The sequence below is a fragment of the Coregonus lavaretus genome (assembly GCF_964263955.1).
Source record: "Coregonus lavaretus genome assembly, chromosome: 27".
Classification (NCBI taxonomy): Eukaryota; Metazoa; Chordata; class Actinopteri; order Salmoniformes; family Salmonidae; genus Coregonus; species Coregonus lavaretus.
In genome coordinates this window covers 6,174,644-6,283,035 of record NC_140014.1, presented here as the reverse complement: position 1 = coordinate 6,283,035, position 108,392 = coordinate 6,174,644, and the positions used below count along the sequence as shown (strand labels likewise).

General features: G+C 44.2%; 1 protein-coding gene across 3 annotated transcripts; it reads right to left on the bottom strand.

Moving 5' to 3' along the window:
* Positions 1–15,544: 15,544 nt before the first annotated feature.
* Positions 15,545–102,628, bottom strand: LOC311103119 (echinoderm microtubule-associated protein-like 1; the record flags this gene model as incomplete). Of its 3 annotated transcripts, none has more annotated exons than XM_084144657.1 (23): positions 15,545–15,670; positions 15,777–15,907; positions 16,373–16,468; positions 16,598–16,685; positions 32,332–32,429; positions 33,764–33,852; positions 34,063–34,130; positions 34,556–34,687; positions 34,982–35,107; positions 35,536–35,687; positions 36,252–36,351; positions 36,684–36,818; positions 36,991–37,086; positions 37,230–37,340; positions 37,450–37,519; positions 48,223–48,372; positions 55,706–55,835; positions 58,180–58,206; positions 61,278–61,306; positions 61,591–61,755; positions 66,608–66,740; positions 70,468–70,650; positions 102,562–102,628. In XM_084144657.1, 23 exons carry the CDS (start codon positions 102,626–102,628, stop codon positions 15,545–15,547), a joined length of 2,502 nt encoding a protein of 833 aa, XP_084000783.1. The 3 variants fall into 3 exon arrangements, with proteins under 3 accessions (XP_084000783.1, XP_084000784.1, XP_084000785.1); XM_084144658.1 differs by having other exon boundaries at positions 61,591–61,722; XM_084144659.1 differs by lacking the exon at positions 58,180–58,206 and having other exon boundaries at positions 61,591–61,722.
* Positions 102,629–108,392: the final 5,764 nt, after the last annotated feature.

Here is a 108,392-nt window from a genome sequence, read left to right as displayed (position 1 = left end):
TGTTAACAAACCTCCAAACGAGCTTCAATGCCATACAACACTCCTTCAGTAGCCTCCAACTGCTCTTAAACACTAGTAAAACTAAATGCATGCTTTTCAATCGAACGCTGCTGGCACCCGTCCATCCGACTAGAATCACCACTCTTGACGGGTCTGACCTAGAGTATGTGGACAACTACAAATACCTAGGTGTCTGGTTAGACTGTAAACTCTCCTTCCAGACTCACATAAAGAATCTCCAATCCAAAGTTAAATCTAGAATCGGCTTCCTATTTCGCAACAAAGCCTCCTTCACTCATGCTGCCAAACATGCCCTCGTAAAACTGACTATCCTACCGATCCTTGACTTCGGCGATGTCATTTACAAAATAGCCTCCAACACTCTACTCAGCAAATTGGATGTAGTCTATCACAGTGCCATCCGTTTTGTCTCCAAAGCCCCATACGCTACCCACCACTGTGACCTGTACGCTCTTGTTGGCTGGTCCTCACTACATGTTCGTCGTCAAACCCACTGGCTCCAGGCCATCTATAAATCACTGCTAGGCAAATCCCTGCCTTATCTTAGCTCATTGGTCACCATAGCAGCACCCACCCGTAGTCTGCGCTCCAGCAGGTATATCTCACTGGTCATTCCCAAAGCCAACACCTCCTTTGGCCGCCATTCCTTCCAGTTCTCTGCTGCCAATGACTGGAACGAATTGCAAAAATCTCTGAAGCTGGAGACTTATCTCCCTCACTAACTTTAAGCATCAGTTGTCAGAGCACCTTACCGATCACTGCACCTGTACACAGCCCATCTGAAATTAGCCCACCCAACTACCTCATCCCTATATTGTTATTTATTTTGCTCTTTTGCACCCCAGTATCTCTATTTGCACATAATCTCTTGCACATATAGCATTCCAGTGTTAATACTATTGTAATGATTTTGCACTATAGCCTATTTATTGCCTTACCTCCATAACTTGCTACATTTGCACACACTGTATATATATTTTCTGTTGTATTTTTGACTTTATGTTTTTTACCCCATATGTAACTCTGTGTTGTTTTTATCGCACTGCTTTGCTTTATCTTGGCCAGGTCGCAGTTGTAAATGAGAACTTGTTCTCAACTGGCTTACCTGGTTAAATAAAGGTGAAATAAAAAATAAAATAAAAAAAGGAGCCGTATATAGGCTTCATTGCTACTACAATGAAACAATATGCTAGTGGGAATCTATAGTCCAACAGACAGTTGAACCAGGGTGTATTGGGTCTGTTCTGTTGATGATCCTGACACACACACACACACACACACACACACACTGAAAAGAACATGCAAAATAAGGATTCCTTTTATTTTCTAGAGCTGAGATTTAGAGGGCAATACTCTTATTTTGAAGTCAGTCATTTGATACGGTTGTATGGTTGGTTTCTACATGGAGTGGGAATACAAGAAGCAGAATCTGGATCTTCATCAATAAACTGCAGAGGACATTTTAGTAGAATACGATGCATATGATAATGTTAGGGCCTGTCGAGCAGTATCACACGAAAAGCGACTGATCTGAGAAGCCTTCAGGAAAACCCATAACTCAGCATTTTCACATTGCCAGCTACCCTTTTCGGCAGATGAGTCACAGCGGCAACCGCGCTCAAAAATCATTCTGAATTAACGTTTCCCAGGGGATTTTCCCCATACGCATTGACTGAGTATACAGAGTCATCATAGCATGATAAAACACTCATGCTAAAGCTATAAATAGCCCTGCATAGGAAAGTAGTGGAGTGCAGTGGCTGCAATGGAAGCACTGCGGTTGAATAAATCATTTAATTGAATCTTTCCAGTCACCTTGTGTCCTTCTGAAGATGTAAGAATTCCCTTTGGCTTCCTGACTGAAAGAACAGCCTCTGGTCAGACATAGGCTACAGGACACATGGAGAGCTTCAAAGAGCATTCATCCCTCTATACAATGAGACGATATATGAATCATATAGTACATGTATACTATGGTGTTAAATGAGATGCATCAACTTGGGAAACATGTATCAACTACGTTTCAGTGATGTTACACTCCAGCAGATTTGAAGGCACGGGGATATATCCTTAGCACAGTGTAAAATAATTATGTTTAGTGTGTATCCAGTATATCTATCTTTCATCATTTGGGGTAAATGGAACACTGTGCCTAAGGCCTATAACAACGTCACAGTGGTGCTAAATGGCTTCAAAGAAAGCATGACCACACGTGGTGTGTGTGTGCGCAAGTGTGTGTGTACACTAGGGTTATTCTGATAGCTACCAGTGTTTAATATTAGTCTGATGTACTTTGTGAGAACGTAACATTTGACCGCTGTAACACATTCGACTGTGTTAATACAAAGCCATAACTCTTCGCTCTATACAGCTCTATGAGCGCATACACAGCCATACATACCATCACTGTCACCATGAAGACAATCACATGTGCAACCACAAATAGTTCCCACCCAAAAGAGTGCCCTGCACATGCTGATGAGGTAATATCTAAAAACAAAGAGTATAGGACAAGGACCTACACCTGTGTCCAGCTGTCAGAGAAAATCCAAAGCTTCAAATCTCCTGAATTATTGCTTTGGATTTGACAGCTAGACACAAGCAGATAGAGAGACTGCACAAATAGATGTACAGAGACTCCTTACTGTATTTATCCGTAGAGTATTCAGGTAGGCTATTCAGGTCTTGGTGTACTGTATAGCCTGCTGCATGCCAACATAACCGAAGGTCCCAAAATACAATTGACCCACAGGGCACAGGATTTATTTGACACTTGAAGGCCGTAGCCTTACAATATTCTTCCTCCACCCAGAGAGCTGAGAACTGTCATTTGTGTCAGAGCTCCCAATCATTCTATTGTCTCTGCTTTTCTTTAGGTGTGTTGTTGTTGACTGATCTGATTTACCATAATGATGCAGCTAGATATTTGATCACTAAAAAATACAACTTTTACATTACTGTGTAGTTTACCAACAAAATGGTCTGACGGTGAAGTGGACATACCCGGTATTCATATCCCGAAATAAATAAATGATCTCACTACAATACATTTTAATAGAAAGTTGACAAAAATAGATAAGATCTTGCTACCATGGAAAGGAAAATACCTGTATATTTGTGGAAAAATCACCCTGATTATCTCTTTAGTCATATTCCAGTTTACCTATTTGCTTATGGCCTTGCCTACACCTAGCGACTAGTTTTTTTTAAATTATATGAGCAAAAGATATTCAATTTTATTTGGAACGGCAAGCCAGACAAAATTAAACGGGTCTATTTATATAATGAATATGAATTCGGAGGGCAGAAACGATTAAATATTAAAGCATTAGACCTCTCACTGAAGGCTTCAGTCATACAAAAGTTATACTTGATTCCGAACGGGTTCTCTAGCAGATTAGTAAGAATGTCTCACCCCATGTTCAGGAATGGCCTTTTTCCCTTTATTCAGATTACAATCTCACTTTCTGTTATTTGAAAATGAAATAATCTCCAAAATATCGCTGTTTTTAAAACAAGCCATAGAAAGTTGGTTGTAATTTCAGTTTAATCCACCAGAAAAGACAGAACAAATATTACAACAAATATTATGGTTAGACTCAAATATACTAATTCATTAAAAAAAATCTTTTTTTGGAAAGCATTATTAAAAAAGGTATAATCTTTGTAAATGATATCATAAATATGACAGGGGCATTGTCACACATGCAGCTAACAAAAATATATGGAAATGTCTGCTCTATTCAAAATTATACCCAACTAATTGCAGCATTACCTCAAAAATGGAAGAGGCAAGTGGAAGGGGGAGAAAGTAAGGAACTTGTTTGTCGGCCCTGCATTAAAGACCAAAATTGGCTAAAGAAAATTGTGATAAATAAAAAAGTTTACCAGTTTCATTTAAGGACCAAAAAATTGACAGCTGTGCCATATAGATTGCAAAATTTTCGATGTACCGATTCTATGGCAATGTCACGCTCTGGCTCCGGGACTTTGTATGTTGAGCCAGGGTGTGTTCGTTTCGTTGTGTTTTGTTTGGTTGGGTTGTCATGTGGTTGTGTTTCCTTGTTGGTATTGAGTGACTCCCAATCAGAGGTAACGAGTGTCAGCTGTCGGCTCGTTATCTCTGATTGGGAGCCATATTTAAACTGTGTGTCTTCACCTTGTGTTTGTGGGTTTTTGTTCCGTATCAGTCTTTGTCACTGTGGACTTCACGTATCGTCATTGTTTGTTGTTTTGGTGTTCAGTACTTTAATATAATAAAGTCATGTTCGCTCAACGCGCTGCGCTTTGGTCTCCCTCATTGGACGATCGTGACAGAAAAACCCACCATACCAGGACCAAGCAGCGTGTCCAGGAGCCAAGGGTCTGGACATGGGAGGAGATTTTGGACGGTAAAGGGTCTTGGACTTGGGAGGAGATCCTGGATGGGATGGATCGCCGGCCATGGAGTAAAACAGTGGAGAGGCGACTGAGAGAGGAGCAACGGCGTCAGCAGGGCCATCGTCGGAAGGACGAGAGGCAACCCCAAAAAGTTTTTTGGGGGGGGCACATGGCTTGGGCGGCTGGGCAGCAGGAGGCTGCCACAGGGAGACGTGGAGAGAAGGCTACCGGATTACGGGAGCCATTGGCGAGTAGAGGGAGGGAAGTAGTTGAGGCACGGCGTGAGAGACTGAGGTGTGTTGCCAGTCCGGTCCGGCCCGTTCCTGATCCCCGGTTAAGGCCAGTGGTGTGTGTTCCCAGTATGGACCGGCCTGTTCCTACTCCACGTACAAAGCCTACGGTGTGCGTCGCCAGCCCAGCCCGGCCTGTTCCTGCTCCACGCACAAAGCCTACGGTGTGCGTCGCCAGCCCTGCCCGGCCGGTTCCTGCTCCTCGCACCAAACATACGGTGCGCGTCGCCAGCCCGGTCCGGCCTGTTCCTGCCACCCGCACTAAGTTTACGGTGCGCGTCGCCAGCCCGACCCGGCCTGTTCCTGCCACTCGCACCAAACATACGGTGCGCGTCGCCAGCCCGGTCCGGCCCGTTCCTGCTACTCGCACCAAGCCAAGGGTGCGAGTCGTCAGTCTGGTCCGGCCTGTTCCTGCTCAACGCACAAAGCCTACGGTGTGCGTCGCCAGCCCAGCCCGGCCTGTTCCTGCTCCACGCACAAAACCTACGGTGTGCGTCGCCAGCCCAGCCCGGCCTGTTCCTGCTCAACGCACAAAGCCTACGGTGTGCGTCGCCAGCCCAGCCCGGCCTGTTCCTGCTACTCGCACCAAGCCAAGGGTGCGAGTCGTCAGCCTGGTCCAGCCCGTTCCTGCTACTCGCACCAAGCCAAGGGTGCGAGTCGTCAGCCTGGTTCAGCTCGTCCCTGCTACTCGCACCAAGCCAAGGGTGCGAGTCGTCAGCCTGGCCCAGCCCGTTCCTGCTACTCGCACCAAGCCAGGGGTACGAGTCGTCGGCCTGGTCCAGCCCGTTCCTGCTACTCGCACCAAGCCAAGGGTGCGAGTCGTCAGCCTGGTTCAGCTCGTCCCTGCTACTCGCACCAAGCCAAGGGTGCGAGCCGTCAGCCTGATCCAGCCCATTCCTACTACTCGCACCAAGCCAGGGATGCGAGTCGTCAGTCTGGTGAGGCCCGTTCCGGCTCCACGCATCAAGCCTAGGGTGCGTATCGTCAGCCAGGTCCGGTCCGTTCCTGCCTCACGCGCCAAGCCAGGGGTGCGCGTCGTCAGTCCAGATCCTACCAGCTGGGTCAGATCGGACCGGGGGCGCTACGGGGGGATTGAAGAAGGGTGGTGGTCAAGCCCGGAGCCGGAGCCGCCTCCGAGGAGTAATGCCCACCCAGCCCTCCCCTGTTCGGGGTTTTTGAGGCGCGGTCGCAGTCCGCGCCTTTAGGGGGGGGTACTGTCACGCTCTGGCTCCGGGACTTTGTATGTTGAGCCAGGGTGTGTTCGTTTCGTTGTGTTTTGTTTGGTTGGGTTGTCATGTGGTTGTGTTTCCTTGTTGGTATTGAGTGACTCCCAATCAGAGGTAACGAGTGTCAGCTGTCGGCTCGTTATCTCTGATTGGGAGCCATATTTAAACTGTGTGTCTTCACCTTGTGTTTGTGGGTTTTTGTTCCGTATCAGTCTTTGTCACTGTGGACTTCACGTATCGTCATTGTTTGTTGTTTTGGTGTTCAGTACTTTAATATAATAAAGTCATGTTCGCTCAACGCGCTGCGCTTTGGTCTCCCTCATTGGACGATCGTGACAGGCAAATGGTTTATGAACTGATACACAAAATAACGCTGGATTCAAAACGTAGTTTTTCAATTTAAATTATTATACAAAATTCATGCAACCAATAGAATGTTATATATATATATATATATATATATATATATATATTGGGGATACAACCATTCCAGCTATGCAGATTTTGCTGCGAAGAGACAGAATCATTAGATCATTTGTTTTGGTTCTGTCCATAGTTTTTGGTCTCAGGTTCAGGAATGGCTGAAAAATTGCAACATTTACCTGGAGCTAACTGTGCAAATAGCACTGCTGGGTGATTTAAAAAGTAATAGTCAATCGATCAATAATATAATAATATTCTTAGCAAAAATGTTTATCTTTAATTTACAATATGTAGAATCTACGAGAATAGAAAGGTTCAGAACTTTTGTGAAACATCACAGCACAGTTGAAAAATATATTACAAATAGAAATCAAAACTGTATGGTGTTCAGAGATATATGGGTGGGGTTGAGTGGAGCTGAAGGATGGGACAAAAAACAAACAAAAGATAACTATTGTAAAATATAGAATAATAGTGAAGACATCAAAACTATGAAATAACACATATGGAATCATGTCGTAACCAAAGAAAAGTTAAAAAATCAAAATATATTTTATATTTTAGAATCTTCAAAGTAGCCACCCTTTGCCTTGATGACAGCTTTGCACACTCTTGGCATTCTCTCAACCAGCTTCACCAACAGTCTTGAAATTCCCACATATGCTGAGCAGGTAGCTTAGTGGTTAAGAGCGTTGTGCCAGTAACCGAAAGGTCGCTGGTTCTAATCCCCGAGCCGACTAGGTGAAAAATCTGTTGATGTGCCCTTGAGCAAGGCACTTAACCCTTATTGCTCCTGTAAGTCGCTCTGGATAAGAGCGTCTGCTAAATGACCTAAATAAAAAATAAATTAATAAATAAATTCCTTCACTTTGCAGTCCAGCTCATCTCAAACCATCTCAATTGGGTTGAGGTCGGTGATTTTGGAGGCCAGGTCATCTGATGCAGCACTCCATCACTCTCCTTCTTGTTCAAATAGCCCTTACACAGCCTGGATGTGTGTTGGGTCATTGTCCTGTTGAAAAACAAATTATAGTCCCACTAAGCGCAAACCAGATGGGATGGCGTATCGCTGTGGTAGCCATGTTGGTTAAGTGTGCCTTGAATTCTAAATAAATCACTGACAGTGTCACCAGCAAAGCACCCCCACACAATCACACCTCCTCCTTCATGATTCACGGTGGGAACCACACATGCAGAAATCATCCATTCACCTACTCTGCGTCTCACAAAGACACAGCGGTTGGAACCAAAAATCTCAAATTTGGACTCCAGACCAAAAGACAGATTTCCACCGGTCTAATGTCCATTGCTTGTGTTTCTTGGCCCAAGCAAGTCTCTTCTTCTTATTGGTGTCCTTTAGTAGTGGTTTCTTTGCAGCAATTCGACCATGAAGGTCTGATTCACGCAGTCTCCTCTGAACAGTTGATGTTGAGATGTGTCTGTTACTTGAACTCTGTGAAGCATTTATTTGGGCTGCAATTTCTGAGGCTGGTAACTCTAATGAACTTCTCCTCTGCAGCAGAGGTAACTCTGGGTCTTCCATTCCTGTGGTGGTCCTATGTGGGAACTCCTCCAAGACTGTTGGAAAAGCATTCCAGGTGAAGCTGGTTGAGAGAATGCCAGGAGTGTGCAAAGCTGTCATCAAGGCAATGGATGGCTATTTGAAGAATCTCAACACTTTTCTGGTTACTACATGATTCCATATGTGTTCTTTCATAGTTTTGATGTCTTCAATATTATTCTACAATGTAGAAAATGGTAAAAATAAAGAAAAACCCTTGAATGAATAGGTGTGTCCAAACTTTTGACTGGTACTGTATATATTTTAGAAAATATATATTGGGGATTGTAAATGATGCAGACAATTACATTGATGGAAGCCACAATCTATCTGCAATATTAAAGCTGATCTACCCCCTAAAGAAAAAAAAGAAAAGAAAAGAATAAATGATGCAGCTAAACCAGTCAATAATAGAGTTAGTGTATGGCCTGTAAGGAATATGTGTGGTCTCCTTTCAATGACAACATTGCTATTTAATGCAGCCCATTCAATAAAGGAAATGCATAGGTGTGTACAGAAGATATATGAATGGAATATAATAGAATAGTAGGATATGAATAGAATAGAAAATAAGGAAAAATAGTTATGGATTCCATAGTGCAATATTCTGTAGACCCCTTTCCTGTACACGACACACTGACATCACGCACAGGTGCGCGCGCGACTCTTGGCGGCAGTAAGAAAAGCCCTTGCCATCTGTGCCCATTCAACATAGGCTTACGTTTTTATCACTTCTAAACAAAATAACTTTTGGGGGTTCTCATATGATTACAATTATGTTTTGATTCTTGCTTGAACAATTGCTAAGATTTTATTTGGTTGGGATTATTTGGGATGCAGCAGTTGTTAGCTAGAATGCTAACGCTCATTGATATAGGCTGTAGCAAAATCTAGCCAAAGAGCCACTTCACTGGTTGAAGTTTTTAAAAAGTATAATGCAGTTGATTTGCGATGACGACACAAACATTATATTAAGCAGGACATTCATACGAGCCTCAAAAGTAATGTGAAATGCACTCATAAGCAACATGTAAATAGAGTTTTTTTTTTGCTAGCGTTCTGTAAGAACTCCCCCTTGTTCTGCCACCAACTTTCGCGCATCGCCCTCGTGCGGCAATGTTTGCAAACGCAGAAACGGGTATATAGCGACCCTACCCATGGCCATTTGCTTTGGGGGTTCATTTTTAACAGGGATCCTTCACAAATAATGGATTTGTCTATTGTGTAAATTTTCTAATGTATAAATAGGATACTTTGAAAATGTAGACTACTATGTTGTGATGACTGATATACAATTTATAGTGGAAACGTTCACATCCACATTATTATAAAGCCAACATGTCGCGTTCTGACAAATAACGCCACAATGCAAACCCAACACATGCTCAATTGCTTACCTCATTTTTCTCTCCTCCTATTCAATGAGACGATGACATGAAGAAATTGACGTTAATGGATGTTTCCCTGTCAGACCGTTTGTAAAGCAGAACGTTCTAATTCAATATAACTAAAAGATAATTCACCAATGTAGGCTACACCAATTATGTATGCCTGTCGACAATGTAATGTCAGTCTGTTGCTGAAACGCAATGCGAGGATACGAACGTTTTCTCTTTCTCTCTCAAAAGCTTTGCACTCCGTTTATTCTCTTGCATCCTTAATTCCATGTTCAAAAGATGGTCGCTGTTGTCTCAATTAGAAGACGGGGGATTGTGGCTGACAGCAGCATCTGAGTTGCCATATTTTCCCCGTATTCCTGGTGCTTTGGCAAGGCGGAGATTTCATAAAATAGCCGACATCAGCATGCGACCGGTCCAATGCTGCCCACTTGCGACGACCAACTAGAACAGCATAATCTTCATCATCCTCTTCCTCTTCCTCATCCTCATAATCTCTCTCTCTCTCTCTCTCTCTCTCTCTCTGTCTCTCTCTCTCTCTCTCTCTCTCTCTCTCTCTCTCTCTCTCTCTCAGAACAATCGAATTAGATTATAATATAATCACACATAATAAATATTATACCCTGCCTAAATTGCAAATATCACACCTTTCCTTTCCCAATCATTTCATCATTTCAACACACCCAAAATTAACTTTGGAATTTCAAAATGTAAATCAAAAAGAGGACAAAAAGTCAGTCACAAAGATTTGAAGGATTTTCATATTGTGTTTACTGTATTCATAAGTTTTGTGATGAACTAAATCATTGTACATTGTCTCTGAATGGTGGTGTTCTGCAGCAGTTTCCATACACCCAAACAAGGACAACAACTAACCCTGCAAGGCTTCCAATGTCTTTAACATTCCACACCCACTCTAAACAAACCATATTCTCTAATAATGATATACAAAAGAGAAGGACCAGCCCAGTGAGCACAAGACGTTGAAAATACGTATTTTCAACGTCTTTTCAACCAAAAATATGTATTTTCAACGTCTTTTCAAACTCTTGTGCTCATAGGGAGAGACCCCTCAAATTAAATAATTCCATCATGGTTACTTTGTTATGGTAAGATGTCACATCTGCATATGTCCAATCATTATGTTTAGATCTGCAAATACAGGGCTACGTTCAGGAGGCAAACGTTGTGGAACGTTGCAAACAATGTTCCCTCTAAGATGTGTGGGTGCGCGGGCGCGCAGTAGCCCCAAGACTGCCACGCAGCTCCCCTGGGACTGCTGTGCAGAATAAATATCAGCCCACAAGGAGTCGCACAAGATTGAACTTCACTCAACTTTCTAGAGCAGTGGTCACCAAGGCATTCCTAGTCGATCGCCAAACATTTACGTAAAAAACCCAACGATAAAGCCTTGTGTTCCTATTTTTTTTTTTTTTGTCTAGGGCTGTTGTCGGTAGGTGCACCTGATTCCGCTGCCCTGCGTGCCGGGTAGGCGAACTGTTGCCATTTTGAACCATTTCATGTGTCTGAAGTTACAAACTCTGCCTTCCCGGTGGGCCCAGAGAGCAAATAAAGTGCACTATAGGCCTACTGCTGGCCAATCGGATGGCTCAGATTACCGTGTCTGCAGTAACGTAGCAGGCATAAAATAAAGCGACAGTAAAGTGAGATTTAAAAACGTTTAAAACCATGACTAGAGAGAGACTGTCAACGAATACAGCAAAGAGCTGCTGTTTTTATGAGTGAGTTTATGTTTAAGTTCTTACTCAGCACTGTCACTACTTTATCTTCAGCACTTCTATAAGCCACAAAATGTTCTTCTAATTTCCACACAGCGCTACAACAAGCAGTACTGAATTTGTAGGAAAGTGTATCTATAGGCTTGCGTTGTTCTTATTATTAGCAGCTTGGGTCTTTTTTAATATCAAATAATATTTTACTTTCTCTGTTCATAGGAGTAACAACGTGAATTTGTGCATGAGGCAGAAATAATGCTGTACGACTCGAGTTTTGCCATCAGCTGGAAGACAGTGTCCCTTTTTGGTCAGTGTCAGTGGAGGAAGAGAGAGCGGAGGGACGTTGAGAGGCGGACCCTCCGTCTTCTGCCCTCTCCCTCCGCTGAGACTGACCATCAGATGCAGGCACCATCAGCCCTGTAAAATAAAAATATAGAGCAAATTATTTAAATGTTTCCTCACTCAGCTGTGCCTCACAAGTAATACAACGACTGATCTATTACCAGTGATTATATAGCCTGCCTCATATGTTTTAATATAATGATGAAAATATAAAAATGGCCCGAACAACAATGCATTGGCAGGGCAATTCAAGCAAAGCCAATATGAGGTGATAATGTGATGAGGTGTGAATGACGGAGTCAGGCACAGGAGGTAAAACACCGAAATCCAGAGTTTATTCAGTGTACATGAATAAAGCGCAGCAAGCGTCAAAACGAAACTAGCACAAGGGGAAAATCCACCTTGGCTACATACAAGGAAAGAGTAGCTCAACCGAGCTACTCACTCTCACAATGAACAATCACTCACAAAGGACAAGGGGGCAGAGGGAACACTTATACACAGACTAATGAGGGCATGAGTACCAGGTGTGTGTGATTGACAAGATAAGACAAGACAAGACAAATGGAGTGATGATAAATGGAGCGGTAGTGGGCTAGTAAGCCGGTGACGACGAACGCCGAAACCTGCCCGAGCAAGGAGGAGGGGCAGCCTCGGCTGAATTTGTGACAGATAATGAATTGGGCAATAGCTTACTGCACAATCCTCATTGCTACAGTACTGTTTGTAATTGGTTAATGTTGCAAAGGCTTACGTTTTTTAAGTCATGTTAAAAAAAATCTGAGTTGTAGATCTCGGCTTGCATTTTGACTCAGAAAATGATCTTGACTCAGAAAAGGATGGTGACCACTGTTCTAGAGTTCTCCATGTTAACACTATCAATGTTTCCCTTTACTGTGGCAATTGTGATCGAATCAACGCAATATTAGCCACTTTCAATGCAACATACCGAAACAAAACGAACTATGCAAGAGATGTTGTTGTAGGCAGAACGCATCAGAGTAGGATTCTATTGCACTGACACGCACTCATCCCATACTCTACACAGACCGGTTCGGCATAAACAATCAGAGCTGCAGTAGGCCTATATGCAAATAGACCATTGCCATATATGGATCTGTGCCATTTACTTTGAACTGGACTGTGTTTACAGCATAAGCGGTATGAGTAGATGCGCTTATTTTGAGATCAAAGAGAGAGCTGCATGTAGCCACGTGTGCACATTTTGTTCATATCCTTTGCTAGTTACATTTACATTTACATCATTTAGCAGATGCTCTTATCCAGAGTGACTTACAAATTGGTGCATTCAACTTATGATAGCCAGTGGGACAACCACTTTTTTGTTGTTTTTATACTATTCCAGGTATTCCTTAAAGAGGAAGGGTTTCAAGTGTCTCCGAAAGGTGGTCAGTGACTCCGCTGTCCTGGCGTCGTGGGGGAGCTTGTTCCACCATTGGGGTGCCAGAGCAGCAAATAGCTTTGACTGGGCTGAGTGGGAACTGTGCTTTCGTAGAGGTAGGGGAGCTAGCAGGCCAAAGGTGGATGAACGTAGTGCTCTCGTTTGGGTGTAGGGTCTGATCAGAGCCTTTGCTAGTTAGTGAGTTATTAGCCCAGTTATAGATAATTTGGAGTCAGCAATAGGGGAGTGATTGCTTCCTACAATAGCACAAAATGTGTACATTTCTAATCATCTTTGAAAAGCGAGCCAGGTAAAGAGCTTTTTTTTTGTCTTAAAGGGGCAGTGTTGTATTTTGAGACAGGCTTGAATAAGCTAAGTAGCCAATAGGCAGAGGGTAGTATAATTTGTTTGATTCTCTGGAATAATGGTATGGGAATAAAAATTCATTTTATTTTGTAAAGTGGTTTCTTGCATCAAACAACACAACAACATTTTCAGTCACCTCCTTTTCTGAAGGACAAGTGCATTAACAGGTTAATGTCAAGCCCTGCATGTTTAAAAAAAAGTATAATGGAATGTAGGCCTACATTGAACACCACACATTGGCTGCTACTGTAGACTGAATGATAGAACAGCTATTTCTTTGTTAAAATGTTATGGGATGCATTTTCTCCATAGTTTTTTGATGATAGGCCACTCTGGAAGGCCTATATTATGATCAAATAGCCACAGTAGCCTACTTGGCCACTGTTAAAACTGTAACTTAAAGTGGGTACAGCCTCAGTGTTCATAGTAAACGTGCGCTGGAAGTTGCACAAAATGTTCACAATGTTCAAGTTTGCGCTCAGCAGAACTGAAATTTGCTCAGCGCTGAAGAAATGTTGAGGGAACATTGGTTGCAAATAGAAATGACATGAATAGAGCTGACGCGATTCTTCATCATGTTTGTTCTTCATGGTATATTTCTATCTGAACGTTCCACAATGTTGTGCCCTGCTGAATGCAGCCCAGGCATAACCAATGTAATGCATGCTCTGGAAAGTTTTCATCACTTTTTATCATTATAAAACAAACCCCAGATGAATGACCAGTCCAGTCCAGACATTACCAGTGTGGTACAGATAACTCTTGGTGCGATTACTTTATCCTGGCTTTGAGAAAGCTTTCAATACGAATGACACGTTTTGTTCATGGATATGCCTAGTAAACAAGAGGCAGGAGTCAAGGTGACAAGGTCAGTATGGTAGTTAGGTCACAGGTTATTTTAAGCCTCGGAGTAATCAAAAACAGCTGTAAATATCAAGAGTGGGCCTTTAATAAGCCTTGGAGTAGTGGTTACTTGCCTGTAGTAAACAGTGCACAATAGGGGAGCACACATTAGGGCTTTTCACACTACTGAGCCGAACCGAGCCAAACAAGCTGTACTGAGCTAGTCAAGTTACGCTTCCATCATAGTTACTGGAGCCGTGCTGAAAAGGACAATGTGAAAATAAAATATTGAGTCAGCGCGGTACGGTTTGGTTCGGCACTATAGTGTGAAAAGGGTATTGGAGAGAAAGCAATTACAGTGCAATGGTCTGATTAGTACAAACCTCTTATTTACAGAACTATTTTGAGGACTATACAGGAAGATAAGGTAGACTCAGGAAGGAAGTGACATCGGCAGCAGATATACAACAGTGTAATCCAAATATGTTTGAAATGTAGTTCAACTTCAGCCATTTGGGTCCCGAAATGATGCTTTTCAACAGGTGTAACTAATCATTGATTATTCATTGAAATAATAATTCATTTGTTTTTAAAGGGCTCTTTGTAATGCCAGTGTGATACTTTATCATGTAATATACTTTGCAGAGCATTAGTGAAGTAGTCATTATGACACCATTCAATACCTCAGGAAGCCAGACAGTGGCAGCAGAGAGTTAATATCTTCATATTCCCATGTAGCTTCACAGAATTCACATCTATTCAACCGCACTTGGCCTAGTAACAAATTGCCTGGGGTAAACCTGATGTATTCATTATAAAATACACATCATATGATGAAAGAGTGTAATCATTGGAATATTGGTCATTTACTCTCTGTCAGTATCAGTTTGAACCAAATGCATGTGCTTTCAGTATAGATCAAATGCACATCGTCAAAATTAAAACTTCTGTTTTCTTTCATTTTGCAGACAATCTAACCCAGAGCAATAAGTGCCTTTCTCAAGAGCACATCAATAGATTTTTCAACTAGTCGGCTTGGGGATTCAAACCAGCAACTTTTCACTCACTAGCTCAGCGCTCTTAACCACTAAGCTTCCTGCTGCCCGCTTCCCAAGATGGAGTGGTATCTCTAGCAGGCCAGAGTGGCTACCATTGCTATGGCATAGGGAAGAAATTCAACTCCTACTTTTCTACTGTTTTCCTGAGTTGTGAAATATACAAAATAAAGGAGACAGACAGAATAATAAAAAACAAAACAAAAGGTACTGCCTGTTGTATCATCCTTTTGTTGCGATGCTCTTCGTCCCCAACCCACCCACCAAAAAGCTCTACTCTGGAGTGAAGTCAACTCTAGGAACAGATCTAGGATCAGCCCTCCCCAAATCCTAACCTTAACCATTAATGGGGGAAATACAAAACTGATCCAAGATCAGCATCTAGGGGCAACTTCATCCTAAACTCATTGTACAGGGAAGCCTCTGGAGCGCAACCCTTCCCCTACCCACCCTACCCTGATCCATAAAGAAACTGTCTGTCTGTTGCCCCAAAATGGCCGCCTCACACTACTCGCCACTGCATGACGCTCATGTCCTTGCCCCCAGTGGAAACCAGGCAACTATCGTCAAACAGGAACTTCACGTTGGTCACATGACTGCTGTGTCCGCCATAAACATGACTGGGAGCCTGGAAGAAGAAGAAAATCAATCAATCAATGAAACTGCAACCAATGGCCTCACAACATCTTCACAGGTTCTTCTCATCTATATATTCAATAGATTTTCAATCTTACCCGGAATTGAGAGCAGGGGAATGAGAAAAGGTGGACTTTTCCAAAGTCGTCTCCTGTGACGAGCAGCCTCTTCTCATTGGATCTGGAGACGGCGTTGATGTCAGTCCCGTCGGAGCCGTCAGGCCATAACCCTGTGGATCAGGGCCAGAGTTACAGTATCAATCTCATTATGTTATACCCTACACAAAATGTTCAAAGTGAATGGTTATACAGTATGTAATCTGGTCATTCAGTATGAAACCCAGAACAAAAATGTTGCGTAATTGCATTTTATGCTCGATTAGGTTCTGGGGGGAGAAGTACTAACGAGACGAACAATGTCTCCACCCCTTAAATTAATCTCTCAGCCAAAGTATGGGCCAAATGGCCCCTCTCCTTCAGAAATGTGAAAGATGTGAACACCTGCGAAATCGTGATTAGTCCAAATGACAAGTGACAAAAAAATTCTGTGCGCCGGGAACAAAGTTCCTCATTAGTTGTCGCATCCCACGGTCTGTTGACAGACGCTACGATACCATCCTATGTTATGTTAATCTGTCCACGAGACATTATACAGTATGTGTCCAGCAAATATATTATCCAGCTGCATTGCTCACCAAAGACTTTAAAACCCAGAGTGCAGGTGGAGGTGGCCCAGGGGATGTCCCGTGTGGTCTCCACACTCACCACCTGTTTACAAACTGACGGGATCCCTGGAATGACACACAGCTGATTGAAACGGTGAGGTGCTACCTGAACTTTTCCAATAAGAACACAGATTTTCATTTTCTGTTGCAAAACAGTTTGCTACAGTATGCTTTACTGAACATGACCATACTTACAATATAGTATCTCATAGTCTCCTGAGTTGGACACCAGGTACTGAGAGTCCACTGACCAGTCCAGATGGGTGATGAAGCTGGAGTGGCCCTGAGAGACAGAAAGAGGGAGATAGTATGCAGCAGTAGTACGAAGGCAAGAGAACCCTGCTGCAGCAGAACTTCACCAGATAAGACATTTGATGAACATTAATTATTCTAAAGTTGTGCACTAAAGTTGTATACAATTTTTGAAACATGAAAAGTACAACAAATATGTGTAAAAACCCTGCAGTTTTTAAACAGTGAATCGTTAAAGAACCAGTGCAGTCAAAACCGTGATTTTCTTGTGTTTTATATATATTTCCACACAATGAGGTTGGAATAATACTGTGAAATTGTGAAAATTATGATAATGCCCTTTTAGTGTAAGAGCTGTTTGAAAAGACCGCCTGAAATGTCAGTCTGTTTTGGTCGGATGGTCTATTAAATGTGTCAATAGACCAATAAGAAAGAGAGTTCCAAACCTCTCTGCCAATAGCAGCTAGTTTGCAGTTTTCCCCTCCCTACTCCCTGACAGTACTAGCAAAAAAAAAGTTTGAGAAATTGGTCTTTGCTAAGAAGTAATGTATATATTTTTTGACAATTTTAATTGAAAACAATCACAGTAAGGTACTTAATTGTTCCTTAGAAATGATTTGATATTGAGATAAAACGGCTACATTGGACCTTTAAAGGTCAACTACCCTTAAAACCAACTTCTCTGGTTTTAAATGGCCTATGTGGCATCAATATGAGTCAGAAACATTAATTCTAGTGTCAAAAGTGTGAATAGGATAATTTTGGTCATAAAGTCAGTCTTGTCCAAAATGGAGTGTTGTTAGTGAGTTCGTCACGACTTACTGGAGGGTTGGGTATGGATTACGATTATGCCCACTTGCCCAGTGCCCACTAACACGAGAGAAGCAGCTGTGCTGATTGCGCTCTATCAGCTGCGCACGCTCTATCCCAGGGATCATCAACTAAAAGCAGTCGCATGCCGATTCTTTCCTTGAGCGGATGGTCGCGGTGCGGAGCATAATTACAAATAATTTGTAGACTGCAAATTGACCACAAGAAGCACAAACAGATATAATGTTTGACTAAAACATAATCATTTCAAACATTGCTTACATTTGTATATGATCACATGTGTCTCTCTATTATATGTGGGAATACTTGGGGACAGATTTCTTAAATAAAAATCAATTGGAGCTGATTTCCTGGTGTTTTTACAGTCTTTTAAAAAAGTGTTTTATATGTTTTTTGCTCAGAAAACTTTTGGGGCCAAATAAAACCACCAGCAGGCCAAATTCGGCCCACGGGCTACCAATTGGGGAATCCTGCTCTATCCAATTATAGCAGCCAGAACCTCCAGACAGTGAGACAATATGCATGTGTGTGTTTTGTGTTTTGTGTGTGTGAGCGTATGTAGTGTGTAAGTGTGTGTGACTGTATGTGTGTTAAAGTGTTATTGTAGTATGTGTGAGTGTGTGGGTAGAGTCCAGTGAGTGTGCATAGAGCCATTGCAAGAAGGTCAGTGTAAAAAAAAAGGGGGCAATGCAAACTGTTCAGCAGTCTTATGACTTAGGGGTAGAAGCTGTTCAGGAGCCTTTTGGTCCCAGACTAGGCGCTCCGGCACTGCTTGACATGCGGTAGCAGAGAGAGCAGTCTATGACTTGGGTGGCTGGAGTCTTTGACAATTTTTAGGGCCTTCCCCTGACACCACCTAGTATATAGGTCCTGGATGGCAGGAAGTTTGGCCCCAGTGATGTACTGGGCCATACACACTACCATCTTTTCAGCCTCCTGAGGGGGAATAGGCACTGTCGTGCCCTTTTTACGATTGTGTTTGGACCATGATGGGTCCTTAGTGATGTGGACACCGAGGAACATGAAGCTCTCGACCCACTCCACTACAGCCCCATCAATATGAATGGGGGCGTGCTCGCATGCGTCCGGAACAACTGGTGCTCTCATTTATGGTTCAGTGTTGCTTTCTTCGAAGCGAGCATAGAAGGTATTTAGCTCGTCTACTAGGCTCGCATCACTGGACAGCTCGCGGCTGGGTTTCCCTTTGTAATCCATGATAGTTTGCAAGCCCTGCCACATCCGAAGAACATCAGAGCTGGTGTTGTAAGATTCGATCTTGGTCCTGTATTGACATTTTGCCTCTTTGTTGGTTCGTCAGAGGGCATAGCGGGATTTCTTATGAGCGTCCGGATTAGTGTTTCACTCCTTTAGCTCAAGTACGATGTTGCCTGTAATCCATGGCTTCTGGTTGGGATATGTACATAAGGACACTGTGGGGACGATGTCGTTGATGCACTTATTAATGAAGCTGGTGACTGATGTAAATTCCTCAAAGTCATTGGATGAATCCCGGAACATATTCCAGTCTGTGCTAGTGAAACAGTCCTGTAGCTTAGCATCTGCTTCCTCTGACCACTTGAGAGCGTCACTGGTACTTCCTGTTTGAGTTTTTGCTTGTAAGCAGCAATCAGGAGGATAGAGATGGTCAGATTTGCCAAATGGAGGGCGAGGGAGAGCTTTGTATGGGTCTCTGTGTGTGGAGTAAAGATGATCTAAAGTTTTTTTGACTCTAGTTGCACATGATATACAGGTATAACAACAACATATTATTTTGAGTCCGTGGTTCTCCAGATGCCTGCAGATGTCTGTCAATTTATGCTGAAATCTTGTGCCTACAATAATTACAATAATTGCCTTCCATTCAGCTGTTTTCTAACCTCATTGTCTGAACCGTTAACGTTAGGTAGTAAGTGGCTACTGTGCTTGAAATTTAGCTAGCTTGTTGCTACCTGGAGAGCAACTAGTAAACAATAGCTGGAACGACCTAGCGAACAGACGCGAACTGGCTGAGTCAATTCAGTGGCTAGCTTTGCACTTGGCTAGCTAACAGTAGCTGCTAGGGGTAAGTCATAACCTACATTTGTGTTTTATTTTTACATATTGGTAGCTAGAGTCGTTCAAGGAATTCGGGACATGGGTGACTAGTTAACGTTAGTTTGGCTCTCTCTGTGTGTTCGTGCCGTGAAAGGAGGGGTTTCTTCTTTGTCTGAAAGCAATGGCTAGCTAGTATGCTAACTATTCTAGCTAACTAACTGGCTGAATAAGTTGACGACGGACTCGCTCAAGCTGTCGGGACTAACCCACAACGTTAGACTCCGACACGAACGATCTGCTTGGCGTGTTGACACATTGGTGGTTTGTTGTGGCCGAGTATTGGTGCTAAACCGTGTTGTTGGAGTCCGGCATGCTAGCTGGCTGTGGCGTCTTATGACTAGGTGCCCTGGACGATTTTCACGGAAGAATACTGTACCTAGTTAGCTAGCTGAATAAACTAAGTTAGTCTATTCCTAGAAAACATTGAACCGCTGTAGTTTACAACAATTATAGTTTCTGAGGTGGAAGTTGGGAGAGTTATATTTGGGTGTTGTGGTGAGGGAGGCCCCGCTCTTTCCTTTCCCAGATAGTTAGTTCATTTCATTCCGATCTCCTTTGCATTATTGTAGCCATTTTCTGCAGCCTGTCAACTATGCCTCTGTCTATCACTGTTCTCTCCTCTCCGCACAGGCTATACAAACGCCTCACACCGCGTGGCTGCTGCCTCTCTAACCTGGTGGTCCCTGCACGCACCACCCACGTGGAGTTCCAGGTCTCAGGCAGCCTCTGGAACTGCCGTTCTGCTGCCAACAAGGCAGAGTTCATCTCAGCCTATGCTACCCTCCAGTCCCTCGACTTCTTGGCGCTGACGGAAACATGGATTACCACTGAAAACACTGCTACTCCTACTGCTCTCTCCTCGTCTGACCATGTGTTCTCGCATACCCCGAGAGCATCTGGTCAGCTGGGTGGTGGCACAGGAATCCTCATCCCTCCCAAATGGACATTCTCTATTTTTCCCCTGACCCATCTGTCTATCTCCTCATTTGAATTCCATGCTGTCACAGTCACTAGCCCATTTAAGCTTAATATCCTTGTCATCTATCGCCCTCCAGGTTCCCTTGGAGAGTTCATCAATGAGCTTGAGGCCTTGATAAGTTCCTTTCCTGAGGATGGCTCACCCCTCACAGTTCTGGGGGACTTCAACCTCCCTACGTCTACCTTTGACTAATTTCTCTCTGCCTCCTTCTTTCCACTCCTCTCCTCTTTTGACCTCACCCTCTCACCCCCCCCCCCCCTACTCACAAGGCAAGCAATATGCTTGACCTCATCTTTACTAGATGCTGTTCTTCTACTAATCTCACTGCAACTCCCCTCCATGTCTCCGACCACTACTTTGTATCCTTTTCTCTCTCGCTCTCCTCCAACACTACTCACTCTGCCCCTACTCAGATAGTAATGCGCCGTCGCAACCTTCGCTCTCTCTCTCCCGCTACTCTCTCCTCTTCCATCCTATCATATCTTCCCTCTGCTCAATCCTTGTCCCTCCAATCTCCTGATTCGGCCTCCTCAACCCTCCTCTCCTCCCTTTCTGCATCCTTTGACTCTCTATGTCCCCTATCCTCCCGGCCGGCTCGGTCCTCCCCTCCAGCTCTGTGGCTTGATGACTCATTGCGAGCTCACAGAACAGGGCTCCGGGCAGCCGAGCGGAAATGGAGGAAAACTAGACTCCCTGCGGACCTGGCTTCTTTTCACTCCCTCCTCTCTACATTTTCTTCATCTGTTTCTGCTGCTAAGGCCACTTTCTACCACTCTAAATTCCAAGCATCTGCCTCTAACCCTAGGAAGCTCTTTGCCACCTTCTCCTCCCTGCTGAATCCTCCTCCCCCTCCCCCCCCTCCTCCCTCTCTGTGGATGACTTCGTCAACCATTTTGAAAAGAAGGTTGACGACATCCGATCCTCGTTTGTCAAGTCAAATGACACTGCCGGTCCTGCTCACAATGCCCTACCCTATGCTTTGACTTATTTCTCCCCTCTCTCTCCAGATAAAATCTTGCGACTTGTGACGGCCGGCCGCCCAACAACCTGCCCGCTTGACCCTATCCCCTCCTCTCTTCTCCAGACCATCTCCGGTGACCTTCTCCCTTACCTCACCTCGCTGACCAACTCATCCTTGACCGCTGGCTGTGTCCCTTCCATCTTCAAGAGAGCGAGAGTTGCACCCCTTCTCAAAAAACCAACACTCGATCCCTCCGATGTCAACAACTACAGACCAGTATCCCTTCTTTCTTTTCTCTCCAAAACTATTGAGCGTGCCGTCTTTAGCCAACTCTCTTGCTATCTCTCTCAGAATGACCTTCTTGATCCAAACCAGTCAGGTTTCAAGACTGGTCATTCAACTGAGACTGCTCTTCTCTGTGTCACGGAGGCTCTCCGCACTGCTAAAGCTAACTCTTTCTCCTCTGCTCTTGTCCTTCTAGACCTGTCTGCTGCCTTTGATACTGTGAACCATCAGATCCTCCTCTCCACCCTCTCCGAGCTGGGCATCTCCGGCACGGCTCACTCTTGGATTGCGTCCTACCTGACCGGTCGCTCCTACCAAGTGGCGTGGCGAGAAGCTGTCTCCGCACCACGTGCTCTCACCACTGGTGTCCCCCAGGGCTCAGTTCTAGGCCCTCTCCTATTCTCGCTATACACCAAGTCACTTGGCTCTGTCATATCCTCACATGGCCTCTCTCTATCATTGCTACGCAGACGACACACAACTAATCTTCTCCTTTCCCCCTTCTGATAACCAGGTGGCGAATCGCATCTCTGCATGTCTGGCAGACATATCAGTGTGGATGATGGATCACCACCTCAAGCTGAACCTTGGCAAGACGGAGCTGCTCTTCCTCCCGGGGAAGGACTGCCCGTTCCATGATCTCGCCATCACGGTTGACAACTCCGTTGTGTCCTCCTCCCAGAGTGCGAAGAGCCTTGGCGTGACCCTGGACAACACCCTGTCGTTCTCCGCTAACATCAAGGCAGTGACCCGATCCTGTAGGTTCATGCTCTACAACATTCGGAGAGTACGACCCTGCCTTACACAGGAAGCGGCACAGGTCCTAATCCAGGCACTTGTCATCTCCCGTCTGTATTACTACAACTCGCTGTTGGCTGGGCTCCCTGCCTGTGCCATTAAACCCCTACAACTCATCCAGAATGCCGCAGCCCGTCTGGTGTTCAACCTTCCCAAGTTCTCTCACGTCACCCCGCTCCTCCGCACACTACACTGGCTTCCAGTTGAAGCTCGCATCTGCTACAAGACCATGGTGCTTGCCTACGGAGCTGTGAGGGGAACGGCACCTCCGTACCTTCAGGCTCTGATCAGTCCCTACACCCAAACGAGGGCATTGCGTTCATCCACCTCTGGCCTGCTGGCTCCCCTACCTCTGCTGAAGCACAGTTCCCGCTCAGCCCAGTCAAAACTGTTCGCTGCTCTGGCACCCCAATGGTGGAACAAGCTCCCTCACGACGCCAGGACAGCAGAGTCACTCACCACCTTTCGGAGACATTTGAAACCCCACCTCTTTAAGGAACACCTGGGATAGGATAAAGTAATCCTTCTAACCCCCCCCCTTACCCCACCCCACCCCCCCCCAAAAAAATAAAAATAAGTAATAATAATTGTAAAGTTGTTTTCCCACTGGCTATAAGGTGAATGCACCAATTTGTAAGTCGCTCTGGATAAGAGCGTCTGCTAAATGACGTAAATGTAATGTAAATATATAAATTAGGTCAAACGGATTTCAGTTATCCTGCATTAAAATCACCGGCCACTAGGAGCGCCTCCTCTGGGTGAGCATTTTTTGTTTGCTTATGGTCCTATACAGCTCACTGTGTGTGGTCTTATGCCAGCATCGGTTTGTGGTGGTAAATAGACAGCTACGAATATATAGATGAAAACTCTCTTGGAAAATAGTATGGTCTACAGCTTATCATGAGTTATTGTAACTCAGGCGAGCAGAACCTCGAGACTTCCTTAATATTAGAAATCGTGCACCAGCTGTTGCTAGCAAAGAGAAACACACCCCCTCCCCTGAGCTTCCCCGACGCTGCCATTCTGTCCTGCAGATGTATAGAAAAACCAGCTAGATTTATATTTTCCATGTCCTTGTTCAGCCACAATTCAGAGAAAAATAGGAGAAACATAGGATATTACAGTTCTTCAGATCACATTAATAGCATAGTCTCAAACGGAGCTCATCCAGTTTATTCTCCAGTGATTGCACGTACGCCAATAGAACGGAGGGCAGAGACAGTTTATCCACTCTCCAACGTAGTCTCATCATGGTATCCCGCACGCCGGCGTCTATAGCGCCGCCTCCTCCTTCTATGAGTGTCGACATTTGGGCCTAGTCCGGGATAATCAATATGTCCTTCACCTCCGACTCATTGAAGTAGAAGTCCTCATCCAAATCGAGGTTAGTGATAGCTGTTCTGATGTCCAGAAGCTATTTTCGGTAATAGGAAACAATGGCGGAAACATTATGTACAAAAAAAGTTTGGATAAGCGCAAATAAAAATACAAAAGAGCACAATAGTCACTTGTATCCCAACTGCAACTTGTCAGTATTCCAAAATCCATTCGCCAGCGTCTTGTGTCCCCCCGCAACCTGTTTTGTTCCCTATGAAACACTGCCAGACAGATGCACACTCTGGTAATAGATAGTGAGAAAGTTGCAAAAAACTAAACTGCACCGAAGCACACACGTCACCACTCAGTGACTTGATAAGCTGATTGTGGCCTTGCTGCTCAATGTGCCTGCCAGCTACTACTTGCTAGCTTCATTGAAAAACACAGTGCTGGAACTTAGTGATTTTGGGCACTGATAAACAGCGTGTAGTTTGTGCTTTATTAACGATAGTTTGACAGCTTGCAGACGATGAAGTTGTAGGCATGTTATTGTTCTCAGAAATCAGTCCTGAGCATGCAGCCAGACTTTGCCAACTCAATAGACTGTATGCACTGCACTGACTCGTTTTTCTTGCAAATTTTTTTACTTCAGAAATACTGCACCAAACTCCTTAGCTAGATGTAAAATTGCACTACTAAGACCGTTTACATTAATTACAGATTGCTTGATTTATCTTAGATTAATTCTGACTATTTTAAAGAAATTACTATTTTGAGGAAGTTGCTACAGTGATATGCGAACATAACACAAACCACACCCCAAGATGAATTGTTTGGCTTCAGTCATGGCCACTAGGTTTTCTTAATGAGCAATCTTCAAAACGATGCCAAATCCTGTGGGACCCTGAACATCAGAAGTTTTACACCAAAACGTGGCCAATTAGAACAACTTCTGGTAGATTCCAATCTGGATTGTATTTTTCTATCTGAAACAACAATCTACAACTCCTGCTAGTATTTATACAATGCCAGGATACAGTGTATTAAGACAAGATAGAGCTCAATCATTCTATTTCTATGGCAGCACATGCAGTCAAGAGCGAAGGAAAGGAGAAAATGTGTGTCCCCCTATTTTAACATGAGGTAAGCTGAGAGGACGTAGGTCTACAACAGACCCACGTTTTGTCTGTTTAATAATACGATCCTTTAGATATTTTGTCTAAAATTCCCCCCGTCATAATGACCAACCTTCCTGCCCACCGGCACAGTAAGTTGAAATGGAATTGTATTTAACTTCTGGCTTCCCGCAGACTGTTTTTGTGGAACCCAATACAATTGAAAGCAACGTTAGTGTATGTAAATACAGTGCCTTGCAAAAGTATTCATCCCCCTTGGCGTTTTTCCTATTTTGTTGCATTACAACCTGTAATTTAAATGGATTTTTATTTGGATTTCATGTAATGGAAATACACAAAATAGTCCAAATTGATGAAGTGAAATGAAAAATAAATAACGGAAAAGTGGTGCGTGCATATGTATTCACCCCCTTTGCTATGATGCCCCTAAATAAGATCTGGTGCAACCAATTACCTTCAGAAGTCACATAATTAATTAAATAAAGTCCACCTGTGTGCAATCTAAGTGTCACATGATCTGTCACATGATCTCAGTATATATACACCTCTAAGCAAGGGGCACCACCAAGCAAGCGGCACCATGAAGACCAAGGAGCTATCCAAACAGGTCAGGGACAAAGTTGTGGAGAAGTACAGATCAGGGTTGGGTTATAAAAAAATATCTGAAACTTTGAACATCCAAAAGAGCACCATTAAATCCATTATTAAAAAATGGAAAGAATATGGCACCACAACAAACCTGCCAAGAGAGGGCCGCCCACCAAAATTCACGGACCAGGCAAGGAGGCCATTAATCAGAGAGGCAACAAAGAGACCAAAGATAACCCTGAAGGAGCTGCAAAGCTCCACAGTAGAGATTAGAGTATCTGTCCATAGGACCTCTTTAAGCCGTACATTCCACTTTACGGAAGAGTGGCCAGAAAAAAAGCCATTGCTTAAAGAAACAAAATAAGCAAACCCGTTTGGTGTTCGCCAAAAGGCATGTGGGAGACTCCCCAAACATATGGAAGAAGGTACTCTGGTCAGATGAGACTAGAATTGAGCTTTTTAGCCATCAAGGAAAACGCTATGTCTGGTGCAAACCCAACACCTCTCATCACCCCGAGAACACCATCCCCACAGTGAAGCATGGTGGTGGCAGCATCATGCTGTTAGAATGTTTTTCATCAGCAGGGACTGGGAAACTGGTCAAAATTGAAGGAATGATGGATGGCGCTATATACAGGGAATCTCTTGAGGGAAACCTGTTTCAATCTTCCAGAGATTTGAGACTGGGATGGATGTTCACCTTCCAGCAGGACAATGACCCTAAGCATACTGCTAAAGCAACACTTGAGTGGTTTAAGGGGAAATGTATTGGAATGGCCTAGTCAAAGCCCAGACCTCAATCCAATTGAGAATCTGTGGTATGACTTAAAGATTGCTGTACACCAGCGGAACCCATCCAACTTGAAGGAGCTGAAGCAGTTTTGCCTTGAAGAATGGGCAAAAATCCCAGCGGCTAGATGTGCCAAGCTTATAGAAACATACCCCAAGAGACTTGCAGCTGTAATTGCTGCAAAAGGTGGCTCTACAAAGTATTGACTTTGGGGGGTGAATAATTATGCACGCAGGTTTTCATTTTTTTGGTCTTATTTCTTGTTTGCTTCACAATAAAACATATTTTGCATCTTGAAGGTGGTAGGCATGTTGTCTAAATCAAATGATACAATCCTCCTAGAGAATAATTGTGATATAATAAAAACAACTCTCACTAATTTAAAAACATATTATACTAAAACAATTACATGTAAGAAAAAGAGAAATAATATAACAGCATTTATTTTGTTACAACATTTATTTTGTTAATATTTTTATCCAGTCGGATAAACACTCCAATGTCCCCCCCCCCCCCGTCCCCCCCCCCCCCCGTCCCCAGTGAAAGTTGCGCCCCTGCCAATAACAGATTTGATTAAGTTACCCATCAATTCCCAAAGGAAATGAAGTCAGCTGTTGTTACCCCCATATTTAAGTCTGCTGATTGTTTTATGGTCAATAATTATAGACCTATAAGTATTTTGCCAATCATTTCAAAGGCTGGAGAGAGGGTAGTTGCTGAACAATTGACTGATCACTTGAATACTAGTGATTTCTCATTACACCCCATGCAATTTGGCTTCAGAGCTAATCATTCTACTGAGTCAGCAAACTGCTATTTTTTAGAGAAGGTTAAATTTAAACTTGACAAAGAGGGAGTGGTAGGATCTGTGTTTTTAGATTCGCAAAAATATTTGATTCTGTAAATCACAGAATTCTACTCTCTAAACTAGCTGAATGTAATTTCTACCCCAATGCTTTAAAATGGATGGATTCACATATCAGTTGTTTTAGAATAGCTCAGTGCTTTCTGTGTTGTTGGGGCAGCCAGCGAAAATTTGGAGTGTAGGGGTTGGTAATGTTCTCTAGTTGCGCCGTGATTGGCTCAGTGTTCTGTCACTCATGGGGACACTAGGTCACCGCCAAGTCTAAGGGTAGAAAATTCAAGCCCCTTGGGTGCTGCCATAGAGTTACATTAGAAGTGCCCATCCAAGAAGGCTCAAGGTCATTGGCCACAGATAAAATGACATCAAATCATGTTATATAGGCTCCCGAGTGGAACAGTGGTCTAAGGAACTTTGTTTCAGTGCTAGAGGCGTCACTACAGACCCTGGTTCGATTCCAGGCTGTATCACAATCAGACCGTGATTGGGAGTCCCATAGCGCGGCCGTCATTGTAAATAAGAATTTGTTCTTAACTGACATGCCCAGTTAAATAAAGGTTAAATAATAATAAAATATATATATACCACAGGTCAAAAGTTTTAGAACACCTACTCATTCAAGGGTTCTTCTTAATTTTTTTTACTATTTTCTACATTGTAGAATAATAGTGAAGACATCACAACTATGAAATAACACATATAGAATCATGTAGTAACCAAAAAAGTGTTAAACAAATCAAAATATACTTTACATTTTATATTCTTCAAATAGCCACCCTTTGCCTTGATGACAGCATTGCACACTCTTGGCAATCTGAAATATAAAATATATTTTGATTTGTTTAACACTTTTTTGTTACTACATGATTATTCCATATGTGTTATTTCATAGTTTTGATGTCTTCCCTATTATTCTACAGTGTAGAAAATAGTAAAAATAAAGAAAAACCTTTGAATGAGTAGGTTGTCACGATCGCCGGTAAGAGAGGACCAATGCGCAGCGTCGAATGCAAACATATTTATTAACACTGAAGGAAACACGAACAAAACAACAAACGATACGTGACAGTACATGGTCAAACATAAACAGACTTGAAACAAAATCCCACAAACACGAAAGAAAAGCCGACTCTTTAAATATGGCTCCCAATCAGAGACAACCAGCTGACAGCTGACACTCGTTGCCTCTGATTGGGAGTCACTCAGGCCAACATAGAAATAATCAAACTAGACCCACAACCTACAACACAAAACATATAAACTAACACCCTGGCTCAACATAAGAGAGTCCCCCGAGCCAGGGCGTGACAGTACCCCCCCCTAAAGGCGCGGACTCCGACCGCGCCAACCACACACACAACAGGGGAGGGACCGGGTGGGCACTCCGCCTAGGCGGCGGATCCGGCTCCGGGCATGATCCCCACTCGCTCTCTAACCCCCCAAAGTACCCCTGGTCCGGTCTGGCCCTGCTGCCCGGAGCTGGACTGCACACTGGTGGAGCGGATTGCTCTAGCTCCGGCGTAACGCATCTGACCGGCGCCGGACCAGGCACCAGTGGAACACGCACGTGCCGTGCCGGACCGATGACGCACACCCCTGGCTTGGTGTGGGGAACAGGCACGGGCCGTGCTGGACTGACGACGCACACCACTGGCTTGGTGTGGGGAGCAGGAGCGGGCCGGACAGGGCTGACGAAACGCACCACAGACTTGGTGCGGGGAGCAGGAATGGGCCGGACTGGGCTGACGACGCACACCACTGGCTTGGTGTGGGGAGCAGGAACGGGCCGGACAGGGCTGACGAAACGCACCACAGACTTGGTGCGGGGAGCAGGAATGGGCCGGACTGGGCTGGCGACGCGCACCACAGACTTGGTGCGGGGAGCAGGAACGGGCCGGACAGGGCTGACGAAACGCACCACAGACTTGGTGCGGAGAGCAGGAACGGGCCGGACTGGGCTGGCGACGCGCACCACAGACTTGGTGCGGGGAGCAGGAGCGGGCCGGACAGGGCTGACGAAACGCACCACAGACTTGGTGCGGAGAGCAGGAACGGGCCGGACAGGGCTGACGAAACGCACCACAGACTTGGTGCGGGGAGCAGGAACAGGCCGGACAGGGCTGACGAAACGCACCACAGACTTGGTGCGGGGAGCAGGAACAGGCCGGACCGTACTGGGGACACACACCACTGGTCCTACGCCGGGATCTGGAATGGGCCGGACCGGACTGGTAACACACCCCAGTACCTCTCGCCGTGCCTCTACACCTTCCACCCCCTCTTCGGCCAGTGGCCCCCGTAACCTGGCGGCCTCCTCTGCCAACCCGCTGGACCGCTCTATCGCGGTCTCCTGCTGCCCCGACGTCGTGAGCCCCCCCCTAAAAATTTTCTGGGGGTCTCTCCTCCCCGTGGGCCAGGCCTCTATAGTTCTCGCCCAACTCTCGCTCTTCTGCTTCCAACTCCCGCTATTCAGCTCCTCAATTGGCTTGACCCAGTCAAAACTCTTCCTCCATTGTTCCCAAGTCCACTCTCTCCGCTCTTCAATCGGCTTGACCCAGTCGAGGCTGCCACGGAGATCTGCTAGGGATTTCCCTGGTGATGGCTCCTCGACTCGCTGCTTGGTCCAGTTTGGGTGGGATTTTCTGTCACGATCGCCGGTAAGAGAGGACCAATGCGCAGCGTCGAATGCAAACATATTTATTAACACTGAAGGAAACACGAACAAAACAACAAACGATACGTGACAGTACACGGTCAAACATAAACAGACTTGAAACAAAATCCCACAAACACGAAAGAAAAGCCGACTGTTTAAATATGGCTCCCAATCAGAGACAAACAGCTGACAGCTGACACTCGTTGCCTCTGATTGGGAGTCACTCAGGCCAACATAGAAATAATCAAACTAGACCCACAACCTACAACACAAAACATAGAAACTAACACCCTGGCTCAACATAAGAGAGTCCCCCGAGCCAGGGCGTGACATAGGTGTTCTAAAACCTTTGATCGGTAGTATATATCTAAAGTAGCTTTGATTGGACTGATAATGATTTTATGTTTATTTTTTACATTTTTTAGTCATTTAGTAGACGCTCTTATCCAGAGCGACTCACAGTTAGTGAGTGCATACATTTTTCATACTGGCCCCCCGTGGGAATCGAACCCACAACTCTGGCGTTGCAAGCGCCATGCTCTACCAACTGAGCTACAGTGAGTTCAAGACTACTGGGAACTCGCAAGAAAACAAGCTCCTCACTGGGAAAATCAGTTTTGAACGGTCATCCAACTCGGAATTCGAAGTTGGGAACTCGGGCCTCTTTCTGGAGCTCCGACCTGAAGATCACTAAGGTTATGATTCGACCTCATTTTTTTTTCCGAGTTCCCAGTTGTCTTGAAAGCACCATAAATCCAGAGAATGCCAGACTTTGATGACAAAGTTTCATGACAGAATTTGCCCACGAAGGACCGCCGCACCACCTTCCTGCTCAAGTGAGCACAGCACAACAAGGTGAGTCCAAAAATGTCTTGTATGCTGCTGCATAAATGATGTAATATGCCAGGGAGAGATGTATACTGTAGCTAAGAAAGTAAAACTAAGTGTATGTTGTGTAGTAAGCTGTTAGTAGCCCATGTGCCTCACCCTAATAATTTTGTCCCTTTTTCCCTCATAATTTTGCCTACTGTTCTGACTTGGTGGTGCACATGTAGCCTATAACCTGTTTTAGAGAAATGTCATCATCGAATATTGTAAGAGCTTTCATTGTCTGCTTATATGCCCCCTTTATTTATCCTATGGTTCTGACTTGATGTACAGGGAGAATACTGTAAGAACGGCCCATGGTTCTGAATTCTGTCGCTGTACATTTCATTGACTACGTCCGTCCAAGCTCGCTCATTATTGTCTTAATTTAAATTACAGATTGCCTCTTATCCACTCGTCATCCCCTTATGCCACAGTCTGTACATCTCAATTGTCAGTAGAAACCACATTTGTTTCAGCAAGTCAGCCATATCAGCTATGTTTTTTTTAAATGAAGTAAATTAGGCTGAATGAACTGTTTCTCTGCCAGGTAAGGCTCCGCTGATAGCCAGGTGTAACAGTGGTAAGGTGTTGGGACTGCTGTTGGGGCTCTGCTGTTGGGACAGCTTTATGTAGGCTGGTCATGGCTCACATCAACACCATCATCCCGGAAATCCTAGACCCACTCCAATTTCGCATACCGCCACAGATGACGCAATCTCAATCGCACTCCACACTGCCCTTTCCCACCTGGACAAAAGGAACACCTATGTGAGAATGCTGTTCATTGACTACAGCTCAGCGTTCAACACCATAGTGCCCACAAAGCTCATCACTAAGCTAAGGACCCTGGGACTAAACACCTCCCTCTGCAACTGGATCCTGGACTTCCTGACGGGCCTCCCCCAGGTGGTAAGGGTAGGCAACAACACATCTGCCACGCTGATCCTCAACACGGGGGCCCCTCAGGGGTGCGTGCTTAGTCCCCTCCTGTGCTCCATGTTCACACACGACTGCGTGTCCAAGCACGACTCCAACACCATCATTACATTTGCTGACGACACAACAGTGGTAGGCCTGATCACCGACAACGATGAGACAGCCTATAGGGAGGAGGTCAGAGACCTGGCAGTGTGGTGCCAGGACAACAACCTCTCCCTCAACGTGAGCAAGACAAAGGAGCTGATCGTGGACTAAAGGAAAAGGAGGGCCAAACACGCCCCCATTCACATCGACGGGGCTGTAGTGGAGCGTGTTGAGAGTTTGAAGTTCCTTGGTGTCCACATCACCAACAAAACTATAATGGTCAAAACACACCAAGACAGTCATGAAGAGGGCACGACAATGCTTTTTCCCCCTCAGGATTTGGCATGGGACCCCAGATCCTCAATAAGTTATACAGCTCCACCATCGAGAGCATCCTGACTATGCTGTAAATGTGCATTATTTAGCATGCCCTGCTGATGTGGTGCTGAGGAGAAGAGGGGTGTACTAAAAATTAAAAGGTGCTCACCGAGCACTTTCCCACTCGACTGTACTTCCTGCCACTCTCCCCCACTGCGTAGATATAGATGTAGTTGTCGTGAGAGCCGATCGCCAGGAAATTGCCATCTAGGGATAGGGACAGGAGATGTAGGTTAGAACAGATAATATCGCCGACATAAATAATATGGCATGTATCCGTATCACAGTCAACCTACACTGAGTATACAAAACATTAAGAACACCTGCTCTTTCCATGACATAGACTGACCAAGTGGATCCAGGTGAAAGCTATGATCCCTTATTGATGTCACTTGTTAAATCCACTTCAATCAGTGTAGATGAAGGGGAGGAGACAGGTTAAAGAAAGATTTTTAAGCTTTGAGACAGTTGAGACATGGATTGTGATTGTGTGCCATTCAGAGGGTGAATGGGCAAGACAAAACATTTAATTGCCTTTGAACGGGGTATGGTAGTAGGTGCCAGGTGCACCGGTTGTGCACAGGGGGGCCAGTATGAAAAATGTATGCACTCACTAATTGTAAGTCGCTCTGGATAAGAGCGTCTGCTAAATGACTAAAATGTCAATTGGATCGCTAAAAAAAGAACTGCAATGCTGCTGGCACAACTGTGGGAAGCACTGGAGTCAACATGGGCCAGCATCCCTGTGGAACGCTTCCATGCCCTGACGAATTTAGGCTGTTCTGAGGACAAATGGGGTGCAACTCAATATTAGGAAGGTGTTCCTACTTCCCATTTTTTTTATACTGGATTCACCTGGTCAGTCTATGTCATGGAAAGAGCAAGTGTTCCTAATGTTTTGTAAACTCAGTGTATGTGGAAGTAGTTTAGTGCCCAAAATATGTGTTAATTATGTTAAATATGTGGGGGGAAGAAAATCTAATAATTTCCTGATCTTCTTATATCTCTCAGATATAGGACAGACACTTAAAAACAAGCTTCCTTTAGATTAGTTTTTTACTATCTGTTTTTCCATGTATGAATCTGTTATTCAATGCGTTTCTATGGGCTAAGGCCAAATTCAATGTTTCAGCAAAAATCTAATATATATCCTTTTTATACCTAAAGGGATCCTAAAATTCAAAATCAAATAGCTAAATGATTGTTGGTTTGACCATCTTAAAACAATCCATATGTTAGCTCAGTAGAACCACCCCCCCCAGGAATACGGTCCATGCGGAAACACATGCGCTTAAAAAGGGACATGCGATAAACAGTTAAAAAAAATTACGCCACGTTAACGCGTTATTAACGTGTTAACTTTGACAGCCCTACAACTATCATCTGATAATGATACTGACTAAATAACAGCCATTTTTATTTAGAAGATGTGCTACATAGAGAGACATAACCTATTATAATCCTTATAATATGTCATAATAAAGCCTCATGCATGCTTATGACAAGTAATAAAGCAATATAAGAGCCTTAAGAACACTTACCCGGTGCAAAGCTTATAACAGACAGCTGTTCATTTCCATCTGTGTGCACTGTGACTAGATCCTTAGAGTCGGTCTCCAGCACCAGCCACCTGTATGATGAAAGTTATCCATCCTCTCATGATTAAAAGCATACTAACACATCACATCTCTCCTGTAGTTTCACAACACCCCTTTGAGATTCATATTGTACTGAAAAGCACTATGCAAATTACATGTGTTATTATTGTTACTGGCAGATCTCTATGGCTTTTGTGATTGAATTGGCATAATAAGATTCTCCTCGAGCACTACTTTCTCACCTGCCGGTCTGCATTCCTATAGCAACCACTGCTCCAGAGGGATGGAATCCAGCAGACTGAGCTGCGTCCTGTTCATGAAAGAAACAAAGGATGTCTCATTTCAATACTGCATCCTAACACATTTTACCACACCCAAATAACCAGCCTCAGTGAAGATCTATTACAACACAGAGAGACTGAAGCTTTTTGAGAGATTTATAAACACAAAGGGTTGAGATAGTACCCTACACATTTCTCCACTATTATAATTAGGGCACAAACATCGTTTTTCTGAATCAGATCATGTGGTCAGCAAAAGCTTGTGGTAGCCTGGTCCCAGATATGTTTGTGCTGTATAGCCAATATATTTGTCATGACAGTTGTTGGCCATACAGCACAAACATATCAGGGAACAAGCTAAGCTTGTGGCCCTTCTACTCATACATTTCATGTTAACTGAGTATAACGTGTGAGGCTCAGAGTTGTCCCCAGGGAGCACTGTCTGCCTCTCTACCTCCATAGTCTTGGTCCAGACAGGCTGGTGCGTGGAGGTGTCCCACAGGCTGACGTGCTTGTCGTGGCCACAGGTGAGGAAGTGGGGTTTCCAGGGGTGCACGGCCAACCCCCACAGCTCATCGGTGTGACCCTGGAGCAGTTAGGGAGGACAGTTAGCCTAGTTGGCATTCAGTTGCTAGAAAGAGGCAAATACTTGCTTAATGTAGTCCCATTCTGTACTTTCCTCTAGCTGGGTCCATCTTTTACCATTAGCTTTGCTACATGCACCAAAAATGCTAGCCAGAAGATGCTGGACATTACTAAATAACCAGCTAATGAGCTTAAAGAATGTCTGAATTAACTGAAAACACCCTACGTCAGCATGAACTAGAATGTCCAATCATTGTACCCACAGCCATATATATATGGCTTTGATTTTACCCACTTGTGTGATGGGGGTAAATTCGCCGTACAAACTGCCTTGTAGAACATAGTTCCTGGTGGTCCCAATAAGCACACTCTCCCCTTTGCCCTCGGCAACAGTGCGGACAGGGCCAAATAACTCAGGAACCTGGGAAAGGTGGGAAAATAAATATGATTATTCATACCAATGGTAAGCTTCCTGCCACGGTAGGTGTGAGGGTTGTTTTCTTTGTCTTATCTGTGTTTGATTTTACAGATGGCTGGGTGGGGGGTATGGAGAGGGGACATGGGCATTGTAAAAGAGCACATTGTTTTCCTTGTACAAATCATTGGTATTACTGTTTACATAAATACTTACTGTGTACATGCATCAACCAAAACCCTCATATTTCTGAAAAAGCTAACATTATCTTTTGCAATATGCAAAAGGACTTCAAAGGACTTCTTAATTAATGTATCCTATGGCCAAGACCCTGATATACTGTAGATGTATTAATAAAAAGTGTACTATGGAAATGGCCTATATCATGGGTCTACTTTTTTGGGTGTATGTACACGAATCCGCACGTGTCTCACCTCAACCGATTGGATCTGTTGGTAGCTCCCATCCCAAGAGATGAGTTTCCGATCTTTTCCTCCTGACACCAATGTGCTGTTCCTCAACATACACAGTGCAAAGATGCTCCCCTCGTGTGCACCCTGAATGGTGTGGCTAATTCGATTAGTGCCTGTAAAACAGAGAGAAAGACAGAACACCCTTGGAGAAGGCAGAAGATAGCTAGCTGTTTGTTCTACAACACATGGTCAAGAGCAGTTCACTCACAAGACAGACCTTGTTGTTCTATCCTAGGCATGACCATATTCTGACCCCAGCCTCCTGACAACTCTCTCATAATAAAGAGCCTTTGATGAGCCAAAATGGGGCAAAACAATGGGCCAATAACCAAAAGGTCGCTAGTTTGAATGACCAAGCCAACTAGCTGAAAAATCTGTCTGTGACCTTTTTGTTTTATTTTTATATATTCTGTCAATGTTCCCCCTTGAGCAAGGCACTTAACCCTAATTGCTCCTGTAAGTCGCTCTGGATAAGAGCGTCTGCTAAATGACTAAAATGTAAATGTAACAAACACACACTCTGAAAACAACAGGACAGGGAGCTGCACTCTTAGAAAAAAAGAACCTAAAGGGGTTCTTTGGCTGTCCCAATAGGATAACCCTTTGAAGAACCCTTTTTGGTTCCAGGTAGAACCCTTTTGGGTTTGATGGTTAATTCTATCGAATGACAGTTTTACCTTTTCCCCACACCAGTATATTTCCACTTGAGTCTCCAGTTATGGTGTCTCCATTTTCTGAAAAAGTCACACACAAGAAAAACTTGGGCTTCTCTTGTTTCTGCAAGGAACATAAATATGGCTTTATTTACTTGGGGGGCAGAGATAGAACAGAGTTGTATAGTCAGAAAACAGACGGAGATAGACATGCAGCTTCAATAACACTACAGAGAACCTAACTACTGAAAACCTGAAAATATGACATTCTCTAACATGGGGTGAAGAACTAAAGACCAAAGGCAACACAGCCGGTTCTAGCTGCATTGAATTTAGATAAAAGCGTCTGCTAAATGGCATATATTATATTGATTTTAGCAAATACATTTCCTCTAAAACTCAGATTATCTAGCAGATGAACATGAGGCAGTATAAATGAGAAATCTCATGTCATACCTCGAACAAGCCTTGCTTCTTGGCAAGGGTACCCCTCTCCAGTGTCCAGAAGTAGAGGTGTGACTTCCCACACGTGACTATAATGTTGGTGTCAGTGGGGTGGAAGTCGGCAGCGAACACTGCCTCGTTGGAACACTGTAAAGGGACAGAAACAATCATCGTGACACGTGCCAAACGTCTATGAGGATCGATAGAGCAACTCAAAAGCCAGGTAAGCTTTCCTGAGGCCTGAAGACTTTAGTTTAGAGGGCTAACAATTTTCTGATGCGCACAGGTTCAAACCCCGGTCGGACACATATACACTCACCTTGACATCAGCCAGTCTCTCCTCTCTCTGCCAGTCCCACACAGAGAGCACATGGTCGTTGGAGTCGTCTACTACACACAGTGTGTTGCCTCCGTTCTGCACAGATCAAGAAAGATGGATCAGCCCTGTCCTCAGTTATTTAGGAAACCTTTTCTGACCAGTAAAGGCACACTCAAAATCTGGTTCACATATGAGATATGATATGCATGCATATTGTTTTACCAAGGTCCATTGCTTACCGACTTGGAGAATGCGAGGCAAACCAGGGCGCGGTCAAAGAAGCCTGTCCCCAGAACGTGGAGGGTGTTGAGGCTCACAGAGTCCCAAACACGCACATGAGGAGCCAACTGCTGTCAGTACACACACACACACATACACACACACACACATTATTTCTAATGATTAAATAAGTGAACTGTTCATAGGTTTAAAGTTATGTGAGGATGAGAGGTCACTTACTTTGCCTTCAGAAGACGTGCCTGCCACCTGTCCTGTTGCTATGGTGATTTTATCAGGATGGACAGCCAGACTATAGAACACAGACAGAGGAACAGAGAGACGGCAAACACTTTGAACATCTGAAGGCCGATTTGAACAATGATGAAAAACCACTGAGACCTCAAAGCATATCAAAGAAAAATGTTTTGTGTCTTAAGTGTAGTATGAAACTGTGAATTGCTGTTTAGCAGATGTTATTGCAGGTGTAGCAAAATGCTTGTGCTTCTAGCTCCGACAGTGCAGTAATATCTAACAAGTAATATCGAACAATTTCACAACATATACCCAATACACACAAATCTAAGTAAGGAATTAATTAAGAATATATACATATTTGGACGAGCGATGTCAGAGCGGCATGGACTAAGATACAGTAGAATAGTATAGAATATAGAATACAGTATATACTTATGACATGAGTAATGCAAGATATGAAAACATTATTAAAGTGGCTAGTGTTCCATTTCTTAAAGTGGCCAGTGATTTCTAGTCTATGTCGATAGGCAGCAGCCTCTAATGTGCTAGTGATGGCTGTTTAACAGTCTGATGGCCTTGAGATAGAAGCTGTTTTTCAGTCTCCCAGCATCGCCTTCTGGATGATAGCGGGGTGAACAGGCAGTGTCTCGGGTGGTTGATGTCCTTGATTATCTTTTTGGCCTTCCTGTGACATCGGGTGCTGTAGGTGTCCTGGAGGGCGGGTAGTTTGCCACCGGTAATGCATTGTGCAGACCGCACCACCCTCTGGAGAGCCTTGCGGTTGTGGGCGGTGCAGTTGCCTTACCAGGTGGTGATACAGCCCGACAGGATGCTCTTAAAAGTTTGTGAGGGTTTTAGGTGCCAAGCCAAATTTCTTTAGCCTCCTGAGGTTGAAGAAGCTCTGTTGCGCCTTCTTCACCACACTTTCTGTGTGGGTGGTCCATTTCAGTTTGTCAGTGATGTGTACGCCAAGGAACTTTAAGCTTTCCACCTTCTCCACTGCGGTCCCGTCGATGTGGATAGGGGGGTGCACCCTCTGCTGTTTCCTGAAGTCCACGATCATCTCCTTTGTTTTGTTGACGTTGAGTGAAAGGTTATTTTCCTGGCACCACACTCCCAGAGTCCTCACCTCCTTCCTGTAGGCTGTCTCGTCATTGTTGGTAATCAAGCCTACTGGTGTTGTGTCGTCTGCAAACTTGATGATTGAGTTGGAGGCGTGCTTGGCCATGCAGTCATGGGTGAACAGGGAGTACAGGAGTGGGCTGAGCACGTACCCTTGTGGGGCCCCAGTGTTGAGGATCAGCAAAGTGGAGGTGTTGTTTCCTATCTTCACCACCTGGGGGCGGCCCGTCAGGAAGTTCAGGACCCAGTTGCACAGGGCGGGGTTCAGACCCAGGGCCTCGAGCTTAATGATGAGCTTGGAGGGTACTATGGTGTTGAATGCTGAGCTATAGTCAATGAACAGCATTCTTGCATAGGTATTCCTCTTGTCCAGATGGGATAGGGCAGTGTGCCGAGTGATGGCGATTGCATTGTCTGTGGATCTATTGGGGCGGTAAGCAAATTGAAGTGGGTCTAGGGTGTCAGGCAAGGTAGAGGTGATATGATAATAATATGCCATTTAGCAGACGCTTTTATCCAAAGCGACTTACAGTCATGCGTGCATACATTTTTTTTGTGTATGGGTGGTCCCGGGGATCGAACCCACTACCCTGGCGTTACAAGCGCCATGCTCTACCAGCTGAGCTACAGAGGACCACAGAGGATCCTTGACTAGTCTCTCAAAGCACTTCATGATGACAGAGGTGAGTGCTACGGGGCGATAGTCGTTTAATTCAGTTACCTTTACTTTCTTGGGTACAGGAACAATGGTGGCCATCTTGAAGCAGGCAGGGAGAGATTGAATATGTCCGTAAACATACCAGCCAGCTGGTCTGCGCATGCTCTGAGGACACGGCTTTGTTATCCTCAAAGCGGGCGAAGAAGGTGTTTAGCTTGTCCGGAAGCAAGACTCAGTCTCTGCGACGTTGCTGGTAATTTCTTTTGTAGTCCGTGATTGTCTGTAGACCCTGCCACATACTTCTCGTGTCTGAGCCATTGAATTGCGACTCCACTTTGTCTCTATACTGACGTTTTGCTTGTTTGATTGCCTTGCGGAGTGAATAACTACACTGTTTGTATTCTACCATATTCTTAGTCACCTTGCCATGGTTAAATGCAGTTGTTCGCGCTTTCAGTTTCACGCAAATGCTGCCAACTATCCACCGTTTCTGTTTAGGGTAGGTTTTAATAGTCACAGTGGGTACGACATCTCCTATACACTTCCTGATATACTCAGTTACTGTATCAGTGTATTCGTCTAAATTATTTTCGCAAGCTACCCGGAACATTTCCCAGTCCGCGGAATCAAAAAAATCCTGAAGCGTGGATTCGAATTTGGTCAGACCAGCGTTGAGTAGTCCTTAGCACAGGTACTTCCTGTTTGAGTTCCTGCCTATAGGAAGGGAGAAGCAAAATGGAGTCGTGGTCAAATTTGCTGAAAGGAGGGCGGGGGAGGGCCTTGTAAGCATCGCGGAAGTTTGAAAGCAGTGGTCCAGTGTTTTAGGAGCACGAGTACTACAGTCGATATGTTGATAGAACTTCGACAGCCTAGTCCTCAAATGTGCTTGATTAAAATTCCCAGCTACAATAAATGCAGCCTCAGTATATGTGGGTTCCAGTTTGCATAAAGTCCAGTGAAGTTCTTTGAGGGCCGTCGTGGTATCGGCTTGAGGGGGGATATGAACGGCCGTGGCTATAATGGAGGAAAATTCTCTTGGGAGATAATACGGTTGGCATTTGATTGTGAGGTATTCTAGGTCGGGTGAACAGAAGGACTTGAGTTCCTGTATGTTACTACAATTACACCATTAGTTGCTAATCATGAAACACACACCTCTTCCCTTCTGCTTCCAGGAGAGATATTTATTCCTATCTGCGCGATGAACTGAGAATCCCTCTGGCTGGACCGATTCTGACAGAGTATCCCGAGAGAGTCATGTTTCCTTGAAACAAAGTATGTTACAGGCCCTGATGTCTCTGGAAACAAATCATTGCCCTGAGCTCATCTACTTTGTTAGCTAAAGACTGAACATTAGTGACTAATATACTCGGAAGCGGTGGGTGGTGTGCGCGCCTCCTAAGTCGATGATTGATTGATTCCTACTGATGTTGACAAGACTGTCCCCTTCTTGTCATGGGCCTCTCACTCCACCGGGTTACCACCTTAATTTTCTTCCACTCTGCTCACCACTCTCTCTACTCAGCCTAACTAGCTCCACCTGTCCCTGCTCTGCTCTGCTCTAATTACTCTGCCAGCTGCGCTGCATTACCCACTACCTCTCCCAGTATTTAAGGCCCTGTCTTTCAGCTCTCCGGTGTCAGATCGTCTGCAAAGCTCACACCCGGAACCTGTTTGCTCGCGCTTCTGGCTCACCCTGGTTTTGTGACCCCGGACCTGCCTGTTTTTTGGATACTCTTCTGCCTCAGGAGATCCAGACCTGCTTCTGCCATTACGACTCCTGACTACTCTTCAATCCCGGTAACTCTGACCAGCCTTCTGCCTTGCTACTACGTATTTTGGATTTCCCTTGAACTGTACTGCTGCCTGGTTTCATTCCGCCCTGTTGTGTCTGTGTCCCCCCCCCCAGGACTTCTGGACCACCCACCACCGGCTTCATAGGACGCATCGCTGCCACTGGGGGGGGCACAGACCCAGCGCATTGGACGGGACCCCTGTTACCCCTGGAGCCTTCATTCACTCCCTACTTCCCTTTTCCCTTAAGTTTAATAAACTTTCTGGTGTGACGCAACTGTGGTCCTCTGGTCGTCTGTCTGAACCGTGACAGTACGATCTGACCATTATGGACTCAGCGCACACTTTCCCCGACATTGGAAACCCCGAGCGGTTCAACGGCGATTCAACCCAGGTCCGGCCATTCCTGACTAGCTGCCGACTTCAGTTCTCCTTGCAGCCAAGGACCTTCGCCACGGAGGGGGCTAAAGTTGGGTATGCCATCACTCACCTGACGGGCCGAGCTCGACTCTGGGGAACAGCAGAGTTCGAACGTCAAACCCCCGCATGTGCAACCTTCGACCTGTTTGCTGAGGAGATGCTGAAGGTGTTTGACCTGGATTCACCCACCGCAGAGGCGTCTCGTGAACTGTTCAGTATTCGACAAGGCAGACGTACAGTCGCAGACCATTCCATCGACTTCCGAACCCTGGCTAGACGAAGTTCTTGGAACACACCATCGTTGGTGGATGCGTTCTTCCATAGTTTGGCTGACTATATCAAGGACGAGTTGGTCTCCCATGAACTGCCTTCCACTCTTGATGAAGCCATCGCACTGACTGTCAGGATCGACAGAAGGATACAGACCCGTCGTCGTGAGAGGGGGCGCCAAGGTCCACCTACTACCGGCATTCGGAGAGATCCGACTGGGCTCCTGTCATCTACTGCCACTCACCCAGGTCAGCTTGATCAGTCTGAGCCTATGGAGATTGGGCGAGCCTCCCTCACTCCTGCAGAGCGCCAGCGCCGCTTCACCTCAAACCTCTGCCTCTATTGTGGAGGTGATGGACATCGTGTGGTAACCTGCCCTTTAAAGGGCCGAAGCTCACCGGGCATAGGGGGAGTCCGGTTGAGTTCAATGACCATCCAGTCCTCCGACCGCAAACCCCTGCTGCAAGTTCACCTCCGCCTCTCTGACTCAACTCACACCCTGGCTGCTCTGGTGGATTCTGGCGCCGAAGCCAACATAATGGACATCAAGCTGGCACGCCAACTGGGACTGGAGAACCTCCGTTTGACACCTCCTATTCCTGCCCGGGCACTGGACGGACACTTACTCGGATCGGTCACTCATGTCACGGCCCCGGTCTCGATGGGTCTGTCCGGAAACCATCAAGAAACTATCCAGTTTCACCTGCTCCCCTCTCCAGGCCAACCCCTCATCCTGGGTTACCCATGGCTCCGCCGGCACAACCCTCAGCTCGACTGGGTGACCGGGGTGATCAGGGAGTGGGGAGAGGACTGCCACCGAACCTGCCTGCTTGCTGCCGCACTACCCCCTCGGCCAGTACCTACTAACTCCGCTCCTGACCTCTCCAATGTCCCAGAATGCTACCATGGTCTCAGAGAGGTGTTTAACAAAGCAAGAGCCACATCTCTGCCCCCTCACCGACCGTACGACTGTGCCATCGACCTCCTCCCTGGAACAGCTCCTCCAAAGGGTCGTCTTTATTCGTTGTCTGCTCCTGAAAGAAGGTCCATGGAGGACTACATCAATGGCTCTCTGTCCGCAGGATTAATCCGTTCATCTTCATCTCCTGCTGGTGCTGGCTTCTTCTTTGTGGGGAAGAAGGACGGATCTCTTCGCCCCTGCATCGACTACAGGGGACTCAACGACATCACAGTGAAAAACCGTTACCCTCTGCCTCTGCTCACCTCTGCTTTTGAGTTGCTCCAGGGAGCCACTGTTTTTACCAAGTTGGATCTCAGAAACGCTTACCACCTAGTGCGGATCCGGGAGGGAGATGAATGGAAAACCGCATTCAATACACCAACAGGCCACTACGAGTATCTGGTTATGCCTTTTGGCCTCACCAATGCTCCTGCTGTGTTCCAGGCTCTAGTGAATGATGTACTGCGGGACATGTTAAACAAGTTTGTCTTCGTTTACCTGGATGACATCTTAATCTACTCCAGAAACCTGTCTGAACACACCCGCCATGTCCAGCAAGTCCTTCATCGTCTTCTGGAGAATTCCCTCTACGCCAAGGCAGAGAAATGTGAGTTTCACGTCAAGACAGTGGCCTTCCTGGGGTACATAGTGGCAGAGGGAAGTATCCAAATGGATCCTGCCAAAGTATCAGCAGTCACTTCATGGCCAGTTCCGGAGAACAGAAAGAAGCTGCAACAGTTTCTGGGGTTTGCTAACTTCTATAGGAAGTTTATCCGGAACTACAGTACCGTTGCTGCCCCTCTCACTGCTCTAACCAGCACCAAGCAACCCTTCACCTGGACCCCAGCAGCCGACAAAGCCTTCAGTACCCTCAAGGTGAGGTTCACCTCCGCTCCCATCCTCCAGATGCCTGATGTGGACCGGCAATTCATTGTGGAGGTGGACGCCTCGGATGTGGGAGTTGGTGCTGTGATTTCTCAGTGGGCTGCGGAGGATAGGAAGCTCCATCCCTGTGCCTTTTTCTCACGTCGGTTGTCCCCCTCTGAGTGCAATTACGACATAGGGAACCGTGAGCTGCTGGCTGTGAAGCTTGCCTTGGAGGAGTGGCGTCACTGGCTGGAGGGGTCCACCATTCCATTTCTCGTTTGGACCGATCATAAGAACTTGGAGTACATCCGCACGGCCAAACGGTTGAACTCCAGGCAGTCCCGCTGGGCCCTGTTCTTCACCAGGTTTAATTTCACCCTGTCATACCGGCCTGGATCACGCAACACCAAGCCAGACGCCCTCTCCCGTCAATTCCAGAAGGATGACACCCCCTCCAAGGACCCTGTGTCGATTCTGCCAAGTCCCTGCATCGTTGCAGCTCTGACCTGGGCTGTTGAGGAACAGGTGCTGGAGGCTCTCCGTAACCAGCCAGGTCCCAGCACTTGCCCAGCTGACCGCCTTTTTGTCCCCGAAGACCTGAGGTCCCAGGTCGTTCAGTGGGGACATGACTCCCGCCTAGCTTGTCACCCTGGCTCCACCCGCACTTACAACCTGCTCGCCCAGAGGTTCTGGTGGCCCTCTCTGAGGAAGGATGTACGGGAATTCGTCCAAGCCTGCCCCATCTGCAACCAACACAAGTCGTCCTGCCAGCCCCCAGCCGGATTGCTGCAGCCCCTGCCTGTGCCCAGACGTCCCTGGTCTCACATCGCCCTTGACTTTGTCACGGGGCTGCCCCCTTCAAGTGGCATGACCGTCATTCTCACCATCGTTGACCGTTTCAGCAAGATGGCACACTTCATTCCCCTCCCCAAGCTCCCAACCGCCAAGGAGACCGCCCAGGTGGTCCTGGAACACGTCTTCCGGATCCACGGACTGCCAAAGGATGTAGTTTCTGACCGTGGTCCACAATTCTCCTCCGCTTTTTGGAAGGAGTTCTGTCACCTGCTGGGAGCCACAGTCAGTCTGACTTCCGGATTCCATCCCCAATCCAATGGGCAGTCAGAGCGGGCTAATCAGGAGCTCGAGAAGGCACTGCGATGCATGACTTCACGCAACCCCCACTCCTGGTCGCAGCAATTGACATGGGTGGAGTACGCACACAATTCTCTGACCTGCTCTGCCATCGGTATGTCCCCTTTCCAATGTGTTTATGGATACCAGCCTCCTCTATTTGCCAGCCAGGAAGAGGAGGTTACTTGCCCATCTGCACTTGCTTTTGCCCGTCGATGTCACCGCACCTGGTCACAAGCCCGAGCCACACTCCTCAGATCCGTTGCCAGCTACACTACCGGGGCCAACCGTCGGAGAATTCCTGCTCCCACCTACCATGTTGGTCAAAGGGTGTGGTTGTCATCGAAGAACCTGCCACTCAGGGTGGAGTCGCAGAAGCTGGCACCTCGGTTCATTGGCCCATTCCCTATCATAAGAGTGATTAGCCCAACTGCTGTCCGGCTCCAACTGCCTAATTCCCTGAGGGTGCACCCCACTTTCCATGTGTCTAAGATTAAGCCCATCCATGAGAGTCCGCTGGTCCCTGCTGTGCCTGGTCCTCCTCCTCCACGGCTCGTCGATGGTGGTCTGGTTTACACCGTCCGCCGCCTGCTTCGGTCCAGACGGAGGGGTAGGGGTCTCCAGTACCTCATTGACTGGGAGGGCTATGGACCTGAGGAAAGGACCTGGGTGCCAGCTAGTCGGATTGTGGATAGGACTCTCATCACCGCTTTCCACCAACGGCATCCTGATCAACCTGCAATCCGTAGGGGCCGCCCCAGAGGGGTCCCTAACCGTCCGGCCCGCTCGGCTTCCTGTCCTGTGCCTGATCCTGTCTCGGGACCTGTCCCATCTCCCGACCACGGCCCTCCGGCTTCCTCCGAGGATGAGGACGTTCACTCGGACCGTTCGGAGGAGTTCTAGCCCTCCTCCGGCTCCCCTCCTCCCGCCCGGCGTGGTGTTGCTCTTGGGACTTCTGGGGCCGTCCCTTGGGGGGGGGGTTCTGTCATGGGCCTCTCACTCCACCGGGTTACCACCTTAATTTTCTTCCACTCTGCTCACCACTCTCTCTACTCAGCCTAACTAGCTCCACCTGTCCCTGCTCTGCTCTGCTCTAATTACTCTGCCAGCTGCGCTGCATTACCCACTACCTCTCCCAGTATTTAAGGCCCTGTCTTTCAGCTCTCCGGTGTCAGATCGTCTGCAAAGCTCACACCCGGAACCTGTTTGCTCGCGCTTCTGGCTCACCCTGGTTTTGTGACCCCGGACCTGCCTGTTTTTTGGATACTCTTCTGCCTCAGGAGATCCATACCTGCTTCTGCCATTACGACTCCTGACTACTCTTCAATCCCGGTAACTCTGACCAGCCTTCTGCCTTGCTACTACGTATTTTGGATTTCCCTTGAACTGTACTGCTGCCTGGTTTCATTCCGCCCTGTTGTGTCTGTGTCCCCCCCCCCAGGACTTCTGGACCACCCACCACCGGCTTCATAGGACGCATCGCTGCCACTGGGGGGGGCACAGACCCAGCGCATTGGACGGGACCCCTGTTACCCCTGGAGCCTTCATTCACTCCCTACTTCCCTTTTCCCTTAAGTTTAATAAACTTTCTGGTGTGACGCAACTGTGGTCCTCTGGTCGTCTGTCTGAACCGTGACACTTCTTCCCCTTCTGTTACTGACAGCTTCCGATAGAACGGCACAACAGAAGGGCACTATGCCTTACAGAGATAAGTGAATGTCAGGAATATCTGTATTACAGTGAAAAGGAAGCTAACATCTTTCTGTGCCCAGCCATGACTCAACTCTAATTATTTCGCTTTTCATTATGAGCATGACCTCAGGGCGACCCCTCAAGTTTCAGCTCATTATATTTCCAACCAGCCTTTTCTGTCTGAGATAATTACCTGGCCATCGCTATCACTGAGGACAAAGCAGCTGCAGACCAGCCACCTGTTTACCCTATGGGTTATTCTATGGGACTATATGAGAATACTGATCAAAGCAGTGGTGTCACGGTAGCTCTGTCTGTATAGAAATACGGAGGATTTGATATCAAAGGTAGCGTGACACAAGTGTGCAACAAGGTGGGTTGCAAAGCCCTTCCAACTTTGGATACCAGAAACATTTGTTTATTTTATTTAACCTTTATTTAACCAGGTAAGCCAGTTGAGAACAAGTTCTCAATTACAACTGCGACCTGGCCAAGATAAAGCAAAGCAGTGCGGAAAAAACAACAACAGCACAGAGTTACATATGGAATAAACAAAACGTACAGTCAATAGCACAATAGAAAATCTATATACAGTGTGTGCAAATGTAGTAAGTTATGGAGGTAAGGCAATAAATAGGCCATAGTGCAAAATAATTAACACTGGAGTGATAGATGTGCAGAAGATTATGTGCAAATAGAGATACTGGGGTGCAAATGAGCAAAATAAAAAACAATGTAAATAACAATATGGGGATGAGGTAGTTGGGTGGGCTAATTACAGATGGGCTGTGTACAGGTGCAGTGATCGGTAAGCTGCTCTGACAACTGATGCTTAAAGATAGTGAGGGAGATAAGTGTCTCCAGTTTCAGAGATTTTTGCAGTTCGTTCCAGTCATTTGCAGCAGAGAACTGGAAGGAATGGCGACCAAAGGAGGTGTTGGCTTTGGGGATGACCTGTGAGATATACCTGCTGGAACGCATACTACGGGTGGGTGTAGCTATGGTGACCAATGAGCTAAGATAAGGCGGGGATTTGCCTAGAAGGGATTTATAGATGACCTGGCGCCAGTGGGTTTGGCGACAAATATGTAGTGAGGGCCAGCCAACGAGAGCGTACAGGTCACAATGGTGGGTAGTATATGGGGCTTTGGTGACAAAACGGATAGCACTGTGATAGACTACATCCAATTTCCTGAGTAGAGTGTTGGAAGCTATTTTGTAAATGACATCGCCGAAGTCAAGGATCGGTAGGATAGTCAGTTTTATGAGGGCATGTTTAGCAGCATGAGTGAAGGAGGCTTTGTTGCAAAATAGGAAGCCAATTCTAGATTTAACTTTGGATTGGAGATGCTTAATGTGAGTCTGGAAGGAGAGTTTACAGTCTAACCAGACACCTAGGTATTTGTAGTTGTCCACATATTCTAAGTCAGAGCCGCCGAGAGTAGTGATTCTAGTCGGGCAGGCGGGTGCAAGCAGTGTTTGATTGAAGATCATGCATTTAGTTTTACTAGCGTTTAAGAGCAATTGGAGGCCACGGAAGGAGTGTTGTATGGCATTGAAGCTCGTTTGGAGGTTTGTTAACACAGTGTCCAATGAAGGGCCAGATGTATACATACTTTAGTTGTCAACAAATTATTGTAAAAAAATTGCTTAATAAATTACTCAACTGTACTGTTGGTCTGAGAATACATGGATGATGGTGAAAATTATTTATAGCTAGGTGAAATAGGGCAGTGTTTGATGAGTATAGTGTCCATATTAGGACAGCATCATACGTCCAGCTTAGGTCGAAATTTCTGTACAGTACAGGAGAAATAAAGTTTCACATTCTGTTTTTTCTCACCACTTGATGTCATCAGTGTGCCCGGTGTAGTGTCTCTGGAGCTGCTCGTCCACGTTGTACAGCACCACAACAGATGCAATGAAGTAGACCGTCTCTCCCGTGGGTAGCAGGTACAGGTTACAGCGACAGTCACGTCCCCTGTACCCATAACTGGGCATCTAGGTCAAGATCCACATAACTTCAAAAGGACATCAACTGTAGCCTACATATTAACCAATCTAGTTTGATTGAATTCAATGAGGCACTTAAATAAAAGCTGCTTGGCCCCTTATGCCACCGTAGTCTATATTTACAACCTATCATACAGACACCCTCTGTGACCTTCCTGAGTTCCAAATGGATAATTCTGTAAGATACAATTGACGCACTTCTGTTGAAAGTATATTCTACCTCTTGGTGATGTCATTCGGAAACACAATGTCAACTTTCACTGCTATGCGGACGACACACAACTGTACACTTCAATGAAACATGGTGAAGCTCCAAAATTGCCTACCCTGGAAGCCTGTGTTTCAGACATAAGGAGGTGGATGGAAGCACATGTTTTCCTTTTAAACTCGGACAAAACAGAGATGTTAGTTCTAGGTCCTAAGAAACAAAGAGATCTGCTGTTTGATCTGACAATTAATCTTGATGGTTGTACTGTCGTCTCAAATAAAACTATGAAGGTACTCCGCGTTACTCTGGACCCTGATCTCTCTTTTGACAAACATATCAAGTATATTTCAAGTGCAGCTGTTTCCATCTTCGTAACATTGCAAAATCTGAAATGTTTTGTCCCAAACATTATCCAGAAAAACTAATCCATGCTTTTGTCACTTCTAGATTAGACTACTGTAATGCTCTACTCTCCGGCTACCTGGATAAAGCACTAAATAAACTTAAGTTAGTGCTAAATACGGCTGATAGAATCTTGAATAGAACCAAAGAATGTATCATATTACTCCAGTGCTAGCCTCTCTACACTGGCTTCCTGTTAAGGCTAGGGCTGATTTCAAGGTTTTACTGCTAACCTACAAAGCATTACATGGACTTTCTCCTACCTATCTCTCTGATTTGGTCCTACCGTACATACCTACATGTATGCTACGGTCACAAGACGCAGGCATACTTATTGAATTTCTAAGCAATCAGCTGGAAGCAGGGGTTTCTCCTATAAAGTTCAATTGTTATGGAATGGTCTATCTATCCATGTGAGAGACACCGACTCAGTTTTGACCTTTAAGTCTTTACTGAAGACTCATCTCTTCAGGAGGTCCTATGATTGAGTGTAGTCTGGCCCAGGGGTGTGAAGGTGAACGGCAAGGAACTGGAGTGACAAACCGCCCTTGCTACCCTCTCTCCACTGGGATTCTCTCCCTCTGACCCTATTACGGGGGCTGAGTCACTGAGTTACTAGTGCTCTCCCATGCCATCCCTAGGAGGGGTGCGTCACATTGTGCCTTGCTTTTTTCGCTATACTTGACTTGAGTGGGTTGAGTCACTGACGTGATCTTCCTGTCTGGTTTTACACCCCCTCGGGCTCGTGCGGTGGAGAATAACTTTGTAGGCTATCCTCAGCCTTGTCTCAAGGTAGTAAGTTGGTGGTCTGTTGATATCCCTCTAATGGTGTGGGGGCTGTGCTTTGGCAAAGTGGGTGGGGTTAGTCCCGTGTAGTTCAGTTGGTAGAGCATGGCGTTTGCAACGCCAGGGTTGTGGGTTCGATTCCCACGGGGGGCCAGTATGAAAATGTATGCACTCACTAACTGTAAGTCGCTCTGGATAAGAGCGTCTGCTAAATGACTAAAAATGTAAAATGTTATATCCTGCCTGGTTGGCCCTGGCCGGGGGTATCGTTGGACAGGGCCACAGTGTCCCCCAAACCACCCCCTGTCTCAAGATTGTAAGATCAGTACAACATGCTATGAAAAATGAGGGGCATGGTGTCCTCTCACCCAGGAAACGGTTTAGGTTGAGGAAGTGGGTCATAACCGTGCATAAAGGTCTACCTTCAGACACCATTTAGATTAAAGTTTTCTTTCTGGCACTGGGGCTTTTTGAGCTTTGCAATTGGTCTCTTTCTTTGCTGGCTTTTCTCTCACTTCTTATGGAGACTCTATAGGTAGGCTCGCTTAATATTAATGGTGCCAGAGATGCGGGAAAGAGGAGTGTGTTGGGTGAAAATGTAAAACAAAGAAAAGAACAGGTGTTGTTTCTGTAGGAGACACATAGTGATGTGGTGAATTAAGTTGATTGGGGGCTCTGGTGGAAAGGGGCAAGTGTGCTGAGCCATGGGACAAATGTTAGTGCAGGGGTGGCAGTCCTTTTTGTACCGGGTCTGTCTGTAAAAATTAGCTCCTCAAAAGAGGTGTATAGGGGTAGACTGCTTGTAGTAAAAGCAGAAATTAACAACAGGGGTTTTGTCTTTATAAATGTGTATGCGCCTAACACAGGGAGAGAGAGGGGGCTTCTATTTGGGTGCCTTAGACAGGAACTCTCACAGGTATCGCCTGAGGAGACGCTGGTGGTCGGCGGGGACTGGAGCTGTACGATGGATTTGACAAAATACAGTAATGGGGAGGAGCCTCATTCAGGCTCAGTGGGGGTGTTAAGGGATATCATTAATCAGTTTGACCTAGTGGACTTTTGGAGAACTAGACATCCCAACACAAGACAGTATACATGGGTGAAGGTCTTTGGGGCTAGGGTGAGTGATCGATTTTACATGTCCAGGAATCAGAGCAATAGGCTATTGGGCACTACCATTGACCCGGTGGGTTTTTCGGATTATCACATAACCATGGCTCGGCTGTCTATTTCATCAGGTCCTCGGCAGGCATACTATTGGAAGTTTAATGTAAAGCTCTTACAAGATGCCACTTTTTGCTCAGGTTTCCAGACTTTTTGGGAAAGGTGGGGGCAGCGACGAGAGGAGTATGAGTCTCTGAGTCAATTTTTGGGCAGCTCTGACTCTCCTGCCCAATAAAGGGGACTTGTGAATTTAAGAACTGGAGGCCTGTGGCATTGCTCTGTGCAGACTACAATATATTTGCCAAGGTCCTCGCTAACAGACTGAAGTCCCATCTGGACTCTATAGTACACAAGGACGAGACATATTGCGTACCAGGACACTCAATCACGGACAACTTGTTTTTAATCAGGGACATGTTGGACTTGTCGAGAGGTTCTAATGTGAACTTTGGACTGGTCTCTTTAGATCAAGAGAAGGCTTTTGATAGAGTGGACCATGAGTGTCTGTTTAATGTGATGTCTGTAATTGGGTTTGGGGAAAGGTTTTTGGCCTGTGTGAAGATGTTGTATGCTGGGGCATCATGTATGGTCAAGTTGGAAGGGGGGCTCAGTAGGCTAGTCTGGTGAGGCGGGGCATTAGACAAGGATGCCCTCTATCAGGGCAGTTATATACACTAGCCATTGAGCCTTTTTTGGCCTGCTACGCAGGAGACTGCAGGGAGTGTGCTGGACAGGCATGGGTGTGTTGACAGGCATAGCAGCGTCAGCGTATGCAGATAATATTTCTGTGATGGTCAGGGATGGTCGGGATATGCAGGCACTAGAGACTAGTCTGAAGGTGTACAAGGGAGCTTCGTCAGCTAAGATAAACTGGGGCAAGAGCAAAGCTCTGTTATGTGGGGCATGGGGGGATAGGGCCCCTCCTCTGCTTCCAGGGGGTTTGCAGTGGGGTTGTGAAGGGCTTAAAGATCTGTGGGTGTACCTGGGCTCGGAGAGGTGGGTCAGGAAGAACTGGGAGGGGCTGTCACAGGCAGTGGTGTCGAGACTAGCCAGGTGGACGTGGCTCCTGTCCCAAGTGTCATATAGAGGGAGGGTGCTGATAATCAACAACCTGGTGGCATCTTCCCTGTGGCATAAACTGGCTGTCCTCAACCCCCCCGCCGGTCTGCTCGCAGACCTGCAACACAAGCTGGTGGATTTTTTCTGGTCGGGCCATCACTGGCTGAGGGCGGCAGTGTTGTATATGTCCGTAAATGAAGCAGGACAGGGCCTGGTGGAACTGTAGAGCAGGGTGCCTGCATTCCGACTAAAGACGGCGCAGAGACTGCTGTACCATACTGATGTCGGATGGAGGGAACCAGCATGCGCGCTGCTGAGGAGAGCAGGCGGATTAGGTTGGACCGGCAGCTATTCCTCAAGAAGCTGGAGGGGCTGAGTACAGCAGGTCTCTCTGATTTTTACTCTTCGGTGCTGAGGGCCTGGCAGCTACTAAGGCCCACACGAGAAGGAGGTGTGGAGCCTGGGCTGTGGGTGTGGGAGGAGCCTATCTTCCACCCTGCAGAGGCGACTGATGGCAGCGGGATTACTAAGGCTGGGTGACCTCCGACTGCTGGGGGAGGAGGGGTGGAAAACCCCAGAAGTCGTAACACAACAAACAGGACTAACATCTCTTAGGCTGCTGGAGAGATTCCTGGGGGAAGTCCAGGAGGCACTGTCTGAGCCGGTAAGGGGGGTGTTTGAGCGGTCAAAGGGGGAGGGGCCACCAATGTTTCCACCACTGCAGGTGACGGCAGAGACTGGGGACTGGCAAGGGGGTCTGGAGGACTTGTTAGATTTTAACACTCCGAGCCTGGGGGATTTTGAAGGGGTGGAAGGTAAAGCCCTATACAACCTCTGTATTTAGGTAAGGAACATTAGGAGCCTAACAGGAGTGAAGGCACATCAGTGGCAGGGGGTATGTGGGGCAGAGAGTATGGTGGGTTTTAGATGGAAGGGGCTCTACAAACTCCCAGTGTCAAAGAGGTCAGGAGACCTCCAGTGGAGGGTTCTACATGGAGCCCTGGCCACTAACAGCTGGTTGACACGGGTTGAACCGGGAGTTGGACAGGGATGTCCTTTCTGTGTCATGAGTGAAACTGTGATTCATGTGTTTTCTTTGAGAGGTTGGGGGTGGAGTTTACTGTCGGGATGTTTATAATGGGGTACAGGTATTCAAATAACGAAAAGGCCAAATGTGTGGTGTTGAATTTTCTGTTTGCTCAGGCAAAGTTGGCTATTTGGCTAACAAGGAGGAACAGGGTCAAAGGTGGGGGGATAACACACCCTTTACTATTATTTCATGGGATGGTCTCTGCGTGCCTTAGGGTAGAATTTGAGTTCTATAAAATGATAAAAAGTGTGGAGATGTTTCAAGAGATATGGTGTGTTGGGGGGGCTGTCTGTATAGCTGGGGAAGATGGTCTGGATATATGGTTGTAGAAGTGGTGAGGTTTGGGTTATTGTGATGTGTGGTATTGTTTTTGTATCGTGGGGTAGGGGGCAAGGTGAGTTTTCAGTACAGGGGGTATTGGTAATTTTGTAAGTTTTATTTTAAGGGGGGGAGCTGAGGTTTTAATGAAATGAGAATGTGTCATGAAAGAAAGACTAAAAGTCAAAGTCTCCCTCTCTCCCGGAGGACCTGAGCCCTAGGACCATGCCTCAGGACTACCGGGCCTGATGACTCCTGGCTGTCCCCGTCCCCAGTCCACCTGGTCGTGCTGCTGATTCAGTTTCTGCTGTTTTGCCTGTGGCTATGGAACCCTGACCTGTTCACCAGATGTGCTACCTTGTCTCGGACCTGCTGTTTTCGACCCTATCTCCCTCTCTCTCTCTCTCTCTCTCTCTCTCTCTCTCTCTCTCTCTCTCTCTCTCTCTCTCTCTCTCTCTCTCTCTCTCTCTCTCTCTCCCTCCCTCCCTCCCTCCCTCCCTCCCTCTCTACCGCACTCGCTGTCGCGACCCTATGAAAAGCCAACTGACATTTACTCCTGAGGTGCTGACCTGTTGCACCCTCTACAACCACTGTGATTATTATTTTACCCTGCTGGTCATCTATGAACGTTTGAACATCTTGACGAAAGATCTGGCCTTAATGGCCATATACTCTTATAATCTCCACCCGGCACAGCCAGAAGAGATTTGGCCACCCCTCATAGCCTGGTTTCTCTCTAGGTTTCTTCCTAGGTTCCTGCCTTTCTAGAGAGTTTTTCCTAGCCACCGTGCTTCTACATCTGCATTGCTTGTTGTTTAGGGGTTTAGACTGGGTTTCTGTACACGCACTTTGTGACATCTGCTTATGTAAAAATGGCTTTATAAATACATTTCATTGATTACATTTGATTGATTAGGGAAAAATATTTATTGGAACATCCAGATGTGACTTTGTACATTCACACCTGTGCAATAGAATGCAATCTGAATCTAACTTTGGCGAATGTGTAACCTCACAATACATGGGGGGATACATTTCGCGAGTCGCAATACATCTCTGTCCTGAAAGCGTGGACTTTCAAGCCTATTGTTATAAACATAACTCAAATGTTGTAATGCCACGTAACAATCCGTTTCTTATCTTTTGAAATATACAGTACAAGTCAAAAGTTTGGACAAACCTACTCATTCCAGGGTTTTTCTTTATTTTTTACTATTTTCTGCATTGTAGAATAATAGTGAAGACATCAAAACTATGAAATAACACATATGGAATCATGCAGTAACCAAAAAAGTGTTAAACACAATCAAAATATATGTTATATTTCAGATTCTTCAAATAGCCACCCTTTGCCTTGATGACAGCTTTGCACACTCTTGGCATTCTCTCAACCAGCTTCATGAGGTAGTCACCTGGAATGCATTTCAATTAACAGGTGTGCCTTGTTAAAAGTTAATTTGTGCGTTTGAGCCAATCAGTTGTGTTGTGACAAGGTAGGGGGGGTATACAGAAGATAGCATTATTTGTCCATATTATGGCAAGAACAGCTCAAATAACCAAAAAGAAACGACAGTCCATCATTACTTTAAGACATGAAGGTAAGTCAATACGGAAAATGTCAAGAACTTTGAAAGTTTCTTCAAGTGTAGTTGCAAAAACCATCAAGCGCTATGATGAAACTGGCTCTCATGAGGACTGTTACAGGAATGGAAGACCCAGAATGACCTCTGCTGCAGAAGATAAGTTCATTAGAGTAACCAGCCTCAGAAATTGCAGCCCAAATAAATGCTTCACAGAGTTCAAGTAACAGACACATCTCAACATCAACTGTTCAGAGGAGACCAAATAGGGTTGTCTTCTGTATACCCCCCCTACCTTGTCACTGCACAACTGATTGGCTCAAACGCATTAAGAAGGAAAGAAATTCCACAAATTTACTTTTAAGAAGGCACACCTGTTAATTGAAATGCATTCCAGGTGACTACCTCATGAAGCTGGTTGAGAGAATGCCATGAGTGTGCAAAGCTGTCATCAAGGCAAAGGGTGGCTATTTGAAGAATCTCAAATATGAAATATATTTTGATTTGTTTAACACTTTTTTGGTTACTACATGATTCCATATGTGTTATTTCATAGTTTTGATGTCTTTGCTATTATTTTACAATGTAAAAAATAGTAAAAATAAAGAAAAATCCTTGAATGAGTAGGTGTGTCCAAACTTTTGACTGGTAGTGTACATTTAGCTTTTTGAAATGTACTGAACCTGCAACAGTGAAAAAAGGATACACCCAGTCCAGTTTGAGCTTTTTGTTTGGCAGGTCCGATTTGGCTTCCAGGCAGTAGGTATCCACAAGGTCTTTGGGCATGTACATGGTGATGGGTCGTCCCTTCAAATACATTTTCACATACCCTTCCTCTAAAAAAAGCAACAGACATTTTCAGTGGACAATTCGTCATAACTCATTGGTAACAAGAGGAGTGTTTGTGATGGTGAGAACAGTGTATGAGAGGAGTGAAAATGAAAGTGTGGTTTAGACTCATGCATGAGAGGGAGATGCAAAGAGACAGAAGTTATCAATAGTTTAGAGGGGTGTTATGGTTATGAGATGTTGATGTACAATACATTTTTTGTTGCAAAGGAGTGAATTAATTTAGTAAAGAAAATGATAGATCAGCAAACACAGAGATAGATAGGCTTTTGATTCCCTTTTATTAGTAACTTCAATTGAGATAATAACAATGAACGGTGCAAAATGAACAGCAGGCAGTTTGCATTGTTATGTAGCATCATAGCATTTGTTTAATGTACAGTACAACACACAAGTAAACAAGAGAAGACAAAACAAGCAAAAACATAGGCTTATGGTGCCACAGCAAGGGAATGAAAAACCAAATTCGAACAAACCAACCAGAGGACACACAAATAAGAGTCAAAACCATGTCAATATGTGACCAAAAAAAAAAAAAAAAAACACAGAAAAAACACAACAACAACAAAAAACTGAAACATAACAGTCATGGAGAGGAATGTTTTTTTCCAAGTCCATTTTTACATCCACGGTTACCACAGAACCTCTTTCACCTAATGCCAAAAGCTGGGATAGTTCTAGCTTAGTAACAGATTTGGAAGTACTGGCTGGGGGATTTGATGGGGCTCTTGTAGCTTTGCGTGTCTAAGGGGGAGTAAGGGGTGTAGGACGACTGGCTGACTGACTTTCTTAGGGGGAGAGCGAACGTCGGGGTCTTCCTGACTCCATTGGACTTGACAGACTTGTCAGATGCGCTCTTGGAGTCAGGCGCAGTGGGGGGAGCGGAGGAACGGCCAGACACGGCTGCTGCGTTGGATTTGGGCGCCTCAGCGGTTCCGGTCCTTTTTGACGGACGGGCCAGATATATCTGCACGGTTACTAGGTAGGTGAGGTGGTAGAGTTGGAGAGGGGCCAGAAGGAATGGGGAGGAGGGGTTGGTAGAATATATCCAAGTTAGATGTGATCGACAACTGGCTGCTATGCTACAATGGACGACCCCAAAACATTGGACTGGTACAAGACATGCTACGGTATCTACTGGGTAACAACCACAGGTGGGCTAAAGTACTGGGGCTCAAGTCAAGTTTGAGACTTTTACTAAAAGAATGCATCAGTAGCTCAACCTATAACTAATGTCTATGATAAATCTGACATAATAAAGCAGCTCTTTTTGGTCTACTTTTGCTGGCATCAAAGTGAATAACATGAATGTATTATTTAAATATGTTCACTTCACTTGACCCAGCATTTACTATGGACCTGCCTTTTCTTTTTGTTTGGTTTTTCCGATGTATTTATTTTTCCACTGTCAAAGATGACAGCCTTGAATCTGGCTAAAGGACCATGAGTTTCACAACAGTCTGCTTCCAAACATGTCTCTTTCTCAATTCATCTCTCTTTAGCCAAGCTTATGGAAATTAGCAACAAGCTGTGCATCAAAAACAAGAGAAGGCAAGAGAAGGCTAAAGCAACTCCAAAAAGATTTCAAATATTATAAAGTAAAGACTTTGCATCGGCTTGTAATGCAAACAGCCCTTTTGAGGATACAAGCACAAGAAAATTGGCTTGTTGTGCTCTGAAACGGGGACTTTTAGAAGATCAGTGTTCACTGCAGGAAATATTTGGTGGGGTTTCTATGGTGACAAGGACAAAAGAGCGCTGTGTGGCTGTGAGCAAACACATCTAGAAAGTGGCAATTCCACACTACAGTTAACAGCTAGTGTAACAGCAGCACTGCAATCACTGCAATCAACCACACACAGTTCAAACTCTCAGTGTGTTAGATAGTGTTTATTAGTCCACTGTTGGCTGACATATTGGGGAGGGATACTATCACACTCACTGTCAACTCAACCCCACCCCTACCATGGGGCAGCTCTCTGTGAATTGGGCCTATGAATCATTAAGGCAAAATAATTCTGAGTCAGTAGCCTATACTATACGTTCTCGTATGAGATAAGAACAATAGCTGGTAGTCTAACTCTAATAGCATCAGATATGTGCAATGTAATATCTGTCCGACTACGCCAAATTGTGGCATGGCGAGATTTTAGCTACCAGACTATATCCTTCGGCGCAATTCCCATGATGGTGGGGTAGTCTGTTGGCTAAAACCCCTCCATGCCACATATGGCTCATTTATGTATATATTAACTCTTTCTTCTAAGGCCTTAGGAGAACACAATGTCCAGAGAGCTGCTAAGGTAAGGGGGCTTGAGGACCAAGGCCTACCTTTGCAGTGTGTCACTCGTCGCATCCCTTGTGAGTTCACAGAGAAGGGGACAGAAGGACCAGGTGAGGTTTTGCATGGGCTCCTGACTTGGACTTACTCATCATTGTGACTTTTGTGCCTCCATTTTATGCAAGCGCCTCTTCTTGGCAACACTTAGGCTTTTGTGCTTAAGACCTTTTTTTCTATCTATCTATCTATCTATCTATCTATCTATCTATCTATCTATCTATCTATCTATCTATCTATCTATCTATCTATCTATCTATCTATCTATCTATCTATCTATCTATCTATCTATCTATCTATCTATCTATCTATCTATCTATCTATCTATCTATCTATCTATCTATCTATCTATCTATCTATCTATCTATCTATCTATCTATCTATCTATCTATCTATCTATCTATCTATCTATCTATCTATCTATCTATCTATCTATCTATCTATCTATCTATCTATCTATCTATCTATCTATCTATCCATATATCTATCTATCTATCTTTCTGATCTACAAGTCAGAACAGGAGCAGCCGATAATCTCACATAGGCTAAGCATGTACTGTTTGTGTCACTTGTTTATTTCTTTAAGGATTATTGGAAGATTAGCTTATGATGGGCTATAGAGAGATTCTAAAAAACAGTAAACAATTTCACATATTACATGAAGGGACGGTGTCCATTGGGACTATTTAGGTATCATCTCAATAGCTGGTATGTCTAATCAGTCACACCAGCTAAATCAGCCTAATGGGTTAGTGGAGTCTAATTAACCCAGCAATCAATACCATTCTGGAGATGCTTCTTTCTCATCACAATTAATCTTATCTCATGGTGTTTACTGTTACTGCTGCTGTATACAAACTCATACAGTAAAATAAATTAATAGTACAGCGAGGGAAAAAAGTATTTGATCCCCTGCTGATTTTGTACGTTTGCCCACTGACAAAGACATGATCAGTCTATAATTTTAATGGTAGGTTTATTTGAACAGTGAGAGACAGAATATGAAACAAAAAAAAAATCAAAAAAATGCATGTACAATTTTTTAAAAATTGATTTGCATTTTAATGAGGGAAATAAGTATTTGACCCCTCTGCAAAACATTACTTAGTACATGGTGGCAAAACCCTTGTTGGCAATCACAGAGGTCAGACGTTTCTTGTAGTTGGCCACCAGGTTTGCACACATCTCAGGAGGGATTTTGTCCCACTCCTCTTTGCAGATGTTCTCCAAGTCATTAAGGTTTCGAGGATGACATTTGGCAACTCAAACCTTCAGCTCCCTCCACAGATTTTCTATGGGATTAAGGTCTGGAGACTGGCTAGGCCACTCCAGGACCTTAAAGTGCTTCTTCTGGATCCACTCCTTTGTTGCCTTGGCCGTGTGTTTTGGGTCATTGTCATGCTGGAATACCCATCCACGACCAATTTTCAATGCCCTGGCTGAGGGAAGGAGGTTCTCACCCAAGATTTGAAGGTACATGGCCCCGTCCATCGTCCCTTTGATGCGGTGAAGTTGTCCTGTCCCCTTAGCAGAAAAACACACCCAAAGCATAATGTTTCCACCTCCATGTTTGACGGTGGGGATGGTGTTCTTGGGGTCATAGGCAGCATTCCTCCTCCTCCAAACACGGCGAGTTGAGTTGATGGCAAAGAGCTCGATTTTGGTCTCATCTGACCACAACACTTTCACCCAGTTCTACTCTGAATCATTCAGATGTTCATTGGCAAACTTCAGACGGGCCTGTATATGTGCGTTCTTGAGCAGGGGGACCTTGCGGGCGCTGCAGGATTTCAGTCCTTTACGGCGTAGTGTGTTACCAATTGTTTTCTTGGTGACTATGGTCCCAGCTGCCTTGAGATCATTGACAAGATCCTCCCGTGTAGTTCTGGGCTGATTCCACACCGTTCTCATGATCATTGCAACTCCACGAGGTGAGATCTTGCATGGAGCCCCAGGCCGAGGGAGATTGACAGTTATTTTGTGTTTCTTCCATTTGCGAATAATCGCACCAACTGTTGTCACCTTCTCACCAAGCTGCTTGGCGATGGTCTTGTAGCCCATTCCAGCCTTGTGTAGGTCTACAATCTTGTCCCTGACATCCTTGGAGAGCTCTTTGGTCTTGGCCATGGAGGATAGTTTGGAATCTGATTGATTGATTGCTTCTGTGGACAGGTGTCTTTTATACAGGTAACAAGCTGAGATTAGGAGCACTCCCTTTCTCAGCTCGTTACCTGTATAACAGACACCTGGGAGCCAGAGATCTTTTTGATTGAGAGGGTGTCAAATACTTATTTCCCTCATTAAAATGCAAATCAATTTATAACATTTTTGACATGCGTTTTTCTGTTTTTTTTTGTTGTGATTCTGTCTCTCACTGTTCAAATAAACCTACCATTCAAATTATAGACTGATCATGTCTTTGTCAGTGGGCAAACGTACAAAATCAGCAGGGGATCAAATACTTTTTTCCCTCACTGTACATGTGCATGACTCCTGGTAAGGAAAGGAAAAAGCTAATCATAGATGACAATGGAGGTTGAAATGCTTAATAAGAACTTATGGGAGGATGGAAGTGGTTATGGAGGGTTGGATGATTATTGGTTGAAGGATGAACATTTTCAACACGTTACAGCACAAACGTCACCCCTGTACATCACAGCACATCACGGAACATCCTTGAGTGGTACTCTGTGAGCTGGGAACTGACCAAGTGGGCAAAAGTGGTTTAAATTATGTCATTATCACATCATTATAACCAAAATGATGACACTTTGACATCTTGCAACCAATTTTGCCTGCTGGGATGCAGGCCCTGGCTTTAACCTGGCTTTAACCTGTAACATACCTTGCATTTATTTTGCACGTCTGACAAACAATGCTGACAAATTGTATGAATCCAACCATTTAATCGAACAATGGCTCAAATGGTCAGTTGATAACAGCTATCATATGTCTCTAGATTATGCAAAACAAAAGCAAGGACATTTTCCAGGGTTATGTTATGGTATGTGTCTCAAAAGCTTTAAATCTCTAACTTACAGGGAGCCACTGAGTGCATGGCAACACTGATAAGTATATAGTTGGCTCTTACCTGCATTGAAAACAGGCTCCTTAAGTTTGCTGCAGGGTGAGTAAAAACAAAAGGTCAACACTGAACCAGGCATTGCGCCAGATAGGTTTAATCAAGTGCAGATAAAGTATTTGAAAGAAAACAAACACTACTTGATCCCAGGGTCATGTGCAGTAGGGTGAAACGTTATGAAACTGACTATAACCGGTAGGTTTCCAATAAGAAATGCTTGTTTTCGTTTTCTGTTTTTAAACATTTTGCTACGGTGTGCCCTACTGAACACTACCCAGGTCTGGCTGTGGAGGATGAGTTATTGTTGTTAGGCTGGCTGTACCTTTCACTGGCTCTCTTGCCACTGGAGTTACTCCCGGAAGAGCCGGTGCGGGTGCGGTTGCTCTTGGAGTCGGCGCTGTCTTTACGTGTCAGTGTACCCATCGTTTCGTTGGAGTTGGTTCTCCTCACAGTGCTGGAGGAAGAGATGGTAAAATGGATGATAAATCTACCTGATGGTGCATTTTGAATAAATAGAGGTGCTTAAAATAAATTGTCTAAGGAATTATGATTTGTTACTTGAAATGTCTTAAAATAAGTACCCAAGATTTCTCTCTCTGGGGGAGAGACAGTAAAATGGATGATACAATTACTTAATGGTGAAAGAAAGAAGCATAGCATTAATTGTCTGGGGAATAGTGTTAAAATAGGCTGTTATTGTTATTATTTTGTACCTTTATTTAACTAGGCAAGTCAGTTAAGAACAAATTCTTATTTACAATGACCGCCTACACCGGCCAAACCCGGACGACGCTGGGCCAATTGTGTGCCGCCCTATGGGACTCCCAATCACGGCCGGTTGTGGTACAGTCTGGATTCGAACCAGGGGGTCTGTAGTGACGCCTCAAGCACTGAGATGCAGTGCCTTAGACCGCTGCGCCACTCGGGAGCCCAAGTGTTGTATCCCCTCAGAGATTTTTCAGTTGCAAATCCTTATAATAACTTTCATCTATCATCGGAAATATCAAAGACTTCAAACTTGATTTTGAGAGTGGTGGCAAGGTCAAGCAAGGACCATACCAGCAACCTATGAATACCATATCTACTACAAGTCCTCATATGACACTGTAAGTACAGACCATCATAATACACCAAAGAAGGCCCTATACCAGGAAACCCGATTACTGATCCATGACAGAGAGAGACTTTTCCCTCTCTCTCCCCTGTGATTCATTCAAGGTCACATTTGTGATGGTATAAGAAGAGATGGTTGAAACATGTAAAAAAGAAGCCCATTAAAAAATGCCTTCACAAAGGAACGGCCCCATCAGCAGTTCATTGGCTGGAATGGCTACCAGGCTCAAGTCTAATCCGGCCTGCGAGACCAAAGTCCATTCAATCCTCCCGTTGGCGGCTGATGTTATCCCCCTGGAACAGGGTCCAGCATGTCAAATCAAATCAAATCAAATCAAATTTTATTGGTCACATGCGCCGAATACAACAGGTGCAGACATTACAGTGAAATGCTTACTTACAGCCCTTAACCAACAGTGCATTTATTTTAAACAAAAAAGTAAGAATAAAACAACAACAAAAAAGTGTTGAGAAAAAAAAGAGCAGAAGTAAAAAATAAAGTGACAGTAGGGAGGCTATATATACAATAGAATAAAGTGACAGTAGGGAGGCTATATATACAGGGGGGTACCGTTGCATAGTCAATGTGCGGGGGCACCGGCTAGTTGAGGTAATATGTACATGTGGGTAGAGTTAAAGTGACTATGCATAAATACTTAACAGAGTAGCAGCAGCGTAAAAAGGATGGGGTGGGGGGGCAGTGCAAATAGTCCGGGTAGCCATGATTAGCTGTTCAGGAGTCTTATGGCTTGGGGGTAGAAGCTGTTGAGAAGTCTTTTGGACCTAGACTTGGCACTCCGGTACCGCTTGCCGTGCGGTAGCAGAGAGAACAGTCTATGACTAGGGTGACTGGAGTCTTTGACAATTTTGAGGGCCTTCCTCTGACACCGCCTGGTATAGAGGTCCTGGATGGCAGGGAGCTTTGCCCCAGTGATGTACTGGGCCGTACGCACTACCCTCTGTAGTGCCTTGCGGTCAGAGGCCAAGCAGTTGCCATACCAGGCGGTGATGCAACCAGTCAGGATGCTCTCGATGGTGCAGCTGTAGAATTTTTTGAGGATCTGAGGACCCATGCCAAATCTTTTTAGTCTCCTGAGGGGGAATAGGCTTTGTCGTGCCCTCTTCACGACTGTCTTGGTGTGTTTGGACCATGATAGTTCGTTGGTGATGTGGACACCAAGGAACTTGAAGCTCTCAACCTGTTCCACTACAGCCCCGTCGATGAGAATGGGGGCGTGCTCAGTCCTCTTTTTTTTCCTGTAGTCCACAATCATCTCCTTTGTCTTGGTCACGTTGAGGGAGAGGTTGTTGTCCTGGCACCACACGGCCAGATCTCTGACCTCCTCCCTATAGGCTGTCTCATCGTTGTCGGTGATCAGGCCTACCACTGTTGTGTCGTCGGCAAACTTAATGATGGTGTTGGAGTCGTGCCTGGCCATGCAGTCATGGGTGAACAGAGAGTACAGGAGGGGACTGAGCACGCACCCCTGAGGGGCCCCCGTGTTGAGGATCAGTGTGGCAGATGTGTTGTTACCTACCCTTACCACCTGGGGGCGGCCCGTCAGGAAGTCCAGGATCCAGTTGCAGAGGGAGGTGTTTAGTCCCAGGATCCTTAGCTTAGTGATGAGCTTTGAGGGCACTATGTGTATCTTTGTGTGTGTGTGTGTGTGTGTGTGTGTGTGTTTGTGTGTGTGCGTGTGTGCGTGCGTGCGTGCTTGTGTGTGTGAGGGGACCTTTGTTAGTTGATGTATGCCAGTCAGCAGGCATACCTCGATCAGGAATGGAGTTAATTAGGCCATGGGGGATTTATTGAAATCTTTGGTCTCTTTGCCAACTTAGGTTGGCATGGGAGCAGCACCTTCTGTAGTTGATCTAATCCCACCACACACACACAGAGAAAGAGAGAGAGAAAAAGACAGAGAGAGAGAGAGAGAGATTCATTCATTCATTTCATTTAAGTTTCAGGTTTCAAGTTTCAAGTTTTAATGTCACATGGACAAGTACAGTGAAATGCCTTTCTTCCAAGCTCTAAACCCAACAATGCAGTAATCAATATTTAACCAGGGTAGTCCACTTAGTAACAATAACAATTGCAACAGCTTTCCAGGGAGATAGATGTTTTTGTGATGAATGTTGTTATTCATTGTTCATAGAAATGATCTGTTAATTCAATGACTCGTGGATCGATTGAGGTAACATTATGAGGTTTGAGGATGGTGATGGCTTCACAGTTTGGCCACCCTCTCACCTGCGAGGAGAAGTGATGTAGATAAGTCTGGGGGGTATGCCAGACAGACTGGACAGACAGGGGGCATGCATGACCGAGAAGGGAAACAGGGAAACAGGAAGTGGAAAAGGAGACAGTGAATTGTGATAAGACAAAAAAGACAGGTGATGTACAGTATCACGCTCTGTGATTTTTAAGAGAATTAAGGTGTAGATACAGTATATGACTATAACATTTGCATCCATTTGAATCAAGTTCAGTATTGTGGCTATTGGATACAAACTGACAATACTAGTTTGTTCAAAAAGGATGTCTCATGTCTGGTAATGGACCAAATTGTCAGTTTGATAGAGATGACCTTTACAGAACAGAGCTTTGGTTGAGACTGCAAAAGTGCCATTTAAATGAGATAGAGATCAGCTGGCATGAGTGGAGGTATGGTGAAAACATGTCTTTGTGATGAATAGGAATACATGCCGTATGTCTATGATCAAATATGAGTATATGCGTGTGTGTACCTGTATGAAGGGATCTCTTGTGGAAACATCAGCACACAGCGCAAATACAAATAATAGTGTTCAATGTAAACAATTCAGCTTCCTGCAGACTTCCGTCCTTCTCATCCTAAAATAACACTGAGTTAGGAAGTATGGGCGGGTGAGCTATCCTTTGTGCAAAGTGTTAAAGTTCAGGGGTCAAGATCTTATGGAGGCCGAATCAATGTGGCCTCTATGTGCACACGACCAGGGATTCATTGTTATCTCCCATGCATGGACAAACCATTTACACTTCTAGTCCTATTAATACACAACAGACCCTTGACATTTCCCCTGTGCCTTAGTGTGTTACCGAGTCTAGCTTGGTCCGCTCCATATCACTCTATATCTATTGCTTCAGTCTGGAGAAGGTTCACCTATAGGGCATCCATGTTAGGAACTCCCTCCCACCCTCCCTCTCCTCCCCTTCGTACCTATTTACTCTATAGTCCCATCCATACACCATCCATTCCTCAGACCTGGATTATGATAATTAGACTCCAGGCATTACCATCATTGGAGGAGTGCCTATTGTTCCCAATAGCCAATTGTGATTGATTACCTGCACTCCCTTGGTCCCAGTCAGCCCCAATCAGTAAATCAATGCCCAGACTCTGAATACCAGCGCAGTGTAAATGGGGACGCCTGTGACAGCACTGTACCTTTGTTTATTATACATGTTAAAATGTCAATGGCTCTCCCTTAGGAGGAGGGGAAATTTACGCGAGGGGAAAATGAGCACAGGCAGACAGGCCACAGAGGAGATAGTAGTAATACAATGAAAGACACACAGTGTGTGTTTGCAGGAGTAAAATAATCTGTTGACTTTGTGTGGACTAGTAAAATAAACACACCAAAGGTGCAATGATTTCCTATGTTGTGTGAATTTTTAGGTGAGGTAGAAATGTGTATTTAAATAGTGTGCACTTGAGCTTTAGGGTACAATTTACTCTGACAACATTAAAATATGAATGCCCAAAATCTGGTTATCTGGAACACACAGTCATTACTGTTTTATAAAGCCCCTAGGTTCAATAAGCGAAAACTAAAACAGAGTTGGTTTTACGCAGAACAAAAAAAATACTGTTGAGAGATATCTCATAAACTGGCCCTATGTCAGGTCACGTGGTCAGGAAAACTCCTGGCCTTAGGCCTACCATAACCCTTACAAAAAAAGATAGCAGTTTTGAAACTGCAGTAAAAGTGCAGTAACTACAGTCGACTGTGGTATTTTGGACATAGTAATTGCAGAATAACTGCAGCGTACTGCAGCTAAACTGCAGTTATACTGCACTGTAACTGCAGTTACACTGCAAAATTACTGTAGTAAAAAAAGTGTTATTTTGGACGCAGTATTTGCAGCATACTGTAGTTATACTGCAGTGTACTGGAGTTATACTGCTCTCTGACTGCAATCTTTTTTCGTAAGGGAAGGTAATGGGGAGGATTTGAGCTGTGTTTACCTCTTGGTTGCTGGTGCAGCAGCATCCTTCCTGGAGCCGGTGGGGGATGGTAGCGTGCCGCAGCTTTTCTTTGGCAAGACAGTGCAGTTGTTGACAGTGTGCCTTAGAGGCAGGGCAGCCATCATGGGTCTAGCTGTAAGACAAACACACACAGTACCACAGGGTGAGTGGTGCTTTGCATTGAACTAGCTGCAACATGCAGAAAATACACTTTTCATGGTGGTCAGCTATTGGGAATTTTCTAATTCAGATATAGGGCTGCAAAATGCTAGAAACGTTCCCAAAGTTCTTGGGTTTTTCTGAAATCCTGGGTTTTTCTGAAAAACCTGGGATCTTTGGAAAAGTTTCCAACATTTTACAACTCTATTTACTGTAGGTGTGAAGTGTAATTATGAGATGGGACAATGATGTACCTGTAAAATAAATACTAGGAAAGGTTGAATACAATCAAGATATAGAGCACATGGAAGCACACACACAATACACTTACATTAAGCTTCAGATGCTCTCTATAATCTTTAAAGGAGAAGCAAACCACCATTGTCCCTGTGCCCAAGAATGCCAAGGTAACCTGTCTAAATGACTCTCACCCCGTAGCACTCACATTTGTAGCCATGAAATTCTTTGAAAGGCTGGCTCACATCAACACCAACATCCCAAACACCCTGGACCTACTCCAATTCGCAAACCGTCCCAACAGATCCACAGATAACGCAATCTCTATTGCACTCCACACTGCCCTTTCCCATCTGGACAAAAGGAACACCTATGTGAGAATTCTGTTCATTGACTGCAGCTCAGCGTTCAACACCATAGTGCCCTCCAAGCTCAACACTAAACTAAAGACCCTAGGAATAAACACCTGCCTCTGCAAATGGTTCCTGGACTTCCTGACGGCCGCCACACTGACCCTCAAAACGAGGGCCCCTCAGGGGTGCGTGCTTAGTCCCCTCCTGTACTCCCTGTTCACCCAATACTGCATGGCCGCACATGACTCCAACACCATCATTAAGTTTGCCGACCACACGAGGGTGGTAGGCCTGATCACCGACGACGATGAGACAGCCTATAGGGAGGAGGTCAGAGACCTGGCAGTGTGGTGCCAGGACAATCTCTCCCTCAATGTCAGCAAGACAAAGGAGCTGATCGTGGACTAAAGGAAATGGAGGGCCAAGCACGCCCCCATCCACATCACTAAGGAATTATCATAGTCTACACACAGCAACACAGTCGTGAAGAGGGCACGACACCGCCTCTTCCCACTCAGGAGGCTGAAAAGATTTGGCATGGGCCCTCGGCTCCTCAAAAAGTTCTACAGCTGCACCATTGAGACCATCTTGACTGGCTGCATCACCGCTTGGTATGGCAACTGCTTGGCATCTGACCGCAAGGCGCTACAGAGGGTAGTGCGTACGGCCCAGTACTTCACTGGGACCGAGCTCCCTGTCATCCAGGACCTCTATACCAGGCGGTGTCAGAGGAAGGCCCTAAACATTTTTTAAAGACTCCAGCCACCCAGGTCATAGACTGTTCAAGTGGTACCGATACACCAAGTCTGGAACCATTTATTCCTTGTGTTATTCTTTTTCTACTATTTCTCTTTCTTTTCTCTCTGCATTGTTGGGAAGGGCCCTGAAGAAAGCATTTCCCTGTTAGTCTATCCCTGTTGTTTTTACGAAGCATGTGACAAATAAAATTTTATTTGATTTAAAATAAAATTTTATTTGAGATTCATTGAAACAACAGTTCAATAGACACATGCCTCTTTATGTGCAGTCACACTGCTAGACCTTCACTCACACCTCGAGTGACTCCCTGCGCTCCATTCTAACGCCATTAGGGGCCCACTTTACCTCCTCAGCATAATTGCTAACAGCACTGATAAGGGTAGCAAGGCCTGTATTTGTATGGACGGCAGAACAGTGGCTTTGAAATATTTATCACTGCAGATAAGCTGGTGGGGTTTGTTATGCTTGCTTTGCCCGGCTGGCGTGTGTGTGTGTGTGTGGTGTGTGTGTGTGTGTGTGTGGTGTGTGTGCGATACAGCAGAATTAGATCAAACAGGGGCACCAGGCAGAGAGTGAGAGAGAGAGTGGGGAGTGTGTATTTCAAACGAACCACTGTTTTTGAAGTGCCATGGCTCGCCTCTGTGTAGAGCAGAGGAGCGATGACTTATCCTGTATCTCACTAAGGTACAGCCAAAATATGCAAATAACTAGCATCTCAAAGTTTGTCGGTGAATTGTAGCCACATAATGTGATATTTAGTGTGGGTGTCAGGACATGCTAGAATTAAGGAAAAACCATGCAAGTGTTTCCACAGCATACCACCTCTCATCCACTCTGAGTTAGGGGGACTTGTGTGGCATGCAGTCTAGTGCAACAACATCAGAATGTCCTTCACTGGCAATGTGCTCAGTGTCAGTAGACTCAGTGGACACTAGTGCACAGTAGTACAATGTACATTTTAGGACATCCCTACTCCCTTTTGTCATAGAGACTATGGACTTTTGTCATAAAATGTACATCATACTGAAGACACAGTAGCGCTCTGTAGAGTTGCACAAAGCAGGCCATGATACAAGGGACAGAGCCTACCTGGCAGGCCATGTTAGAAGGGACAGAGCCTACCTGGCTTTCCACCATTGCTGTCTGACGAGGGGGACCTTTTCATCAAAGCTGGGTCTACAGCTGTACATACACATACCACGACAACAGAGTCCAGGAAAGGATGACAGGAAGATGAAAGTAGCGTAAACAGTGAGATATAGATAGATGGAGAAACACAATAGGAGAAGATGGGTCTGGAATGGGAGGGAAACAAAAGTTTACGTGTGTGTGTGTGTGTGTGTGTGTGAGATCCATAAGTTCTATTCCAGCTAGCACATAACGTTCTGAGAACCATATGTTTATTTCACATACAACCTTCCCACAACGTTCTGGGAATGGTGCAGGATAGTTACTTGGCTTTGGAACATTCTCAGCACATTTAAGGAACTTGACAAAAAAACGTATTTTCTTGGTATTTCATTACTTTAACATAACTTTTCCTAAAAGTTCAAACATGGTTACATTTAATTACATTTTTGGTAATATCCTATGAGCGTTCTCCAACTGGTTTGACATTGGGAATGTTCTCAAATAGTTCAGAGAACGTTACGAAACAACGTTCTTCTGTGGGAAGTTCAGTACTTCAGCAGAACGTTTTGTGCAGATTTTCTCGTGGTTCTATTTAAAGTCATGTTATCAGAACACTAAGAAAACATTCCATAAAAACCCACAAGAAAACATCAGTAACGTTTAAAGAACGTTCTAAGAATGTTATTTAAAAACATAATTTTTTTAAAAGCGTCAACAAAACTCTCTCTATTCTCTATCTTGTTAAGTGTGTTCAGGTGTGTTGGCCACACCAACTATTTGGCCACACCTGATCTTAATGAGCGCTTGTTTCTTTTGAAATGGGGTCTGTTTGAATAGACTAAAATGAACAGCTTTGTATGAGCAAAAAAAAAACATGGCATGCTAGCTCCATCCTGGTGGCGCAGTGGACTAATTCCATGGATAGAGAACAGAAGATCATAGGTTTGAGTCTCACTGATGCTGTGCCACAACAAAAAAGGAATGTGTTTGCATGATGAATGCCTTAGTAAATGAATTTCCATGTGTCCTATCTGTGCTTTGAATTCAAAACAGTTAACCTAAGCCAGCAGTGTTTTATTGAAACGTTCTCAGAACGTTATTTAAATACCTTCAAATAACCTATATCTGCCATTCACAGAACGTTAATAAAACCTCCCTGGGATGTGTGTGTGTGTACCTGTGTGTCTCTGCCCGTGCCTTTTTGTGTGACACGTCAGTTACCTTTAGTGGGTCCCCTCCTGTTGGTCATGGCGTTTTGCTCCTCAGAGATGTTGAGGCGGCGCACCACGTCAGCCAGCGCTGACTTGAGCAGCTGGATCTCGTCCTCCTGCATCTGGACACGTTGCTCCAGGGAGGCAATGCGGTCCATGACCTCCATGCTGCTGGCTGCCGACGCACTGTCATCTGGGGAGAAAGACATACTTAATATGGGCTATGCACACATATCATGGGCTGAACACACACACGAATGCATTGGTGATCTCGCCTGAGCTCACATGTATCTCACAGGCTCAATGGATGTGGAACACCTACAGTGTTGTTGCAATATGTACAATTTGCAGTAGTTTCCGTAGACATATTGATTATGGCTTTCTCTCTGTGTCCTTGGAGGATTTTGGTTAATAAATTTGTGCACCATCCATGGAACATTAGCATTTCGTGACCTTGGGACTATAAGGTTCTATATGCGCAAATCATAGTTCTGAGATATTGAGCATCAAAGTTTTCACATTATTTTACCAAGATCGAGTCAGAACACATCAAATACATTAAGAAATGTATTATGATCATCAGACGAATTGCTGACATCACTGAACAACGACGTGACAACATAATTTCCTTTAAGATGTCTGACAGTGTTGTTTTTTAGATTGTGTGCCATTATTGTTGACTAGACTAGCCTAGACCATACTTAGAGGGAGATGGCAAAGACGTGTTCTGATTGGTCCATCTGTATTTGTTCAGGCTTGTGATTGGATTGCAGATAGAACCTTATAACTTTCTCGTTTTTCATTTTTTTCACTTAAAATGTACTTTTCCAAAGATCTAACTTTACAGACATATGAAGAACCATCGAAATATCAATTATATGTGACTAACTCATTTTTGACCAAAAAATGTCACATAGAACCTTATAGTTCCAAGGTCTCGATTTGACAAATCTACAGAACAGTGGTGGCGGTGCCATTACTAGGCTAAAGGTGAGCCAAATATACCATTATGCACCTCACTGTCCCTGTCCATCAAATCAACGGCCCCATTAAAGACCCAGCCAGCCACCCAGTGGCTGCCGCTCCTCAAACACAATGGGCAAAGGCTTTTTGTACAAGACAGTTTTATTCATGAGCTCTCTGTTATGTCTGTCTGTCTTTCTACCTACATGTCCGTACATCTGTAAGTCCGCCTATTAGCCTCCCGGCCCGTTTGTCTGTCTGTTCATCCATCTGTCTGTTCAAATAAGCTTAACACCGCCACAGTAATCATGTCCAATGTATTGGCTTAGTCCAGGGGTCTGCTCTGCTGAGACTTTGAAGTCAGTGGGATGAAATGTTAATGGGAATCAGTGTTGTGTTCCCCTGGAGATTGATAACAACTGCCCCATGAATTATGCAGAGGGAGGAAGCAGCTGGTAATAAGGCAATCAAAATAGTGTTTTTATGAGGTTGAATCTGTGTTGAATTAAGTCGAGACAGAGGCATAGATTCTTATAAATAAACAAAATATGGAAACATGTTAAACCTCAGTCTCAATCTAATATGGCTGGTAATGTAATGGTAAATAGAATAGGTGCATGCATTAAGGACAACATTACCAGCTAAGCATGTAGACAGTGTAGTGATAGACGTTCGGTCATACATATGGTTTTTGCACAACAAATAAATTGAATCGTTTAGGCAAATTGTAGAAAAATTTAAATCTGGACTAAATATATCTAAATGAGCGGCTTGCTAATGACCAAATACTCCAACCCTTCTGCTGTACACACACACACACACACACACAAGCAGTCCCCCCCCCCACCCCCCGCACTGAACCAAAGCCCTCCCGTGTTTCTAGCCGCCTCACTTTAAATTCACTTGGCATCCCTATAGTAATGATTACAGCCATTACTGTACACTCTTGATTAATGCTCCATTGGAGAGATAGGCCAGGCTTAACCTCTTAATGCAATACCACTTCACGCTGGCCCATACTGCCAGATAGCCTTTAGCGATAGGCCTATACCTTTAGTCATGGAAGTAAACCCTGACTGCATGGGTAGATAGATAGATCTGGGAATTAACATCCAGATCAAGCTGGTATAGCGTCCTGTAGCTCAGTTGGTAGAGCATGGTGCTTGCAACGCCAGGGTTGTGGGTTAGATTCCCATGGGGGGCCAGTATGAAAAATGTATGCACACACAAACTGTAAGTCGCTCTGGATAAAAGCGTCTGCTAAATGACAAAAATTTAAATGTCTTCTTTCATGGCTTGTCCATTTCAATTGGATCTGCACTACTGTCATCCACTGAGTAGCTAGGTTAGATATGTTCTGCAAGCTGAATCAATCACAATGGCAAATATTTACAGAGGAAGTTACTTACTTACTGGGCCTTTAAACATACAGTACTCAAACAAATGGTTGCCTAACCCAATGTGAAGGCTTTTTTTAAGGTTATAAATAATTCATTTGATGGACCTTCTTTAAATTAAGCTGTAAAGCCGGAGCGGCTACTACAGCGATGTTCTTTAAGGAGTACAAAGCCCTAGTCTCAGTGCTAGCAGCTGATTGGGGCTTGGTACGAGCATGGATACAATGACTGCCTGTCACTGCCCTGATACCACTGCGATTGGTTAGCCGATTGTACCGCTCACTCATGTCACCTAGGCTCTCACTGGAATTGACTATTCCTTATACCCACAACAGGCTGCTCAATAACAGAGAGAATAAATCAGCAAATGGAATCAGAGTAAACACACCTTGGTGATATACAGTTGAAGTCTGAAGTTTACATTCAATTAGGTTGGAGTCATTAAAACTCGTTTTTCAACCACTCCACAAATTTCTTGTTAACAAACTATAGTTTTGGCAATTCGGTTAGGACATCTATTTTGTGCATGACACAAGTAATTTTTCCAACAATTGTTTACAGATTATTTCACTTATTATTCACTGTATCACAATTCCAGTGGGTCAGAGGTTTACACACACTAAGTTGACTGTGCCTTTAAACAGCTTGGAAAATTCCAGAAAATGACGTCATGGCTTTAGAAGCTTCTGATAGGCTAATTGACATCATTTGAATAAATTGGAGGTGTACCTGTGGATGTATTTCAAGGTCTACCCTCACACTCAGTGCCTCTTTGCTTGACATCATGGGAAAATCAAAAGTAATCAGCCAAGACCTCAGAAAAAATATTGTAGACGTCCACAAGTCTGGTTTATCCTTGGGAGCAATTTCCAAATGGCTGAAGGTACCACGTTCATCTGTACAAACAATAGTACGCAAGTATAAACACCATGGGACCACGCAGCCGTCATACCGCTCAGGAAGGAGACACGTTCTGTCTCCTAGAGATGAATGTACTTTGGTGCAAAAAGTGCAAATCAATCCCAGAACAACAGCAAAGGACCTTGTGAAGATGCTGGAGGAAACATGTACAAAAGTATCTATATCCACAGTAAAACGAGTCCTATATCGACATAACCTGAAAGGCAGCTCAGCAAGGAAGAAGCCACTGCTCCAAAACCGTCATAAAAAAGCCAGACTACGTTTTGCAACTGCACATGGGGACAAAGATCTTACTTTTTGGAGAAATGTCCTCTGGTCTGATGAAACAAAAATAGAACTGTTTGGCCATAATGACCATCATTATGTTTGGAGGAAAAAGGTGGTCGCTTGCAAGCCGAAGAACACCATCCCAACCGTGAAGCACGGGGGTGGCAGCATCATGCTGTGGGGGTGCTTTGCTGCAGGAGGGACTGGTGCACTTCACAAAATAGATGGCATCATGAGGAAGGAAAATGATGTGGATATGTTGAAGCAACATCTCAAGACATCAGTCAGGAAGTTAAAGCTTGGTCGCAAATGGGTCTTCCAAATGGACAATGACCCCAAGCATACTTCCAAAGTTGTGGCAAAATGGCTTAAGGACAACAAAGTCAAGGTATTGGAGTGGCCATCACAAAGCCCTGACCTCAATCCTATAGAAGATTTTTGGGCAGAACTGAAAAAGCATGTGCGAGCAAGGAGGCCTACAAACCTGACTCAGTTACACCAGCTCTGTCAGGAGGAATGGGCCAAAATTCACCAACTTATTGTGGGAAGCTGTGGAAGGCTACCCGAAACGTTTGACCCAAGTTAAACAATTTAAAGGCAATGCTACCAAATACTAATTGAGTGTATGTAAACTTCTGACCCACTGGGAATGTGATGAAAGAAATAAAAGCTGAAATAAATCATTCTCTCTACTATTATTCTGACATTTCACATTCTTAAAATAAAGTGGTGATCCTAACTGACCTAAGACAGGGATTTTTTACTAGGATTAAATGTCAGGAATTGTGAAAAACTGAGTTTAAATGTATTTGGCTAAGGTGTATGTAAACTTCCGACTTCAACTGTACCTCATGGTGTTCTCCTCTCTGAAAGATGCTCCTTCATGACAGTACATTAATTGTTTCTCAATATCCAGCCCATGGACCGATCCTGTTCCCTGTGATGATGCTGACCAGTTCCTGAGAAGGTTAGCTGACACTGATTTAGGCAGTTCTAAAGTGATATTTGTAATGTAAGCTGTCCCCAAGCAGGAAGGACTATTGCTTGTCAATTCCTGGTACTAGAAAGACTATAGCTTGCCAGTGCCTGGGTCTGGTAATTTTATTTGTTGAGAAACACTGGATCAGAAGGACAGTTACAAAGTAGTTAATTGGTTTTTAAGCAGACAGCCCTGAGAAAAAGAATGCACAAAATGTCTAAGTAAACCAACAGACACTCCATTTGTTTTGTTTTTCAATTAAGCCAGACAAAACACTTGCACTTGTTTTGTCTGGAAGCCATTTTTGTAGTGGCTTCCCACTGGGCACACCACATCATTTCAATGTGGATAATGGGTCATATTTGGTTGAGACGTTGATCAATGAGATTAAAACCTTTATTCACCCCCTCAAAAAGACAGCCAAAAATATGTTGAATTTCCAATTACTATGCTTTCAACCATCTAAATGCACAACCAAATTCAAATGGAAACATTTTGATATTTTTCACCCAAATGTCTATCACTGCGCTTTCAACCATTTAAAAGCACAGCAAAGTTCAAATGGGAATACAATGTCAGATAGTTTGTTTATTTATACAACAGAATAATATGCTCTCACTATGCTTCATCTAATAGCAGAACCAAATGACCTGGATTGCAGTTGAGATTACATTACATTGTGCAAGTGATCAATGCCGTTCAAGATTCTACACAGATTATTACAGCAATTATCCACAGGCCTACGATGACCTACGAATGCTATCTTGAACATGCACGCTCTACATAAGAATAAATGTTTAGTTACAGTAACCTCAATGCGGCCATGGATGTGTTACTCATTTTAAGGTTGAATGTTACATTATTTTGTACGATAGCCTTAACTTTACTGTATTACAAAATTAATATTGAATGGTGTTTGGTTGACAACACAACCAAATATCAACATTTAAAGGAGATGTATCTACTGCTTGGATAGTTCCATCTGCATCACTGGCTTAATCCCATTCTTTAACTTTTGGTTGAGTTGGAGACGTGAATCCAACATATAATTTGTTAACTTGTCGACAAGTTTATAGGCTATTTATTGTATTTCAAAAGTGATATTGAATTGTGTTTGGTTGTCATTGCAACCAAATATCAACATTTTAAGGAGATTTATCTTCTGCTTGGATAGTTCCATTTGTGCCACTGCAGGCACCCAACCCACCACAAGAGTCGCTAGAGCGCGATGAGCCAAATAAAGACCGCTGGCCAAACCCTCCTCTAACCCGGACAACACTGGGCCAATTGTTCACCGCCCTACGGGACTCCCGACCACGGCCAGTTGTGATGCAGCCCAGGATCAAACCCGGGTCTGTAGTGACGCCTTAGACTGCTGTGCCACTCGGAAGGCCCAATCAATACATTTTTAATCAACCAGAGCTTCAAACCCTAGGCCTATTGTATTGTAAACATGTTTTTTTTTTGTATTCTGGGTTGAATTGAAACAATATTGATGATTTTGCAAATGCTATGTAGGCCTAAATAGCATCATTGATGATATATGAGTGATAAAGTATGGTCACATTTCATTTTGCTAAATTATGTAAATGTAGGGCCCGGGGCTGGGTTTTGAGGTCAAAGGGCCCGGGGCTGGGTTTCGACTAAGCTAAAATATGGAATTGTTTTAAGATGTTCATACCAAGGATCATTTAGCTATTTGATTTTGAATTTGAGGACCCCTGTAAGTATCCCAAATAATTATATTATTTGATTATTTGATGAAACATTGAATTTGGCCTTACTGCTATTAGACCACAGAAATGCATTGAATAACACATTCATGCATGGCAAAACAGATAATCAAAACTAAAATAAAAAGGAAGTATGTTTTGAAGTGTCTGTCCTATATCTGAGAGATATAAGAAAGATCAGGAAATAATTTTTATAAATTGTTACCCATATTTAACCCTTTTTTTGGCACAGAAGTACTTCCATACAGTATATACTTCCATATTTTTTTTAAACTAGTACCGGGCTACCTTCAGACGAGTCTTGTGAAGCTTGAGAGGCATCCTAGAGCAAATCAACCGAGATGTACGTTTTTGTGAGAGTCTCACCTTTCGATGGTGGGGTCATATTAGTGTGTAGTCGAAACTGTTCGGACACAACAGACAGAAATTGGCAGATCGGCGGTACCGACATCCGACAAGTCCTATGACGCTTGTGGGGGTCGTAGAGCAAAATAACACCATAGTGTTCGTGAGAGTCTCATCTTTCCATAGAGGGGTCATGTTAGTTTGTAGGCCAAACCGTTCTGACACTACAGACATTTTCGTGAGAAGACCGATTTTCGGGATGTCTCCTGGTTTGACAAACATCGCTGTAGCCGTAGCCGCAGGAAGTAGAGGTGTTGAGGGTGCTGCAGCACCCCCTGAAAAATCTAAATAATATTAATACAACATATACAGTGAGGGAAAAAAGTATTTGATCCCCTGCTGATTTTGTACGTTTGCCCACTGACAAAGAAATGATCAGTCTATATTTTTAATGGTAGGTTTATTTGAACAGTGAGAGACAGAATAACAACAAAAAAATCCAGAAAAATGCATGAAAAAAATGTTATAAATTGATTTGCATTTTAATGAGGGAAATAAGTATTTGACCCCATCCCAATCAGAAAGATTTCTGCCTCCCAAGTGTCTTTTATACAGGTAACGAGCTGAGAGTAGGAGCACACTCTTAAAGGGAGTGCTCCTAATCTCAGCTTGTTACCTGTATAAAAGACACCTGTCCACAGAAGCAATCAATCAATCAGATTCCAAACTCTCCACCATTGCCAAGACCAAAGAGCTCTCCAAAGATGTCAGGGACAAGATTGTAGACTTACACAAGGCTGGAATGGGCTACAAGACCATCGCCAAGCAGCTTGGTGAGAAGGTGACAACAGTTGGTGCGATTATTCGCAAATGGAAGAAACACAAAAGAACTGTCAATCTCCCTCGGCCTGGGGCTCCATGCAAGATCTCACCTCGTGGAGTTGCAATGATCATGAGAACAGTGAGGAATCAGCCCAGAACTACACGGGAGGATCTTGTCAATGATCTCAAGGCAGCTGGGACCATATTCACCATGAAAACAATTGGTAACACACTACGCCGTGAATGACTGAAATCCTGCAGCACCCGCAAGGTCCCCCTGCTCAAGAAAGCACATATACATGCCCGTCTGAAGTTTGCCAATGAACATCTGAATGATTCAGAGGAGAACTGGGTGAAAGTGTTGTGGTCAGATGAGACCAAAATGGAGCTCTTTGGCATCAACTCAATTCGACATGTTTGGAGGAGGAGGAATGCTGCCTATGACCCCAAGAACACCATCCCCACCGTCAAACATGGAGGTGGAAACATTATGCTTTGGGGGTGTTTTTCTGCTAAGGGGACAGGACAACTTCACCGCATGAAAGGAACGATGGACAGGGCCATGTACAGTCAAATCTTGGGTGAGAACCTCCTTCCCTCAGCCAGGGCATTGAACATGGGTCGTGGATGGGTATTCCAGCATGACAATGACCCAAAACACACGGCCAAGGCAACAAAGGAGTGGCTCAATAAGAAGCACATTAAGGTCCTGGAGTGGCCTAGCCAGTCTCCAGACCTTAATCCCATAGAAAATCTGTGGAGGGAGCTGAAGGTTCGAGTTGCCAAACGTCAGCCACGAAACCTTAATGACTTGGAGAAGATCTGCAAAGAGGAGAGGGACAAAATCCCTCCTGAGATGTTTGCAAACCTTGTGGCCAACTACAAGAAACGTCTGACCTCTGTGATTGCCAACAAGGGTTTTGCCACCAAGTACTAAGTCATGTTTTGCAGAGGGTTCAAATACTTATTTCCGTCATTAAAATGCAAATAAATGTATAGCGTTTTTGACATGCGTTTTTCTGGATTTTTTTGTTGTTATTCTGTCTCTCACTGTTCAAATAAACCTACCATTAAAATTATAGACTGATAATTTCTTTTTCAGTGGGCAAATGTACAAAATCAGCAGGGGATGAAATACTTTTTTCCCTCACTGTATATATATATATATATATATTTAGAAGAAAAAAAACTCACAAAAGTTATGCACTCGGCCTTTAATAGTCCTGTATTAGTAGACCGATATAGCTGGCTGTAACGCGGGCCCCCCAAAAATTGATATCTCTAGCTTAAACAGACACGCATACATCGACTCTAGGGGTACCCTTTAGAATGTCTTCGACAGCAACAGTGAATCGATTTAGTTTTTAAGTGGAGATCTCTCAACAGTCATTCTCACGATAGCACATTGGTAATTTACAGTGACAAATATCATAACTAAACAGGGCTGGGAGACCAAAGTGTAGCTGTAGATAGATCAATTCTCCAGTAGGAGGTGCTGCCTAGCCTATTGATTTTTTTCTTCTAATAGTGAACATAACGTTGAAGATCTGATGTTGTTTTCAAGGTAAAAATTCAACATTTTTTATAAAAGTTTTGTCTATGTTGAAATTTGGTTACCATGATGACATAATCCTGTGTTGAAATTTCACCCTCAAAACAGCTTTTTTAAATCCAATCTATTTTCCACATAGATTCCACGTCACAATATGTTGACAAATTAAGTTGAAACAACGTTGATTCAACCAGTTTGTGCCCAGTGGGCTATATCTATCTGGCTGTCCTCTTAACCCTCAGTGCCTGTGTCAATATCAATCCATTCAGGATAGATGCTGTCCCAATAAGTGTCAGAGTCCACTAGAGAACACATCCATCACCATCCTCTACATTCCCTCTATATTCCTCACCCTGATTACCTTTCTCCAAAAATAACCAATGTTGTGACGGTTGACAAGGGCCACCGACCTGCTTCTTTAAGAGTCGGACCCCGAGGCCATTAATGATCAACAACATAGCATCTTAAACCCCCCCCCCCCCCCCATCCATTTCACCAGCTTCTATCAGCCTCCGACAAGGGTATAGCGCAGAGGAGACAGGCAAAAAAAAGGGCTGTGGATCAAAGCAGAAGGGGACTCTCTTTGTATTCAAGTGTAACCTCATTAATAATACACCTGCTCTGCATGTTAGGCTGCATGCGCTCACCATCTCGCTGACTCACTTTGCTTGTCATTTTATTTCCCACCATCTGAGGTGAGGTTGAGATGAGAAATGAACGATAAATGAATGAGAACTGAAAGAGAACTGCAAGGGAAATCCAAGTTAAATTGCCACAGAGGACTCATCTGTGTTGCTTTATAAGATTATATCTTAACCCTGTCTCATATTTCTAGGCAGTTGCCTCTCTGGGAGAAAATATTACTGTCCTAGCTGTGTGATGGATGTTCATTGCATTTCCCTTTAGCAGGCTGGAGAGGCCAATACAGCTAAATTGACCTAAGAAAACAGGACTGACATACAGCAGGGGTTTTACACTATCACATCTCTCAGGTCCAGTGAGTCCCATTATAGACACCATTTCCACACAAAATCCATCTGGTGGCCTGGCTTCACTGAAAGCAAAGCCCAGTAGATTAGCACAAAGTGCGTTCCAAAATGTAGGTTTAACTTAACACTCTTGTTCTCAAATGTAAAATAGTCAAGGGGTCAGAATACTTTCCGAATGCACTGTATCTGCCCGGTCCCATTACAAATTAGACACAAACACTTTGTGTTTATTGAATATAAAAAATATAAAAAACGTAGTAGGGGTAAAATATCCAACCTAATCTAACCCAGCTGTAATTGAGAGGTGGTGGGTCATCTGACAGAGGTGTATTAACCAATGAGCTGTACAGAAAAACACCCTGGCTTTTGCTGGGGCTTAGGGCATATAAATAGTGCAGGGTGGATCAGAGATGACCTGTGTAAAAGAGGAAAGCAGGAAAGAAAGGAGGAAAAACAGGGAGAGAGAGGTATAGATTCTAGATGATCGAGGGGCCAACTGCCCTCCTAGGACCCCACTACATGTCCTTGGACGACTACCCAAGCATCAGCCTGACATCTGCCACATCCTTCCTCAGGTCAAACAGTGGTCAACATGTTAAAGCGTTAGCCGACACCCCCTCCCCCACCCTGCTGGTTTGGGGGTTTAATAAGAGACCGGTTGGTTTTGACCTCCCAAGACGAATGTGAGGAAGCCGGGAACTCAAGGCTAGGTCACCTCACGAATGGATCTTGGTGCGTCTGGAGAGATTAAAGAGATAAGGGAAGCATTGTGTGGTGTTTAAAAGGTCTGGCTGAAGGGATACGACAAACTAGTAATCGGTTTGTTGATGAAAACCAAGAGAGGCTGACAGGCTGTCCTTGGAACCACTTAATCTTGGCACTAGTCCCCCATAGAGCGGCTAAAGCCAAAAGGCCAAAAGCCAGGAAACCCTATTAGCATGCAAAGTGCACCTTCCATGTGCATATATTTAATACAGTGCCAGGAGTACAATAGGTTGTCCACCCTCTTCCCCCCATTCTGTCAAACCGCTCTGTCTGTCTGTACAAGGACCCAGTAGAAACCTGAACCAGTAGCAAGTGCAGTGGAGATGGGCGGACTGTTGTTAAAGCTCCTGTATATAGGCTATTAGGCTAATCCCCCAATCTCAGCCAGAGGAGTCAAAAGATGTGTGCTCTCTGAGGCAGAACCCACCACAGCAGACTCCTATTCCCCACACTTCCACAAACATGACAATATATATATGTGCACCTCCACACACACACACATAAACACAGTCACTCTCCCCGCACACACACACACCCCAACCCTCCTTTCCCCACCAGGCTCAGTGGCACAAGACCAGAGGAGGAAAACAGGAGACAAAAGCGTTCCTCTCCAAAGCTTCTGTCAAAGAGCAAGTGGCCACACTGCAGGCAGAGGATTAAGAAGGGGGATACTGAGCTGATCTTGCTCACTGGTTATCCCTATAAGCTCAAGGGGGGTTGAGGGGCTGGATTTGTGTTCTCATTGATGCAGGTGTTGTTTAATTCAACTGACATTGTAACTTCTAGTTCTCTGGGACAACAATAACAGTTGGGTGATTGTACATGTACATACATTTGCATCTTTGCTAAAATCAGTGCTTGACTTGGACTAAAATAGGTGGCGGTACTCATTTTGGGTGCTGGTACTGTTTATATTTAGGTGCAGTCAAGCAAAATGCATGTAATGCCTTAAAATGTATTCCAGAGATGCATATACCGTATTTTCCGCACTATAAGGCGCACCGGAGTATAAGCCGCAGCAGCTAAATTGAATGATATTGAATGATGTGTACATATATAAGCCGCACTGGACTATAAGCCGCAGGTGTTTTAATGTTTAATTACCATATGTAAGGGTTCGTGCACAGAGGGGATTGTCGGAAAAGAGACAAACTGTCTCGCTCTCGTAATGTCTGTCTGTCTTGCTCTCATTCTGTCTCTCGTTCTGTCTCTCGTACCACTCTCGGTTCCACTTTTAGTTTTTCTCACTCTTTTCCGGCCTCCAGCTTTTCCTGCTGGAGCCCGCCGCTTAAAGGTGGGGGGCGCGGACCGGTCATAGAGCCCATAGAGTTAAAGTTGGTGGACTGTAACCTGTAAAATCCATAGATTTAGGAGGTCTTCTAGTGGCCGTTAGCTGTAAAAATCAATAGATTAGCCGCACCGTTATATAAGCCGCAGGGTCGAAAAATGGGAAAAAAGGCGCGGCTTATAGTCAGAAAATTACGGTACATACAGTGCCTTCAAAAAGTATGCATACCACTTGACTTATTCCACATTTGTTGTGTTACAGCCTGAATTCAAAATGGAGTAAATTGTTGTTGATTTTCCTCACCCCTCTACGAACAATACCCCATAATGACAAAGTGAAAACATGTTTTTAGAAATGTTTGCTAATTTATTGAAAATGAAATACAGAAATATCTAATTTACATAAGTCTTCACACCACTGAGTCAATACAGATTAGAATCACCTTAGGCAGCGATTACAGCTGTGAGTCTTTGTGGGTAAGTCTAAGAGCTTTGCATACCTGGATTGTACAATATTTGCACATTATTATTAAAATAATTATTCAAGCTCTGTCAAGTTGGTTGTTGATCATTGCTTGACAGCCATTTTCAAGTCTTGCCACAGAATTTCAAGCTGATTTAAGTGAAAACTGTAACAAGGCCACTCAGGAACATTCAGTGTCATCTTGGTAAGCAACTCCAGTGTATATTTAGCCTTGTGTTTTAGGTTATTGTCCTGCTGAACGTTGAATTTGGCTCCCAGTGTCTGGTGGAAAGCAGATTGAACCAGGTTTTCCTCTAGGATCTAGTTTATTTTTTATCCTGAAAAACTCCCCAGTCCTTAACGATTACAAGCATACCCCTAACATGCAACAGCCACCACTATGCTTGAAAATATGGAGAGTGGTACTCAGTAATGTGTTGTGTTGGATTTGCCCCAAACATAACACTTTGTATTCAGGACAAGAATTGAATTGCTTTGCCACATTTTTTGCAGTATTAATTTCGTGCCTTATTGCAAACAGGATGCATGTTTTGGAAAATCTTTAAATAAGTAGTTTGGTATGAGACTCGAAATTGAGCTCAGGTGCATCCTGTTTCCATTGATCATCCTTGAGACGTTTCTACAATTTGGAGTCCACCTCTGGTAAATTCAATTGATTAGACATGCTTTGGAAAGGCACACTGTCTATATAAGGTCCCACAGTCGACAGTGCATGTCAGAGCAAAAACCAAGCCATGAGGTTGAAGGAATTGTCCTTACAGCTCAGAGACAGAATTGTGTCGAGGCACAGATCTGGGGAAGGGTACCAAAAAATTCTGCAGCTTTGAAGAACTGGGGCGAAGGTTCACATTCCAACAAGACAACGACCCTAAGCACACAGCCAAGACAAACGCAGGAGTGGCTTCGGGACAAGTCTCTGAATGTCTTTGAGCCAGAGCCAGAGCCCGGACTTAAACCTGATCGAACATCTCTGGAGAGACCGGAAAATAGCTGTGCAGCGACACTCCCCATCCAACCTGACAGAGCTTGAGAGGATCTGCAGAGAAGAATGGGAGAAACTCCCAAAATGCAGGTGTGCCAAGCTTGTAGCATCATACCCAAGAAGACTCGAGGCTGTTATCACTGCCAAAGGTGCTTCAACAAAGTACTGAGTAAAGGGTCTGAATACTTATTTAAATGTGATATTTCAGTTTATAAAAATAAAATAAAAAAGTGTTTGCTTTGTATTATGGGGTATTGTGTGTAGAGTGATGAGGAAAATCAACAGTTTAATCAATTTTAGAAGTCAAGGGGTCTGAATACTCTCTGAATGCACTATACATTGGGCAGAAGTCTCTAAGGTGCAGGGTTGAGTACCGGGTGGTAGCCGGCTAGTAACAGTGACTAAGTTCAGGGCAGGGTACTGGGTGGAGGCCGGCTGGTGACGACTATTTAACAGTCTGATTGCCTGGAGATAGAAACAGTTTTTCAGTCTCTCGGTCCCAGCTTTGATGCACCTGTACTGTGTCCACCTTCTAGATGGTATTAGGGTGAACAGGCCATGGCTCGGGTGGCTGAGGTCCTTGATGATATTCTCTGGCCTTCATATGACACCAGGTGCTGTAGATGGCCTGGAGGGCAGGCAGTGTGCCCCCGGTGATGCGTTGGGCTGACCGCACCACCGTCTGGAGAGCCCTGAGGTTGCAGATGGTGCAATTACCGTACCAGGCGGTGCTAGAGCCCGACAGGATGCTCTCGATGGTGCATCTGTAGAAGTTTGTGAGGGTCTAAAGGCCAAGCCAAATTTCTTCACCCTCCTGAATGTTCTGATGCCCATAAGCTGTGTTCGGTCATAGGACATTATGGTGGAGACATTATGTACAAAAAAAGTTCAGATTAGCGTAAAGATACACACAAAATAGTAGAATTGGTCAGGAGCCATAAGACACCTACTATCAACTGCAGCGCCATCTTTGTAAAGGGTTAAGATTCAGTGGTGAGACGCTACAAATGTTCCCGTTCTCTCTTGATTACTGGCCAAGCTAAATCAAATCTGTGCTAGGACATTACAATTACATTATTTGACTATCCTTGCCTATTAAGAGGAAATACACATTTTATAGGCACTGTGTGTAAAAGCAATCTGACCTCATCTGAGAAGAGACAGTTATCAGACTGGTGTAAAGCCACCAACAAAAAAACTCATCTGTATGCCAACCAACCAATTAAACAAGGATAAAATCGTCCCGTTTACTAGTAAAACTGGACACTAACAAAAATAGAAACAGCTAATTCTATGTATTACAATTGCTACTACACAGGGATTGGTAACATTGTACAATATTGGGATCCTGTCTCTAACCAGATGAAGAACTCCCTCCCTCCTCTCTACATACTTTACATCATCCCTGCATCTGCTAGTACCTGCTCAAAGCCTCGCCCAGGCTACAGCTTAGGGTAAGATACTCACTCCCTCATAGATCCCACACAGAACAGAGAGACCGCTGCATAGAAATTAGGCAGCTTTTTCTGCTGAATACTAGTCTCTATGGGAGGAGGGTACAGCAGTGCCCTGATGGCAACACTGTGAAGGATACACACATACACACACGCACGCACACACACGGCTTTGACTTTTAAGAAGTGGGATACAGCATCAGTGGTATAACTAATGGTTGGCTCGACTCTCTCCTCGGACACAATGCTCTTTTCAGTGTGCCCGATTGGCCAACCTTTTCCCCCACAAACAAGGCTTTGTGCACAAATAACAAACAGCTAGGAACATTGGGTGATCCGGTTGTTCAGACAAGTGACAGTGTTGTTGTAAGAGTTAGGATTTACATATGGTGTGGAAACCAAATGAGATGAGTAACACTGGACAATCAGGGATGTTCCGGGCCAGATACTGTGTATGGGGCAGACCATATGTCAAGCATATGAATTTACAGTGAATTTGACAGTAGCTTACAGGCAGCTCGGTGGCAAGTAACATTCTGTATTTCATGTCACAGGACACCTACTGTAATATAAATATGGTAGCAAAGCAAGTACTGTTTAATGACACAGTACAATACCGTAAAATTGACTGTATTATACTGTAAAAAAAAAAGTAAATGCTACCTTAATCGGAATGAATGAATGAAATTCATTGAGGGGAGGGGTTTGTATTTCACAGTGTTTTTTTGTGTGTGTTTTTTTCTTAGGGGGTAGATCAGCTTTAATATTGCAGATAGATTGTAACTTCCATCAATGTAATTGTCTGCATCACTTCCAATCCCCCATATGTTTTTTTATCTCACAAATATATATATATATATACATATACACATACATACATATAAATACATATACAGTTGAAGTCGGAAGTTTACATTCACTTAGGTTGGAATCATTAAAACTCATTTTTCAACCACTCCACAAATTACTTGTTAACAAACTATAGTTTTGGCAATTCGGTTAGGACATCTACTTTGTGCATGACACAAGTAATTTTTCCAACAATTGTTTACAGACTGATTATTTCACTTATAATTCACTGTATAACAATTCCAGTGGGTCAGAAGTTTACATACACTAAGTTGACTGTGCCTTTAAACAGCTTGGAAAATTCCAGAAAATGATGTCATGGCTTTAAAATGTTCTGATAGGCTAATTGACATCATTTGAGTCAATTGGAGGTGTACCTGTGGATGAATTTCAAGGCCTACCTTCAAACTCAGTGCCTCTTTATAGACCTCCACAAGTCTGGTTCATCCTTGGGAGCAATTTCCAAATGCCTGAAGGTACCACGTTCATCTGTACAAACAATAGTACGCAAGTATAAACAGTATGGGACCATGCAGCCATCATACCGCTCAGGAAGGAGATGTGTTCTGTCTCCTAGAGATGAACGTACTTTGGTGTGAAAAGTGCAAATCAATCCCAGAACAACAGCAAAGGACCTTGTGAAGATGCTGGAGGAAACAGGTATAAAAGTATCTATATCCACAGTAAAACGAGTCCTATATCGACATAACCTGAAAGGCCGCCCAGCAACGAAGAAGGCACTGCTCCAAAACCGCCATAAAAAAGCCAGACTACGGTTTGCAACTGCACATGGGGACAAATATCTTACTTTTTGGAGAAATGTCCTCTGGTCTGATGAAACAAAAATAGAACTGTTTGGCCATAATGACCATTGTTATGTTTGGAGAAAAAAGGGGGTTGCTTGCAAGCCGAAGAACACCATCCCAACCGTGAAGCACGGGGGTGGCAGCATCATGCTGTGGGGGTGCTTTGCTGCAGGAGGGACTGGTGCACTTCACAAAATAGATGGCATCACGAGGAAGGAAAATTATGAGGATATATTGAAGCAACATCTCAAGACATCAGTCAGGAAGTTAAAGCTTGGTCGCAAATAGGTCTTCCAAATGGACAATGACCCCATTTTTTACATTTGAGTAATTTAGCAGACACTCTTATCCAGAGCGACTTACAGTTAGTGAGTGCATACATTTTCATACTGGCCCCCCATGGGAAACAAACCCACAACCCTGGCGTTGCAAGCGCCATGCTCTACCAACTGAGCTACAGGGGACCAAAGTTGTGGCAAAATGGCTTAAGGACAACAAAGTCAAGGTATTGGAGTGGCCATCACAAAGCCCTGACCTCAATCCTATAGAACATTTGTGGGCAGAACTGAAAAAGCATTTGTGAGCAAGGAGGCCTACAAACCTGACTCAGTTACACCAGCTCTGTCAGGAGGAATGGGCCAAAATTCACCCAACTTATTGTGGGAAGCTTGTGGAAGGCTACCCGAAATGTTTGACCCAAGTTAAACAATTTAAAGGCAATGCTACCAAATACTTATTGAGTGTATGTAAACTTCTGACCCACTGGGAATGTGATGAAAGAAATAAAAGCTGAAATAAATCATTCTCTCTACTATTCTGAAATTTCACATTCTTAAAATAAAGAGGTGATCCTAACTGACCTAAGACAGTGAATTTTTACTAGGATTAAATGTCAGGAATTGTGAAAAACTGAATTTAAATGTATTTGGCTAAGGTGTATGTAAACTTCTGACCTTAACTGTACATACATATATATTTACATATCCTTTAAAAAAAATTATTTCCTTTTATTACTTTCCAACCCCACCACCCCTTCCCTAATTGGAGTAAACTAATGGACAACAATGCTTAGGCCTCTACTTCCAGCTTATACTTACTATATACATTGTATGGACACAGTCAATTTTACAATCATTATATTTTGTTTGTTTTTACTCATGAACTTCCTCTACCCTCAACCTCTCCGATCATTTTCATGATGTCCATCCGGTTTGCTTCTATATGCCATATCTTTCTAACTGTGCTCTTTCACAAAAGCTCTCAACCTATAACCTATATACTTATTATGGACACAGTATGCTTTACATTAGTTATCTTGTTGTTATTAGTTGTTGTTAGTTGTTATTAGTCCCATCCTTCAACTCCATTCAACACCACCCATTGATCTCTTAACACCATCCATATTGGATTTCTATTTGCCATATATTTTTCAACTGTACTGTGATGTTTTACAAAAGTTCTGAACCCTTCTATTCTCATTGTTTCTACAGATTGTAAATTGAAAATAAACATTTTTGATAAAAGTATATTATATTATTGATCGATTGACTATGACTTTTCCGATCACCCAGTAGTGCTATCTGCAGTGTTAGCTCCAGGTAAATATTGCAATCCTTTAGCCATTCCTGGACCTGTGACCAAAAACAAGCTACAAATGGACAGAACCAAAACAAATGATCTAATGATTCTGTCTCTTCGCAGCAAAATCTGCAGAGCTGGGAAGATTGTATCCCCCATATAAATAACATTATAGTGGTAGCAAGAATTGTATATAACAATTTAAATTGAAAAATTCTAAGTTTTGAATCTGGTGTCGTTTTGCGCATCAGTTCATAAACACTATGCCATGGAATCGGTACGTCAAAAATCTCTTCCCAACTATTTTGCAATCTATATGGGACGGCTGTCAATCCTTTGGTCCTTAAATGAAACTGGTATACGTTTTTATTTATCACAGTTTTCTTTAACCAATTATGTTCTTTAATACAGGGCCGACAGACAAGTTCCTTACTTTTTCCCCCTTCCACTTTCCTCTTCCATTTTTGCAGTAATGCTGCAATTATTTGGTTGTAATTTTGGGTAGAGCAGACATTTCCATATGTTTTTGTTTGCTGCATGTGCGACATAACTCCACCAGTCCTTCCTATGATATCATTTACGATGATTATACCTTTTTTTTTTATTATTCAAAAAAGTATGTTTTTTTTATCAACAATATTTGTTGCATTATTTGTTCTGTCGTTTCTGGAGGATTAAATTGAAATTGTACACCTACTGTAATATAAATATGGTATCAAAGCAAGTACTGTTTAGTGACACAGTACAATACCGTAAAATTGACTGTATTATACTGTAAAAAAAAAGAGTAGGACATGGCAAAATGCTCACCCATTTAAGGTTTTAAGACTTGCTGCCACTCCAATCTGTCCAGTATACATTTTTAATTGATGGGGCACTATAACCACATAAGACTTCAATTGGAACAGCATTCTCACTCACAGGTGCAACAAATATAGCCTATTACAAGGCACGCCTCAAAATATGTTGATGAGCCAGAAACAACAATACCGTGCACCACTAGTGGTCAAAAGATTGTTGGCGCTCCAAAAATATAGTACGGTACTGTATTCTGTGGGGTTGAAATACAGTACCATTCGGGAAAGACAGTAATTCTTTCCCCACCCACAACATTTTTCCGTTACGGTGTTGGCTTAGAAGAATGGTAGTAAAGAACAAGAAGGCCCGCACACTGTTAAAGCTCCCAATTCACCGCTTTATTGACAACATTTAGATCCGAAACGGATCTTCGTCACGTCAAACAAACGGAGTGCTCACATCCCAAAATATACACATTTCATCTCACATGACCATTGCGGAAATGACGCATGGTGGGCGCAAAAACCATTTATAACAATGAGATGTCTCCTGAGTGGCGCAGTGGTCTAACGCACTGCATCGCAGTGCTAGCTGTGCCACTAGAGATCCTGGTTCGAATCCAGGCTCTGTCGTAGCCGGCCGTGACCGGGAGACCCATGGGGCGGCGCGCAATTGGCCCAGCGTCGTCCAGGGTAGGGGAGGGAATGGCCGGCAGGGATGTAGCTCAGTTGATAGAGCATGGCGTTTGCAACGCCAGGGTTGTGGGTTCGTTTCCCACAGGGGGTATGAAAAAAAAAAAATAATAATAATAATATAAGAAAAAATATATATATATATAAGAAAATAATGTAAGTCGCTCTGGATAAGAGCGTCTGCTAAATGACGTAAATGTTAATGTACATGTAGTAGTTCCTGAAAATAATATTTATTTACAAAATGACCAAGTAGGTGACCTGGAAGGTAAAACAAATCAAAGTGACATATTCATGTAAGAAATGCAACCTTGATGAAAAACCTATCCCTATAGGGGCACAAGGACTGCATAAAAGCTGAGTAAAACGTACTGTTCTTTGAAGAGAAAGACTGCACTGAGCTACTTGAATGCTTTTGAAAATGAATTTCATTGATCTCATTCTCTTTATTGCCTTACCTGTGATAGTGAATGTTTTCTATCTTGATAGATTTCTCCATCATACAAATACACACATAATCTATTTAGGAATCATATTTCTTAGCCATCTGCTAAACTGGGCTTTTCCCCATTTCCCCTCTGTAATAACAGAAATCAACCACTCAGCTCGGGGAGATACTCTCATCAGCATAAGGTTAATTATATCTAGTGTGATTAGCACTGGGCAATGAAAACATGGCATTTTATTATAAAGTTAAGCCAGGCCATGTGATGGGCCATGGATTTGGGGTGGGGAAATATGCAAATACATATAATTACACTAGAATGAAATAATTGTGCTCACCGCTCAGTGATCACCTTGTCATACTAATTGAATTCATCCACTGGTCATAATATTTTCAGTGAAACGTCACAGTTGGCCTACTGGTCTAATCATTTGCATACTTTCATATTAAATCCAAATACCAGATTTGAATAATCCTGATAGCGCCAGATTTAAACACCTTTGTTTGCCCTACTCTTGAGAGTTGTGCTCAGTCCTCAGTCCTGCCCCCCCCCCCCCCCCCCCCCCCCCCCCCCGGGTGCACGTTTTGGTTTTTGCCCTAGCACTACACAGCTGAATCAAATAATCAAAGCTTGATGATGAGTTGGTTATTTGAATCAGCTGTGTAGTGCAGTGGAGGTTGCTGAGGGGAGGACGGCTCGCAATAATGTCTGGAACGGTGCAAATGGAATGGTATCAAACACATGGAAAACATGTATTTGTTGTATATGATCCCATTCCACTAATTCCGCTCCAGCCATTACCAAGAGCCCGAGTGCCACCAACCTCCTGTGGTGTAGTGCTAAAACCAAAACGTGCACCCAGTGGGGGCCCCAGGACTGAGTTTGGGAAAGCCTGCACTAGGGCACGCAACGAAAAAGAATGTTTTGCAATGGAAAATTGTAGTTTCTTATTGGACCAGGTAGTCCCTCTCAGTTTCAATAGGTGCCTAATGAACACCACCCAGCCGAGGAGGTTAACCAGAGCGCTAAACAGCTTCTCCTCGGAATCCTGCTGCTGAAAGTTTGATGATTTATGACCCCTCCTGCTCCCTGTACTGAACTACAAAGCCTCAGCAGTATAACTCTCATACCAACACTTCCACACATCCAATAGAAAGCAACATTTTTATCACTATCTTCCATTGGCATTCATAGGCATGAAATGCAGCTCAAGGATCCGTGGAAGAGCTGTATTCTCCTGCATGTGTTTCATGACCTCGCTATCTGTATTTACCTTATATATTCACAGTGCTTTAGGCTTATATATATATATATATATATACATATATATATAGTAACACACATATACATACATGCACACGCACACACACACACTACTCATCCTCACCGTGGGGCAAAGCAGGGAGTATTACTTACACTTAATGTTTTTCAGACACATATTTACCCCATGACTTATGCTGTTCTCTGAATGCTTCATTGTTTTTATGGGTCAATGACGCTGTGTGTGTCAGTGGAAGAAAAGGCAGAATGCAAAGATGAAAGGAAAATCATGGCCATGCTGTCTCTGTTACTGTATGTATGAATGTATAATATAACACATCATGCCCTATGTTTGATGAAACAGATGTTCACTTTTCCAGTCTAGGCTATCTGTTTTACTGGACGCTTAGACACTGATGAATAAAACTGTTATTAAGCTGAACAAAAATAAAAACGCGACATGTAAAGTGTTCGTCCTATGTTTCATGAGCTGAAATAAAAGATCCCAGAAATGTTCCATACGCACAAAAAGCTTATTTCTTTCAAATTTTGTGCACAAATTTGTTTACATCACTGTTAGTAAGCATTTCTTCTTTGTCAAGAAAGTCCACCCACCTGACAGGTGTGGCATATCAAGAAGCTGATTAAACAGCATGGTCATTACACAGGTGCACCTTGTGCTGGGGACAATAAAAGGCCACTCTAAAATGTGCAGTTTTGTCACACAACACAATGCCACAGATGTCTCATGTTTTGAGGGAGCGTGCAGTTGGCATGAGTATGCAGGCCATGGAAGAACTGGGACATTTTCTGCTTCCAGGAATTGTGTACAGATCCTTGCGACATGAGGTGATGGCAGCGGATTAATGGCACGACAATTCGGCTCAGGATTTTGTCACGGTATCTGCCATTGATAAAATGCAATTGTGTTTGTTGTCCGTAGCTTATGATTGCCCATACCATAACCCAACCGCCACCATGGGACACTCTGTTCACAACGTTTACATCAGCAAACCGCTCTCCCACACGACACCATACATGCTGTCTGCCATCTGCCCGATACAGTTGAAACCGGGATTCATCCGTGAAGAGTACACTTCTCCAGCATGCCAGTGGCCATCGAAGGTGAGCATTTGCCCACTGAAGTCGGTTACTACGCCGAACTGCAGTCAGGTCAAGACCCTGGTGAGGACAACGAGCATAGATATGAGCTTCCCTGAGACGTTTTATGACAGTTTGTGCAGAAATTCTTCGGTTGTGCAAACCCACAGTTTCCTCAGCTGTCCAGGTGGCTGGTCTCAGATGATCCTGCAGGTGAAGAAGCCAGATGTAGAGGTCCTGGGCTGGTGTGGTTACACCTGGTCTGCGGTTGTGAGGCCGGTTGGACCTACTCCCAAATTCTCTAAAATGATGCTGGAGGCGGCTTATGGTACAGAAATGAACATAAAAGTCTCTGGCAACAGCTCTGGTGGACATTCCTGCAGTCAGCATGACATTTTCATGCTCCCTCAAAACTTGAGACATTTGTGGCATTGTGTTGTGTGACAAAACTGCACATTTTAGAGTGGCCTTTTATTGTCCCCAGCACAAGGTGCACCTGTGTAATGATCATGCTGTTTAATCAGCTTCTTGATATGCCACACCTGTCAGGGTGATGGATTATTTGTGCACAAAATTAGACTGAAATAGGCTTTTTGTGCATATGGAAACTTTCTTGGATTTAATTTCTTCACTAAATATTAATCATACATTGAACTGCATCCATCTATTCTGCCAACAATGCCTTACTGTACGTAATGGAATTTTGAGTCAAATTTTTTAACCTCTTATAAAGTTGATTTTGTAGCATAAACTGGGAACTTGATATTTTTGACTGATATGATGATTGTCTGTTTCTTTTTTATCTGCAAAGTAGTAAAAACTCTTATCAGTTCCACTTTAAATGCTTTGTAGTCTACAACAGAAACGACAGCATAGAACATTAACGGTGAACTCTTATCTCCGAAGAGGAGGAGGAGAATGGGCAGAGGAGGGTGGTGCCACAACAGCCCAAACTGCCTCTGTGAATATCTCTCTGTTCAAGAGAGAAAATGGCTTTTATCCTTCAGTGTAGTCTGCCTTCAACTAAGCAAACAGAGAAAACAAATCACCAGAAGAGTCAGAAAGAGAGTCCAACGCAACTAAAGGGAATCAATGGCCAACCTTAAAATTGATCAGCGGTGATGAGTTATGTTACCCACATATCAATATTTATTATGGTATTCCTTTGACACGTGTACCGTCACAGGGGACTAGAGGGCAAGGAAAAGGGATTTCCTACTGCTGCCAAACAGGGCACTTTCCATATAGATTTCAGGCCATCGATGTGGTGCAGAAGTAAATCACAGAGATTTTGGTGGGAGAGCATACAGGAGTGGGAGAGTGTGACCAATGGGGTTCGAATTTAGGTGTCCTGTGCACCAAAGGATCACATCAGCCCACTATGCCAAAGCCTAGGCATTGGCTTTGGAAGCCCATGCAACTCTTCAGGGGTCTCATTTATAAACGTTGCATACGAATAAAATATACCCCAAAACATGCATGCGGCAGATTTCACCAAAAGTGAGATGTGAGAGCTTCCCGCAAACTTTAGACTATGTGTACGCACAGTTTCTAGTGTCATTGCAGAATAAATTCCTCACCTTTTCTGACTGTGATGGTTTCATACTCATGAAGTAGCCTACAACATCCCATCTCTCATTTAATTGGACCTACTTAACAATAGTAAATAAATAAACTATTCCAAGTATTTTGCTCTATGCGATCCGATCCAGAACGCAGTTTATCTGTAGAACAGACGGTTAACCTTTTATCCATTTACGTTTTGTTAGGCTCATCATCATCGGCGATCACAGTTGAGTATGATTGTCGGCTTTAGAGGCCGATCCGGGAGCCACATATGTGGGTGCAGTGTTGGCAGGGGTGAGTGGTGGTTGTGGTTGGTGGTTGGGACAGGTGGTGGTTGGGACAGGTGTTTTGGGGTATATTTTGTAGGTGGTCCATGTTTCGGCTCCCTATAGCAGTGTGGGGAGGACAACAGCTTTGTAGACCAGGAGTTTCGTTTGGACCTGTAGGTCATGGTCTTTCGAAAACCACTGGCACAACTCTGAGTCAATGCTGACTTTGGAGGAGAGAAAGCTGCCGAGGTAGGGGAAGTGATCCACATTTTCAAGGGTGTTATCGTCAACCTGTATTGTGGGCAGAGTAGGGTGGTGGTTGGTGGTTGGTGAAGGATTTTAGTCTTCTTAAAATTCAAGGCTAGACCCAGGAGCCTGTAGGCATCAAGGATACACTAGATATTCGGTGTGTGCTGCAATGGCATTGTCAAGCTCCATGATGGTGGTGAAGACTTTGCTTTTGGCCTTGAATCTGTTGAGGTTGAACAGCCTGCCATCGGTACATGATTCCCTGTGGCAGGTCTTGGACAATGAGATAGAGGATGGCAGCAATGAAGAAGGAAAACAGGGTGGGCGTGATGATGCAGCCCTGTTTGACCCCTGTCTCCACAGTGAATGGCTCTGCCTCAGAGCCGCTGTTGCTGAGCACTGTGGCAGACATGTCATCATATATATTAGTAATTTAGCAGACGCTCTTATCCAGAGTGACTTACAAGAGCAATTAGGGTTAAGTGCCTTGCTCAAGGGCACATCGTCAGATTTTTCACCTGGTTGGCTCGGTGATTCGAACCAGCGACCTTTTGGTTATTGGCCCAACGCTCTTAACCGCTAGGCTACCTGCCGTAGCAGCCTCAGTATTCTGATGAACTGGTCAGGTTCAGCCGTATTTCGAAAGTATCTGCCAGAAAGAGTGGCGGTCAACTGTGTCGAAGGCTTTTGTTAAGTCTATGAAGGCCATGTACAATGGTTGCTTTTATTCTTGGCATTTCTCTTGTAGTTGGTGTGCTGTAAAGATCATATCTGCAGTACCTCTGGATGGGCGGAAGCCACACTGTGATTCTGGGAGTACTGTACGTCCTCAGAAAGGGGTAGCAGTTAGATGGCAAGGACAAGTGAAAGTACTTTGCCTGTGGTTGACCGGAGGGCGATGCCTCTATAGTTTCCACACTCTGCCTTGTCTCCCTTTTTGAAGGTGGTCACTATCAGAGCATCCCTGAGCTCTGGGGGTAGTTCTTCCTACAGCACGGCATGTATGTGGTGCAGGACCTCTGGTCTGCATTCCTTTACCACTTTAAAAGACTGAAGGACAGCTTTTTATTTTTTAGAGAGTATTTGAGTTTGGTGGAGGAAGGGAGGATGGTTAGTGTGTGATTCTTTTTCTTTGTTTTTTTAGGCAGTTGAGATTTTTCTGTATATATTTAGAAAATGTGTATTATGTATTATGTTTAGAAATGAAATATTGTTTACTTGAGACATTAGAAATTATATTAGGCTATTCAGACGTACAGTAGCCTAAAAAAACGTTAATGGAAAAGGTGAACCATCTGTCCTACCGTTAAACCTTTAAAAATACCCCCCAAAATAAATTAAAAATCCCAACTGCCACAAAAATAAAAATTTAATTAAAAAACACAAGAGCATACACTGATAGAGTAGGATTAGTCAACATTACTCCAGCATGGAGAGGCCAACAAAACGTGAATCTTTGGAAGCCAAAGAACTGTAGAAATCTCAGAGAGCACATTTGAGTACAGATCAGGATTCTTTGACTGTGGGCAGGCTTTGACCGACTCGACCTGGCCCAACCTTTTGTTTGTCTGTTTTTGTTGGTTTGTTGGTAACGTGAGCAGGATTTAAACCCTAATCCCTTTGCATGTGCTTCCATTAATGGCTTTACAGAAACCAAAGAGGAGTCACACTGTTTGTGTGCCAACTACCAATCTCTTGGCGACATTGGTGATGTAGCGGGTAGTGCCAGTACTGCAGGCCCTAGAGGAGAGGGGGTGTAGGGCAGTGATAAGGATGTCTGGTTAAATCTGAAGGGTAAAACTGTGAATTAACACACACATGTTTTAATTCATAATCTATTAATCAGTCATAACAACACTAAGTGAATACGACCAGATCATCCACTGTCCACTGTCAGTATTAAGTCAGTCACCTAGCGATAGGGACAGCAACAAAAATAAAATAATCTTTAATCCATCTTCATTAAAGGCACTCCTGAGGTGTGGTGGATACAATCAATACTGTAGATCCTCTTCTAGAGATGCAGCTCCCTGATAATTGGACTACTAGACTACTAAATGGATATAATTTCCCTTAGTAGCCCATCTGCTCGGGACAAAAGCATGCTTTCCAGTTTGCTGAGTCGCTGACCCAGTCTCCCCTGCCATTAGTCTGGTTGGTTGATCACTAACACATGAAGCGTTCAAGAACAAAATGACATCACTTTTACAGGCAGTGCTACAGCTGGCCAACACACCATTGGGCTATTTCAGAGCCTCCAGACCACACACTCTCCCAATTAAGTTGTGTGTTGGAACAATGAGGTCCTCTCGCTTGATATGAACCAAGCCCCTCAGTCAGTATGACAGTCTTTGTCATTCTAGTGAGAGAACATTGGAAAATCCCTGGCAAGAGAGTCACAACAGCTTGGCATGTTTCATCTTATGGCTTATAAGAGCCAACAGGACATTCTGAAGTAATAACTAACAGTGTAAGGCAGTGATTTGAAGCATTCACTGGCCTTTCGCATGCACAGAAAAGTCATTAATCGCTACAGAATTAGAAAATGTCAACCATGTCAGACTAGGGCATGCCTGTAGGTGCCAATTGGGGGACTTCAGAACATTCAAAACCCAGAGACTTTAGTCAATATTTTTGTGTTTGACAACACAGTGGGAAAAGGGATTCTGGCTTGAACCTTAAACTAATTTGACCCAATACTCTTGTATGTGTGTGAATCCTTTAATTAAACACCCTTGAGATTGACAGCAATTAAGCAGTATGACATGTTGCAGTAACCTTTCTTCTTTCTTTAAATTACAGTATCATTTGTGACACTCTAAAAGGTCAACTCATCCTTGGAGAATGACGCTTTATTTCTTTTGATCCAACCTGACATCCAGCCTACACATGTTTTTCAGGTAACCAAACATGCCTGAGTGAATATCCTTGACATCATTAACATTATCAGCATGACCTACACACCACACAGCAAACTTCAGTACAGTGTCTTGCAAAAGTATTCATCCCCCTTAGCATTTTTCCTATTTTGTTGCATTACACATTTATTTTTATTTGGATTTCATGTAATAGACATACAAAAAATAGTCCAAATTGGTGAAGTGGAAGGAAAAAAATAACTTCTTTCAAAAAATTCAAAAAATTAAATAACGCAAAAGTGGTGCGTGCATATGTATTCACACTCTTTGCTATGAAGGTCCTAAATAAGATCTGGTGCAACCAATTACCTTCAGAAGTCACATAATTAGTTAAATAAAGTCCACCTGTGTGCAATCTAAGTGTCACATGATCTGTCACATGATCTCAGTATATATTCACCTGTTCTGAAAGGCCCCAGAGTCTGCAACATCACTAAGCAAGGGGCACCACCAAGCAAGCAGCACCATGAAGACCAAGGAGCTCTCCAAACAGGTCAGGGACAAAGTTGGGTTATAACAAAATATCAGAAACTTTGAACATCCCACGGAGCACCATTAAATCCATCATTAAAAAATGGAAAGAATATGGCACCACAACAAACCTGCCAAGAGAGGGCCGCCCACCAAAACTCATGAACCAGGCAAGGAGAGCATGAATCAGAGAGGCAACAAAGAGACCAAAGATAACCCCGAAGGAGCTGCAAAGCTCCACAGCGGAGATTGGAGTATCTGTCCATAGGACCACTTTAAGCCGTACACTCCACAGAGCTGGGCTTTACGGAAGAGTAGCCAGAAAAAAGCCATTGCTTAAAGAAAAAAATAAGCAAACATTTTTGGTGTTCTCCAAAAGCCATGTGGGAGACTCGCCAAACATATGGAAGAAAGTACTCTGGTCAGATGAGACTAAAATTGAGCTTTTTGGCCATCAAGGAAAACACTATGTCTGGCGCAAACACCTCTCATCACCCCGAGAACACCATCCCCACAGTGAAGCATGCTGGTGGCAGCATCATGCTGTGGGGATGTTTTTCATCGGCAGGGACTGGGAAACTGGTCAGAATTGAAGGAATGATGGGAAATTCTTGAGGGATACCTGTTTAAGTCTTCCAGAGATTTGAGACTGGGACGGAGGTTCACCTTCCAGCAGGACAATGACCCTAAGCATACTGCTAAAGCAACACTCGAGTGGTTAAGGGGAAACATTTAAATGTCTTGGAATGGCCTAGTCAAAGCCCATACCTCAATCCAATTGAGAATCTGTGATATGACTTAAAGATTGCTGTACACAAGTGGAACCCATCCAACTTGAAGGAGCTGGAGCAGTTTTGCCTTGAAGAATGGGCAGAAATCCCAGTGGCTAGATGTGCCAAGCTTATAGAGACATACCCCAAGAGACTTGGAGTTGTAATTGCTGCAAAAGGTGGCTCTACAAAGTATTGACTTTGGGGGGATGAATAGTTATGGATGCTCAAGTTTTCTGTTTTTTTTTGGTCTTATTTCTTGTTTGTTTCACAAATTTTTTTATTTTGCATCTTCAAAGTGGTAGGAATGTTGTGTAAATCAAATGATACAAACCCCCCAAAAATCAATTTTAATTCCAGGTTGTAAGGCAACAAAATAGGAAAAATGCCAAGGGGGGTGAATACTTTCACAAGCCACTGTCTTAGTTCATGTTCAGGACATGACTCTGTAAATGTCGTTGATTTTCTCATTACCCAACCATAGTAATACAGTTTTATACTGCCAACCTTCTATAACTCACTAATCAACCACATCATTTGACGATTTTTGAGTGTTTTTTTTTTGTTCTCTTTGTTTTGATCCAGGGTACAGATCAAGAATCAGCTTCCCTTATCCAAATCCTAACCTTAATCATTAGTGGGGAAAACGCAAAACTGGCCCAAGACCAGCATCACACCCTACTTCCTTTGGCTCAGCAGAGCTATAAATAAGTGTCAGATAGTGTTTCCTGTATCCGAGCAGACATCAGGCTTTGTTGATAATAAACTCAACAAAAAAAGAAACGTCCTCTCACTGTCTACTGCGTTTATTTTCAGCAAACTTAACATGTGTAAATATTTGTATGAACATAACAAGATTCAACAACTGAGACATAAACTGAACAAGTTCTACAGACATGTGACTAACAGAAATTGAATAATGTGTCCCTGAACAAAGGGGGGGGGGGGGTCAAAATAAAAAATAACAGTCAGTATCTGGTGTGGCCACCAGCTGCATTAAGTACTGCAGTGCATCTCCTCCTCATGGGCTGCACCAGATTTTCCAGTTCTTGCTGTGAGATGTGACCCCACTCTTCCACCAAGGCACCTGCAAGTTCCCGGACATTTCTGGGGGGAATGGCCCTAGCCCTCACCCTCCGATCCAACAGGTCCCAGACGTGCTCAATGGGATTGAGATCCGGGCTCTTCGCTGGCCATGGCAGAACACTGACATTCCTGTCTTGCAGGAAATCACGCACAGAACGAGCAGTATGGCTGGTGGCATTGTCATGCTGGAGTGTCTTGTCAGGATGAGCCTGCAGGAAGGGTACCACATGAGGGAGGAGGATGTCTTCCCTGTAACGCACAGCGTTGAGATTGCCTGCAATGGCAACAAGCTCAGTCCGATGATGCTGTGACACACCGCCCCAGACCATGACAGACCCTCCACCTCCAAATCGATCCCGCTCCAGAGTACAGGCCTCGGTGTAAAACTCATTCCTTCGACGATAAACACGAAACCGACCATCACCCCTGGTGAGACAAAACCGCGACTCGTCAGTGAAGAGCACTTTTTGCCAGTCCTGTCTGGTCCAGCGACGGTGGGTTTGTGCCCATAGGCGACGTTGTTGCCGGTGATGTCTGGTGAGGACCTGCCTTACAACAGGCCTACAAGCCCTCAGTCCAGCCTCTCTCAGCCTATTGCGTACAGTCTGAGCACTGATGGAGGGATTGTGCGTTCCTGGTGTAACTCGGGCTGTTGTTGCCATCCTGTACCTGTCCCGCAGGTGTGATGTTCAGATGTACCGATCCTGTGCAGGTGTTGTTACACATAGTCTGCCACTGTGAGGACGATCAGCTGTCCGTCCTGTCTGCCTTTAGCGCTGTCTTAGGCGTCTCACAGTACGGACAATTTATTGTCCTGGCCACATCTGCAGTCCTCATGCCTCCTTGCAGCATGCCTAAGGCACGTTCACGCAGATGAGCAGGGACCCTGGGCATCTTGGTTTTGGTGTTTTTCAGAGTCAGTAGAAAGGCTTCTTTAGTGTCCTAAGTTTTCATAACTGTGACCTTAATTGCCTACCGTCTGTAAGCTGCTAGTGTCTTAACGACCGTTCCACAGGTGCATGTTCATTAATTGTTTATGGTTCATTGAACAAGCATGGGAAACAGTGTTTAAACCCTTTACAATGAAGATCTGTGAAGTTATTTGGATTTTTACGAATCATCTTTGAAAGACAGAGTTCTGAAAAAGGGACGTTTCTTTTTTTTTGCTGAGTTTAGATTGATTGGTTGTGACAAAGTGATGTGTCATGCTGGACCTTCACTCACTCCACTAATAACCTGCAACCCCAACTCCGCTTCCACCCTCCAGCCTTTAAAACCCTTTCCTGCAGTCAAATGACCAAATTGCCCTCTAGTGGCGTCATGGGTGGAATGTTATTAATTATTTATTTTTTTTACACAGAAAATCCGATGTTTCTATTTCAAGCGGTTTTATTGTAGTTCAGTCTTCTGTGATGTATATAAAATGTAATATTGTGATGCAAACTCAAAATTGAATACATTTCAACTGTATATCTGACATGGTACAGGTGTCTTCTTTTTTTTAAGCCTATAACCATGTGTGTGAGGTATATACTTTTGTTTCAAAGTAGATTTGTTTAAGACTACCAAGAAACACTGTGTGACCCTGATTTAGCACACTGTCGTAAAAGGTTAAATCTCACTTGAACTGTCCAGTAGATACTCATGACAATCAGCACACCAGGGAGAGGACTGTGTGGCTCAGTCAGCAGAGCACGGTGTTTGCAACACCAATGGTTGTGGGTTTGATTCCCTCTGGGGCCACCCATATATGACTGTAAGTTGCTTTGGATAAAAGCATTTGCTAAATGGCATATTTTTATTAGGCACAATGCTTCATAAGAACACAACAGCCACAGAACAAACTGAAATCAGTGGCATGACCAGAGAACTGTTTAAATCCCTTATCCTTTCCTTCACCAATTTGTTTAAATTTTTTCCTGTCGGTTGATATTTTTGCAGAGACCTTCAACCGGGATTCTTGGCAGAAACATTTCCTCAGCAGGTTTTGAAAGACAAAATCTCTGCATCTCTGCATGGTTCAACTCTACATTCCAATATTGTTCCCTGCTATGTCTGAATTAGGGTCATGTAGCTTATAGCCTACGATCCCATCTATGTCTGCCACATAAGACTGCATCTTCTCGGCACACAGGATAAACTTTCACTTTCATCAAGTCCAGCTTGAGCTCTAAAATAGCCTCATGTCTACATGCAACAGCCCTAGCAGGGACTAATTCTTTGGTGTTAAGTTTAACCAGGCAGTGGTGACATGTCATGTCAAGCACACAGGCATAATGATAACCAGGGATGAGGATGAGTTTACCGTTACAGAACTGCAGCAGCGAAGATGTGTCATAGAGGCTGCTGTAGCTGGAAAACCCGTCCTCCATTCTGGACTTCCACCGCGCTCCTCTGCTCACTCCTCTCTTGTTCCCTCTCTCCTCCCTCGAATCCCCGTTACTTTCGCTTGCTTGCCACCACCGAGGATCTTCCTCCATTCAACATCCAGTTTTCTCGGGTCAGGCTGCCAGTGTCAGTTACCACGGCAACCCATTCACTCCGATAACATCATGGGAACTCAGACTCTCTTCTTTGAATGGTCCTGAGGAGTAAACTAAAAAAAAAAGATGGGGGACCCTCCAGGAGTAGATGAAAACAAAATCTTTCTTCCTCCACTTCTCCTTTTCATTCCTGCTTTCCTTTACTCGCTCTTCTCTCCTTCCCTCAGTCTCTTCGGTGGCAACTGTGTGGTGTTAAACCGTGTGCTGATCTCCAGAAGAAAAACAGCTTTGAAAGGCTGAAGCTGTAAGTGGAGGGCTGGCAGCAGCGACTGTGTGTGTGTGAGTGTGAGTGTGAGTGAGAGTGAGCGAGAGAGCGAGAGAGCGAGAGAGAGAGAGAGAGAGAGAGAGAGAGAGAGAGAGAGAGAGAGAGAGAGAGCGTGTGCGTGCGTGCGTGTGAGTGTTTGGATAATGCCTTGGACAGCCTTCCCCGGCCCCGGCCTTTCACTGACTGTGGACGAGTACAGAGGGGGTTGGGCCTCTTTCAAAAGACAGATCATCCCCTTTGCCTAGAGAGGACAGAGAGCAAGAGAGAGATAAAGAGAGAGAGAGAGAGAGACAGGACAAAAAACAGAGGCAGACAGGCTCTGATCACCAGGAAGAGAATAAGGGGAATAGAAGGAAACAAGGAAGAAAAAGAGATTGCAGTTTGTAGAAGGAATTAAATGAGAAGAATGGGATTATATATTGATATAGTCACTATATTATTGTTCAGCTCTTCTGGCCTGCTGCCAGAAATCTTTTCGTGACAATAATAATCCCAAAGAGCCACTGATATGAGAGAAACCGAACTGATATTAATAAATATATATATAGAATAAAACTCTTTCTCAGTCTCAAAGAGAAGAGAGGAATCCAAGAGAAGAGAGGAATCAATCAATTCAGGAGAAAAATAACAGAGATAGAGGGAACACAGAGAAGAGGTTAGAGGGATGCTGAGGCTAGCAAAGAAAAGGGGTTTCTATTGCAGAACAGTAAGCCATCATCCTATACAACTTCAGCTGTACATACCTTTTTCCTACTTATATATTGTCCATACTGTCTATACAAACCACGTATATTTATATCTGGACTCTGACATTGCTCGTTCTGACATTGCTCGTTCTGATATTGCTCGTTCTGATATTTCTTAATCTCTTGTTTCTTCTTTTTCTTCTTGGGATTATTTGTGTATTATTATTGTACTGTTAGATATTTACTGCACTGCTAGAGCTAGACTCAAAAGCAGTTTCCTGCACCTGCCTTAACATCTGTGTACACAGCAAATAAACTTTGATTTGATTTGACCCAGTCTACCAGTCAACACTTCAACGGGTTCATATAGAAATATATGATGTAGAACAAACATGCCTCTCTGGCAAGCAGAACAAGGAATCATGTTAACTCTATTCGTGACATTTCTCTCTGCAACATTTGGCCCTGAAGTCAGACTGGGGCAGAGAGGGATTTGGACCACAAAGTCACAAAACAATGTGACATCACATCTTCTATCATCCCAAGAAGCTAAACAAGAAGTCGGTTGAACACAATCAGTGTTGAAGCTAAACATCATTATTCTCAGCTTTATCTGTCTTAAAGCAGACAGTGTAATCATCAAAGAAGACGAAGAGGGAGGGAGGGAGGGAGGGAGGGAGGGAGGGAGGGAGGGAGGGAGGGAGGGAGGGAGGGAGGGAGGGAGGGAGGGAGGGAGGGAGAAAAACTGCCTCTTCATTTTGACTGCGGGTCTTCTGACTGGAGCTGTCATGGTGGAAGACCTCTTTCAAGTATTCATGTATACATATTTCTCCATCAGGAAAAGTGAGAGCCATCAGCCTGAGGGAACTGTAAAGGGACAGAGGATTGAGGTGGTGTCACATTTGAAATACTTAGGAATAATTATTGACTCTAACCTTTCCTTGAAAAAACAAATTAAAAAAGTATACGGAACAGCAAAACGCAACCTGGTCAATTTCAAATAGATCAGAAACCAAATGTCAACAGATGCTGCTAAACTGTACATGCACTCAATGATTCTGTCCCATCTCTCGTACTGTGTCACAACCTGGTCACATGCTAGTATCACAGCAATGAAACCACTCCAAAAGCTTTATAAACAAACTCTGAAAGTATTTGGACAAAAAAAAAAACACCTATCACCACTGCAATATCATTAAGAAACACAACCTACTGAGCTTTGATAGCTTCTTATGCCTTGCCGACACGTCTCTGCTGTTTAAGATCACTCATGACCTTGCCCCACCACCTCTTGAACAGTTTGTTACATATTGCAAGGACAATACCAGGACAACAAGAGCTTCAACCAAAGGGGACTGCTCAACTCAGTTTAGGTCCACTAAATTTGGCCAGACATCTTTTTCAGTCAGAGCGTCTGGATTATGGAACACCCTGCCAACCAGTGTGAGAGAGTGGAGCACCTTTGCTAGCTTCAAGGCAAACCTGAAAAAGTAGCTAAAGGCAAACCAGTCATGAGAACATTAAGACATTCCGACTCTTAAGATGGCAGATACTGTAGGACCAAGGGACATTTAAACACTGATGTAATATCATTATATTGTTGTATATTTTGATTTTTTTCTTTCTATCTATCTATCTATCTATCTATCTATCTATCTATCTATCTATCTATCTATCTATCTATCTATCTATCTATCTATCTATCTATCTATCTATCTATCTATCTATCTATCTATCTATCTATCTATCTATCTATCTATCTATCTATCTATCTATCTATCTATCTATCTATCTATCTATACACACATACATATATATATATTTGAATAGTGTGTTATATCGTAGGATTTTATTGATGTATTACTGTTGATTGTTTCCTGCCCAGGGACTACAGATGAAAATTAGCTATCTAGCTAAATCTGGTGAAATGGCATGTTGTACATGGTCCCTGACAAATAAATGTAGAAAATAAACAATTACAAAAAAAAATTGTGATGTCACATCTTCCCGCTCTATCATCCCAAGAAGCTAAACAAGAGGGCGGTTGAACACGATCAGTGTGGAAGCTAAACATCATTATTCTCAGCGTTATCTGTCTGAAAGCAGACAGTGTAATCATCAAAGAAGACGAAGAGGGAGGGAGGGAGGGAGGGAGGGAGGGAGGGAGGGAGGGAGGGAGGCAAAGAGAGAAACTGCCTCTTCATTTTGACTGTGGGTCTTCTGACTGGAGCTGTCATGGTGGAAAACCTCTTTCAAGTATTCATGCGCCTGGCGCGGGATGGAAAGAAAGACATATGCATAAAGATGGTGGTCTATATTTATTTTCAAACACTCCTCGCACTGTTCTGCCTCATGAAAGGAAACAAGGCCAAAAACACAACAAAGAACGCTCTAATGATTGTTGCAAGAAGGGACAGAGCTCAGATCTGCTTAAACCTACACTGCTTTGTCTCAGAGCATGGCGGTGATGTGTTAGGGGCTTTCCTACTGATTCCTACAGAACAGCTGAGGTAGGGTAATCCCAGGTGGGTACTGGTTGTGGAGCGTTCTCCTCTATTTCCCCTCAGGGGATTGTACTGCACTCTGTGCTGTTCCACCTAGCTAGCCTATTACACAACAGCATGAAGGCCCCCTAAGACTCCTATTTTCTGGTGACCTACAGGAGCAGACAAGGCTCTCCTTTGTAGTGCTTCTATATCAGAGACGGCAAAAACATTACTGGAATATCGCTGTCTGTATCACAATGTTGCAATTCTGCTTTCACTTGTCCATGTATTCCCTTCTGCATCATACTAAATATGAATGATGGGGACGCCCTTTTAAAAGGTGTTTATCTGTCTGTTCAAATTCATATTGATCTGTTTTTCTCCAGGCATAGTGGTATGTAATACAAATTTGCAAACACCCCAAAAAATTATAATACCAATGTTGTGATTGATCTATGTAAGGGCTAGTTATGTATAAAACACAATGGTATTCCTTTCCTTTAGATGCCCACAGTTGAAAAACACGAGGTTATCATCTAAGAAAAGCCTCACTGTGGCTAAATTAGAATACACTCAGATTGGAGTCTGTATGAGGGCAGATTGGAGCTCTAGATTAGGGCTGGAGAGCGTGCGGCAATACGGGGGTTGGTGAGGGGCGTGAGGCAGGGGTCTACCGCGGGTGGCAGCTGGAGGAGGGCTCTACTCCCACCCCCCTCACCCCGTCCCCGTCCCCCTCCCACTAATCTCATTGTTCTCCACCGCCCCTGGCTGCGGTCCAGCACACACTCACAGTCAGACACATACTCAGGTCTCAGGGGGTAGGTGCTGGTAGACAGCCCACTACACACAACAACCCACAAGCAGTGACTGGAGGAACGCTTCAGAGGGAACCTAACCTGAAGGGTGCTTCCATCCATCCATGCTGCTCTATGGAAGATATCCCAATCATTCAAATATAATTACTAGAACATTCAACGTTGACTTGAATGGGAATGTCTGTTCTAGTCATTCTATTTCTGTGATACCACTGCTGTCTCCAGATGTGCATTCCATTGCCCCGCTGGAAACAGAACCACATCTTAAACCACACAGCAGCTTTGGGGCAGTATTATAGACGGCCTGCCAGTCTGCCAGTGGGCCAGGATTAAAGCTACAATCAAAAGAGTTATGGCTATCCTAGATGATTAATCCCTCTCTCTAAAATGTACCTACCATCTGCCTAGGGGCTGATGACACCAATGTGACACACAAATAGGTCCCCCAAGCCTTAGTCAAACATTGGGGTAAACCCCAATTTGTCTGTTTTGGAGAGATCTGAGGGCACTCAATCTGTGTTCCAAATGAGTTGGAGAAAAAAGACAGTTGATTGCAGCCAAAATGGTCTGTCTTTGTGTGATGTGTTTTTCCCCAAGTGTTAGGGTGTTATTGGGGTGTGTCACACCAATTCCTCCTTCTCGCCTTAGTCAAACAGTGTGCTGTTTGCAGATCTGAGGGCACAAATGTGTTAGAGAAAGGCAGTCAAAATGATCTTAGTCAGTCTGATGGGTTTTCCTAGAAGTGCTTATTCATGAGTGATAAGAGAGGGCCAAGGTTCATAAAGGGGTAATCAGTGGTCTGGGCAGCACACCAGCACACTGTCTGAGCCTCAGAATAGAGCTCTGTTCTAACACTGGCTCATGTGAGAGTCGGATAGTGTGAAAATAATAAGGTTGGTGACAGCATAGAAATACATTTCATTTCTATGGGTGACAGCAGGTCGTCACCTCTGTTCTTCATAATGTTCTGATCTGTGGATGGGAGAGTGGAAATAGCAGTGGAGAGAAGTGTGTGTGTGTGTGCGGTTGTGTGTGCGGTTGTGTGTGTGGTTGTGTGGTTGTGTGTGTGCGCACGTGCACACCTGCGTGCGTGCATGTGTATATTGGAGGAAATAACCTTCGTTCTGCGCCACAATATGCATACTGCGTACTACACAATACAGGCCAGGTATTATCACAAGACACTATTACAAGACACTGAATACAGAACACTCTACTTATACCAATGATGGATAGAAGAATGAACTACATAAAGGAATATAAAAAAAACATAGAATTAACCCAACACTTTCAATGTACTTCACTATTATGACTGAAACATTTATAATAAGAATCAAATGG